At 42.5% G+C, this 115,526-nt stretch overlaps 5 protein-coding genes and 1 pseudogene across 26 annotated transcripts in view; 5 read left to right on the top strand and 1 right to left on the bottom strand.

Annotated features, from left to right (window-relative positions):
• The window catches only part of LOC112263686 (vesicle amine transport 1-like), a 103,689-nt gene extending 89,259 nt beyond the window's left edge, over positions 1-14,430 (top strand). The window contains exons 8-9 of the mRNA XM_024440202.2: positions 11,156-11,239; positions 14,282-14,430. Of these exons, the coding sequence (XP_024295970.1) occupies positions 11,156-11,239; positions 14,282-14,380 (183 nt within the window). The 3' untranslated portion in view covers positions 14,381-14,430. The remainder of the gene's footprint in view (positions 1-11,155; positions 11,240-14,281) is intronic.
• A 4,044-nt stretch (positions 14,431-18,474) lies between these two features.
• On the top strand, positions 18,475-20,271 carry LOC121847882 (tetranectin-like protein). Of its 2 annotated transcripts, none has more exons than XM_042331141.1 (3): positions 18,475-18,608; positions 18,718-18,804; positions 19,790-20,271. In XM_042331141.1, exons 1-3 carry the CDS (start codon positions 18,500-18,502, stop codon positions 20,185-20,187), a joined length of 594 nt encoding a protein of 197 aa, XP_042187075.1. In that variant the 5' UTR covers positions 18,475-18,499; the 3' UTR covers positions 20,188-20,271. The 2 variants fall into 2 exon arrangements, with proteins under 2 accessions (XP_042187075.1, XP_042187074.1); XM_042331140.1 differs by having other exon boundaries at positions 18,712-18,804.
• Positions 20,272-22,715: 2,444 nt separating this feature from the next.
• On the top strand, positions 22,716-45,465 carry usp47 (ubiquitin specific peptidase 47). Of its 5 annotated transcripts, none has more exons than XM_024440198.2 (30): positions 22,716-22,987; positions 27,343-27,402; positions 28,637-28,831; positions 29,463-29,576; positions 29,722-29,875; positions 32,143-32,239; positions 32,348-32,493; positions 32,699-32,778; positions 33,090-33,107; positions 35,334-35,483; positions 35,719-35,814; positions 35,976-36,128; positions 36,377-36,535; positions 36,704-36,835; positions 37,062-37,138; positions 37,579-37,634; positions 37,835-37,947; positions 38,062-38,169; positions 38,410-38,617; positions 38,745-38,860; positions 39,014-39,133; positions 39,273-40,062; positions 40,947-41,122; positions 41,234-41,314; positions 41,501-41,616; positions 42,154-42,272; positions 42,973-43,103; positions 43,409-43,456; positions 43,577-43,707; positions 43,868-45,465. In XM_024440198.2, the coding sequence occupies exons 1-30, from the start codon at positions 22,943-22,945 to the stop codon at positions 44,040-44,042; spliced, it is 4,164 nt and encodes a 1,387-aa protein (XP_024295966.1). In that variant the 5' UTR covers positions 22,716-22,942; the 3' UTR covers positions 44,043-45,465. The 5 variants fall into 5 exon arrangements, with proteins under 5 accessions (XP_024295966.1, XP_024295965.1, XP_024295968.1 ...); XM_024440197.2 differs by having other exon boundaries at positions 33,087-33,107; XM_024440200.2 differs by lacking the exon at positions 27,343-27,402 and having other exon boundaries at positions 22,717-22,987; positions 33,087-33,107.
• A 65-nt stretch (positions 45,466-45,530) lies between these two features.
• LOC112263685 lies at positions 45,531-51,019 on the bottom strand (annotated as a pseudogene).
• A 993-nt stretch (positions 51,020-52,012) lies between these two features.
• mical2a (microtubule associated monooxygenase, calponin and LIM domain containing 2a) lies at positions 52,013-99,486 on the top strand. 17 transcript variants are annotated; one of them, XM_024440186.2, is made up of 22 exons: positions 52,016-52,205; positions 66,728-67,108; positions 76,328-76,535; positions 77,036-77,152; positions 79,078-79,179; positions 81,256-81,411; positions 81,571-81,671; positions 82,232-82,489; positions 82,598-82,713; positions 82,791-82,917; positions 83,094-83,190; positions 86,330-86,477; positions 87,270-87,469; positions 88,951-89,045; positions 89,328-89,399; positions 89,516-89,653; positions 92,294-92,401; positions 96,408-96,585; positions 96,906-96,982; positions 97,078-97,165; positions 98,785-98,845; positions 99,269-99,486. In XM_024440186.2, the coding sequence occupies exons 2-21, from the start codon at positions 66,848-66,850 to the stop codon at positions 98,841-98,843; spliced, it is 2,706 nt and encodes a 901-aa protein (XP_024295954.2). In that variant the 5' UTR covers positions 52,016-52,205; positions 66,728-66,847; the 3' UTR covers positions 98,844-98,845; positions 99,269-99,486. The 17 variants fall into 17 exon arrangements, 14 of the variants coding, with proteins under 14 accessions (XP_024295955.2, XP_024295956.2, XP_024295963.2 ...); XR_006084726.1 differs by lacking the exons at positions 96,906-96,982; positions 97,078-97,165; positions 98,785-98,845; positions 99,269-99,486 and adding exons at positions 94,733-94,885; positions 95,073-95,150; positions 95,931-96,084 and having other exon boundaries at positions 52,014-52,205; positions 96,408-96,499; XM_024440185.2 differs by having other exon boundaries at positions 52,017-52,205; positions 98,785-99,486.
• Positions 99,487-104,192: 4,706 nt separating this feature from the next.
• On the top strand, positions 104,193-113,372 carry parvab (parvin, alpha b). Its single transcript, XM_024440181.2, has 13 exons — positions 104,193-104,467; positions 106,792-106,881; positions 107,015-107,085; positions 107,207-107,309; positions 107,439-107,579; positions 108,535-108,650; positions 108,750-108,808; positions 109,792-109,811; positions 109,959-110,020; positions 110,109-110,177; positions 110,261-110,362; positions 110,468-110,540; positions 111,440-113,372. The coding sequence occupies exons 1-13, from the start codon at positions 104,332-104,334 to the stop codon at positions 111,514-111,516; spliced, it is 1,119 nt and encodes a 372-aa protein (XP_024295949.1). The 5' UTR covers positions 104,193-104,331; the 3' UTR covers positions 111,517-113,372.
• The last annotated feature ends 2,154 nt before the right edge of the window (positions 113,373-115,526 follow it).

Genomic DNA, 115,526 nt, shown 5'->3' with positions numbered 1-115,526 from the left:
CATGGTTTCAGAAGTTGATCCATCCACAGCATTCTGCAAAGTCATGCCAGGGTGGTTGGCACCTTTAAATGCTCATACCAGAGTAGGAAAGAAAGTGATTGAGGATCCCTAATTACAGATGTATCACACTTATATGACATACTGTAATAAGTTATCATTTTTTTCCAATCAAGATTTTTTATTTGGAAATAATTATCAAAATATTTGCCGTGAGGTCACTGTCTTCGAAATCAGTCATCCGAATAAACTTGAAATAAACTAATAATGACAGTCAGTGGAATAAATGCTATCCTAGCATGTCAGCTACTTTGAGTTGATAAATTGACTTTTCTAAAAGGCTTCCCTTTCTTAGTTCTGTCCATTAGAAACATTATTGACTTACGGGCTTTCAGAGTGTTGACTAAACCTACAATCATTTTACTCTGGGGACTGCATGTACTTGTAATACTATTGACAATGATATTACTCCTCGTGTGCAACAATAGTGCAGGCCTGAGTTGGTCAGAGAGACATGACTGACCTTCTGTATCCATATGGTCCCTTTCCATCAGGAGACATAATGTGATGTGTGATGAATTGAGCTCTGTCACCTGAATGCAGAACCACCATTCCCCAGACATGGTTCTTATTAATCTCTGCTGTTCACATCCCCCAAGAGGGCTCTTCAGAACACATGTTCTCTATCTGGAAGCCTCCACCACACAGAGAGTCATGTTTTGGATGTGAAGGTGTGTTCTGCCTTATGCCGTCACAGCATGGAAAAGTGTAATTTAGAAAGTCAGGAGATTAGTACCTGCTGCTCCATACTCATCATAAGATGTAATAACATACTAGCTACGTGGTCTATATCACCTGACTGATACGTCTGCAGACTCCTCACTGCCTGGAGCAAAACTACTCTGCTAATCTTGAGGAGACTGCAGCTGGTACCGCAGAAGAGGGTGAGAGAGTGTAAGGGCTGAGAGAGAGATAAATTAGTGAAGGTTAATGAGAAAGCAAGGGATAGTAGAGGATAGTGTTGTGTGAGGGAGAGGTTTGAAGGAGGCTTCAGTGTTGTAACATTTCACAGCATCGCTCACACTAAAGCTCAGCCCTAATAGTCATCCTTGTTTATGATCCTACTGTTCTGCTTGGAAACAATACCAGACCCAGAGGGGGAAATAGATGAGTTGGCCATGTCTTCTCCAAGCAATGTGAATCTTATTACCTGTGTTGTGGCCATGCTTTCTGGATGCCATTTAACCCCCTGAGCTGAAGATGATTATCTGGATACTTTCTATGACAGCAACAGTCATCATTCAACATCAGTGTGGCCAGGGGCCTCGCTGTGATTGTTTGGTATGGTCCTCGACTACTGTGGAACAGAAGGTAATGAGGGAACTCATGCACCATCTCCCCGTGACGTCCTGACCAGGGGATATCATTTTGTTCTCCACAGCCTCTTAATGTCTCTAGACTTGGATTTGTTTTGCAAAGCAATATATCAAACGGGTTTGCACAATGAAAATCAAGTTTACCTATAAGGCTTTTGTCTTGGAGAAAGGCAATGATGTGTTTCTGTCTTTTTTTTTCTTCCTCTGCTTTGAAGAGTGGCTTTGAAGCCACAGATTTCAATTACTACAAACTATTTCTGAACGCCCTGAGCATCACAGAGGCAATTCTCTCCTGTGTCCATGAGTCAAATGATGTCCTGGAGAGGTCCATAATAAAGTTGAGGGGCTATTAGAGGAATGCAGCCGGAGAATGCACAAAGCTCCCCCTAGAGATGCACATCAACCAGCTGTATCCTGCTCCTCCAAACCAGTCAGTCTTTCACAGCACTCCAGGAAATGAACACCCCTCCAGAAACACAACTCTAGTATGCTTTATGCTGTGCTGCTCACTCAGGGAAGAACCCATATTTACCTTGGGCCACATCCATTTGTCTGTTGCCTAGGAATTGTCAGTGACCTGACACCTGAATGCATATCGGTTGTTTTCAGACAGTTGTTTACTGTTGTTGCAGAGCTCTCCCTCCCAACCCGCCTGGCTGTTCCACTCTGCTTCCTGATGCCTCAGATCTGGCATTGGCAGGAGGCAGGCAAGGCAGCTCTGGACAATCTGATTTATGGTCCTCTCAGACAGCACTTGTTAAAACTCAGCACCAGCAGTGTTTTCCCCTCACCAGCCTATCAGGCAGAAGGCCATTACTGACACTGGCATTACTCAGGATGTACTACCACCGTAGCCAGGCTACAGATAACCCAAGCCTCAGTAGATTCACTAGTCCACCTTGTCCTGGAAATATGTTTCGATTTCTCATTAATGAGACTGTCATGGTTAAAATCTGCTGAGTTGGCACCTACATCTTGTGTAACACAAGCTTGAACCACACTTTCATTGCTTTAATGCTGTCGTCTGTATCCTATCTGTATCTGTATCCTATCCTACAGCCGAGAAGTATTCTCAACACAGCACCTTTTCTGTCGCTACTTGTTGCCCAGTGGACTCCTGCTCAGCTGTCTCGTGTCACTAACTGAGCTACAGCATTAGTATTACGTGGTTGTATATCACGGCACAGCTCTCGGTTTGGCCACACCAGATCTGGCGTTACCTCCCCGGCTGAGCCAAGCTTGGCACTGTTGCCATAGGAACCAAGGCCCTGCATTGATAAACAGGCCGGAGTGTAGCCAGGGATCTCTCCGAACGTGGGGGTGGGAAGAGAGTGACCAGGCTGCCACAACCTGTTATGACACCCTAGAGACATTTTCACTGACCAGTGACCTGTAGGACTGTGAAATCTATCAGCAGCATGTGTGCTCTCTGACACACTGAAATGAGCCGTGCTAAGACAGGGATGTATTATGGGTTGTTATCATTGTTAGCTACTGATTCCACCACATGGTCTGATCATTCCTGTTTATTCCAGTGATTCAAATGGCTTTTGTCATCCACCCCATGTTTGCTCTGGCTCCTGCACCTTTCTATTACCACTATCATGTAAATGAAGGCTCTTAAATCTTGGCCTTAGCTACGCTTGTTGATTTAATGACCTCACACCTGGCAAACCTGGCCTGTGTAAGACAGCATGATGAACACAGTCCTCTCCTCTCGTAGTAGGCAGTAAGCTGAATGTGCCCAAAGGAACTGAAGCCCCCAGAAAAGGTTGTTTACTGTTATCTGTTCATCTGTAATACATGGAGGAAAATGGATGGCTGACTAGTATTAGTGAATTGTTCATAAACATGTGAAATGATAGACATTAATGTTATTCATCAGTGTGCAGTCCAACTGATTTGCAGAGATGAATTGAACAGCATGTAAACGGCTGTAAATAACTAGATAATAACACTGTGATTCCTAAACCCTATTCACTTTGATTAAATCTATTTTTAATAATGTAACTTTTTTCCTTATATGCACAGCATTGGAAATATGGATTTCTGTATCACTTGACTGAGTGGACTATTTTCTTCTGCATTGTTAAATGTGTCAAGTCAAGATATCTCAACATGTGTCCATCACAGCACACCGTGTTTCCTTCAGGTGATCGACGGGAGCTTGTGAATTTTCTAACTATAATAATAGCACATCAGAATTTCCAGGATAATGACAGTTTCTCTTTTGCTCCATTAAGAAGTCTGAAATGTCACTTGTGATAATGCACTTCTATTTTTGTGGCTATTAGCAGTCCTTTGGTTATTTCCAATCCACAGATGTGGTAGACATTTTTAGATGGGATCTCTTTATTTCTGCTGACAACATCCCAATTTGAAGACTATTAGTACATTTTCAAAAAGACAAGCTTAGCTTTCCCACTCAGTACTGTACTATCTTTTCATATGCACTTGCAGGAAGTATTTACACCCCTTGACTTTAAAAAAATTAATTGTTACATCCTGAGTTTAAAATGGATTAAATTGAGAATTTGTGTCACTGATCTACACACAATACCTAATAATATCAAAGTGGAATTATGTTTTTCTAAATGTTTAGTAGTGGTGGCTGCATCATGTTGTGGGTATGCTTGTAATCATTAAGGATTCAGGATACAAAATACACTCAATGGAGCTAAGCACAGGCACAATCCTAGAGGAAAACCTGCTTCAGTCTACTTTCCACCAGACACTGGGAGATTAATTCACCTTCCAGCAGGACAATAACCTAAAACACAAGGCCAAATGTACACTGGAGTTGCTTACCAAGAAGACAGTGAATGTTCCTGAGTGGCTGAGTTACTTGTCTAGAAATGATTAACAACCAATTTGACAGAGCTTGAAGATTTCGAAAAAAAAAGAATAGTCGTCAAAAATTGTACATTCCAGTTGTGCAAAGTTCTTAGAGATTTACCCAGAAAGACTCACAGCTGTAAACGCTGCCAAAGGTGATTCTAACATATATTGACTCAGTGGTGTGAATACTTATGTAAATTAGATATTTAAAAAATATATATACACAAAAGTTTGGGGTAACTTAGAAATGTCCTTGTTTTTGAAAGAAAAGTTATTTTTTTGTCTATTGAAATAACATCAAATTGATCAGAAATACAGTGTAGACATTGTTAATGTTGTAAATTACTTTTGTTGCTGGAAATGGTAGACTCTATGGAATATCTACATAGGCGTACAGAGGCCCATTATCAGCAAGCATCACTCCTGTGCTCCAATGGCACGTTGTGTTAGCTAATCCAAGTTTATCATTTTAAAAGGCTAATTGATCATTAGAAAACCCTTTTGCAATGATGTTAGCACAGCTGAAAACTGTTGTTCTGATTAAAATCAAGGACGTTTCTAAGTGACCTCAAACTTTTGAACGGTAGTGTATATTTCTAAAACCATGTTTTCACTTTGTCATTATGGGGTATTGTGTGTAGATGGGTGTGAAAAAATGCTATTTAATCCTTTTTGAATTCAGGCTATAACAAGAACATGTGGAATAAGTCAAGGGGTATGAGTACTTTCTGAAGGCATTGTATTTTAAAAGGAACATATGCTTTGTCCTCTTACTAGCACACCATAGAACAGCAGTCTTGCCAAATTCAATGAAAACCTACTTTTGTTGTTGTGGGACAATGATCTGAAAAGAACTTGGCCACACTGGCCACCATAAACACATTGAAGGTCTTGGGAACCCACATCCAGTTTAATCTTCTCCATGTCAGCATTTTCCTTTTCAGATTTTAGATTCACTCTAGCTCACATGGTGACAAGATTCTGTTATTTGGTGGCACAAAGGGAGGTCTTTTTTGCGTGGTGACAAAATATTTTCCGTTATAAAGCTTTTGTAACACAGGTCTATTGATGCTATGGCTTTGGTTACCTCTCTTGCTCTCAAGCAATTTCCTATGCTACAAACATCTGTCGTGGAAAAATTCTTACACAGGGACACTCAAAGTCAATCTTAAATGAATCATTGTTTATTGTCAGCGCGCTGGAGAGGTTCCAACCAACTCAATGCACCATAGAACACATGTCTGTCAGAAGCTCTTCCTGGGCAGTCCCAGCAGTTGTCTTATATACAGCTATACACAGACAAGTTATATTTGCATGATTTCGCATAATTAATTAATCATTATCATTTTGTTTCATTCATGGGACCGACCAATGCTGTTTCATAACATGTGACAGACCACCACCTCACGAGGCTTCTCTTCTCTAAGCTGAGACCTTAACTGAGATATTGTTTGTTCGTTCTCAAAACAACGTCTGGGCGTACTGCCAAATTGCAGTTACTGATAAGAGGAGGATTTGTTCAGTCAACCACTTGCATGAACACAGACATTGGTTTATATAACAGCACATGAATAGAACACAGGAATTAGTTATAAGCACATTCAAATTCCCATTACACACCTCCGCCTGAACCAGCTATAATATGACTGACAATGTAATCATCTTCTTCAGAATTTCTGCCTTTCCTGTCATTTGGGGTCTTGTTAATGTTAGAATCTATTAGAAGTTGTGACAGTAGCTGTGTGCCTAGAGATCGATCTCCTGTGTGAGGCTGGTGTGGGATGCCGTTGCCTTTTCCTGCTGTGGGAGGAGGATCTGTTCATTAACCAGCTGCCCACATTCATCTGGGAGGACTGCTCTCTGCTAACATTCAGATTACAGCTGCCTGATAACGAATGTTAAGTAATTTATCAAGCCTGACAATGCTTTTTCGGAAAGGGCCTTTTAATCCTCATAGGCTTGGCACTCACCGGTACGACACATCACAATGCTACTTCTGGCATGGTCTCAGAAAGGAATTCCAAGATATGACTGTTTAACATCGCAGGGATACCACCGGGATGCAGCCATACCTGGTAGTGTAAGCAGAAGCTTTTCCGTCAATTTTCCAAGTGAGTTCTTTGAAGTCCATTCGGAAGTTATTTTTGTGGTTTGTTGGTGAAATGAGTTGTGCAATTGTCAGCAGTTGTGGGAGGACAGATACTGTAGCTGCCTATGGAGCTCTCCGTGACGTTGTCTTGGGAGGATATCGTGCAGCATGTGAGTTTCAGCTTTGTATGAGCGAGAGAGAGAGAGAGAAAGGGAAAGGTGTGTTTATGAGATGTTTTGTATTTTTCCTGGAAACCCTGTGCTCTGCTGTCAGTAAGGTTGGCGTGAAATGCAGGGTATTCTCTGGATCCACAGCCCATGAAGAGCCTCATTAAAGGGAAATGGGGTGGCGAGCCAGGGGAAAAGACTCCCATTGCTTGTGTGCGTGGGATGAGAATTCAGGGGGCGTTGGTTAGTGTAAATGCTCAGCCTGGAAAACGGTTCTCGCCTGGGTGGAGGGTGTGTCTTCAGAATGGAATGAAGGAAAGGTTGCCTGGATACCCATGTAGCATTGCCTATCTAACTTGGAGTGTCTTGGCCAATTAGGGTGTAATCGGGATCTAGACAGGGAGTACAGTAGGGGTTCACCATGGATAAAGCATGGCGGAGCCTCCTTGCTGGTTCTCAGATATGTGCCTGCTTCACAATTTACCCCCTACCGACTCTCCAACCAGCCACAATTCTCCATCATTGTTAATTAACATCACATTAACAGTCCCTGACCTGCTTCTGCTTTAGGCTACGTTTATTTTAACTAAAGAATGTTTTGAAACAATGGGATCCAGACAAAGAGGTACATTGTCTGTGTGTACCATGGTAATGAGAACAGTGATATAGGCCATCCACGGTCAACATCTCTGAGGGGTTGAACTATTCCCATGTAGTGATTATGTTTGATCCCCATGAGTTTTAATGAGCGAGATCAGAGAGTAATCACATTACCCTTTTCCATGAAACCCCTCTACCTTCCAGCACAGTTATTGAATGACGTTATAGTATACATAATTTCCAATGCAGTAACTCTGATAATGGCTTTGAACACAGGAACAAACACTGGCACAGACTGCTGGTTCACAGTCTGGATTATGTTGTTCTGGTTTCATGCTTGAGTTCCTTCCACCCTCCTCAGCCCATTAAAAGACTCAATGCCCTTAAGCCTTCCGCATGCGAAATGAACGAGTGTGCTTGCATACTCCATTAAAAGACCTTTGCTTGAAAAATGAGAAAAAAAAAGTGTCAATACTACTGTTTGTCCATCTTGAGACGCCGTAGCCACTTCCTCAAAATAGACAGAATGATTTTTACGTTTTTGCCAAATCGCGCAATTTTACATTTAACTAAGATGTTATGTTCAGTATATCTCAAGTGAATAAATTTGCATGAAACAGATTTATCTCTTATCAATTAACTGTTTGTTGTCATTCAAGAATCCCTAATGTTGACCAATCATCGACAAAGGGGCGTAGACTTCGGCTACCGACTTCGGCTGCCGACTTCGGCTGCCGACTTCGGCTACCGACTTCGGCTACCGACTTCGGCTACCGACTTCGGCTACCGACTTCGGCTTGCCTCGATATTTTTGTGTGCACAAACATGCAAAAAAAAAACTTGCCGAACAAAAACGTCACAAAATGTTGTCATAATATATGGACAAACTGTTCCAAACTGTTTCGGATGGGAAGCATGCAGACGCCTTAAATCTAGATCTTCTTTAACAAAGGAACCTAAAGATTAAGAGATGGGGGGTGGAGATGAGGTGGGGGATGGATTAACCATGTGGTAGTAAGGTGTCACAGCCGTCCAAACCAACACAAATATCTCACATTGAAAGTACTCTGTTTGCAGTGGCTTGTAGGAAAATGCTGAGGCAATATTTGTCAGAAATGGAGGGATCCACTGAATCATAGTAACTGTATGACCTCACAAGGCTGTATTTATGATCCCACTTTTTCCCCATAACATAATTTATTTACTAACATCATAATTTATGTATGGACAGGGATTGGTGCACCTACCTGGTAGAAATGGTTTTCTCATGGTGTACCTACTGAGTACTGTCTGGATAGCACGCCACTTGGATATCCCAAGGCAAAAAATATTTGCCATTCAAACTGGATAAAATGGTCTCATTCAAATACATTTTAGATTATATCACTTTTTAGTCTTGAAAGAAAATAAAATAGTTATTGTTCCAACTTCAAACATCGGTGCTACTCAAGTCTGGTAAATCCTGTTGGCGTTGTAGGAGAAATAACATGGGGATTAGATCTAATTCCACAACCCACCACCCATCAGGTTGGAGTGGCTCACAGCTGCCACTACTAAAGCAGCCAGTCTCCACTTTGAGTCAATGGTCATTGAAAACTCATTTTTAACAAGCTATTGTGCACTGGGATATTCTGTGTGGCTGAGTTAGTAAGCATGTATTAGATTTATGGTGAACATTATGAATGATAATTATTCACATGCTGATAATTGTTTACCTACAGGGAGGGATGTGACTCAAGGCTCTACGCGGACTATTTTTACAGGGAGCACGTGAAATTTAAGAGCACAATTAAAAATATTTGAGGTAACAAGCAGTTTTCTTTGTAGTAATGATGCAAGCGCATACTCCGTGGCACCCAGGGCCTGCGGTACAGTGAAGAAATCAGTGAAGAAATTGCAACAATTATCATCTGGGTGATTTTATTTTAAGAGCACTGGTGCTCCTATATTAAAATTCCAGGTCACACAGCAAAATATTTAGGTACATATGCAAGTAAAATGGTCACACTGTAGAGCCATGTGACTCATGTTTTCCATTGCAGAGTGCATCATGTTGAATTGCAGCACCACAGAGCCTTCTAGTGCATCTCCCCGTATTTGACTGCAGGATTGTTCATGGTACACTCATTTTCCTAATTGTGTTCTCAAGTGGGTTTCTGGTAATGCAAACACTACTGCCATTAGAAATGACCAGGGATGAATTAAAGGAAATTAGAGATCTATCCAACCCCGAGGGAATGAAACAACACACAATCAGGGAAAACACAATGTGCTCAATGGATTTCGGATTTCGGATGGATGGATTTCGGATTTGGATGGATTTCGGATTTTTTTCAATGGATTTCGGATTTTTTTTACCTGTGATACATTTCCATGCTAAAGATATTACAATAATGTAATGGGTTCCTACTCATGACTCTCAGTTGCTTCCTTTCAAAACATTCAAAGACAATTGCTCCATTATACGGATATGACTTTGAAAATGCACAGTGCCTTGAAAGATATATTTTGAACTACTCTCTCAGTGATGCGTTTTATTGTGCTCGCCAGGCCATGGACTGCTGTAAATGGATTCATTCTGCAGTAATCACACTGAGCATAGAGACAATATCCCTGAGATGCATCAGGGCAGACTGGTCTCAGCTATCCCTTCTCTGCTGTACGTAGCAACAGGTGATGGGGAGCATGGGGAGTGGTGTGCTTTGAGCACTGAAACATTGGGATTGGTGAAACGTCACCACATAGAACAAAGAGTATAGAGGCAGAGATGCAACTTTAAAATGGAGTCTGACAGTAAGGTAAGAATACTTGGAAGGGCAGCCCTAAAGTGGTCTCCAGTGGCATTGACTTCGAGGAGGTAATCATTATAGGTCATCTCATCATGCTATATGTCATACTGTGAAATGGTGTGATGAAAAGTATTGGTGTGGCAGGGTTGACCTCCTTAGAAGTAGGAGGAATACACTTGAAGCACCTTTTTTTTCTAGGCGGGCGGGGAGCAGTTCCAATCATCTGTAAATGTCATGAGCTCTGACGGAGGGTTTGGATATTGACTGAGTCTGGCTAGATGAAGGACGGACGCTAATCTTCTCCGGCCATGTATATCAATTCAGAAAAGCCACCAGACCACGTCACGCAATATACAAATTACAGTATTCTAGAAATGACACAGATTTTTTCAGTCCTGTGAAATGGTGTGATGATCGTCATGCTTTGTGCACATCCTGGCTGTGTTAAATGTGTGCTGGCTCTGATGACTGACTGAATGATTATACAGTGACCTGCACTGATTTATTTGAGAGAGAACCGGTGTGTGCTTCAAGTTACTGTCTGTCTGGGAAGTGTAATGTTTGACCTCTCACTTCCACCCAGCTGAATGAACAGGCAGTAACCTTTTAAAACATGGCCCTCAGCTTAGCACATGTAGCAACTGTTCCACTCAAATAATAACACTCTGATCATTCTAAATGAGAGCATGTACTGACACTGGTTGTATGATTGGTTGAGTTTGGAATCTGAACACCAATTAGTTGTGGTTGTTGGCTGTAATTTGTTGGGCTGTGTATAAAGATTGCACCATAGCTAACCCTGTAAAACAACAAATTTCACTGCACCTATACATTTTTTTTAAACACTGTTGTTAGTCAGGCTATTTGCACGGCATAATAGCATTCAGTTCTGTGGACTGTGATTTAAGAATGTGATTTTTAGCTGGCTCCTATTATAAGAGTTTGGATGGAAGATGCTGTTAAATGTAGTTTTGAAGTTGTTGTGACGAGAAATGCAAACCCTTATCACCTTGATTGCAACGTCTACTCCTCTGTGCACATACTCCTCTGTGCACATGAGTCACACTCTGTTGCTGTGTTTTTCATGGGCTTGCTGTGTCACCACTGCCACCTAATGTGCAGTGCCTAAAACTGCATACACTCTATTCAGAAGGTCACATACAGCTCCCAAATAAAATCACAAGCTGTATTTTGGGGGATCGAATGTCTAAACTATATGGTATATATTGTTATTACTGACATTGATTTTTTTGTGACAGTCAGTATTTTGTCTGATTGGTTATTGTGTTTGTACCCCAGGTAAAAGAAGCCATGCAGAGGATCCACGACAGAGGCAACATAGGAAAGCTAATCCTGGATGTGGAGAAGTCTCCCACTCCTTTGGTAAGTACACAACCCTGATCTTTTTTCTACAAAAACAAGTTATTAATAAGTGGTCTAAAATTGCACATGCATTCAACCAGTTTGAAAATCCTTGAGGAAAATGGAAATTATTAAATAGCATCATGACTCACCACAGTGAGCAATTTCTCCCTGGAAAACACTTGGCCAAATCAACACATGGTTAGGTTTGAGGTTCCTAGATAAAACTGAGTCTGATAACAATGAATATGATATCTTCCAATGGCACTGGTTTCTATAGTGACCCGTGAATGTCAGCGTCCCCATTTGGAGCAGCAAACATAAGAAACAAAAGCCTGAGCAGTGTTGACAAAATGTTGATTCAATGTTGATACTGTTAAAGTAACTGTCCAGTAAAACCCCATCTCAAACTCTTTTAATTGTATTTTTAAAAAAAATTTTTTTTTTTAAATGTAATGCTTGAAATTTGCTTGGGCCATATGTGATTGGTCCAGCAGCTTTTGCCTTTTTTGTTTTTATTCTCCAGTGGGGCGAAGGATCATTCTTGAGATAATGGGAGGCACGTGCTCAGTAATGCACACTCACTGCACACAAGCAAGATAGCTAGCACGCCGAGCAATCCACAGCTGGTGTTAGCAAAAAAGGACAACGCCTATGCAACAACTATCTCACCTGTCACTTCTATTTCAAATTATGTGGTTTGTATAGGTAGACCACAATTAAAATACCCAAATGTTGGACAACAGGATGATTTTGTGGGACATTCGCGAGACAGTTGCCTTCATGAATAAAAACATTTGGCAGCACGTCCCCATCCCACCTAGATGTAGCCTATTGAATATCATTATAGAATATGCATAAAATGCATCCTCCAATTGCAACATCTACCTATGGCCACACATATTGTCTCAAGAAACATTTATATTTTTAATACCCTCAAACACCAAGTTAGGCATCCCTCATTTCAAAATAGGTCATGGCATCATCACTGTCATAAATTAATGATAATTCTTCACATTTTACCAGTGAAATGTCCAAACTGCGTCTGCATGCCGATCATTTGATCTCAAATAGTTTCATGGTAATATGTATTTAGATCTTCGTGAATTTCGTGGGCAAATTAGAAAAGATGGTGTTAAACTTCATAGCCTTTCTGTATTTTAATTTTTTCAATCATAGCACATTCTGGCGCCGTTGAGTTTTGGCCGTCTGATAATTTTGGGGGACTATTCAGCTTACCATCCTAAAATCTCATAAGAAATTAAGTGGTATTTTGGTGTAACAGTAATGTTATACTATGCTATTATATTTGGTTTTGTTATGTAGAATACTAATCCACTGGCACACACTGATTGAATGAACGTTGTTTCCACGTCATTTCAATTAAATGAATTGACGTCTGTGCAGTGAGAATTAATCATTATGTGATCTTCTAAGACATTGATTCAGCTTTGATCTAACATTACTAAATGAGCACCATTGTGAGAAGTAGCAGAGTAATGGCAGCACTACACCCCTGCAGTCCGTTGACCAAATAAGTAATTGAAGCGCACCTAGCCTACGCCTTTCGAAAGATTTGGTGATGCAGAAATGAGAGACTACATGTGTGGCTGTTTTATGAAAATATGGGAATATTTGGCCAAGGAAATATTTTTGGTGGTTTCATGGAAGGTCAAATAGCTAGGAAGGGAGACGTTAAAATCGGATTTAGTGAAGTAGCAGCAAATATGTTTATTGTGCAACTAATGAGCATGGAGAGCCTCACAAGTTTGACGAAATGACATTTTTCAGTCTAATTTGGTTATTTACTTACTTTTGTAGTTCTTTATCAGTAGCATGCTTTTTGAAAATAGTTAGGCCTAACTGTCTTCTCCAAGTTTAGCTGGAATTTAGCCCGAAAGGATTTGAGAAATATGATTGGTTGACAATAAGCCTATGACATTAGTCTACATCTCGTCTTGCGCTGTGCAGAATATCAGATCTCAGCAATGATTGGAGTGTTTAACATCACCAGTAGGCTACCACATTCTTATGATATTCTTATGATAAGCGAAAAGAGACAGGTTGGAATGTCTGACTGAAATACGGGACAAATAAAAAAAATCTAAATTAGTGGTGTTTGAATTTGTTAATAAAATGCAGAACATAATTGTATGGTTGTGGGATGTGGGAAAAAGGGCCAAACTGCTGGACTGTCCCGCACAATCCGGGACTTGTAGTCACCCTAGGTTAGTAAGAGTTGGCCTGCTGACTGTTTAGAAGCAGTTAGCTAATGTTAGCATACTAACGTTAGCTAGCATGCTAAGGTTCGCTATCAATGCTAAATAAGCCAGCTGGCTAAACAACAAGAAAGCAAGTCAAAGCAGATCCTCCACACAACCATCTCACTACCTCCTTCAATTTTAAATCCTGTGGTTTGCAGCTTAAAGTTTTAGGTCAAGGGGGAAACCTATTTAGCTGCTGTTGTCTAACAAAGGTAGCAGCAGCCAGTAGCTAGTTAGCTTCACAACTACCTAGCTAGCTAACATTATTTAGGTTGTAAACAACATAAATATTAGGAATATAATGACAAAGCAAAGGACAGAAACGACTCATAATTGTGCAATAATCAGTGTGCATTTATTCATTTATTGCTGTTATAGTAAAGTGCCCTAGTAGTTTTATTGTGTATTTCCAAATCCTGAATCCATCCATACTATTTGACTTAGTGCAGCCAGGCTCAGGAAGTCTGCCCCAGTGCCTCAGCATGGGAACTAATTTGAATATCCAAGTGTATGCCAGTGTTGTTTCAGAAACGCCAAGCAGGGACACAGAGAAAATTGCTTTTTAACATCCTTAATTATATATATTTTGTATTAGTAATCTATTTAATTCATATTGTAATTAATTGTAGGTAATATTTCATAACAAATCTGGAACACTGGACAGATACTTTAATATCTGTATCCTTTCTTCCTTGTCTTTGGATGTTTTCTTATAGATACAGTTTATACCGTACATGTTGTGTATTGGTACTCTATTCTGTATTTGGATAAATTACAGTGTGTTCTGTATACTGTGTAGATGGCCAGTGACAGCACAGAGACCAGTGAGGCTGGTGAGGAGGAGGAGGAACATGAAGGGGACAGTGACAACAAGGAGCGCATGCCTTTCATCCAGTAGGCCCAGGTACGGCACCACAACTGGCCTGGACACCTCAAAGGAAGGAGGTGGAGGGGATTAGTTCCATAACAGATGACTCCACAACCCGAACTACGCACCGTGAACTCAAACCTTTGTACAATATGTGAGTGTATGTTTGTGTGCTTGTGTGTGGGTCTGTTGTCTTTTGTTATGTAAGATGTTTGAAAGACATATGGAAACTCATAAGACACTGGTTGTCAAAGTTGCCCCTCAGCTAAAGTGCCATTCACTATCCAGTATTATGATGAGCATTGTGTTGCTGAACAAATGATGTTAAGAGATGCTTATACCTATCTGCAGCCTCGTCATTGTTCATTGTGTTCTATGGCAACCTTAACAAGGGAGCCAAGTAGGAACGGAGTGAATAAGGGGTTGATTATGTTGCTTTTAGGGAAAATACGAGAGTGCGATGATTGAGTGTGAAAGAGAACAGTAAGTGAGTGAGAGTGAACCAGGAACATAAGTGATATTGACCATGCTTGTACTCCTGTCTTGATGGTTGAAACAAGAGGGAAACTAGGAGGGTGGGTGTTAGAGTAAACATCTCCTCTAAGCTCCCCTTTCTCTTTTACCACTATTATGATGACTCAGAAGTGAGATTCATTTTGGCTGCTTCATGAACACTAGTCACTCTGATTACCCCATTACCACTGAATACACAGCAAACCCAGAGCAGATTGGCCCTGGGCTATTTACCCCCACCTGCTGCAGTGAGTTTATCAAAATCACTCTCTGAGATCGTTTCTCGCCCTCCTCTCTCAGGTTATCTTCAGCAGTGTGTGAGCTAGGAGAGAGTATTAGGAAATGCCACTGTAAATGCCTGCTACCATGTTTACCGACACATTAGAGATCCGACCTTCTGCAATGTTGTTATGGAATCACCAGTGCCTTTGAGCTAGAAGTCTGCTGCAGTCTTGTAGAAGATTTCAGAATTTGAATTGTACCCATTCCACAAACACTAAATTTCATGGTGGTTCTGCCAAATGCCAGGTAGCATTCTGAGTGTGTTTCCTACATTTCTGTAACTAATAAAAATAAGAACGATAATGTCAGCTTTTGGCCTCATCCATAGTCCACATTTCAGACAAACAATGCAGAGAGAAATGGCATGGTGGCCAGGTAATGATGATGATTAACCACACCCGTTTCTGTTTAGCCTGTGTTCTTTATGTGTGTGTGTAAGAAGTTGTGTTACATTTACTGGCTGGTGCCTGTGTATAGTGTACAATGCCTCCCAAACAGAGTGCCAATGAGAGGGAGGACTAAAGACACATTCACTTACAGATGAGCTGATGGGCCATCAAGAATGGAAGTACTATTGCTGTGGATACCACAGGACAGGAGTTATTCGTATCAGATGTTACCATCTCATGTGAGATGGAGTATGACAACTGTATTGTGCTACCAGTCTTATCCATATGGAAAGTGTGAAATCAATCATCCAACGTACAAAGCTATTTATTCATTAAAATATGAAGCTACCATTGATGGTACGGAGATGAAAGCTATTCAATCGCCTTGTTATAAACAGTAAATCTAGCTAAGGCAGCTGTGTTTCATATAACTGCAAGTTTACATATTACCTTCATGAGTATTCCCAAACCAAAAATACATGTAAATGTACAGACACATAAATAAATGTACAGACACAGTATAAAACAGCATACAATTCTTGTAACTTTGCAAGTGAATAGAAAATATACATTTTTGTATGTACCCTACTGTCTGTATGGAAAGAAAGGCCCAGGTATTACATGGCTGTAGAAGTGATTGGAAAGTAGTCAGCTGTGCTTCTCCAAATGAACCACCCACTGGTGAAGAAATACAGTTTCACACATTTCATTGATCTTTCATTTGACACTTACAACATTCACATGATCTTTAATTAGCTAAGTCACATTAAATGTCACAACATTTTATTCAAAATTCTATTAGCTACATCACAACATTGCACCTATTTCCTTTCATGATAGACTTGGCAATGGGGCTGGAAATCAAGTATATTAATGAAGGAGAACAGTACATCTAAATGTGAATGTCTCTTTGGGTTTTCCTGTTAGTCTAGGTCTAGAGTGTAGAGTAACTTGCAGTGTGTATGTTTGTGTTTCCATGGGAGGTCATTATGATGGAAAGTCATCTTGCCTTAAAAGTTCAAAAAAGATAAAACAAACTATGTAGGTGTGTTTAGTACTGTAGCTGGAGCCTGATTACAGACTTATATGAAGATATTGTTTAACTGTATTTGTTGGTATTAGTGTTTTTGTTATGTTATACTGTACGTAGTCCAGTTCTGTTTACATGAATAAATGTTTCTGCAGAGCATTCTGGGAAAGCTGTGTGTTTTTCTTGGCCTGTGTCATCTGCAGGTTTTCTCCACAAGCCACCCTGTGAAAGACTCCCTATAATATCACACTCTCATAGGCTGGGGTATTTCTCCAAGAATGTACAGTATGAAAAATGATTTAAGCTTTAAATCCATGGTCACTTTCTCACTGTAAATGACTTGCCTGTTAACAACGGTAAATAGACTTTGACCATGGTTACTTTAAGTAGCTCTACCGATTTCTTAGGTTCTTATCTGATTAAGTCATAAGGATTCAACATGAATGACTGATTTGCATCTCTCCCAATCACATTGAGTCTTGATATTCTCTTATCATCCCTTTTCCACTTATAGCAGTGGGGTATGTACACCTTTATTATGCAATATAAATGAGGTTGGTCCTTTGCTATTTACTGGCAGGCCGGTGGCCTTTCACAATGTCACCACTACAACTTCCTATAAATCAAATACAACTGTGATAACAAATGTTCGGCCTTTTGTCAAGCTCCTATCCCCCCACGGTAACATAACTCAAATGGGTGACCTTTGCTGATGTTCTATGTGCTATTTATTTCAGGCACTATCACTATATAGCACTATTTATTTTGCTATTTATTTCAGGCACTATCATCTAAGCCTGCAGAATTTATCTCTGACTGGCATAAACATAATTTATGCTGAATATCTTTTACTATTTTTATGCTCCAATGCTGTAATCTATTTGAAATATGAATTGCATCCTTTTAGCATTGTGTAGCTAAACCACTTTAACTATGTGGTCATATTGCACCTCTCAACAGCCCTAGACTATTATCTGGATGAGACCAGGGTTACAGAGTGTTGTTATGACATTGTGATTACTTTTCAATGTTGCTCTTCAGGTTTTGGGAATTAATTCATGCAAATGGTTTCACACAGACATTATATTTACTGTATCATTACACCTAATCAAATTTGAAAGGTATCTCCATTAATTTTTAAGTGCTTGGACATCCCGGCTCTCTCAATCAGACAGCAGAGTTTTTCTTAACACTGCACCACTCTTCCATCTGATCTGTCTACTCTACAACATCACAGACTAAAAAGAACCTCTGCTGCACCAGAGCTGTGAACTTCCTCAGCTCTATTAAGCTCCCTGTTTTCCATGGTTACACAACTGAATCTGTATTTTCAGCACATTTGAATGAGATATAATTAGAGTTGACAAGCAAAATGTCATCATCCTCATAAAGTTTTGATACATTGGGAGACCTATCTATGCATTTGGTCATACAAATAATGTTGGTGACATAGCGTATAAAATAACAAATCTCTTAGCCATCTAGGGAGTAACAACATTTCTTTTTCCGGGTTAATTTACTGTGGGTCAAATGTATCCATGCACAGGGGAATGGTGGGAGGTCAGATACAGAAGCTATCAGATATTCTCATGCAGAACAATCTGTGCAGTGTTGCAGTCCATGAATTTACGGCTTGTTTGTGAAATGGATGGGGAAAACGGTAAATGAATTGCACCTTGTCCCAAGTAAATATTTATGAATGGGCAGAAACAGGGGCATCATTGTTGTCACCCCACCCATGGTATTTGAGATCCCCCTGACGTTTGAAAAAACCCAAAGTTACATAGTGTCAGCCAATGAGAGGTGAATCACTGCAGGAGCAAACAGTGAGCAAACAGTGAGCCTGTATATAGTGAACTGCCCACAGTGCGTTGGGCTCCTGTGTCAATGTTAAAAGGTGTGCCCTTTTTTCTTTTGTCGGAATTTAGTGCAGACATGGCGCGTCTGGTTCTCCCCATCTTTTTGGTTGTATCTCTTACCTTGCTCCACCAGGGATATAGCCATCCATCTCGTACCAGGAAAGCAGTACCAGCACCACAGAGAGGTAACACTCACCACACACACTACACTAAACTTCAGTGGCTCTACTATGTTTTTCTGTACATTTTCTCTGACATGCCTGCCTGCTTGTCTGTGTTTCTATGGAGATGCAGCGGCAGATGAGGATGATGTAAAGTTGCAGCTGGAGAAGCTGTGGCAGGAGGTGAACTCCCTGAAGGAGATCTCGGCTCTGCAGACAGGTATGCTGAGCTGGCTGCTCTGTGCGCTCAAACTGAGTGCTGCTTTATGGCCAGGAGGGTTTCAAAGAGGGAATGCTTCTCATGAGGAAATGTAGCTGTTACTCATGCAGATTTAGCAGTTACTGTATGTTTCTTATGGGTTAGGCAGGTGTATACTGTATGTACCTTTGGTACATGCACTCTTGGAGAAAATAAATTGTGCTGTCTGGAACATAAAAGGGTTATTCGGCTGTCCCCACAGGAAAACCCTTAAGAAAATGCTTTTGGTTCCAGGTAGAACCTTTTTTGATTTCCATGTAGAACCCAAAAGGTTCTACCTGGAATCAAAAAGTGTTCTCCTATGGATACAGTCGAAGAACCCTTTTGGAACCTTTTTTTCTAATAGTGTGGAATTAATGCAGAGAAATTATGATTTTGTATTTATTATGGTAATTCACGCTAACCACAGACATTTACTAATATGCTCAGTCACCAGTAGAGGGCAGGAGTACTCTTACCTTCAACCTCATGCCTCGCAGCAGCAATAATGATGTTGACAGAGCACTGAGTCATGTGCTGTGGAAGATAATGCAGTTGAATTTCTGGAGCACATTGCGAAATGTATGATGATGGATATAAAAGTATTATGATGAGACAGGTTCTTTATACAGGAGGGTGGAATAACAGAGTGTTATAGTCTCATATAGTATGCCGCTGTCTGAGTTCCTCCCACTGAAAGGGCTTATGTCTTATTTTGGGAACTTTGTTTAGGAAACATGGATACAGATGAAAACCTTTGCTTGGTCCTACTAGTCTTCATTATGTCTGATTGATATTCTATAGATTAGAAAATGTCAGTGAGACATTATACACCAATATATCATGTAAATATATATTTTGTATATGTTTCAAATTCTTCAGTAATATTTGAGCAAGGTAGGTAGGGTTATTGCCTGAGGAAGTTTTAAGGAGATAAATGTACTAAACTGCTTCCCTCTGCTTCCAGTTTGTCTTCGTGGCATCAAAGCTCACAGGAAGTGTTACCTGACCATTGAGGAACCCAAGCACTACCATGAGGCCAACGAACACTGCATCGCATGGGGTGGAACACTTGCCACTCCACGTGACCTCAATGAAAACAATGACCTGAGGGACTATGCCAAGAGGAGTGCGCCAGGTACCAAGGAGTTCTGGATCGGTGTGACAGACATTGTGAAGGAGGGCCAGTATGTAGACGTCAACAGCATGCCCATCAGCTACTTCAACTGGGACAAGACCAAGAAGCAGCCCACAGGGACAAAGAGGGAGAGCTGTGTCGTGCTCTCATTGGCTGCACAGGGAAAGTGGCATGATGAGGTCTGCCTTGGCAAGAAAAAGTACATTTGTGAATACCCCATTCCCTAACTTGTGTACCACCATGGAGACCAGATGGTTGTTGACTACCTGATGATCATTTATGCTCGTCATTAAAAAATACATAGGAAATGGTTCCAGTGTGAGTCTCTCTTTCACCTTCACTGTATTATACTGCTAATCAAAATGTCCAATTTGCTTTAATTTATGAGTTTGTGAATTTGTAGAGAAGTTGAAATTCTAGGTAAACAATGACCAATTCCCTTCTGTACTCCCACTTGCAATAATGATTGTTATTGTGTTCATTGTTTAATAGTTATTTTAAAATAACGAGTAGATAGGGCACACTGCTAGGCCTACCAAAATATGTCACTTGATGATGGGTACAGGACTAGACCTTACAGTAGATTCTATTCTAATCTCTGATATTGGCCATAACAGACAGACATAAGTTACACCCATACACCCATACATCCATACACAGGCCTACATACATACAGGTAACTGCCAAAATAAAGGAAACACCTAACATAAAAGTGTCTTAATAGGGTGTTAGGCAACCACGAGCCAGGACAGCTTCAATGCATCTTGGAATAGATTCCACAAGTATCTGGAAGTCTATTGAAGGGAAGCAACACCACTCTTCCACAGGAAATTCCATAATTTGGTGTTTTGTTGATGGTGGTGGAAAATGCTGTCTCAGGCGCTGCTCCACAATCTCCCATAAGTGTTCAATTGGGTTGAGATCTGGTGATTGAGACGACCCTGGAATATGGTTTCCATCGTTTTTATGCTCATCAAACCACCATCAAACCATTCAGTGACCACTTATGCCCAGTGGATGGGGCATTGTCATCCTATGTGGCAGTCAAAATAATGGCCTGCCCAGCATTTTTATACATGACCCTAAGCATGATGGTGTGTTAATTGCTTAATTAACTCAGGAACCACATCAGTGTGGAAGCACCTGCTTTCAATATACTTTGTATCCCTCATTTACTCAAGTGCTTCCTTTATTTTTGGCAGTTACCTGTACATACATGCAGTGGTGGATTTAGGTACTGTATAGGCGGCACCGGGCACCCGCACAAAAATATTGGAATGGTGATATTTGCGTGATCAGTTTTCTATCTCTCATTTGCACGTCACGTCATTGATACATGTCACCATGTGGGACTCTGGGTCAATTAACCTTGTCGGAGAGGGCTCCCTGATTCTAGTTTGTGAGCTAGGCAGACCTCAGGTCTCCCCACTTGAAGCCTGAAGTAGGAGGAGCGGGGGAATCTATCAAATAGCGCAACTCTAACTTTTTACAGTAAAATCAGTCAGTGGGGGCTGAAGGGGGCCCAGGCCCAGGGAGCCATACAAACTAGAACAACCACTGCATACATTCCCTACATACTTTTTTTTATATATTTTTTTATTAACAACAAATCAATACAGAAAGTACATGGGGAACAGAAGTATATATAAATAATATATCAAGGACAATTGGGCTAGGGGTACAATATCACATTACACAAGGACCTTCAGGGGCATAAGTACACTTACAATTCTAACAGCTTTTTGTGTTAGTAGAGTATTTAATTGTCTTCAAATATAGTTTAAAAAACAATTGTAAGTTAAGAAAATGTAGTGTTTTGTTTGTAAATGTACATTTGTGAATATGAAATTTGGCCAAAAGAATAATGAAATTAATTACATAAAATTGTTTCAACTTATTTCTATCATAGGTAAAGAATCCAAGCAGTACATCTCTCCACAATAGTGTAAAATCTTCATTATAATCTACTGATGTTTTGCCACAGTTTCCTTACATGAATACAATGCCAAAAAGATGCAACACCGTTTCTGGGTGGTCATGACAAAAGGTACGATTTAAGTTTATGTTTTTCTTAAACTTCTTCATATAGTGGTTGGCAGGATAATATTTATGAATACGTTAAAGGAAACTTCCTTAATTTTAACATCCACACTTTTTCCAACAGATATGATCAATAAAACCGTTCCAAACCGTTCTATAACGTATAGATACAACATCCTGCTGAAACAAGGTTCGTATCGCTCGGGGGTTGAATGGACCAAAGAGAAATACATTTTTCCTACTGATGAGTCAACAGGGTTAATGGAAGGTAGGTTCTGAGGTCAGGTCTTGACATGTTCCTGAATAATAAAGCAACACCTGAGGGAATGGCATCTAAAACATTGCAAAATATGTAGGTGTTACAGGGATCTTGTAAAATGATTTTTAAAATCCTTGTAACTAAGTTTTTTAAACTCTGCATTTACAAGTTGGCTCACCAATAGGATATTATTTCGGAACCAATATTCTAAAAACAAATAAGTATGTTTACACAATATATCCCGATTATTCCATATATAATATCTGTGTGGAGAAAAATTATGCTTATAAATTAAAGACCATGACAAGAAAACCTGGGGATGAAAAGCACAGCACACTGGAACTTTGTCAATATTATAATTGTTAACATGCACTACAGACTTGATCTACGTACTTGGGTTATCAGTGACATCAGAGATGTTTAAGGATGTGACGATGTTACCTTCTCTGAAATCTCGGGAAACTGAAGGCTGTCCATTTCCTCCCCATTGATAGCTGTGTGTTTGTGCTTAGGTGGTGTAACAGAAACTATCCTATATCATTTTCATACAAGTTTTTATTAGTTTCAGTTTAGTTCTACAGACCCTCGGTTTGAAAAAACACAAATTATGTTTTTGTTCACCGTCGTAAAGTTTTCCCGTTGACATCGAGCTCGGGTAGATGCCTGTATAAATTGTCGCACAAATGGAAATGGTGCCCAGCGAAGAGAACCAGCTCGTACCGAAAGAGGTGAGATTATCATAGCCAGTTACAGAACGGGTTTCTGGCAACAACGGGCCTTTAGTAATCATCCTTATCACAGTCAATGATACAATCAACTTTTTAGTTAGTACAGAAAATTAGTTGGTGGCATTATCTACTGACGCGTAAAACCGCAATGACAGAGCTGGCTAACTAACGTTAGCTTTCAGCTAGCTAGTTAGAAAAGATTGCTAGCATGCTAACCATAGCTAGCTAACGTTACTGTAGCTTTAACCCCGACTGTTTCGCTCAAAACGGCGTAGGGACGTAACTAGGAAGCTATGGTGGACAAGAGGTAGCCAGCTAGCTACATGGAAAATAAATCAATTGTAGAGTAATAATGCAAGGTTTTTTTTAGTTGACTAGCTTGCTAATAATGTCGTTAGCAGCAGCTCAAAGCAATGTCTAACGTTAAATTGTAGTTGGCTAGCTTGTCAAAGCAAAGGCAAACTAACCAGCTGGACGGTGTCGTTGTCGATGACTAGCTAGTTTCAGATCGGGTAAACAAAAAAGTCCTTGTTCCAGGTAACGTTAGCTAGCGAGAGCTAGCCAGTTGGCTATCTATTTTTTTCTAAGCATCAGTCTCACATGACATTTTGGTTTCATACTTAACGTTAACTATTTGATATATCGTGTACACAAAATGTGCTATTAGCTAGCTGTGCTAATGTTAATGTTAAGTGTAACTTAACTAGCTAGTAAGTAATGGTCCAATACCCTCAGTACCCTATAATTAGGTCTAACTGTTGACAATCTAAACGTTTTTATGACACTGTCAGTACCTCCTTATTAACATTTCATAGGGTTGTTTGTGTCCACAATTTCCACACGAAGATTTATTGTAGCTAATCCGGCCACAGTCTTGCCCGAGTTTGCTGAAATATAGTGCCAAGGGCTGTAGACGGTGAACTGCCTGCTTTCATTGCAATCAGAAATAATTACATTGTCTTTTGACATATTGTGTTAATCGCTTTCCAACCTTATGTAAATGGTACTAGAATGACAATTTAAATCTTATATTAATTTAGAAATGTGTATCTAGCTAAGAAATAATATAATGGCAGATCAAGGATAAAGACAAGGAGTGTTGCGCCTCTGTTTAGGCTGGTATTAGGGCTGAGACTGGAATGTTGGCCTCAATAGGATAATACATCTCCTTAAAATGGAATTGACTAGTTTTAATCTGCTCTGGACAGCCGTGCTCAATAATCAAGTGTTCCCAGTGCTGAAGGTCCAAACCGTTGTGCTGCTGTGCTCAGCGAAGCCTTGATCAGTCCTCTCTCCATCCCCTAATCACACAGCTGAAACCATTATTTCAGCTCTATGCAGGGCTCACTGCTCTCCATGGCCAAACTCTGATGACAATCTCCAACCCTATACACATCGCTGCCTGGGCCAATGTCACTCTGCATTTGAGCATGGCTAGGCCTCATATTTCAGTGGATGTCTTGTGTAAAATAATGGAGAATCGTCTTTGTTATCCATTAACCAAGCAAGAGAACGATTCTTTCATTTCTGTCTCAATTTGAACTGGAACAGGTTAGGTGACACAGCTTTTTTGACAGCACCAAAACTCAGTTTAAAGGTCTTGTTATTGTCCAACCAATGAAGGCAATAGTCATTATTTGAAGCAGTAGCTTCACAACATATCCACTCCTGCCTACTGTTAAGTTGTCCAGAGGGAACTGGTTGGTTTAAACTTTGTAGAGCCACCTGCTAGCTGCTGTTAAAGCGCTTGACAGAAGTTGTGTGCAGTGGGATGAGTCAGCGGGGTGGAGAGTGTTTTCTACCTCTGAGGTTAGACTTAGTCCTCAAAATCTGGCATTGAGCATAGGCACACCTGCTGTTGTATTGTTATACAATTGTTCCGGTTTCCTCAAGTAAAGCAAGGTATGCAAGTCAAATATTTAATTCTCGGTAAGTTGTGTAGGCTAGCTTCAAACACTCATAGAATTTCCTCTGTGCTGGTGGTGGCCTTAGCCCTTGCGCAGGCCTGTTGCGTGAGCAGACTTTCCTAGGAGGTAACAGGATGTTAATACTGTGTAAGGGCTATTCTATTTACTAGAGGTCGACCAATTAATCTGAATGGCCGATTAATTAGGGCCGAGTTCAAGTTTTCATAACAATCGGAAATCAGTATTTTTGGGCGCCGATTTATATATTAAAAAAAAGAGATGTATACCTTTTATTTAACTAGGCAAATCAGTTAAGAACACATTCTTATTTTCAATGACAGCCTAGGAACGGTGGGTTAACTGCCTTGTTCATTGGCAGAACGACAGATTTTCACCTTGTCAGCCCGGGGGATATAATTTTGCAACCTTACTTTAACTAGTCCAATGCAATAATGACCTGCCTCTCTCTCGTTGCACTCCACAAGGAGACTGCCTTTTACGCGAATGCAGTAATCCAAGGTAAGTTGCTAGCTAGCATTAAACTTATCTTATAAAAAACAATAAATCATAATCACTAGTTAACTACACATGGTTGATATTACTAGATATTATCTAGCGTGTCCTGCGTTGTATATAATCTAACTGAGCATTCAAGTATCTGACTGAGCGGTGGTAGGCAGAAGCAGGCGCGTAAGCATTCATTCAAACAGCACTTACGTGCGCTTTGACAGCAGCTCTTTGTTGTGCGTCAAGCATTTGCGCTGTTTATGACTTCAAGCCAATCAACTCCCGAGATGAGGCTGGTGTAACTGAAGTGAAATGTCTAGCTAGTTAGCGCATGCTAACTAGTGGGACGGAAGCTATACTGTTACACTGGCAATACTAAAATGCCTATAAGAACATCCAATAGTCAAAGGTTAATGAAATACAAATGAAATAGAAGGAAATAGTCCTATATTTCCTATAACTACAACCTAAAACTTCTTACCTGGGAATATTGACTCATGTTAAAAGGAACCACCAGCTTTCATATGTTCTCATCTTCTGAGCAAGGAACTGAAACGTTAGTTTTCTTACATAGCACATATTGCACTTTTACCTCTCCAACATTTTGTTTTTGCATTATTTAAACCAAATTGGACATGTTTCATTATTTACTTGAGGCTAAATTGATTTTATTGATGTATTATATTAAGTTAAAATAAGTGTTCATTTAGTATTGTTGTAATTGTCATTATTAAAACAAACAAAAATCGGCCGAGTAATCGGTATCAGCTTTTTGGTCCTCCAATAATTGGTATTGGCGTTGAAAAATCATAATCGGTCTACCTCTAGTATTTACGTTCATTGTCATGTTTGTTTTTTCCTTGAGATTTTATAAAAATGTTAGTTTCAGACCTTTCATAACTATACTAGGGACATTTTATCTTCTTTCCCCGAAAGTATGTCTACAGTTTGTCAGATGTGCAAATGCATGTTAATGCAATGTAATTCCCATGGCAACTCATGTTAGGCCTAAATGTTCTTTTGAAAACCAAATCCCCAAGCAGGTTAACAAGCCCACTCTTGCTTTCCCTTTATGCAATGTACACAGTTCCCGAGAAACAACATGCATAGAAAAGTTTCAGTATCTGTTTCAGGAAGAGTCATTAGCCCTCAGGTGCTACTGTGAAACCAGGAAGTAAAGAGACACTTTTCCCTCCCAGACTCTTCTTGATTGAAGAAAAAATGTGATCTTACAGACTGGAGTGACATGAAAATGAGACTGAAAATTACAGGCTGAAGTTATACTGAAATTCTGTGTTTTCTGCCAGCTAGTGACTATAGACCAGGTTGTTCTCTCACCCTCTGAAGGCTCTTCAATAAAGTTAGTATTTCTGTAGGCCTACTGATGCTGGGTGTTAGATTGCTGTTATTTGCCCTATTGGCAGGAAAATGTTTTTCGGTGTCACCTGACTGGCTTAACAACAGAAATCCAGACTAATAACTCTGGTTGTAGTTAAGTAATAATTCCTCTGTTTGTCATTTAGCCTAGATTCTCGTATCTGTTCTGTGTAGTGCATTTGTGTCTGTGCTCTATAGCACCTACGGCTGCATGTCAGCACCTTGCAACATTATCTGTGATAAAAATACCCCTAATCTTATAATTCACTCGTGTTGACATCTGCGGCTTGTTTGTAGCATCGGCCGGGACATATTTTGCCAAGATCACCAGCTTTACATAGTTAGTAGTTCTGTCTGTTTGATTTTAATAATACCTACAGTATTAGTGGTGGTGTTTAGAAGTTAATTGAAAGCGTGCCATTCCCAGTTATATAGTCTGAGCCGGTGTGCTTGTGGATACATAGAGAAACTCTAGCATGTTGCATAACTGTTTCACTTCTCGGTAACAGCTGTTTGCACTGTTTTAATCTGTGTTTAACACCCCTCCTCCCCATGTGTCATTAGGCTATGTTTTGGAGTTGCAGGCAGAGTATTTTCGATGAGATGAAGAAGAGGTTTTCTCAGGTAGTTCCTCCTAGCGGAGTGGATAGTCTAACTGTGTGCAGCTTACTGTGTGGGGTTTGCTGACGACTGCATGGAGCATCAGGTTTTGCTGTCCTGAATGTTTGGCCAACCTACTGGTCACTGTGCCTAGACCGTAACAAAATAGTAACTTTTAGAATTGAGGGCCAGTTTTGTTAACCCAAATGGCGGTAACACCAGCCCAACATGACACACATGTAGTTTAAATAAACAGACCATAGGCATTTTTGTTTGGGGGATGACTCATGTCAATTCTTTAGGAAAATACAAAAGGTTCTTCGATTAGGGAAACATTTGTCAAATGCTAACGCACCACACTCATGGACTATCATTGTGGACAGTTAAATAAAGGTCACAATAAGCACTGACCATGTAATGGTGCTGATAGACCTTTTAAGCATGTGTTATTGCATGAGCCTCACTGAAAGTTGTTTTGGTCACACTTAGTCACACAAACACCACTATGTCTTAGACAGGTTTCTCTTGTCATTCCTGGAAGGCCTGCTTTGGGGAAAATAGTATGATACACTGTAGTGGACATTGTAATCATAACAAATGTTGACTTCACTAGATTAGCTGAATAACTAGCCCATCATAAATAACATGGACAAAGCCAGACTGAATAGAAACAATGAGGTCTATAGGTTGCGATGGTGTGAGGCTCTCTCTAGACATGCAGATGGTAAACCAGGCTCAAATCTTGATCTATCATGCATGTTATGATTTTTGGTCAATTTAATAATGTACTGTCATCCCGTCCCTTGAGTTACTTAACCAGATATTTTCAGTTTCCTTACTGATGACACATTCCTTATGGAGGAATGTTTGGCCCTATGATAGTTTGGAAGCATGGCTCTGTTCCTGTCTCTGTAATGTTCCTCCCTCTCTAGGTTTGGGCTATTTTAATCTGCATCTTCCAAGAATGTAATGCAACGTGAGGTCCACACCGTAGGTCATATAATAGTAATCCTGCATTGCACCACCCGCCTGCTCTAGTTTCTTGTCTGGTGTTCGTTCGCCTGTTATGATGACATTCACGTGTGAGTATGAGAATGCCCTACCCACTGACTGTAGTCAAATCTCTCGGCTCCCTGAATGCATGCAAATAACCTGGTGACAACATTTTTGTTTTAATATTTTGTCATGAAGTAGAACACTGAATGGAGAGGTGTGTGCTCTGCACTCAAGGTGTTTGTATGTGTCCTGTATCCTACAGATAGAGAATGCGGCGGAGGAGCCCAGAGTGCTGTGCATAGTCCAGGACACTACCAGTGCTAAGACAGTCAACGAGAGGCTCACCCTCAACTTGCCAGCCTCCACCACCCTTCCCAAACTCTTCGAGGATGTGGCCCACAAGGCGGGCTATGTGAACGGCACCTTTGACCTGGCATGGCGCAAGACAGGGGACATGGTGAGTCTGTGTCCTACGACATCCTTATGATCCCAGGTCCCTTTATTGGATCCTGGTGGTGGGGTGGGGGGCTTACGTACTTGTGTAGTCCTCAAATGTCCGTCGTTGTTTGCTCCTCCTCCGCACATGGCTATACTGTCTACTGTATGTCAGCTGTTCAACTGAGCTGCACTCACTGACCAACGGCTTGAAATAGTGTCGTTTGGATCCTCCCCATAGTGTGTAAATAGCTTTATGTACGCCAGTCTTTCTTTCCTGTCCCTGAAGTAATCTGAAGCTGGAGCTATCTCACAAGAGTAGGTCAGTGGATTAAGCTCTCTTTCCGCTGCTGGCTTCTCCCCCCTCCCTCTTCTACAGCCAACATTACATGACAAAACACTGCTGCTTCATAGCATGCTCCACAAATTGGTCCTAAAAGCTCATCTTTTGAATGATCATGGTGAGGATTCTCCTTATGAATTCAATGGGAACCTCTGATTGACAGGTTGATTAGGTTGTATTGTGGGGAAACTACTGACATTTTTCAATCTCAAATCCTAGTTTTATTTTGTTTGCGTCTGCTGTTTTCTCATGTTCAGACCTGCCTGTCCAAACTGAAGGGTGTTTTTTCTCTTTTTCTGATCTCCCGCAGGGTTCGCTGGATCCCAGCAGTGAGATGTCCCTCACTGAGTTCGGGTTTGAGCCCGGGAAGAGGAACTTCCTCCAACTCACAGACAAGGACGGAGAACAGCCTCAGATTGCATCGGTGAGTGAGTGGGAAGATGAGAGTTAATGGTTAATATGAATACCAGCATGCCTAGGGCATTCCCCTGGAGGAGGGATTGACATGCAGCTCATTCTTGGTAGACTAGTGGTAGCTATGAGCTGAAGCTTAATTCTCCTTTGTGTAGGATGAGTCGGGGACAGCGGGCAGCAGCGGTCTGGATGACAGCTCCCAGGAGCGCTTCATCGGCCCTCTACCCAGAGACTGCACGGTGGGCTGCAGCAGTGACTACAGCAGCCCCAGCTACTCCTACTCCTCCATCCTCAACAAGTCTGACACAGGTACACCCTTTCTGTCAACAGCATATTCTTGACCTCACTTCCTGTTTACGTAACCCCACCCCACCCTGACAGCTCACTTCATGAAGCAGATGCTAAGCTACAGGACTGTTTTGCTAGCACAGACGGGAATATGTTCCGGGATTCCTCCACTGGCATTGAGGAGTACACCATGTCTGGCTGGCTTCATCAACTTGCTTCATTAGTAAGTACATTGATGTCATCCCCACAGTGACTATGTACATACCCCAACCAGAAGCCATGGATTACAGGCAGCATCTACACGGAGCTTAAGGGTAGAGCTGCTGCTTTCAAGGAGCGAGACTATAACCTGGAAGCTCCCGCTATGCCCTTCGACGAACCATCAAACAGGCAAAGCATCAAAACAGGACTAAGATTGAATCCTACTACACCGGCTCCAACACTCATTGGCTGTGGCAGGGCTTGCAAACTATTACAGACTACAAAGAGAAGCACAGCCGCAAGCTGCCCCGTGACACAAGCCTACCAGACGAGCTAAATTACTTCTATGCTCGCTTCAAGGCAAGTAACACTGAAAAATGCATGAGACCATCAGTTGTTCCGGATGACTGTGATCACGCTCTCTGTAGCTGATGTAAGACCTTCAAACAGGTCAACGTTCACAAGGCCAGACGGATTAACAGCACATGTACTCTGAGCATCCGCTGACCAACTGGCAAGTGTCTTCACTGACATTTTCAACCTGTCCCTGACTGAGTCTGTAATACCAACATGTTTCAAGCAAACCACCAATGTCCCTATGCCCAAGAACACTAAGGTAACCTGCCTAAATGACTACCGACCCGTAGCGCTCATATCTGTAGCCATGACGTTCTTTGAAAGGCTGGTTATGGCTCACATCAACACCATTATCCCAGAAACCCTAGACCCAGTCCAATTTGCGTACTGCCCCAACAGATCCACAGATGATGCAATCTCTATTGCACTCCACTGTTCTTTCCCACCTGGACAAAAGGAACACCTATGTGAGAATGCTGTTAATTGACTACAGCGCAGCATTCAACACCATAGTGCCCTCAAAGCTCATCACTATGCTAAGGACCCTGGAACTAAACACCTCCATCTGCAACTGGATCCTGGACTTCCTGACAGGCCGCCCCCAGGTGGTAAGGGTAGGTAACAACATCCACCACGCTGATTCTCAACACAGGGGCCCCTCAGGGGTGTGTGCTCAGTCCCCTCCTGTATTCTTGTTCACTCATGACTGCATGATCAAGCACGACTCCAACACCAAGTTTGCTGATGACACAACAGTGGCCTGATCACCGACAACGATGAGACCGCCTATAGGGAGGAGGCCAGACCTGGCCGTGTGGTGCCAGGACAACCTCTCCCTCAACGTGATCAAGACAAAGGAGATGATTGTGGACTACAGGACAAGGAGGACCGAGCACGCCCCCCGTTCTCATCGATGGAGCAGGTTGAGAGCTTCAAGTTCCTTGGCATCCACATCACCAACAAACTATCATGTTCCGAACATACCAAGACAGTTGTGAAGGGGGCACGACAAAACCTGTACCCCCTCAGGAGACTGAAAAGATTTGGCATGGGTCTTCAGATCCTCAAAAGGTTCTATAGCTGCACCATCGAGAGCATCCTGACTGGTTGCATTACTGCCTGGTATGGTAATTGCTTGGCCTCCGACCGCAAGGCACTAGAGAATAGTGCGTACAGCCCAGTAAGTCACTGGGGCCAAGCTTCCTGCCATCCAGGACCTCTATACCAGGCTGTGTCAGAGGAAGGCCCTAAAAAATTCAAAGACAAAGACTCCAGCCACCCTACTCATAGACTGTTCTCTCTGCTACCGCACGGCAAGCGGTACCAGCACGCCAAGTCTATTTCCAAAACAGCTTCTACCCACAAGCCGTAAGACTCCTGAACAGCTAATCAAATGGCTACCCGGACTGTTTGCATTGCCCCCCCCTTTACGCTGCTGCTACTCTCGGTTTATTATCTATGCGTAGTTTAACTTACCTACATGTTCATATTACCTCAACTAACCGGTGCCCCCGCACATTGACTCTGTACCGGTACCCCTGTATATAGCCGCGCTATTATTATTTTACTGCTGATCTTTAATTATTTGTTACTTAGATTTTTTTTTACTTCACACTTATTTTTTCTTAACTGCATTGTTGGTTAAAGGCTTGTAAGTAAGCATTTCACTGTATTCGGCGCATGTGACAAATTACATTTGATTTTGATTTCATGTCTCTCCCCCTCTGCAGGATATGTGGGTTTGGTTAATCAGGCCATGACCTGCTATTTGAACAGCCTTCTACAAACACTGTTTATGACCCCGGAGTTCAGAAATGCACTGTACAAGTAAGTACCTGTTCTCGTGAAGCTCTTTGTATTGTTCTACTAAGCAACTGTATGTAATGAAGAGCTTTGTCCTAAAACTATTTTCTACTTGTCCACTGTTCCCTCCAGCTGGGAGTTTGAGGAGTCGGAGGAAGACCCGGTTACCAGCATCCCTTACCAGCTACAGAGGCTGTTTTTGCTGCTGCAGACCAGTAAGAAGAGGGCCATCGAGACCACCGACGTGACCCGCAGCTTCGGCTGGGACAGCAGCGAAGGTGGGCTGTCACACTGCTACATCTAGGTAGCCTCCCTGTAACCAAGGGGAGCCCAGGCTCAACCTCTTCTGATGTTTTGATAAAGGAACTGGAAGAGTGTGGGGGAAGGGGTGCTTTGTTTGTTTTGTCACAGTTCACTGTGTCTTAACTGGTCCGTGTGTGTTTGTCTGTCTCTTCTGTGGTGTCTGCGTATCTATGTTTTCAGCCTGGCAGCAGCATGACGTCCAGGAGCTGTGTAGGGTCATGTTTGATGCCTTGGAGCAGAAATGGAAGCAGACAGAGCAGGTATGAAAGAAAATTGAACCCTGCCACTTGTCTGACAACACTAATCCAGGGAACCAATGCGGGCCTCCCCCAAGCCCAGAACAAAGGGCCTTCTGTGGGAAGGTGAGAAAGAGCCAGTAAGGCTGAGGGTTAGCGTTTTCTGATCTCAGGAGTTTGGTATGAACCGTAAACACTTAATTCACTGTGGATAGAAGCACTAGGCTCCTACACGTGAGCTCCTGTGTTTAGCTGTATTTGTAAAGAATGCTCTGCATTATCAGTCGTTAATCAAAGTCCCATTTTGATTTTTGCTATATTTGTGTCCCCAGCAGCAGTTTTCTCCACTTACGGTACTTATTTGAACTTCTATTATTGTCTTCAACTGTTTGTTTGATTTTATTTGTCATTTAAAAAATTACATGTACACATTACATGCATACAGAAAACATGAACGGGATTGCACAATAAATTCAGATTTATTTCTGCTGTGGTCCCTATTCTTTTGGGTTGTTGACATACACAGAGTGTACAAAACATGAATGCCTTCCTAATATTAAGTTGCACCCCCTTTCACCCTCCGAACAGCCTCAACTTGTCGAGGCTTGGTTTCTAAGGTGTCAAAATCGTTCCACATTGATGCTGGCCCATGTTGATGCCAATGCTTCCCACAGTTGTGAAGTTGGCTGGATGTCCTTTGGGTGGTGGACCATTCTTATTACACATAAGAAACTGTTGAGTGTGAAACTGCTTTGCAGTCCTTGCCACAAATCGGTGCGCCTGGCACCTACTACCGTACCCCATTCCAAGGCACTTACTTTTCTCTTGCCTATTCACCCTCTGAATGTCACACACAATCCATGTCTCGACATAAAAATCCCTCTCTTACCTGTCTCCTCCCTTTCATCTACACTGATTTGAGTGGATTTAACAGATGACGTCAATAAGGGATCATAGCTTCCACCTGGTCAGGGAAAGAGCAGATGTTCATAATGTTTTGCACACTCAGGGTAGATTAGTTACATATTCCAACTATATACAGACATGAAAATGTTTCTACTTTTCAATCAGCTAGCTTTTACATTCTATATAAATTAGGTTATTGTTGCTATGGTTTGTTTTACTCCACAGCACCGCAATATAAGAAAGGGTTCTTAGATATACTCTTAAATTTAAAATGGTGAGGGTCTCTGGCGCAGGTATTATGCTGGTGGACATCTCTAAATAAACATAATTGGATAGGTATGTGAGGGCTGAGACAGTGATAATTCTGTGGACCTTACCGGACTAGTTCAATTAACATTTATTTTTACACAGATAGCCACCCTAGCTGCTTAAAATGCTGGACCTCCAGATAAGTTCAAGGGCCGGGGGAGTTAAAATACAATTCTTACAAGCTTGTTTTAGCTGGTCTGTGGCTTATTCTTTAAAATCAAAAGTTTTTAAATCTTAAATTGTTGTTTAGATGTTTGTGGCTGCTGAGCACACTTTTTTTATTTTTTATGTTTTCACCTTTATTTAACCAGGTAGGCTAGTTGAGAACAAGTTCTCATTTGCAACTGCGACCTGGCCAAGATAAAGCATAGCAGTGTGAACAGACAACAGGGTTACACATGGAGTAAACAATTAACAAGTCAATAACACAGTAGGAAAAAAAGAGGGGCTATATACATTGTGTGCAAAAGGCATGAGGAGGTAGTTGAATAATTAAAATTTTGCAGATTAAAATGAGTAAGTGATCAGATGGTCATGTACAGGTAGAGATATTGGTGTGCAAAATAGCAGAAAAGTAAATATAAACAGTATGGGGATGAGGTAGGTCAAATTGGGTGGGCTAATCAGTGACACTGAACTAGCTTGCCTGCCAGACTCTTCAGGGTGTAAATATCAAGCCATTTAGAGGTCTGAGCTAGGAATTATATTTTGGGGTTTATTTTTGTTAAACATAATCTCACAGGTCAGGTACCTATCAAATTAATACCCAAGGTGATGTTTTTTGGTCTAACCTCTGAGTTGCCCACTTTGACACTGAAACCAGGGGACCTTGCAAGCATTACTCTAGAACTAAATAAGCCATTTAGTAATATTGAATAACTCCGCTCTAAGGATCTCTTCTACTGAGACTTTGTTCTTTTGGGACACCAATTGAGCAGAGTCATCCGTGTACAAAAACAATTTACGAGTAGGCTGATTTTCATATTAATGTGCAGTGAACCAAGTACACTACCCTGCGGGACTCCACAGCTAATCTCCTCTTGCATTAGACCGTTTTCCATTAACATCCAACACTTGGACCAATTGGTCTCTACCTGTTAAATAGGGTCTTACCCAGTTAATGAGCCTGCTGTTGCAATCACATATTAAGTGAAATGTGTTGACTCTTTGAGAGGAGCCGAGTCATTGTCTTTGGGGGGTGTTAGAGTTTAGGGAGTTTACATTATTATGAAGCTGGCATAGAGTTGTGAGTAGTAGGTTCAGTGTGAGCAGTGAAGTGCGTATTTCACAATTCTGAGAGATCCATGTGTGCGAGTGTTGTGACTGCTTGGGCCTGACTCCCTCGTGTTGTGTCCCCCCCTCAGGCTGACCTGATTAACCAGCTGTACCAGGGGAAGCTGAAGGACTATGTGCGCTGTCTGGAGTGTGGCTATGAGAGCTGGAGGATCGACACCTACCTGGACATCCCTCTGGTCATCAGACCATTTGGGGCCAGCCAGGCTTATGGCAGTGTGGTGTGTGTCTCTCTGCCACCATCTCTTATGTCTCTGCCCTTCTTCATGACTATAGAAGTATTAATCCAAGTGTGTGAAGAGATCAAAGAAATTATGGTCATTTATGTATTCACTGCGCAGACACTGAAGTCCAGACCGTGCTGTATGCTCCTGCATTTTCCTAAGACAGTGTAATTTGATGTAAATGTGGTCAGACCTGTTACTGATACAGTGCCTTTGTGACTCACTGAAACAGGAGGAGGCTCTGCAGGCCTTCGTCCAGCCAGAGACTCTGGACGGGGCCAACCAGTACTTCTGTGAGCGCTGCAAGAAAAAATGTGATGCCCGAAAGGTGGGTATACAGACTAGTGATCTGGTTGATGTTAAGACCACACTTCCCTTTGGGTCATGGGAGAACTGATGGGGGGGGGGGAGTGAAGGTGGTCACTGGTCTGCCCAGGCAATTTGTGTTCTGACCCATCAGTGTTCTGGCCCTTTGCCCTCCCTCCACAGGGGCTGAGATTTCTGCACTTTCCCTACCTGCTGACTCTGCAGCTGAAGCGTTTTGACTTTGACTACACCACTATGCACCGCATCAAACTCAACGACCGCATGTCCTTCCCTGAGGAGCTGGACATGAGTCCCTTCATCGACGTGGAGGACGAGGTGAGACACACCAGCACAGTGTGGCCTCCTATGTGTTATACTCTAGATAGAATAATGAGGCATGGGGTGCGGTGGAATAGTGCCAGCCTTTCAGGTCCACTCAAATTAGGTTTTCGATTATGTTTCATGTATTAGTAATTTCCATGAAGTCATCATTAATTCATGAGTGTAACTGATACCTGAACTCTGTCTGCTTTCTCTCTCTTTCCATCCCGCTCTTTGTTTTTGATCAATGCCTGCTCTCATAGAAATCTCCTCAAACGGAGAGCTGCACTGACAGCGGGGCAGAGAATGAAGGCAGTTGCCACAGCGACCAGATGAGCAACGACTTCTCGGCGGACGACGGTGTGGATGAGGGCATCTGCCTGGACAGCGCCAGCAGTACTGAGAGGGTCCTGAAGCCAAAGGTACCCAGCCTCAACACTATGTAATACCACACAAACCGTCCTTACACTCTTGCACCTGTACTCCCTGTGTCTTATAGCCCATCCTGGTCTGTTTGCATGTAGTGCAATCTGCTGTCATTGGATTTAATTGTTAGCCAATTGTCTCTCCTGTCCCTGTCTCTTCTCCAGAGTTCATTGACCTTTGAGCTGTTCTCGGTCATGGTGCATTCGGGCAGCGCTGCAGGTGGCCACTACTATGCCTGCATTAAGTCCTTCAGCGATGGCCAGTGGTACAGTTTCAACGACCAGCACGTCAGCAAGGTTATTCTCAGTCTTCAAATAACTTATCTTTACTATACATGTAATACTAGACAAAACAACTCAACACAGGTTGCATCAACATAACTCCTCGACCTATGCTTTAAATACACTTAAGAAATCGACGCCTGTCATTGTAACTGACAGTTGTCAGAAACACAGCGGTGGTGGTCCAGTGTGTTGATGTGTGTGTGTGTGTGTGTGTGTGTGTGTGTGTGTCCTTCTATAGATCACCCAGGAAGACATCAGGAAAACGTATGGAGGGTCCTCTGGGAGCAGAGGCTATTACTCCAGTGCCTTTGCCAGGTCAGTGGAGCTCCTGTCTCTCAGTCACTCTCTGGATTGATCTGAAATCAATATGTCCCTGAACACATCTCACTCCCATGCCTGGCTCTCCCATCTCACAATATCATTCTATGTACCTACTAATGCATGCCTACATAGCCAGAACATTACCAGCATCTGTTCACTTCCCACTCCACACACCGCAATGTTCAATACCAGAGGAAGCTTTAATGGGGATGAACTGGTGCTTGTTTACTCAGAGCCCTACATTTTATTGAAGTCTCCCTGGGAGAAAAACAAGAGGGTGATTATTCAGGCTAGGACAAAGCCCTGTTGATAACTGAGCTTTTATGTAATGCACTGTTCTTTCATGTGTTTGGAAAGGAAGATGGAACTCTATTTGGCTACTCATTTTCCTTTTCTCCACTTGCATTTAATAAGATGTTTTTCTGTTCCAACAGCTCTACGAATGCATATATGCTGATTTATAGGTTGAAAGACCCCTCAAGGAATGCAAGTAAGGGAAACATATTGAACCAAGTCTAGTTCCATAATCAAGTTTGCTTTTAAATGTCTAAAATGACTATTCATCTGTATAAAGTTCAATATATATAACCATCCTAGAAGGTTACACTTTTCTAGTCTCGCTCAATGACTTGGACCCCCAGTTAGTTATGGTGATCTCTTGACTGATGGGCCGTGTTGTTACCACTGCAGAGTATCTGGATTGTGATGACTTCCCTGAGCACATAAAGCATCTGGTCCAGAGGGAGAAGGAGTCTGAGGAGCAGGAGAAAAGACAGAGGGAGATTGAGCGCAATACCTGCAAGGTACATCCTCCTCCTGTGGACTTTCCCATGGGCAACGGTGTCGGTCATTTGACTGAATGTTCTGTTTTTCACAGGGGTTGTATTGTTGTTAATTGCTCTGTATTTCTCTGTCAGATCAAGCTGTTCTGCATGCATCCGGTGAAGATGATGGCTATGATGGAGAACAAGCTGGAAGTGCACAAGGACAAGACGCTCAGAGAGGCAACAGAGATGGCCTACAAGGTATGTCAGAGTGGAAGCTAAACGCGGAGGAAAGCATTGAAAGCTAATCTCACTCAGCAGCTGCAGTTCATACCAGCCAGCGGTCGGTGTCAGAATAGAGAGAGGTCCTAGGATAGACATAGTTCTAAGAACAAAAGGGGGGTTACAATGACCAAGAGAAGCTTCAAAACATTATCTTATGTGTCTATTAGCAATTGGACGTGTTTGTGTGTGTCTTTGGCCACTCATTCTGCCCCCTAGCTCATGGAACTGGATGGGGTGGTCCCGCTGGACTGCTGTCGCCTGGTCAAGTACGATGAGTTCCATGAGTACCTGGAGCGCTCGTACGAGGGTGAGGAGGACACCCCCATGGGGCTGCTGCTGGGCGGGGTCAAGTCCTCCTACATGTTTGACCTGCTGCTGGAGACGCGCAGACCAGAGCAAGTCTTCCAGCCATACAAACCCGGAGGTCAGTAAAAAACACATTCAATACTTTAAATATAATACTTTAACTAGCAACTCTTTTAGCCTTTTCGGAAATGAGTTGTGTGTGTGTGTGTGTGTGTGTGTGTGTGTGTGTTGGTGTGTATCTGTAGAGGTGATGGTGAAGGTTCACGTGGTGGATCTGAAGACTGACACTGTTGCCCCTCCCGTCAGCATCAGGGCCTACCTAAACCAGTCAATCACTGAGTTCAAGCAGCTCATTGCACAGGTAAGTTAGTTCAGACACTCCTCTTTAATTCTTCCTTTCTATCTAATCCAGCCTGATACAGTCCACACTTGTAAGACCATGAAATCTGCCCGTATTTGTTTTGGGATCTGTGGTGAAGTATCTCTCCACTGTGTGTGTATTGTTTGTTGAAAGGCCACAGAGCTCTCAGCTGAAACCATGCGTGTGGTCCTGGAGCGCTGCTATAATGACCTTCGGCTTCTCTACGTGCCCAACAAGACATTGAAAGCAGAGGGTTTCTTCAGGAGCAACAAGGTCACACTCTACTTTATTATTGTCCTTTCCAGCTTGTCTGCTGTGTTAATGTTGTGTATGTGTAAACATAATTTTTCAGCAGTGCTTTGATCGCAGATGTAACACAAACCTAATTTGTCCATTATCTGGTTTCTCTTAGGTTTTTGTGGAAAGCTCTGAATCCCCAGATCACCAGGTCACTTTCACTGATTCCCTCTTGTGGAAACTGCTGGATCGCCATGGGAACACAATCCGCCTGTTTGTCTCGCTCCCTGTGCAATCCCCCGGCACCAACAGAACTATTTGCCAAAAAGTGGGCGGCGATCCTGAGGAGTGCTCTGAGGGGTCAAAGGGCAACAGGAATTCTGTAGAGACCATCTTGGAGGAGAGCACAGAGAAGCTGAAGAACCTGTCCCTCCAGCCGCAGCAGGGCACCAGTGACAGCCAGAAGAGCTCAGACACCAGCGACTTCGAACAGATCGAGTCCCCCTCACCTTCTCAGGAACCAGACTCCTCCTCCGTATCTGCTGTCGTTGCAGTCGACACCCGAGAGCTGGAGATCCGGGTGGCCAGCGGCGGGGGGGCCTACTCCGACCCGGAAACCCAGTTCCCTGGGGAGGAGCGCTCGGACTCTGAGGTGAACAACGATCGCAGCACGAGCTCAGTGGACAGTGACATCCTGAGCTCCAGCCACAGCAGTGACACGCTGTGCAACGCCGACAGCGGCCCCATCCAGCTGGCCAATGGCCTGGACTCACACAGCATCACCAGCAGCCGCCGCTCCAAGGCCAATGAGGGCAAGAAGGAGACGTGGGACACAGCCGAGGAGGACAGTGGCACGGACAGCGAGTATGATGAGAACGGGAAGAGCAAGGCGGAATCCTATTACCTCTACTTCAGAGCAGAACCATATGCACAGGAGGACGGCTCTGGGGAAGGAGGCCAGAAATGTACGTCTTCTAAATCTATTTACAAATGCAGGTCTTTGATTCTAATCTTGTTTAGTCTGTCCTAACATTTTTTGATTGTTTAGTTTGTGGGAACTGTAGAATTGTTGTTTTTTTTACCCTTTTTCTGTGGAATAAGTGTGGGTTGATCATACTATGAATTTAATAACTTTTTTACAGCACCATTTTGATTTGAATGAAACCTTCCATACATGTTTTCCCATGTTAGAAGTGGTCAGAAAGTGCTCAAAGATGACCAATTTTTCATACCCCATCACGAGACAACCATGCATGTGTGCATGTCTGTGGTATGTGTGTACACGTGCTTGTGAGAAAGGGGGAGATTGCTGTAAAATGACTCTCTCCAATCTCCATTAAGACAGCTTGTATTGCATATTATGTATACTACGATACAGAAACGGCTGTAGTTCACAAACAACAAGGAGTTGAATCATATATTTGGGCTTAGAACAAGTCAGATAACAATACTATATGCTTTTAAACAATTTAATTCCGAAATGCATTTCAAAATGCATATGCTGAAGTCATTTTAAAGTATGATAAGAGAATAACAATACTAAAATGTCATTATGGCCTGTCTGAGACACTTGTGCTAACTGTGTTGACACCAAATTTCATGCATTTACACAAACCAGAATTTCTGGCACATTTTTGATATCGTACTAAATATAGTACATGGATGTGAATGGGTTAATTTAAGATAAGCACTCATGTCAGTTATCTGACAGAGCAACACCTCGAGGGTTAAGAAACACTGGTTTAGATGCTGTTAGAACAAAATCCACATGTAGTATTTAATATACTGTTATATGATTAGTTTGTTCCAACTAATTGAAACGTATGTTTTGGTGCTGTTTGCCTGTCAGGTGTACTGGTCCACGTGGATAAGAGGATAACTCTGTCAGCGTTCAAACAGAACCTGGAGCCTTTCGTGGGGGTCACCTCTACCCAGTTCAAGGTGTTCCGCGTCTACGCCAACAACCAGGAGTTTGAGAGTGTACGGCTCAACGAGACCCTCTCCTCCTTCTCTGACGACAACAAGGTCCGTAGCGTCTCACTATCTGCCCCTTTCAAAACATTACTTTTTTCAAAAGATAATGGTGTTTTTTTACAAACAATCTTATCCATGACGCTCCTCTTGGTCTTCTTACAGATAACCATTCGATTAGGCAGAGCACTGAAGAAGGGCGAGTATCGGGTGAAAGTGTACCAGCTACTAGTGAATGATGCAGAGGTAAGGACCGGGATGAGCTGATGTTTCTTCACACACACAAGAAGTTATTCGGTGTTGTGCAATTTCCTCACATAACAGCAGTCTGTAGGTGTGTCACTGATGGATTTGTCACCAGGGTGTATTATGTGACAGTTGTATATGTCATTGTGTTTCATGCTTAAGTGTGTGTGTGTCTCTCCTCCCCAGCCCTGTAAGTTCCTCGTAGACACAGTGTTTGCTAAGGGCATGACTGTGAAACAGTCCAAAGAGGAGCTAATGCCTCAGCTGAAAGACCAATGCAAGCTGGACCTCAACATCGACAAGTGGGTTCCACCTTACACACTTAAAAACATGTACAGTCAAGTAACTCTAATCTGCATATCTAAGATGATCTATATACACAATCCAATGCACACATCCGACTATACATCAAATATTATACACTTGAATCCTTTACCTACATATTTTCTTCTGAAAACATTTGTTGACTGTAAAAGGTACCACAGGTGTCTTCGTGGTGATACAATTAGAATGTCAAAGTCTTTAGTCATTTAGAAGATGCTCTTAACCCCAATTGCTCCTGTAAGTTTCTCTGGATGAATGCCTTGCTCAAAGGTACACCGACAGATTTTTCACCTAGTCCGCTCGGGGATTCAAACCAGCGTCCTTTCGGTTACTGGCCAAACGCTCTTAACCGCTAGGCTACCTGCTGCAGATCCTCTCACTTCAAAGTATTATGGGTGCCTTTGTTCTCTTATGGATGGGTACTGTGAGTGACCTTTTTAAAGCACTGACTCACAGCTGATGCTTATTGATAAGAAGTGTTGTTGAATCCTAATTGTATGTGTATGTGGGGTCAGGTTCCGTCTCAGGAAGAAGACGTGGAAGAACCCAGGGACAGTGTTTCTGGACTACCACGTCTACGAGGAGGACATCAACATCTCCAGTAACTGGGAGGTTTTTTTGGAGGTTCTAGATGGTAATACTGGTTTGCTATTGTTTCGACTACTCTCTTCAGAACCATTTGTAAATCGCCTCATGGTCATCATAGCCTGAAAAGAGACAAACTTATTCTAAAATATATTACTGCTTTATATCAAACGCCTATATTAGGTCACGTAAAAAATGGCTTTAGAGGAAGCTTTAACAATTACTTCTGTAAAAGGAAAAGCCCTGTAGAACTGAATTGTCTCATCTGAATGAGTATCACTTGTGCGTACAATTGGCCTAGCGTCGTCCGGGTTAGGGAGGGCTTGGTCGGTAGGGATGTCCTTGTCTCATCACGCATCAGCGACTCCTGTGGCGGTCCGGGCGCCCTCCCTAACCAAGGTTGCCAGGTGCACGGTGTTTCCTCTGACACATTGGTGCGGCTGGCTTCCGGGTTGGAAGCGCGCTGTGTTTAAGAAGCAGCGCGGCTAGGTTGGGTTGTGTATCGGAGGACGCATGACTTTCAACCTTCGTCTCTCCCGAGCCCGTACGGGAGTTGTAGCGATGAGACAAGATAGTAGCTACTACAACAATTGGACACCATGAAATTGGGGAGGAGGAAAAAAGGGCGGAAATTTTGAAAAAGGGGGGAGAAGAGTATCACTTGTGAGAGAGAGAAAGAGAGGCAGACCGAGACAGTGGGTGTGTGCTCGCTCAGCCATCCCCAACCCTCCCCTCCTGCCCCTTTCCAGGACCGGAGAAGATGAAGTCCATGTCCCAGCTGGCTGTGCTGACCCGCCGCTGGACCCCCGCCCAGATGAAGCTGGAGCCCTTCCAGGAAGTGGTTCTGGAGAGCAGCAGTGTGGAGGAACTCAAGGAAAAGGTGTGTGTATTCACGTCCTGAATGTGGTGCCAGGCCTTGTACACTGATGCACATGTCTGAGGCCACAGACACGCTGGCTTACAAGGCAGCACTGTGGGATTGTCTTACCCACTAAGTGCTGCTCCCAGCAACATCACTGGGTCTGATGCACCACATAGGAGTAGTGAGATGCACTGTAACTTTTCACATCGCAGTATATAACATCAGCCTCTAGACTTTTGAGATTCATAAGTTGCAAGGTAAATTATAGGGCATACTAAATGGATATTAAAAGGCCATTTGTGACATCAATTCTCTCTCTCCAGCTCAGTGAAATAAGTGGTGTTCCTCTTGAAAACCTGGAGTTTGCCAAGGTAGGTAAAACTGTTTTTGATGCTGTTAGGATTTACTTTTACTCTTGCGCTGTTTCACTCTACTTAATTTCCTGAAATGTTTCCCAATTTACTGACTGGTGTCCTGATTGTCTCCTGCAGGGGCGAGGAACATTTCCTTGTGATATCTCGGTATTGGAGATCCATCAGGATCTGGACTGGAACCCTAAAGTGTCCACTCTGAATGTGTGGCCTCTGTACATCTGTGATGATGGCGCTGTGGTCTTCTACAGGTAAACCCATCATACTCTGCCATACTGGAACAGGGCCCTTTGCCATTTCAAATGAGTAGGTGTTGTGACATGACAATGGGATGTTCAGGAAAATTGCAGATATTTTGTTTAATATAGGTATATTCTCCAGAAAATCTCAGCTTGTGCTCTGGGGTTTCAGGGACAGCACAGAGGAGCCTATGGAACAGTCTGAAGACGAACGCAATGAGCTGATGAAGAAGGAGAGCAGCCGGCTGCTGAAGACTGGCCACCGGGTCAGTTACTCACCTCGTAAGGAGAAGGCCCTTAAGATCTACCTGGATGGGGGCCCGGTCAAGGACCCGGGGCAGGACTGAGGCCCGTCCCAGTTAGCTGGTTGGCCTGCCTGCCTGCCGCAGTGTAGCTTCGCCCGGCCAAGGGACCCTGTCTGGGGTGGGGCCCCACATTGACTCGACGACGTCACCAGATCAGTGCGGCTCACACACCATCTCTCGTCCTCCCATCTGGGCTCTAGGGGAAAGAGTGGCTCAGAAATCATATTGTGCACTATAGTTTATTGTACTGTGAAGTTTAAAGGGAAGTGCAAAAGCTATTCAATAAAAAAATACTATACAGACAAATCAATTTAACGAAAATGTTCCAGACATGGTGCACGATCAGAGTAGAGCTGTGTAGGCCAGAGGAAAAGACATGTCTGTCAGTTTCCTCTCCTTCTCCGCAACACTTTCTTTCTCCTCATCTCCCTCTTGCACTTGGGTTTCTCGCTCTCCCTCTGTTAGACAGACTAGCGATAGAGCCTACCCGACCCATCTGTGAACATGTACCTGGTTCAAATTCTCCACATCTGATGTTTCACCAGGCTAGAGCGATGCTCGTCCCACCCACCCACTTTAGAGACTGAGTATAAAGCCAAGAGTATCTACGACAACAAACTCACTTTGTCTTCTTCCAGTTTCTTTGTCTTCTTTAATCCAAACTGCAGTTTTTTTAATCATCTTTGGCAAATCGATACGTAGTTCACACAACATTTAATGACCTGTCTTCTCTGAATCTATAAAGTGGTAATTTTTGATTTGCTGACGTGGAGGGTTTCTGCTGTTTTCTCAGAATGCCACAGTGTACATCACTGTGGAAACTCCTCTTACTGTTGCTCCACCCCCTACGCTTTATAGGAGCTTAGCCTCACTTCCTCCTGATTCACTGATACGTGTTAGTCCTCCAATTACCAAGGAAATGGCAACTAGACCACCATGTAGACTATGTTAAGGAGCTCATCATTTTGTTCAATGTAAATTATTTTGATGTTGTTGTGAGCGACCTCTGGCACACATTAAAAACATTTTGTCTGTATTTAACCTTATGTTAATTTAGAAACCTGTTTATTTCTGCACGATGTGAAAGTGTGCGTGTCTGTCGAGGCCACGTGCATGCTGATTGCTTGAGGGGCGGGAGCCCTCAGTGGTTTTGGGAGATGGTTGGGTGGTGGTTGTGGCAATGTATACCTGCTGCTGCTTCTCAGACTGAGACCAGAGGGCATAGACCTTACTGGACCAGCTGACTGGGTATCCACGCTGCAGGGCCCAGCAGAGCTCCTCTGGGCTTCTAATGCTGCCTGCCACAAGCTGTTCACAGTAGAAATGCCAATAAAATAATTTGTTTCTTTGTTTTGAGTTTTAAATCTTGTGTGAACAGATTTTAGAATTGAAATTAAAATGTTTGTTTTTTTCATAACTGCAGTATTCTGTTATTGTAAATTAAATATTTTGAATCCCCACTTTACCAATTCTGCATTTATATGGATTTAACATGGTATACATATAAGAATATTTACATCTCAAGAATAGACATTTTCAAAGCCTTTTATTTTCTTATGAGCAAAAGTTGTGCAAGCTGCATGTGTCTGTGTTATAGTTTCCATTACCAAGTTCTGGGCATGATGAGCTGAAAGGTCAAAGTGCTCCATATATTCAGAAATGTCATCTGTCCTTGTTTAAACCACTATTTAAAACCAGGACTAAGCAAGCTACAGTGCATTGTGTTTGAGCAAAGGGCCTCAATGGTGCATCCTTAAGGTAGGCACATAAGTGAGACATCAGAGAGAGCAGGATGGGGTATGTTTTAAGTACATATTTGTTAACACAACTCTTATTGCAGAATTGGAGTGTAGTCATCATACACAGTACCTTTGAACAGCATGAACGTCTAGGAATCGGGGAAATACTCAATGTAAATTCCATCTAATACATACATGGTGTTATGCACTACGCAACATCTAGAGCTTAGGTTAACTTCGAGCAGATCGAGAACTGCAATGGCTTGAATAAACAATGACAAGCTTATAGATGGAAGACTCTTACATGTAAGCCTTGTGAGGGTGAGCAACTTCATTTTCTAGGCTGAAATCACTGGATACCCTTCTGATTGTCTACAGGCCTGAAAAGGTTGAGCTGCATGGTTACTCCTAGACAATATAGTCAATTTCTGAATAAAGTGCGTCTGTCAGGTCCTCTTCACTCGAGTTCTGTCTTTTCAGACACAGGGAGCCTCGGCTGTCAAAGAGATTAGGACATTTGTAATTAATCCATTTGTAGCATCATACTGGGTCTACAGCATTTTGAGTGATCGCTATGGCTTTTTAAATATATTTTTTAAATGTAATGACTTATGCCTTCATTTCAATTTAATGTAAATGTTGCAGGTTTGCAGCATATAAATTCTTACCCGAGATGTTCGCACTGGAGGTCCCCAGCACAGGGGCAATGTTCCCTTGGTCCCTGGCCCTCTATGTCCCAGGACAGCAGCTCCATAAGGTGATTGGAGGAGCCATGACAGCGCTCACGCTCTATTGGCTTGGCCGTGCACACACGGAACAGCAGAGCTGACCACAAGGTAAGGGGAGAGAGATGGGTAGTGACAAAGGTAAGTGACATTACTACAGAAACTTTAATATAGGACTACAGTATATGGACAGTGCTTGGAAGGGAAAGCAGGTTATGGGTCTTCACATGATCACTTAACTATCTGAAACTTCAATGCGCCTTGCTTCACGTGACTTCATGACTATCATAATTGGCTAGGGACAATTACATTGAGAACAGAGGCTTTGTGGTATCGCAATTTGAAGCCTCCCTTTTTTGGATGTCAAAGCAATCCCTGTAGGTTTTTATCTGGCTGAGTCATAGCCACATGAAAGGAGCCCATTTCGCTCCCTACAGATGATGTTAATTTCATGTAGAATGACTCATGGTGTATAATTTAGCAGAGGAATTATGTTCCGTGTGTGACCTTGTGGCCTGCACCTTTATGGAAAGCACATCAAGAGGTCTGGGCTGCAGTTGCTCTGGTATTGGCAGATGCTGCCAGCTTCCCCCTTAGTGGTGTTCTGGCTGCACTGGCCCCACACACACAGCTGTCCTGTACAGCACTCCTCATCCTTTTTGCAGGGCTGGAACACACACACACACAGTGACAAACTGTCAGATGACATGCATGGCATAATATCAGGCCCATGGTCATGGAATGGCATGACCAGTCTCTTGTAACTCTCCTAAGCTCTCTAGGTGCAGCAAATTCCTGCTACTTGTGCAAGCTGAACCAATAGTGGTATCTAATTAATAGTTAATAGTGTGCTGCTTGGCATATGACTGTTTTTCTGTGCAAGACATTAACACAGGCATTATCAACTTGGAAGACCCTTAACTATTCTCAGCGTACCTTTGACTTTGAATGCAAGCCAGTATCTACAGTATTATGTGGGTTGTTTTCTACTCTGCCCTGCCAAAAACATTGGTCTTAAATTCAATTACATTGTTTGTGTCTGTAGAGTAGGCTCTCATTACCTCTCATCCTGCTCTTCTCTTTGTCTTCTGAGAGAGGGGAGAGCGGTGGAGCTCTTATTCAATCAGACACATGCTTTGATGCACAGCCAAGAGGAGAGAAGCTCTCCATCATGAAACACTCCAGTTACACTTGTGGCAACACTGCAATGCAGTAACAATGCAGAAGCAGCTGCATCATATTGTTTAAGCAATCTGCTGCTCTGTGATTGCTGTGTGTGTGCACGTGCGCACTAAAGCACTGTTACAAAACCTGGAGATGGTCTGAAGTTGTACGTAATAGGAACTAGGAAGGAGTCAAAAGTCCCCTGGGAAACATAGGTCTGCACGAATACATTCTAGATGGGTTCAGTGTCAGGGTGTGTAAAATGTGTGTGACACTGTTAATAACCATGAAATGGACCTACCACGTCGAGGGCTTTGCAGGTTAGACAGTTGGATCGGTGCGTCTCATACCGGCAATATTTCCCCTTTTCACAGTCCTCATCAATGATACACTACTGTGAAGAGGGGACACTCAAGACACACCCTCCTTCACAGATAAACATGCAGATGGTCTCTATATGGTACCAAAGCTGCCCACAATCCAGAGTTTTGCACTAGAAAACAGATTGTTCTGGAAAAATTGGCTAAATCAAACATGGTCTTGAAGAGAAATTCAGGGGTTATAGCCATGTACTATTGCAAACTTATTTACAAATTGTTCTTTAAAATAACTTCAAAGTACATTTTTGAGGATGTGATACGTTGTTGCACGGTCTCTTCCAATATTTACACTACCCTTCAAAAGATTGGGCTCACTTAGAAATGTACTTGTTTTTGAAAGAAAAGCTCATTTTTCGTCCAATAAAATAACATCAAATTGATCAGAAATACAGTATAGACATTGTTAATGTTGTAAATGACTATTGTAGCTGGAAATGGCTGATTCTTAATGGAATAATTAGATAGGCTTACAGAGGCCCATTATAAACAACCATCACTCCTGTGTTCCAATGGCACGTTGTGTTAGCTAATCGAAGTTTATAATTTCAAAAGGCTAATTGATTATTAGAAAACCATTTTGCAATTATGTTAGCACAGCTGAAAACTGTTGTTCTGCTTAAAGAAGCAATAACACTGTCCTTCTTTAGAATAGTTGAGTATCTGGAGCATAAGCATTTGTGGGTGACTGCAATAAAGAAAATGTGCAGGATGTTATGAAAATGACTACACACAATGTTTACCAAAAGCCACCAATCAAATGATAGACATTCACAGTTATTGTTCAAAACTATGCAGCTAGATATTGTGACTAAAACCCCCAAAACAAATAACTAAAAACCCTTCAGACTTTTGCTGATAAGATGGATTGAGCACTTCTTGCACTGTGTCCTGGTCAGAGGCCGGTTATAGCAGTAATCTAGTGTCTGTCTCCAAAGACCTACTGTATACTGGTCAAAGACAGGCACTCACGCACACATCTGGCTTGATTGATCTTATTTTGCTATTATCTTGCCTGATCAGCAGCCCCATCAGGGCTGAGACGTGGCAGCCATATATAATGAATGTACAGACAGATGCAGCTCTGAAGAGAGCTCATCAACCAGCCACCATCCTGCATGTCACGCTGCCTGGATAAGACCAGCTTTAACCTGGCTTATAGAGAATGAGACAGCACAGTTGAGACTGGAGAGGCGTACAGGGCATGGGGAAAGAGAAATGAGATTCCCAAACATGACAGCAGCTGTGGCCGCATGCAGAACAGCACAGAAAGAGGAAACACAACCCATTACTTGTTGAATCTTTCATGAATTGTGACTTGCAGTAAGGATGGAATGGTATTCATCTTATGCCCACTGTCTTTATTAAACACAAAACACCAGTTAGAGTTATAGTGTTCAAGTTATTGTGGATAATACATGTTTTTTTTTGTGTTTAAAAATAAAATCTGTTGTAAATCATGATGAAGGGAAATTCCAAAGATTGTTGTTGACTCACATGATTAATATTATTTTCCTTGCCACTGGACTGGATAACCGTTCTGGTGATGTGGGTCTCTTCAGTTCTGTTGTCTGTCTCCTAAAGAAAGAGAGACACATTTCCAGTTAGGATCACTGCTGTAGGATTTCTGCAATTTTGCTTTCAGTCTTCATAACAAATGTGGGATGCCAGAATACTACTACCATACAGTATTACAATTCACAATAGCATTTCAGCATTGTAGTTTTGAATGAAATACAGTACAAAAATACATTTGCGTGTGACTACTACTGTACCTTATGTAATGTCTCTATGGATTGAGTTTCAACCACACTCTCAGAAGTGCTTTCGTGTGGTAATTTGAGGGAAGGTTATTGGGATGCAAGCTGGACTTTGCACTCTCATTGTCCATCTAAAGAGGTTTGATGCAAAAGATCAATACTGCATTGGGGTCACCACTGTTTTTTTTTACACAATGTGCATATTAAGATTGACTTAGACTTATCTCAACCCACATTGGCAACTGTTTTATTAGTCTGATAAATGTTTAAGACTCAAGTTAAACTTGTGGTTACTTTAATTTAGCAGAAAAGTTTCAGATCAACTAACATGATATAATAAGAGTGTACTGCGCTATTATCTGTTGCATTTTACATAACATTAAAAATCATACAAATGAGAAACGTGTGCTATGGGAAATAATAGTCTCCTTTATTTTTTTAATCAACGCTCTGCAAATATACATCTGAGTAGACCTAACCATTAACCGACCTGGTGCACCGCATCCTCCAGTTTATTATGCGTGTCCTCCATCAGTTGCTCTACCTCCTCAAACATGTCGTTTAATGTCGTGTGTCCTTGTGCCAAATTATCCTCAAGGATCTGGTTGATGTCCAAATCCACGGGCCTGGCAGAACCAGGAAGGAGGATGCCATGGATAAACGTTAGGCTCAAAGTTAGAAGAGAGAAATACAACATCTTTGCTGCTGCGATAAAAAGACATCGAATGAATTAGGTTCTTTGGACGTCCCATCTGCGCACTGGGTGTGTGCGGTGATGCTGCTGCTGGGTCACTCTGTCCGAAGAGAAGGGGGCGGATAGACTATAATATTGCCTTATGCATGTATTTATATTTTGAGAAAGTTGTAGTTTATTTTGTCCCAAGTTATGCGACCACTGTAGGCTATAGCCTAATTGACAGGTGCAAGCCATGGTGATACGTTTTCGATGCTCTTACCTTTCATAGTAACGCCAGTGACGAGCCTATTCTGGGCCAACCGCAGCAGGCTGGGGGAGGATGCCGCCAATGAAGGAGGGATGGTGGCACACAGCAATGGGCTGACTGCTCGTCTTTGAGCAATGATCAGACTTGCCTAGAGCCCGGGTTAACGTTGGGACATCTGTGTAATGAGATCTGTGTACTGTTGGCGACGACGCTTTATTGTTACTCTTCAATTAGACGTCTATAATTCACTTGTTATTATATTTCACAATTAGTAGACCTAGTTACAATGTATTAAAGTTGTGATAGTTAGGCTACACAGTAATATAGTCTGCTGTGACTGTGCGTAAACGTGGATGTGGCTCTGGCGCATGTTTTCGCCCATTTACCACTAGATGGCCTCATTTGCATGGAATATATTTTCAGTAGCCTAGTCTAAACCACTGTGGAATAGCCTAGTTTATAGGTTTATGGCTATGAAACTATAATTGCTAGACGTATGGGTAAACACCTACCCACCACCCCGAGAAACCACTCGACTAAGTAACCATCTTATGTAACCATACCAAACATAACATATTATACTAATGTGAGTGTCCCGGATTTATCTTTTACTGTGTTACGTCTAGTCTGAGACCAGGTTTTTTAGAGAGTTCACTCCTTGGTATGGAGAGCCTTGTGAAGACATTGGAGCAGAGAGGTGTCACGGTGATTAACTGACCATGTCATCGCCATCATCCGAACGTGTCGTTTTATGTAATGGAAAAAACAGTCAATACTTTAAAGTCCATGTTTACTCACTGCGTAAATGCCAAATGTAGCCTATTATGGATCAATTAATTTAGCGTAATTTGACGCAAGTTCATTGTGTTGTTTGTTTGTTCTTGAAACATTATACTGGACACTGAACAGCTGAAGATATGTTTGTGCTAGAGCCTGTGCACGTGCCTCAATCACTTGCTGAGTCCAACTTGTGCCTCAAAATGTATTTGAATTATTACAATGATATACATAATGATTTAGGCTATATGCCGATATTCCATTTGGTTAATGTATTTGTTGCTTAATTAGCTAAATACCCATTAAACTTAAATCCAGCTTTATTCTCCATAAAATAATCAGAGTATACTACAATCTATGCTGTAATTTTTTGCACTGTGGCTACATGAAAAGTATTTGTGTCTACAGTTGTAATGAAGCCTTTCTCATTTAAATTTCGAGCACAGTGTATCAGCAGTTACCATTGGGTCTTGTAATCTCCTGCACCGCCCTCGTGCAATAGACGGGAGGTACAGTGGTGGTGAGACCGAGTGAGACAATAATTTAGCCCAGTAGTAGTTCAGAATGAGTGACTGGAAGAGACGTACCGACACATATAGCCAGCGCAAATTCGATTAGATACATTTTCTCTGACCGGTCATTGCGGTTTTGAATATCCCTCTTCAATCAACTGCGAAGACTGGACCAGTTGACTTATTTTTTCTCCTCTGTAAACTAAGGTAAGTCACACTTCCAATTACGCATGTTTCACAAATCAGTGACCACTGGGCAGATGTCTAGGCAATTGAGCAACATGACAGCTGAGTCTGAACACTGTGACATAGTTCATTCAAGGTTGTAAAATCGAATCTTATTTTAGGAATTAATTTAGTTTCTCTACTGTGGGATTTGTACATGTTCTTTGCTTTAGTATTCAAATAAATACATTCTGTACATACAGTATGAGCCTGTGTGTCTGAACTGGATAATAAAACATCTGATTTGTCTCCATACTCTGATAAAATGGCTCTGTGTGTTCAACCATTATAATAATGATGTATGTGTCTCCACCATAATCCAGGTTTAAAAGCCTTTATACTTTATGTTTCTGGCTGAGTTTTACAATGGTATAGGCTACTACCATGGCATGGTATTTTCTTTAAAGTTACATTGTATTACATTAAGAGAGAAACAGTAAATTACTAACACTGTACTACTAGTTTGAGTAGCGTGATTTGTCACCTGAGACAAGTGATGATTGAAGACTAAACGATTATCTCTGAGTATCCAGGCTGGAACTTTTGTCACAACTTCTCCCATATATGAGAGAGGTTGTGAGAAATGTTCCAGCCTGAATACTCAGAGATAATCGTTTAGTCTTCAATCATCACTTGACTCAGGTGAGACTACTGTATGTTTACGCCAAATTAGAAATGGTCACAATTTTGGATTCATTTATGAATTGAAATGAAGATGTATTTATGTGACACATTTCAGACATGAATGCCATACAATAAGCTTCACAGGAAAAAACATAAATAAAAAACAATGAAAATAAATACAGAAATATTCACTACACAACAAACATAAAAAACAGAAGAATAACAATACAAACTGAACGACTAAAAAAGCACCCTAAGGAAAAGCAAAGCTAAAGGTGTGTATAAACATCTCTTTTAAATACGTTCAGTTTCGACCCCCCTCAGGTTCTCTGGCAGGCTATGCTTTAATTCTTGATGTATCTGGCTGAGTTTTACAATGGTATAGGCTTCCACCATGGCATGGTGTTTTCTTTACATTCAGTTACATTAAGAGAAAGACAATGATTAAACAGTCATTCTTTGAGGGTTCATCACCTTTTTACCTCAGGAAATCTATATTATTATTTGATTGTTTTCTTAATCATAGTATATTGTAAAGGTGCAATTATGTTGTATTTATATCAACAGATATTACTGTCTGCACAAGCCAGTATGAATTTTCTCCTCCTGCAGCTGTTAGTAGTGAAATACAGAGTTACACAACTTTACGGCCCTTTGCGTGTCATTGGGGAGTGGGAGAGGTATTGTGACACTGGGAGAGGTATTGTGACACTGGGAGAGGTATTGTGACACTGTCTGCTTTAGCGCTGCTGTTTCTGTCAGATGAATTAATGTTCCCCTTTCATAAGAATTATGGGAAGTTCTAAGCTTACTCACTAACGTGTTTGATTTTGAGTTTGAACTTCTGGCTTTAAATAATACTGTACAGTAGGCTATATTTTTCTTTGTCCCAGGTGAGACACGTTAGTTACAGCACACAGTCAGATGATCACACATCCGTTTCAGAGACATCTGTAAGGTATGGAGACATCTGTAAGGTATATTTAGATACAGTATATAATCTGTAATAAGCACACATTTTTGGATGACTGAAATCTGAATTGAATTGTCAATTTTCATTTTGGTACTCTTGAAAGTGTACCTACAGTATGTGGGGGTATCTGTCTGACACGTTTATCTCAAAGTCACTCTAGAAAACAGGCCACTGTGAGTATCTGGCCATGAGAGAGCAGCTGGGATTCTGTAAGGACATTTTGAGAAGGCAGCAGCAATCACACAGTCATGTAATTTTCCACCCCCTCTTGAATGAGCAATAATTTCCTGTGCATCCTGTGCCGGTTGAAAACATGGCACGCTCTTCCTCACAGTGCTGTAAGACTTAAAGTCCTGCTTTATTACTCTGTGATTCACTACCTTACTGATAGAGTATGTGTCAACATCTCAATACACTACATGTCTGTCTCTGAATCTGTCTCAGGTATTGGTTGTCCATGTGTGATTTAAGTAGTCTGTTCTCCCTGGATTCGATACATTTTGCACGCTCAAACAAAAAAGACAATATTTTATTCCTTTCTTGCTGGAATTTCCTCAGGAATGTTCAACCTTGTTAGTATTTCTTGTGCTATAAAGCAACTGAAGTTAAGGAACAGTACAAATAATATTGTTCAGTAAGATTTATACACTTGCTGTTATCCATGGGAGTATACTCTTAGAAAAAAAAAGTTATTTGGTCTACTGTACATATGTTTTAGGTGTTCCATGTATGAAGCAAGCGATAGAACCCTTTTTGGTTCGATATGGAACCTTTTCCCAAGACTATACAACATAAACAAATGTGATTACTTCAGTGCCAATGTTTTTGCGCAGTGTATACAACAGACATTAACCAATCAAAAGTTTATCTGTAGCGGTGCACTTCCTTCATTTTTCTTCTCCTGTTTCATCACCATACCTATGCTATCTGGAATAACAATACATCAGCAGGTTTGACTTGCTCTCCCCAAAAGCAGATTTCTAGAAAGATCATAAGGTTTTACAGTGGGGCAAAAAAGTATTTAGTCAGCCACCAATTGTGCAAGTTCTCCCACTTAAAAAGATGAGAGAGTCCTGTAATTTTCATCATAGGTACACTTCAACTATGACAGACAAAATGAGAAAAGAAAATCCAGAAAATCACATTGTAGGATTTTTAATGAATTTATTTGCAAATTATGGTGGAAAATAAGTATTTGGTCAATAACAAAAGTTTATCTCAATACTTTGTTATATACCCTTTGTTGGCAATGACAGAGGTCAAACGTTTTCTGTAAGTCTTCACAAGGTTTTCACACACTGTTGCTGGTATTTTGGCCCATTCCTCCATGCAGATCTCCTCTAGAGCAGTGATGTTTTGGGGCTGTTGCTGGGCAACACGGACTTTCAACTCCCTCCAAAGATTTTCTATGGGGTTGAGATCTGGTGTCTGGCTAGGCCACTCCAGGACCTTGAAATGCTTCTTACGAAGCCACTCCTTCGTTGCCCGGGCGGTGTGTTTGGGATCATTGTCATGCTGAAAGACCCAGCCACGTTTCATCTTCAATGCCCTTGCTGATGGAAGGAGGTTTTCATTAAAAATCCTACAATGTAATTTTCTGGATTTTCTTTCTCTCATTTTGTCTGTCATAGTTGAAGTGTACCTATGATGAAAATTACAGGCCTCTCTCATCTTTTTAAGTGGGAGAACTTGCACAATTGGTGGCTGACTAAATACTTTTTTGCCCCACTGTATATCAGGAGTGAATGTAGAGATGTAAAGATGCTGAATGTTGATGGTCTCTCTCTAGACGTTACAGTTAGTCTAATGGAGGGGGTGGGTGGGTAAAGATCAAATCCACGCTGATTTAATACGTTTTAATGTGTCTGCATGAAAAGACCCACATTTTGTTAAAACTCAAGAGTTAGTGTGTTGCCAAAATATCTGAATTTGCCCCCTTAAGGGAGTTTCCCAAACTCAGCATGAACCTGTTGTTCTTGTAATTTAGTCAAAATTGACTTGGATGCAAATGCTGCCAGCAGCCAGTTTCATCTTCTAAGTTTGTAATTAGTGGTTGTATCGAGGCTTCAGGGGCGGACTGGGACAAAAATTCGGCCCTGGCATTTTAGCCACACCATTAGCCACACCAGCCCCCATCCACATAATAATTCACATTTCCTGTTGCTACAGGCTACTTTCCCTGCTGTAACAAACTGGCTCAAATTAAGATCGTACAACTGTGTGATTCTGTTTTCTTCCTACCTCCACTGTACTCACTTCTGAGCTGTCTCTGCTAAGCCTCCTTTCCCACATCACTGGCACCAGAAGACCAGGGGACCCCACTGCCTGCTCTGAGCCCAGCAACATCCTAGTTGTGAATGAATAAACACATGTATTAGATTGAAAACAATAAGTGAATGTAATTGTATAACTGGTTTAACTAGTACGACTCGTTTTAAATGAACCAAGCCTTTGGATTCAGAGCTATGTCACTCTCTCAGGGCACACTACAGTAAAGAAGACAAATAAGCTGAAGTCAACAATACTTTTGTCTCTGTCAGTCAGCAGACAGCATTCCAAATGAGCAGCGTATTCCAGCCTGACTGGTCTGTCTGTAGGCTTATTCACAATATCCCAGAGCAGAACTGTGTGAACTTTCTTCTTCCTCTTTGCATTACTTCCTTCCTAGAGCCACACTGTGGAAGTGAGCACATGATTCCAGGCAACAGCTCCAGCACAGAAAAAGGACTTGGGAGGTTGAGGCTCAGAAACCAAATCACTTGCAGGATTTATGCATGGTTTAAATTGGTTGATTCTTTCAGTAGGATCCCACTCTGCCAGCTTAAACCAGCAGGATATAAATCTCCACCTAGACTACATTAACAAGTTCCCCCTGGCTTGTACAAGCTCAGACATCGGTCATTAAGGGAACTTAAAAGGAGTTTGTGTGAAAGGCACAAGGCGAGACCCAAATGCAGACACAGGAGGCAGATGGTTGGAATCTTACAATGTTTATTAATCCAAAAAGGGGAGGCAAGAGAATGGTCATGGACAGGAAAAAACGTCAAAACCAGGAGGTACAAAGTGGCAGGCAGGTACAAAGTCAAAACTGGAGAAGGCAGAATGCAAAAAAAGCAGGAGAACAGGAAAACCGCTGGATGGCTTGGAAACATACAAGACAAACTGGCACAGAGAGACAGGAAATACAGGGATACATACATGGGGAAAATAAGCGACACCTGGAGGGGGTGGAGACAATAACAGGAACAGGTGAAACAGATCAGGGTGTGACAGATTGAGTCAGGCCTTGTGCTTTCACCTCCAGCAAAGGCAGTGTCACAGTGGCAGCGCTCCATCCCTTTGATCTGGACAGGAAAACAGACACACTGACAAATATCCGATGGCCCAATAACACATCAGAGCTTTGTCACAAAAGTAAACATACCTTAATAAAAAATGACTCAAGTTAAAGTGAAAGTCACCCAGTAAAATAGTACTTGAGTAAAAGTCTACAAGTATTTGGTTTTAAATATACTTAAGTATCAAAAGTAAATGTAATTGCTCAAATATACTTAAGTAGCTAAAGTAAAAGCATAAATCATTTAAAATTCCTTACATAAAGCAAACCAGACTGCACTATTGTCTTGTTTTTTAGACAGGGGCATACTCCAACACTCAGACACAATTTACAAAGAAAGCACGTGTGTTTAGTGAGTCTGCCAGATCAGAGGCAGTAGACATGACCAGGGATGTTCTCTTGATAAATGCATGAATTGGACCAATTTCCTGTCTTGCTTAGCATTGAAAATGCAATGAGTACCTTTGGGTGTCAGATAAAATGTATGGAGTGAAAATTACATTATTTTCTTTAGGAATGTAGAGAAGTAAAAGTCAAAGTTGTCAATATAAATAGTAAAGTAAAGTACAGATACCCCTAAAAACTACTGAAGTAGTTTACACCACTGGCTGGAGGCATGTCATGACTTTCTTTACCCTGAAATTACTGTAAGGATTAAAGTAGAATTGTGTTTACAGCGCAACAACCCCTAAGCACGCCATCATTGTGTCTATGATCACAATAAATGGTCACCAAATGTCATGGACAGAGTCCAGCAGTCCTTTTTTCTGAAGAGTGGCACAGATCCTTCAGGTCCGATGGAGCTGTTCTCTTTGTGGTCAGCAACACAGTGTATTTATGTTTGTAGAGTGGCCTTATACAGATGTCAGGCTATCCTCCAGGACATGTGCTGTTTTCCTCTGGAACATGACACCTGTCTATTCTGAGCATGACTTCCCTGAAAGCTGCCTTAGCGGCTCCTCTATTCCTTCCCTGTGGTCATACACTGTCCTATAAACCCCTCGGTGCCATTCTGAGACATGGAATAGGATCTCTGGATCCAATTGCCTCTGCTGACTGACTGTCTGGGGGAATGTCAGTTACCAAAAAATCTGCCTTCAGTGTGCAGTCACTTCTCACCGTAAGAATCTTGATCTCAATCACATTGTGAGGATCTCATGTTACTGTATGGTATATTGGTGTAATAATTGCATTGAATATGTCATCAGTGTTTCCAAGATTTTCCAATGTTGATTTAAGAACATCAGAGCAATCTTTTTACATGGCGAGAGTTCACTGCATTTGTCAGCTATTTGCTCATTTATTTGTGTGAAATGAAGAAAGGAATGTGGCACTGGATAAGGTCAAACTATTGTGTGCCAAGTGGATTACATACTGTATGTCAAACTTCAAATAGCTGGACAGACATTATTTGTGTGCTTGGTGTGTCTGAAGTTTGTCCAGATAAATCTTTCTCCAAGTCCAAGAGGACATGTGGTTAACACACACTGCGTGGGTCAGACAAGCCTCCAGACGGCAGACAGCTGCTTCACCTCTCCAGCGCCTGCTTCTGTGTATATTCATTATATTCTCCTCTCTAGATGAATGACATTCACTGGGACCGGACAGATAACGCAGTGTTTTTAACCGTGTCCAAGACGCTCTCCTTTGTTTTGGCACCGCTGCCTGAAGAAGCAGCCAGATTTCTCAGAGTTGAGATAGTACAAGCGAGTTATGAGGGCTGGAGAGGGGCAAAGTTGTTGGCGGGATGCTGGAACATATGGTTTTCTTAGATTGTTGTCCAGCTCTGAGGCGTAATGTCTGCTTATCAGGGGTTGAGGGCTTACTTCCTGGTTTCCTTCAGTTCTCTCGGTAATTAACTGCATTACGTGTCATTCCTAGCCCTCCCATTGTTTTCCTTTGAGTCGTCAGCTTCCCATTGTTTTTTGATAGCTAGAGGCTGTGTGGAGCAATAACGATGGACATCACGTCATTGTTTTGTGTTTTACTGGTCTAGCAGTATGTACTATATTGCTCAGTTTCTATGACCTTGGCTGATGTAGTAATGGGCACACTTATTAAGTTATTGGCCAGTATTTCCTGCCTTAGACTGTGTATTGCCTGGTTGGTTGTTATTAGACCAAGTCTTAATACAACCTGACACTGGTGTTGTTATAAAGGTATGTGAGGTGTTAAGGTGGCGGGTTCCTTCTCATTAAATGTGCTCCACTACCAGTCTCATTGCATGGAGCTGCATGTGTAACTGAGGGGGAATTTAAGTTACAGCTGATGGCTCATGTGGTATGGAAATGAAACCTATTTGGATTCTTACCAAGAATGTAAGCGCATGAGCAACCATGCTAATGAGAGTGTCGGTTATAAACTCAAATTGAATAAATGAAACATTACAGAACATTGGTTAAACAGCTAGTGGTTAAATAATTGTTTTGTTCTCAAAGAAATTGTGCCGATTATTTACAGTATAATGCGTGTACAGGTATGTGTGTGTTTGAGGGAGTGTGTGTCTCTGGCTAGCTCCCTTTAGCTGTTCTGCCTTGGCAGGCCAGCTGTAACAGGTACATACTTCACATCTCGGGAATTCCTCCTCTGGAAACTGATAGCATGTACACTCATCCCTCTGAAAAATGCACTGGATTACCTGAGCTCAGAATAACCTTCAGGAGATATACTATATACTATAGCTCTGCCTCAGTTTCTCTGTAGAGTATACTCTGTCAGAGTCATGAGTCAAGTGTCTTTAAATAACAAAGTTATGAGAACTATTATCTAATACAATAACAGGTAACTGAGACGCCTGTGGTGTACTGTGAAAGCACCAGTGATGGGATGGTTTGTTTGATATAACAGGCATAAAATGAATAGCCAGTGTTTGCAAATGGATTTGTCATTAGCCAAGTCATAGATGGGCAGATATGATTTAAAAAACAGGTATGATTGTACAGTATGGTGAAATTGAACATGCAGGCTCTCATAAAAACAGCTTGGAATGGCCATTGATCCCAGCCGCGGTCTGCTCTTTGTCTCTGTCTCTGTCTCTGTCTCTGTCTCTCTCTCTCTCTCTCTCTCTCTCTCTCGCTCTCTTTTTTAAATGTGTGTTTTTTACGGGTGCTCTGTGGGTTGGTGCTGTCTGCCTGCTGATTGCCTTTCCATGCTGTCAGATGGAGATCATGGGTGAGGTCATGGGATTCCATCTGGGACAATGTAGCATCAGCTTTTCTAGCTGACCATACAGTGCCTTTGGAAAAGTATTCAGACCATTTGACTTTTTCCACATTTTGTTACGTTACAGCCTTATTCTAAAATGTATTAAATTATTGATTTCCCTCATCGATCTACACACAATACCCCATAATGACAAAGCAGAAACAGGTTGAAAGGTTTGCTAATTTATTGCAAATAAAAAACTTAAATATCACGTTTACTTAAGTATTCAGACACTTTACTCAGTACTTTGTTGAAGCACCTTTGGCAGTGATTACAGCATCGAGTCTTCTTGGGTATGACGCTACAAGCTTGGCACACCTTTATTTGGGGAGTTTCTCCCATTCATCTCTGCAGATCCTCTCAAACTCTGTCAGGTTGGATGGGGAATGTTGCTGTACAGCTATTTTCAGGTCTCTCCAGAGATGTTCGATCGGGTTCAAGTCCGGGCTCTGGCTGGGCCACTCAAGGACTTTCAGAGACTTGACTGGTCCTGAAGCCACTCCTGTGTTGTCTTGGCTGTGTGCTTAGGGTCGTTGTCCTGTTGGAAGGTGAACCTTCACCCCAGTCTGAGGTCCTGAGCGCTTTGGAGCAGGTTTTCATCAAGGATCTCTCTGTACTTTGGATTGTTCATCTTTGCCTCGATCCTGACTAGTCTACCAGTCACTGCCACTGAAAAACATCCCCACAGCATGATTCTGCCACCACCATGCTTCACTGTAGGGATGGTGCTAGGTTTCCTCCAGATGTGATGCTTGGCATTCAGGCCAAAGAGTTCAATCTTGGTTACATCAGACCAGAGAATCTTGTTTCTCATGGTCTGAGAGTGTTTAGGTGCCTTTTGGCAAACTCCAAGCGGGCTGTCATGTGCCTTTTACTAAGAAGCGACTTCCACCTGGCCACTCTACCATACAGGCCTGATTGGTGGAGTGATGCTGAGATGGTTGTCCTGCTGGAAGGTTCTCCCATCTCCACAGAGGAACTCTAGAGCTGTGTCATTGACCATCAGGTTCTTGATCACCTCACCTGACCAAGGCCCTTCTCCCCCGATTGATTACTCAGTTTGGCCAGGTGGCCAGCTCTAGGAAGAGTCTTGGTAGTTCCAAACAATTTCCATTTAAGAAGGATGGAGGACACTGTGTTCTTGGGGACCTTCAATGCTGCATACATTATTTGGTACTCTTCCCCAGATCTGTGCCCGGACACAATCCTGCCTCGGAGCTATACGGACAATTCCTTTGACCTCATGGCTTGGTTTTTGCTCTGACATGCACTGTCAACTGTGGGACCTTATATAGACAGGTGTGTGGCTTTCCAAATCATGTCCAATCAATTGAATTTACCACAGGTGGACTCCAATCAAGTTATAGAAACATCCAAGAATGATCAATGGAAACAGAATGCACCTAAGCTCAATTTAGAGTCTCAGAGCAAAGGGTCTGAATACTTATGTAAATAAGTAAGTATAAATAGTATAAATATATTTCTGTTATCTATTTTTTATAAATTTGCAAACATTTCAAAAAAACTGTTTTCGCTTTGTCATTATGCGGTATTGTGTGTAGATTGATGAGGGAAAAGCATTAATTTAGTCAATTTCAGAATAAGGCTGTAACGTAACAAAATGTGGAAAAAGTCAAGGGGTCTGAAACCTTTCCAAAGGCGCCGTGAGGGCAGTGTGTGCTAGCTTTCATTAACCAACACAGAAAGACCTCTCCAGCAGGTCTTCGTACTGTAGCTTTTTAAAAACAATTTGTGAAGCTTGGAGCACAAAACCCTGGTTGTATTTAAACTTTCCAAGCACGAGTTGTAGTTACTGTATGTCTTTGGTGGAAATGGTCTGATATTGATACAAGTAGTTACTGATATATAACTACTTGTTAGTGGTAGACAAAGCGGGTTTTTACTGTAGTTCAATAGAAGTCCTTTCAGGATTTTCTCACCATTTGCTGTTATTTCAACAATGGTGTGAATGGAGATGTTGTGTTGTACCACAACTTGCATGGTAAGGGGAACACCCTTACCCCACAGCAGCATAATAATACATCCTTTGCATAAACAAATGACCCTGCCCCAAGCTAATTAAAGCACCTGTATGCTATGCTGAGCCCCTCACAGCCCTCTCTCAGCACTCGTGAACATTACATCACCAAAACACACTGATAACAGCCTACAGAATGGGCCCAGAGTCATGAGCACGCCATTGGATATCTGTGGTTGAACCATTGACAGAGGTCTGTAGGCGTTGCCTTCCTTGTTGATAGAGCAGTTCAGTGCTATGTGAGGCATGCAGCGTTGGAATGCAGTCTGGGGCTTGGCTGTCTCCAGAGCAAGGCCTGTAGGGTTTTGTGTCTGACACTAGGACAGGAGCCGGGGGTCACTATGGTGTGTGTGTATCAGCCTAGGGACAGAAGTTGACACCCCTCCCACATTGTCCTCAATACGAGCTGGCATCCCATTATCCAGGATGAATGACTGTAAGGCAAAGAAACAACAACAGCGAACAGGATGCAAAATATACAGCTAGTTTGGGCCAAACAGGATTCTGTAAGATAGAATGATTTTGTTTGTATGAGAACTGGCATGTTTCCAGTGACCACAAATAGTGCTCATGTTCCAGGGAAAATCCTTTCAAACTGTATTTTGTTCTTTTTTTAAATTAGCCCACGGTAATACAGTCCCAAAATGCATCATCATGAGTGACACTTTGCTCCTTGAAAATCCTATATCTTGAAAACTCAACTGCTGACATGCAAAACATTTTGAGACTGTATCAACAGTGGACTAATACCTAAAGATTTTTCCTTTAAGTGTGCCAATTTAGAGTTGTTTCCCAAAATGCTTCACTGAAAGCTGTCTGAGAACCAAGACTTGGTTCAAGGACTTGACAACAGAAGTCTCATGTATCTTTGCTCCAAGCTAACACCTCCCATGTGGAGTTGCTTATCATTTGAGGGGCGGCAGGGTAGCCTAGTGGTTAGCGCATTGGACTAGTAACCGGAAGGTTGCAAGTTCAAACCCCCGAGCTGACAATGTACAAATCTGTTCTTCTGCCCCTGAACAGGCAGTTAACACACTGTTCCTAGGCTGTCATTGAAAATAAGTATTTGTTCTTAACTGACTTGCCTGGTTAAATAAAAATGTGTCAGTGACATAATAACACTTTTCTTAATGGACAGATGGCATATCGATCAGCTGCTGCACAGTGGAAGAGGAGAGCTGGTGTCACTCGGACCAACTCCAGTAGGCAGCAGAGCAGATACACTACATGAATGACCCTTTGCTGTTCTAACAGCCTCCACTCTTCTGGGAAGGCTTTCCACTAGATGTTCGAACATTGCTGCGGGGACTTGCTTCCATTCAGCCACAAGAGCATTAGTGAGGTTGGGCACTGATATTGGGCGATTAGGCCTGGCTCGCAGTCGGTGTTCCAAGTCATCCCAATGGTGTTCGATAGTGTTTAGGTCAGAACTTTGTGCAGGCCAGTCAAGCTCTTCCACACCGATCTCGACATTTCTGTATGGACCTCGCTTTGTGCACGGGGGCATTGTCATGCTGAAACAAGAAAGGTCCTTCCCCAAACTGTTGCCACAAAGTTGGAAGCACAGAATTGTCTAGAATGTTATTGTATGATGTAGCGTTAAGATTTCCCTTCACTGGAACTAAGGGGTCTAGCCGGAACCATAAAAAACAGCCCCAGACCATTATTCCTCCTCCACCAAACTTTACAGTTGGCACTATGCATTCGGGCAGGTAGAGTTCTCCTGGCATCCCCCAAACCTAAATTCATCCGTCGGACTGCCAGATGGTGAAGCGTGATTCATCACTCTAGATAATGCGATTACACTGCTCCAGAGTGGTGAGCTCTTCACCACTCCAACCGACGCTTGGCATTGTGCATGGTGATCTTAGGCTTGTGTGTGGCTGCTCAGCCATGGAAACCCATTTCATGAAGCTCCCGACGAACAATTATTGTGCTGACTTTGCTTCCAGAGGCAGTTTGGAACTAGTGAAGCTACGTGCTTTAACACTTGGCGGTCCCATTCTGTGAGCTTGTGTGACCTACCACTTCGCGGCTGAGTTGTTGTTGCCCATAGACGTTTCCACTTCAAAATAACACCACTTACAGTTTACCGGGGCAACTCCAGCAGGGCAGAAAGTTGACGAACTGACTTGTTGGAAAGGTGGCATCCTATGACGGTGCCAGGTTGAATGTCACTCAGCTCTTCAGTACAGGTCATTCTACTGCCAATGTTTGTCTATGGAGATTACATGGCGGTGTGCTCAATTTTATACACCTGTCAGCAACGGGTGTGGCTGAAATAGCCGAATCCACTCATTTGAAGCGGTGTTCACACACGTTTGTATATATAGTGTACCTCCCCCAGACCCTGTGGTGTTAGTTGGGGTGGAGGTGGAGAGTGGGGGACTGCACTGCAGCAGGACCTGCTGGGCTGGGTTCACCTCTCCCCTGGCCAAGTCCAGCACAGCTCAGCCCTCTCCATGGATGATTTGAATAGCAAAGGTCTGCTGTTCCCAAACCTCACAGAAGCCATGATCTCCACCCAAAACATTCCCATATTTTAGGAGAGGTTTCTATGTTTTGCTTTTATGTTGTGCTCTGGTGTGGATTCCCTGGCGTGCTTTTCAAATGTTTGATTAGTGGTTTTTGAAAGAGGGGATTAGGTTATTTTTCTAGTGTCAGTTTCATTTTTCAATATATGGTGTGTGAGGGTAATGCTACAAGTAAAAGTAAGCATATGTAAGCCTCATTCATAATTAATTAAGAGTTTTTGGTCTCTCTCAGTTAAGGTGTGGCCTGAGTACCATCCTGGCCACTCAATGATACAGAGAGGTTGTCCTCAAACTAATATTCTGTTTCACTTTTATCCTTCGGACCTGTCGAGACATCAATATTATCACAGGGAATTCAATGGCTTTGAAATCCTATAGGGGAGCGAACAAACAAACAAACACAACTCTCAACATGGTCTCAGAGCATTTCTTATTATTCTGTCATTTAAATTCGAGACATTACATTTAGTATGTGTTACGTTTCATATGGTATGTATTCATTTGTGGATGTTGTATGATATGTTAAGAATTACAATTTGTATGATAAGTTACGTATTGCATTTTGTACAATATGTTATGAATTTGCAAAACGTACAACATGTTACGCATTTGCAAAACCTCTAATATGTTACAAATTCACATTTGTTTTGGCTAACATTAGCTAGGTGGCTAATGCTAACATTCGTTTTTTAAGTGGTTAGGGTTAAGGTAAGGAGTTAGGTTAGGGTTAGGGTTAGCTAAAATGCTAAGTAATTGCAAAGTACCTAAAAAGTAGTAAGTAGTTGCAAAGTTGCTAATTAGTGCATATCACTCATACTAATTTGAGTGTCCCAGATGTACATTTACTATGTAATGTAGACCTATGAGACTAGTCTACAACTCTAGGTAGTATATCCAGGGGTAGGTGTCCCCCTTCTGCGGATGAAAAAAATGAACCTCTGTCCAGTTTCCAGCCGCAAGACAAGCACTTTTTTCTCCCTGCTTAGCAGTATGTCCATGTCCACTAGTGCCAAGTCAGTGATGTGCGAACAGGCATGGGCCGAACTGTCTGACCTCACTGAGCTGTCTGGTATTTTTATCCATAGATTTGGTCATTAGATTGAAATGCACTGTACTTTGTAGATGGAAACCATGATTCCTTATTGTGTTGATATTCTCTGTGTTACTGCATGACCTCCTGTATTTCATTTAGTTCCTAGAAATGGGAACACTGTATGTTTTGAAACACGTTTCTATTTTGAGATTTTGAACATTTGGCATTGACTTTTGGAAATGTGCACTCTTCCACAGTCCATTGTTGACCAGAAATGAAGACAATCATTATCCCAGGATCTATCTAGATACAATCAGTTAGTATGGCATGCTGTATTAGTTTGTCAGAAAATAAAAATGCTTTCTTTGAGAGCTCAAACACATCTATTCTTACACTGGAAATATAAGTCAGTGATTTGAAGTAAAATACATACAATGAAAACAGTTCTGTAGAAAATCAGTGATTGTTGCAGGCTGGTTAATTGACTGTTTCCCTAATTGTCTTCCCCATGCACTATATGAACTTGTCTATTCCCTCTGTGATTACTCTGAAGAAGGCCATTGAAGGCCGAAACATCAAACTTTTAAACGTAAATAATAAAACTAAGAATGGTTAGCGAGGGTTGTGCCTTTTCCTGTCCAAAACTTGACTGTTTAATTTTTTTCTCCCAATGTTCCATAAAGCCATCTGATAAGGATTCTGCACTTCTAAAGGCCGTGCGATGACATCCGACTCAATATGTTTTCTCTGTACCTCCTCAGATTGGGCATGACCATGGGGGCCAGGCTGTGGGTGTAGCCACTGAGACAGCTGGGGGAGAGCGAGAGAGGAGGAAAGGCAAGCCAGCACCAGCCAAGCACCCTGCACTCCTCCTGGGAAAGATGGGGGAGACAGAGGAGGAGAAGGACCAGGCAGGGAAGCTGTTTGAGAACTTCATCCAGGCCTCCACCTGTAAGGGCACCCTGCAGTCCTTCAACCTCCTGTGCAGGCTGCTGGATCTAGACCCTCAGGACCATGAGACGTTCTACTGTAGTCTGAAGACCAGGCTCACATCCTGGAGGGCCAAAGCCCTCTGGACCAAGCTGGACAAGAGAACCTGCCACAAGGAGTACAAGAAGGGCCAAGCCTGTGTGGGCACCAAGGTAAGCTAACAGCCACTCACCATGACATTCGAGGGACACTTGCTTTGCATCATACAGAGGTGTTGTTTTTCCTCTGGTGTTATGTGCACACTGTAGACGGAGCTCTGTTGCATGGAAGTCTTTGGAGATAAAAGAGACAAAGAACTACAAGACCATCAGTGTGAAAATTGTCTTGACTGCACAGTGCACACTCTACAGTAGTTTGAAATAAGATCCCAATATATTCATGTGGAAGTAATATTTATGAATGTTATGCATTTCACTTCTCTTTGTGTAGCTGTGAGTTGTATGACTGGTCTGACCCATTGGACTTATGATTAATCAGGATTCAAGTCACAATAGTGACAGGTGTGACTGATTCTCCAACTTTTTCCCGGCTATAATCGGTTTTAGACAATCGGCAGTTTGTCTATTCTTAGTAGAGAAGTGCTCTGTTATAGGGAGAGTAGTGACTTAGGCAACGTCATGGTCATCACTTTAAACTGTACCTGTCAGGACACATTAAATCAGCTACTATCCTTTACTGCAGTTGGAGCATATAAACAGCTGAGAAGGTGTGTTCTTCTGATCAGACAGAACTCAAATTTCATCTTAGTATTTACAAACGTATGTTCACAAATGCACATGCATGCACGGACGCACTCACGCACGCACGCACGCACGCACACACACACACACACACACACACACACACACACACACACACACACACACACACACACACACACACACACACACACACACACACACACACACACACACAATCAAACACACACAGACACTTAAAGCATCAGCATGCTTCAGTTCGGTTGGCGCCTAGCCTTCTCTTGAACCTTCTCTTGAAAAGCTAGAAAAAACTAGAAAAAAGCAGCATTGGTACTGTTTGTACAGTTGAAGTTGGAAGTTTACATACACCTTAACCAAATACATTTAAACTCCGATTTTCACAATTCCTGACATTTAATCCTAATAAAAATTCCCTGTCTTAGGTCAGTTAGGATCACCACTTTTTTTAAGAATGTGAAATGTCAGAATAATAGTAGAGAGAATGATTTATTTCAGCTTTTATTTTTTTCATCACATTCCCAGTGTGTCAGAAGTTTACATACACTCAATTTGGTAGCATTGCCTTAAAATTGTTTAGCTTTGGTCAAACGTTTTGGGTAGCTTCCACAAGCTTCCCACAATAAGTTGGGTGAATTTTGTCCAGGTTTGTAGGCCTCCTTGCTCGCACATGCTTTTTCAGTTCTGCCCACAAATTTTCTATGGGATTGAGGTCAGGGCTTTGTGATGGCCACTCCAATACCTTGACTTTGTTGTCCTTAAGCCATTTTTCCACAACTTTGGAAGTATGCTTGGGCTCATTGTCCATTTGGAAGACCCATTTGCAACCAAGCTTTAACTTCCTGACTGATGTCTTGAGATGTTGCTTCAATATATACACATAATTTTCCATCCTCATGATGCCATCTATTTTGTGAGGTGCACCAGTCCCTCCTGCAGCAAAGCACCCCCACAACATGATGCTGCCACCCCCGTGCTTCACGGTTGGGATGGTGTTCTTCAGCTTGCAAGCCTCCCCTTTTTCCTCCAAACATAATGATGGTCATAATGGCCAAACAGTTCTATTTTTGTTTCATCTTCATCAGACCAGAGGACATTTCTCCAAAAAGTATGATCTTTGTCCCCATGTGCAGTTGCAAACTGTTGTCTGGCTTTTTTATGGAGGTTTTGGAGTAGTGGCTTCTTCCTTGCTGAGCAGCCTTTCAGGTTATGTCAATATAGGACTCGTTTTACTGTGGATATAGATACTTTTGTACCTGTTTCCTCCAGCATCTTCACAAGTTCCTTTGCTGTTGTTCTGGGATTGATTTGTACTTTTCGCATCAAAGTACATTCATCTCTTGGAGAATGAACGCATTTCCTTCCTGAGCGGTATGATGGCTGCGTGGTCCCATGGTGTTTATACTTGCATACTATTGTTTGTACAGATGAACGTAGTACCTTCAGGCGTTTGGCAACTGCTCCCAAGGATGAACCAGGCCTTGAAATACACCTACAGGTACACCTCCAATTGACTCAAATTATGTCAATTACCCTATCAGAAGCTTCTTAAACCATGACATAATTTTCTGGAATTTTTCAAAGTTTAAAGGCACAGTCAACATAGTGTATGTAAACTTCTGACCCACTGGAATTGTGATACAGTGAATTTTAAGTGAATTAATCTGTCTGTAAACAATTGCTGGAAAAATGACTTGTGTCATGTACAAAGACTGTAGTTTGTTAACAAGAAATTTGTGGAGTGGTTGAAAAACGAGTTTTAATGACTCCAACCTAAGTGTATGTAAACTTCCGACTTCAAGTGTACATTTTCAAATCAAATCAAATCCAATTTTATTTGTCACATACACATGGTTAGCAGATGTTAATGCGAGTGTAGCGAAATGCTTGTGCTTCTAGTTCCGACAATGCAGTAATAACCAAAGTGTAATCTAACCTAACAATTCCACAACTACTACCTTATACACAGTAAAGGGATAAAGAATATGAACATAAAGATATATGAATGAGTGATGGTACAGAACGGCATAGGCAAGATGCAGTAGATGGTATAGAGTACAGTATATACATATGAGATGAGTAATGTAGGGTATATAAACATAAAGTGGCATAGTTTAAAGTGGCTAGTGATACATGTATTACATAAAGATGGCAAGATGCAGTAGATGCAGCAATATACCGCAGTTTAAATGAGTACAGTATATACATATACATATACATATACATATGAGATGAGTAATGTAGGGTATGTAAACATTATATTAAGTGGCATTGTTTAAAGTGGCTAGTGATACATTTTTACATACATTTCCATCAATTCCCATTATTAAAGTGGCTGGAGTTGAGTCAGTATGTTGGCAGCAGCCACTCAATGTTAGTGGTGGCTGTTTAACAGTCTGATGGCCTTGAGATAGAAGCTGTTTTTCAGTCAGTTGGTCCCTGCTTTGATGCACCTGGGTGAACAGGCAGTGGCTCGAGTGGTTGTTGTCCTTGATGATCTTTATGGCCTTCCTGTGACATCGTGTGGTGTAGGTGTCCTGGAGGGCAGGTAGTTTGCTCCTGGTGATGCGTTGTGCAGACCTCACTACCCTCTGGAGAGCCTTACGGTTGTGGGCGGAGCAGTTGCCATACCAGGCGGTGATACAGCCGACAGGATGCTCTCGATTGTGCATCTGTAGAAGTTTGTGAGTGCTTTTGGTGACAAGCCAAATTTCTTCAGCCTCCTGAGGTTGAAGAGGCGCTGCTGCGCCTTCTTCACAACGCTGTCTGTGTGGGTGGACCAATTCAGTTTGTCCGTGATGTGTATGCCGAGGAACTTAAAACTTACTACCCTCTCCACTACTGTCCTGTCGATGTGGATAGGGGGGTGCTTCCTCTGCTGTTTCCTGAAGTCCACAATCATCTTCTCCTTTGTTTTGTTGACGTTGAGTGTGAGGTTATTTTCCTGACACCACACTCCGAGGGCCCTCACCTCCTCCCTGTAGGACGTCTCGTCGTTGTTGGTAATCAAGCCCACCACTGTTGTGTCGTCCGCAAACTTGATGATTGAGTTGGAGGCATGCGTGGCCATGCAGCCGTGGGTGAACAGGGAGTACAGGAGAGGGCTCAGAACGCACCCTTGTGGGGCCAACGTGTTAAGGATCAGCGGGGTGGAGATGTTGTTACCTACGGGGCGGCCCGTCAGGAAGTCCAGTAGCCAGTTGCACAGGGCGGGGTCGAGACCCAGGTTCTCGAGCTTGATGACGAGTTTGGAGGGTACTATGGTGTTAAATTCTGAGCTGTAGTCGATGAACAGCATTCTCGCATAGGTATTCCTCTTGTCCAGATGGGTTAGGGCAGTGTGCAGTGTGGTTTAGACCCCATAGCCAATATATACTTCCTCAATATAGTCAGAATTAATCTAAGATAACTCAACAAATCTGTCATTCATTTTGACATTTTTTCAGAGGAGATCTTATACGCGCAATTTTACATCTAACTTAGATGTTTGGGTGCAGATGCAGTATTTTTCTAATTGTGCCCGAACAGATGAAAAAACCCTCACTGAAGTCCAAAACGTACAAACGCCACAAAATGTCATCATAGTATATGCACAAACTCTTCCGAACTGTTTTGGCTGGGAAGCATACCAACACCTTTACGGTAACTCTCTTCAGCACTATCCTCATCCCTCCTCATCCACAGCTCTACAGAGCCTTGCCCCTTTCAGCTTGGCAGAATGGTGCATTACAAAGCTACACAGCACCCGCAATCAGTCACCAAAATGCTTTCATAACACACAGCCACAGACAGCATCACTCAGCAAGTGTGATTATTTTTCTTAGTTCTACTGAGAGGGTGGTGTTTTTTAATGGGCCCTCCTGAAGGGTTGGAACCCTGCCCAGATATTATTAAAGTGTGTTTTAAGTTATCCAAAATAAGCCAGGTTTTACTAGTTCTCTCTGATACCAACTATAAAGCAGGTTGGAACACCATATACCCCCTTGATCTGAGAGTATGCCATGATTAGGTGCTATCCCAGTTCTATTGAACCCTTCATTAAAGTGTCTGATTGTCTTTAGTCCCGTGCCAAATAGTTTCAGCTAGGATTCCTCAGTCTGACAAGCCACAGGACAGCGTAGAATGGCCTTATTGATCAAAGTAATGAAACAGATGTACAGTACAGTCTCTGAGTTCTGGGTAATTAACCATACTGTTGGTACAGTAGGAGAGACTCACATAAGTATTTCATTACTCTGGCTGTGTGGATGGAAGTGTATTTTGTGAAGGAGAAACGACCTTGTAAAAAACGTAGGCCAGAATTCAACTTACCCTCACTTCTTTTGTTTGAAGTCTCTTTACAGAATAGGAGATTTAAGGCGTAAAATGATTGACGGACATCTCCCACAGATAGTGGTACAGTATATGGCTCTCCTGTTGTGATTAATTGCAGCCCATCTGCCACAACTTGATAAATTACTTTACTTTCTTCACAAGGAGTGGATGACGTAACCGTTGAGTTAGGCTTTGGTGGTGGTTCACAGAGAATAATAACGTGATAGCATTCCTCACCCAGCTTCCAAATGCCTGCTGGAGCTACAATCTGTATAGGATATGAAGTCATCCCCAGTTTGTTACTGCATACAGCTGGCTATAATGCTAATGACACACACGTACTGTTGGTTTCTTCTACATATGTTTTTAATGAGGAACACAATGAAGGCCCATATGAATGTTTTTTAAATATGAAGCAGATACACTGAACAGAATGGTCATAGGACACATGTTACTGGGCTTAGTCTCTTTCCCTGATGATGCTGTTAAATGTAAGTGCTTTAGGCCTATTGAAGTGGCTTCTTGAGCCCGAGATCTGACAAGCTTATTTTAATAGTGTCAGAGTTGCTTTGTGCTCGTCTCATCCGAGAGGTCTGGAGAAGTGAGCTGAAGTGGGAAGAGGCCCAGTGAGAGAGGCGGTTAGTTTTCCAGGGCGGTGCCGCTGTCCAGTGCCAGATTCTATGGAAACTATTTGGACCGGCTATGTCCTGAAGGTGAGCTCCTGACCTGCACTTCAGCGCCAGTATACCTCAGCAAAATACAGACACTGTTTTCTATTGAGGATCTGATTTGTGTGTTCTCTGCATTTCTACATCACAATTACAAAGTAAGCCCTCTAATTATTAGGCACTCTAACTCCACATTATGACATATACAATTATTGCAGTAATAGCCTAATTAAATGAAATGGCAAATAGCCTGATAGTTTGTAGTCTCCGTTGTGCAAATGTAATTCTCCTTGAGCTATGTAATATGTTTGTAATGGTTTGGGCATTCATGAAATACCTTCAATCACAAGTGTTACATTTCATTTCCTTTTTCTTGTGTGAACTGTTATGCCTGTATCATGTTGGCACATACCTCATGTATGAAGCACATGGAAACATTTTCATTGTGTTGGTGTTTATTACACTGTTCAGTTCCCCCGTCTCCTGCCCTTTAGACTAAACTACAGTGAAGACACAAACTCTTTACTTCACAACCCACTGAATGCGGGTTAGCATTAAAGATGGATTTCCTACTGTATTTCCCCCCTCATTGTAGAGGAGCTCTCCTCTATAACAGGTTGTCTATGTAATGCTCGTAAATCTCAACCTAGATGGCCCATCATTGAACAGTGTGTCATCAACATTTCCATGCTTGGCATCCTCTCTTGACATCCCTTAATTATATGGTTTGATGCTGTGGAAAAGTGTGCTTCCACTGAGCAAATAATTCACTGTATGGAACCTTCTACGGTATGATTTGAAAGTTCAGAGACACACTGTGCCCTCATTGCCTGTTTCTCAGGCCTATTTCATGCTCAGACAGGAGTATTGCACCTTTTCTCCTCTTCTAATTCCCATGAAAACCCAGATGGCTGTCTGCGAGGGTTGCCAGTTCATGTTGTGGCTCTCCCGGTGGTCTCTCTCAGTTGATTGAGTACCTTGAGTCTGACGTTTTGTCCCAAAACAGCGTGAGCCACCACCATGCGCTGAGCCAAGCTAGTGAGGCATCACATCATGTCTGCAGGTGCACAGGCTCCGCTCGCTCGCTCACTCACACACACAGTCAGTTTGTTTTACTCCGGTGAAGCCAGAATAAGCATGTGTGTTAAGGAGCTCCACTCAGCCCAGTGTTGGGTGGTGTTCCTGTCAATCTAACCTGGCTGGCAGCATGAACACACTGGACACACTGGAGACCACCAGTCAATGCCTATGACCTTAGAGGACATACTATTCTCCGTAGAGTATAACAAGTAATTTGTACTCATTCAAAAACAGTACAGTTATGGAGGATAATGCTTGGTTCAGCAGTATCCTATAGTCTTGAGCTCTATAGATTGATCAGGATTCTAGGAGAAAATAATTACCAACTGCCTGATGTCCACTTTCCATTTTGATAAGCATGTTTGAGTTGGCCTCCAGTCTACATTCTGCATGATCTGAGTATGATAAACTGTGTACATGGCCAATAAACTTTAATTTCATTTTGATTTGATTGACAGCTAATAGGGCTCCAGGTGCAGTAAGTAATGAACGGGAGAGAAGTGAAAGGTGAGGTGGGGTGAGGTCACACTCCTGGTGAGGGGGTGAGGTCACAGGTGGGGGACAGACAGGAAGTAGCTGTGGTCTGACTCAGCAGAACTGCAGTGGGCCCTCAGGAAGCCCTCCCATCTGCGATAACACAGCATCGCATAGAAACAGGAAAAACAAACCGCTCATCTCTCATAGCACCATAGAGACAGACTAAAACAAAAGTAGTGCTTTGATAGTGATTATCTAGCTCATATCAGGTTTGATAATTCCCCACATTGTGGGATTGTGTAGTTAGGCACATCTGAATAAACTGAGCTGATGTTGTTCTGTGTTTGTGAATAAGGCATTGTTCCACATGTTTTTTTTCTTTTTCCTCTGTGGCGGTGATGCTTAACACACCTGGCACGTCTCGGTGACTGTCTTATTCTCCTGACAATGGTTAAAGAGCCCATTCACTTTAATCACTCCTCGTGATGAAAAGAACTGGGCCAGGCCTGTCCAGACACCTGGGTTTGACTAGTATACCTGATGAGTATTGAATACCTCAAACTCTTACCCCTAGGCTGCTAATGTTATGTTCTCCTTCGCCTCCTGATGACACCCTGGCAGCAGACTCACACACGTAGAATGAGAAAACAGAATGACTAAAGCTCAATCATATTTTTATTGCCGGGAGCAGCGGTACCATTTATGGTGTGATCTGGGCAGCTGCCACGTTTAGCTCTGTAAACAGCACCCTGGGACAGAGCGGGAGAGAGAGAAAGGGGCGGGAATAGAGGTGGGAGAGAAAGTGAAGGAGAGCGAGTGGGAGAACGAGAGAGAGAGAAGGATAGAGAGCTAGAGAAAAAGAGAGAGAGTATACCCCATTCAGCACAGAGCCACAGTATACAAACATGATAAGGCCCCTGAGGCTGGGGCTGAAACACGACCGTGTCACAATACTGATCGGAGTGACACATGGGAGTTCCTGTGGCCCTTCAGGCAGACACACAGGGTGACAGGAAGTGAGTCCTGCTGTTCAAATATACTGCTGGGGATTTAGAGGTCAGGTGTGTGGGTTGACTGGGCTGGGGAGGAAATAAGGTATGTGAAATGAAAAGGTCACAGTGGGCTGAGTTAGCTGAGCCTGGTCGAGAGAGGCTCTGATTGGTTATAAGGTTAAGGAAACAGGAAGCAGCCGAACTCGTTGGGCACAGCAGGGGCTACTGTCTGACTCAGGAGTGGTTGGACAGTGAGATGATTCCTCAGAAGAACTAACACCCCCAAAAAGTCCCTTCTCACCACACATTCTCAGAAGGATCCTTTAACCCAAAATAACTGACTTCATGCATATTTGAGTGAGGCAGATGCATGAATCATGTCTTTGATATGACTAGGCTGTAATAAGGATCTACTGTTGAGGTAATGACACATACTCTCCCAGCCCTGGGTCAGAGTAACACACAACATACTGTCACCATAAACATCTACCCTAGACACTCTGTCTGTTTACTTGGCAATATACAGTAAACACTCATCAACTCATCCCCTCATATTTCATCTGCTATTGAGTATGTCTACATGTTTAAACAATGATTCTATTTTCAGTAAGTATTATTTATTATGGTGATAAGGCACGTATACAGTATATGATCTCTTTGGCAGGCATATGGTTATGATGTGCACATGTATTGTAAGGGAGTGCGTAAACTGGGTAATCAACGGAGCAGTTTTATTCATAAAACCACCAGAAACCAGAACAACAAACAAATGGGTACAAAACCCGTCGCGCACCAGAGAAAACGTGCACATGCACTTACAATAAACAATTACGCACAAAGACATGGGGGGAACAGAGGGTTAAATACACAACATGTACTGAGGGAATTGAGACCAGGTGTGTGGGAAGACAAGACAAAACAAAAGGAAAATGAAAAGTGGATCGATGATGGCTAGAAGACCGGCGACACCGAGCGCCGAGCGCTGCCCTAACAAGGAGAGGAACCGACATCGTGACATGTATTGCATTTTGTGTGACAGAAATGTGACTGAAATACAATTTTGAGTCCTATTTATTTGCACTCATAATGATAATGGTGTCCCTCTGTCATTCTTGTCCCTGCAGTGCCTTATCATCGGGGGAGGCCCATGTGGCTTGCGGACGGCAATCGAGCTGGCTCTGCTGGGGGCCAAGGTGGTGGTGATTGAGAAGAGGGACACCTTCTCCAGGAACAACGTGCTGCACCTGTGGCCCTACACCATCCACGACCTCAAGGGCCTCGGGGCTAAGAAGTTCTATGGCAAATTCTGTGCTGGAGCCATAGACCACATCAGTAAGCACCTTTACATGTGGAGTAAACATCTCACCAGGAAACCTTTCCGCCCGTACAGCCATAACAGTTGTTATTAATAACAGCCAATTCCCATAGCCCGACATGTACTTACTTTTGCAACGTAATATTTTGCTTATCGATATTGTTGGATTCATGTTCTTAGCTTATGATTATGCTATTGTATCCTATTCCCCTCCAAAGCTATTTTTTGTCTGGTAGCCTTGATGCTGCCAATACCTTCCGTTGCATAATGTCAAGGTTGTGAGCCATGGAAGGTGAACCTTCCACCTGCTCTTAGCTACAGAGATACAAAATAGAGCTGCCAACTGCTGCTGTTAAAAGCAAATCTTTCTACAGCTGTCAAGTGTGTGTATAATGTGTAAATGCATGGATGCTTGTGCAGTGTGCATGTACTAGGTACTGTATTAGATAAGCCAGAAAATCCAGCTGAGTTTCTTGCATGGTTCTTAGACCCCCTGATTCTTGTCTTTGTTTGCCAGGTATTCGTCAGCTCCAGCTCATGCTGCTGAAGATCGCCCTGCTCGCAGCTGTGGAGTTCCACGTCAATGTGGAGTTTGTCAAGCTGCTGGAACCTCCAGAGAACCAGGAGAATGACGGTGAGTGACAGTCCACTTACAGGCCATCACTTGCAGTAGCTATATGTCCATTGAAATCCATCAACATTGGCCTAGTACCCATCAACCCATCTTCCCTGCTCCTTTCTGCTCACCCTTCCAGGTCTTTTGGATGTAGTTCAGGGTTCAGGCAAGGGCTAGGTTACAGCATTTGGGACCAGACTTTCAATATCAGACAGGCTAGTTGGGGTTGAAGGGCTTTATGCAATGCATTTGGAGAACATCAACAGTGCACCTTAACATGAGCTTTGCAACAGTCAGTAAGACTGTTACAGATGTAGGATTTTAATTTGATCCAATTTGCTACAGCAGGAAACTAATCCTGCAGCAACAGGAAATGGGAATTATTATGTGGATTATAATTAATGAAATTTTTTTTAGAGGTTGATACATTTTTCTTAAGGGAAAATTCAGTCTGAAATTTCGAAGTGGAAATTACAAACTTCAGAATCCTTTTGAAAAACCTCTACAAGTTGATAGAAGTATAACATTTCATGCATTGCAGGGAAGTTCTCCTGCAACAGGTTGATCAAATTAAGATCCCACATCTGTATGTGGCTGCCCAGAGGATCCCAACACAGTATATTCTCTCCCACACCATAGCATTCTGCTGCTTTACATCACTGTACCTTGAGCTACAGGGAGTTACTGCAGTCCATAACTAGTACCTGTTAGAGTAGTTCTGCCTCCCCCATTCAACAGTGAATCTCCTTGGCAACCAGCAGTAAACAACAGCACTGTTACAGCAGTGCATTGATCACCCTTTATTTGATATTTGCATTGCCATGGAAATCAAATGTTTAAAAGTCATAATCATTGCTTCACCATTCCTATTCAGCTGCTAATGGTTAGCAACCTCCCCAGATGCTAATGTTATTTTATGGCTGCTGCTGAGCAGAGCACACAGTAATATCAGTGAGCAGAGCAGACCTAGTGGCTTTGTTTAAGGAGCAGCAGAGCCAAATTACGGCTGTGGAAGTGAATTAAGAGCTGATTAGCCATTGTAATTACAACCGTGCCCCCTCGACCAAGTTCTTTTAACAGTACTAGCTGCTTCAAGATGTGAATGGTGTGTGGTGATGTGAGGCCGAGCTGAAAGGCTGGCTATCTGAAATACCTCTACACTTGACCCCCCTCCCTCCTACAGAGCTTTGTTGATTGGACTCCCGGACTGGAGGTCATTAGCTATCCCATGTGGCCTCCTCGACAGCGACGTCAACCAACGGATATAAACAAGAGTCTTTACTAAATTTGGATACAGAATGGTCCCCCTACTTTTGCTGTCACAGGGTGCTCGGTGTCCTTGACATGATGGAATGCATTTTTGACATGGTGATATTACACAGCGGATCGACAGCCAACCCAACGCTGCTGGGGTCTCACACTGCCTCTGTGGCTGACATTATTCACCACATTTGATCCACTACGTGCTAAAACGCTGTACCATATTGAATTATATACTGTAGCTAGCTAGCGCTCTGGTATCAATTACACAGTACAAGTGAGACGGACATTAATCAACATCTTATATAATTACAGCACGGTATAGTCTGCTGAGCTAAATGACACAATGTGTGTGGCCTCTGTGTCAGCCTCTTGGTTGAGAGCTGTCAGGATTAGCAAACCCTTTTCCCCACTGGTGTTGATAGGCATCATAAATATTGTTCCCCAGAAATAACAGGCCGAAAGAGCAACCAAGTAAATGTTTTGTCTGTTTCTCTAGCCCACGTCCTCTCATTCTCTCTATCTGGGTTGAACTCTACCCGCTTGTATACTGATAAGTGTGTTTGTTTGAGGTGTGTGTCCCTGTGAACTGTACTGACCTTCTCTCCCTCCTCTCCTCCCTTCCCGCTCTCCCTCCTCTCCTCCCTTCCCGCTCTCCCTCCTCTCCTCTGTCTGTGTTTCAGGGCCTGGCTGGAGAGCTGAGATCAGGCCTGCCGATCACCCTGTGGCTAATATTGACTTTGACGTGGTGGTGGGGGCTGATGGGAGGAGAAATACCCTGGAAGGTGAGAACTCTGGAGGGATGGGAGGGTGATGGGTTGTATCCATGCAGAGTATATCTACATACCATTAATGATCTGATCCCAGACACAGGATATGGTGATATGGTACTGTATATGATATCATGTGATGACATCCGTGGAATGGCTCTCTCTGAGATGCTCAATATGTTTACTAAACACTACTTGCTCCAAAGCTAAATTTAGCTCCAAGTTAAAAATGCAGTTGGATATTATCTGAAGCGCCTTCAAACACAATTTCTATATTGAAAAGTATGTTTATGTAGCTTTGTTGACAGTGGCTTGTTTCAAATAATATCCAGGACACCTTTCTCATATCATTATTTTGTCTGGATAACAGCCTAACAACTGTAACTAAGAAACATACAATTGTTGTTAGCTGCGTATTTTGGCTACAAAAAGCATCAATTTAAAAAGGCATAGTCTTATCCACGAAAATTAGGAAGCCATAAAATGTAACTCTGTAAAACGATACCCTTTGTGATGTCATTAATCTCTCCTTCAAAGGGCAAGGTTACACATGAAAACACCATCTCTCTGTACCTTAATAAAAAAGATCTTGGGCCCTGTGTGTGTCGTCATCTGGATGCTGTTCAACAGTTGATGCATGCATGTTGGACTCTCCCTCACAGATGCCTGTCATCCCCTCACCAATCCACATCAGATGCTTATTCCTAAAAAGGGCATTTTCTGTCTCCAAACAATGAGGCGTTTAGGTCATCGTCGGATGACGAAAAGCCTGGGGAAAACTTTCTTTTTAGAAGTCCTTCTACTTTTGAACTGCCATGCAAGCCCTGTCTGAGAGGAGGGTTAAATATACCGCAATCTGTTCTGTACCCAGTTAATCGTCTGAGAGGAACACAGCTGCATTGGAAAGAGTGAGGTGAGGAGGGGAAATGTCCCAGTGAAATAGCAGTGACCGTAATGGAACATTTCTGGCTCATATTAAAATGCTACCTCCTCCTAGAAAAGCATCTCTCAGAAGCACATTAGTAGGAGGAAGAGAGGCCGAACACATTAGAACATTCATCCTCCTTTCTTTCCTGAGTCACAAGTAATGAGGATGTATCTTCTTTCACTGAAAGGCTTTGGTGCAGAACCCTCCTCTTCCCCAGGACAGTTATAAGCATACTAACATGTGACCTGTGGGAGATACAGCCTGCAGTGACATACAGTATCTCGGGTATTGGCTGTGGTTGGTTGACTTTTCCAGGCTTTAAGGAGCTTTGGTGGAGCTTTGACACCACAAAGAGACGTTTAAAAATGATATCACCATATTCTCTTTCACAAAGGCAAGGTTTTGCATGTCATTTAAAAAGTCAGGCAGCTTTTTATGAAACCATAACTGTGAGAATAGCAGCAACAGGAACCAAAGTGAATAGCAGTCTGGCATTAAAAGTCTGAGCCCATGCTTCAGTCTATTTTAAGGCTTGTCTGCAGTTATGTTTTGCCTTGGAATGGGCACAGAAAGTTCATGTTAAATGAGCCTCTAAAATGTCTCCATTAACAAAAAAAACTTTTCAGCATCAGTGAGAGGATGGCAATAAACTCTTTAATGCAAGAAGCAATTCCCCAATGTTTCTATCTGAAGAGGAACTGATTCTGTTCTATTGTGGTTGATATCCTAAATAGCAGAAGTGTATGCAATCGCAGCCAATAATAATATATATTTTAAAATCTCACGTGAAAAAAACGAGACTGCACCTTCTCTTACAGTAATCCAGTTCATGTAAGGAGTGGCTGCACTCTACTCCACCTGAAGTTGTGAAAGTTATTCAACCTGGAAAACACATTTATTAGATCAGAACATTTTAGTACTGACCCAACTCTCCCGCCGAGGCTTTCGCTCCCCTGGTATAAACAGTATCACCTCGGTAACAAGATCTCTGATCCTAAAATAACTGGCCTGTGATTACAGCTCAGTGCTAGATTTCCTCTGGATCAGTATGACTCTGCAGGCCTGGCCAGAGAATAGTAACATCCCATCCCTGTCTCTCTTTCTCTCTCACTCTCTCTCTCTCTTTCCCTCTTTCTCTCTCCCCCTCTTTCTCTCACTCTCAGGGTTCAAGAGGAAGGAGTTCCGTGGTAAGCTGGCTATCGCCATCACGGCCAACTTTGTCAACGGGAACACCACGGCCGAGGCCAAGGTGGAGGAGATCAGCGGTGTGGCCTTCATCTTTAACCAGAAGTTCTTCCTGGACCTCAAAGAGGAGACAGGTGGGCCTGAGATCCCCCACAGCCAATGAGTCAGCCAGAGGAGCAGACTTCCCTCAGAATACACTTAAATCCACACATTGTCGAACATCAGCAATCTTCAACCCTGTCATTATCATGGGGTGTTTTAACCTTCCTGTCTGTGTCTGTCATTTGTTGCAGGTATTGACCTGGAGAACATTGTGTACTACAAGGACAACACACACTACTTTGTCATGACAGCAAAGAAGCAGAGCCTACTGGACAAGGGGGTCATCATTCATGTGAGCAAACATTGTTTAGATCAGGGATCATCAACTAGATTCAGACGCGGGACGATTTTTCTTGCTGTCTGAGAGTGTTGTATTCAGATGTGTGTGAGAGAGAGGAAGAGAAAGACAGAGAGAGAGGCGGAGAGAGAAGGAGAGGTGAGGAGTTAATAGAGGAGGGTGCTGGGTCGGAGGAATCTCATCCTTGGTGGTCTGCCAGCTGAACAGCCTATGAGCCGGGCGGGCACCACAATGACATCCATGAAAGCTAAGTGTTATAAACATCCCTGAAGGAGCATATATTTCACTGGCTTATGACTCCCTCTCAGCGCTCACTCTCACTTCAATTGCCAGGGTTCTGCATGAGTCATCCCATGAATTCATTCATAAAGACAATGTGGGACTTTGAGACTGGCGTCCCAGTACAATTTAAAAAGCATCCATCTTTAATGGTCCTCTAATATACAAGGTGAATAACTGTTGTTACACCTGGGGTATGTTGGATCTCATTTAACCTCTTTGACCTTTTGGTCATGGTCTCTCATAAACACAATTCCCCTGACTTTGTCTCGTAGGACTACATAGACACAGAGATGCTGCTGAGCAGTACGAATGTGAACCAGGAAGCTCTGCTGGGTTACGCCCGCGAAGCTGCTGACTTTGGTACCAACTACCAGCTTCCCACGCTGGACTTTGCCATAAATGCCTGTGGCCAGCCGGACGTGGCCATGTTTGACTTCACCAGCATGTATGCTTCGGAGAACGCAGCGCTAGTCAGAGAATGCTTCGGACGCCAGCTACTGGTGGCACTGGTTGGGGACAGCTTGTTAGAGGTGAGGAGGCTGTGACAACAGTGTTTAATCATGCTTTAAAATGGTTGGATGATAAAAACTACATGTGCATGTTCAGCAAAATGTACTGTTATGTGTCTGTGTGTGCAGCCGTTCTGGCCCATGGGTACAGGGTGTGCGAGAGGCTTCCTGGCTGCTTTTGACTCAGCCTGGATGGTGAAAAGGTGGGCTGAGGGCATGACCCCTCTGGAGGTGCTAGCTGAGAGGTCAGTGGTCAGCATACATACTGTACACACACACACACACACACACACACACACACTAAATATATGCATTTCTCCAGGGAGAGTCTTTACAGAATTCTGCCGCAGACAACCACGGAAAACATTGCCAAAAACTTTGAGCAGTACACCATTGACCCTGGGACTCGGTATCCCAACCTCATCTCCACCTGTGTCAGGCAAAACCAGGTACGAAAGACATTCTCAAGGATCACATTGTTTACTGCAGTATTCACTTTTTCCTGTCACCAATAACAGATTCACCCTTAACATTAACACAATAAGGATGGACTGTGCTTGTCTTCTTATCTCTTATCTCTTCTTCTGCCTAAATCTCAGCTGTGTCTCTTTGTTATTTCTTCCAGGTGCGTCACCTGTACATCAATGGAGAGCTGCCAGTGAAGTCGTGCTCTCTGGAACGTAATGGTACAATACGTCGCCCTGTGAACCTGGCCAGACGAGGTGAGCCACACACGATACAGGAGAGGCCAGGGAGACTGGAGTTGGGAGGATTTAGTACAGTGTGTCTAGTATGGACTTACAGTTGAAGTCGGAAGTTTACCTTAGCCAAATACATAGCCAAGTACCTTAGCCAAATACCTTAGCCAAATACATTTAAATTCAGTTTTTCACAATTCTTGAGATTTAATCCGAGTACAAATTCCCTGTCTTAGGTCACTTAGGATCACCACCTAATTTTAAGAATGTGAAATGTCAGAATAATAGTAGAGAGAGTGATTTATTTCAGCTTTTATTTCTTTCATAACATTCCCAGTGGTTCAGAAGTTCACATACACCCAATTAGTATTTGGTAGCATTGCCTTTAAAGTGTTTAACTTGGGTCAAACGTTTTGGGTAGCCTTCCACAAGCTTCCCACAATAAGTTTGGTGAATTTTGGCCCATTCCTCCTGACAGAGCTGGTGTAACTGAATCAGGTTTGTAGAATCCTTGCTCGCACACGCTTTTTCAGTTCTGCCCACAAATTTTCTATGGGATTGAGGTCAGGGCTTTGTGATGGCCACTCCAATACCTTGACTTTGTTGTCCTTAAGCCATTTTTCCACGACTTTGGAAGTATGCTTGGGGTTATTGTCCATTTGGAAGACCCATTTGCGACCAAGCTTTAACTTCCTGACTGATGTCTTGAGATGTTTCTTCAATATATACACATAACTTTCCATCCTCATGCTGCCATCTATTTTGTCAAGTGCACCAGTCCCTCCTGCATCAAAGCACCCCCACAACATGATGCTGCCACCACCATCCTTCACGGTTGGGATGGTGTTCTTTGGCTTGCAAGCTTCCCCCTTTTTCCTCCAAACATAACAATAGTGGCCAAACAGTTGTATTTTTGTTTCATCAGACCAGAGAACATTTTTCCTTAAAGTATGATCTTTTTCCCCATGTGCAGTTGCAAACCGTAGTCTGGCTTTTTATGGTGGTTTTGGAGCAGTGGCTTTTTCCTTGCTGAGCGGCCTTTCAGGTTATGTCGATATAGAACTAATTTCACTGTGGGTATAGATACTTTTGTACCTGTTTCCTCCAGCATCTTCACAAGGTCCTTTGCTGCTGTTCTGGGATTGATTTGCACTTTTCGCACCAAAGTACGTTCATCTCTAGGAGACAGAACCCTTCCTGAGTGGTTTGACGGCTGTGTGGTCCCATGGTGTTTATACTTGCGTACTATTGTTTGTACAGATGAACGTGGTACCTTCAGGCATTTGGAAATTGCTCCCAAGGATGAACCAGACTTGTGGAGGTCTCCAATTTATTTTCTGAGGTCTTGGCTGATTTCTTTTGATTTTCCCATGATGTCAAGCAAAGAGGCACTGAGTTTGAAGGTAGGCCCTGAAATACATCCACAGGTACACCTCCAATTGTCTCAAATTATGTCAATTGGCCTATCAGAAGCTTAAACCATGACATCATTTTCTGAAATTTTCCAAGCTGTTTAAAGACACAGTCAACTTAGTGTATGTAAACTTCTGACCCACTGGAATTGTGATACAGTGAATTCTAAGTGAAATAATCTGTCTGTAAACAATTATTAAAGCTCTGACGAAGGCCGTGTGGCCAATACGTAAGCTTATTAAATATCGGTGATACTATCAAGAGCAGTGTGCGGTTTCCTTTTTCCTTCACCTTGTTCAATTGTTGCCATGCACCTGCAAATTAGATTGCTCAGATGTGCGAGTGCCTTTTGAATTTTGTAAACAATTGTTGGAAAAAATACTTGTGTGATGAACAAAGTAGATGTCCTAACCGACTTGCCAAAACTATAATTTGTTAACAAGAAATATGTGGAGTGGTTGAAAAACGAGTTTTAATGACTCCAACCTAAGTGTATGTAAACTTCCAACTTCAACTGTACCTCTGATCCAGTGCATGACTCCAACCTACAGAACATGCTGTGATGTCTATTCAACTGGTTCAAGTAACTCATTTGAAAAGGATGACGGATGAGTCCCTTCGGTTTCATGGGCTAAAATATCTGCAGCACTCATCCATTCAGTGGCTATTTTCCCAAAGTTAGGAGAAGATAAGCCATTCCATTCTAGTTCTAGTGCGTTCTCTAACCATTCCCTGTGCTCTGGGAGTGTTCTGAGACAGAGGCCCACAGAAGTCTTTAAGGTGAGGCAGACCTTTTCTCTCTAACACGAGTGTCAGACTGAGGACCGCATTAATCTCTGCTTAGGAAATAAGTCACCTTCTGAGGTTTGTTTTTCAATGATCCATGGTGAGAGCAGAGTTTTGGTGAAGTGGGAGCCACTTGACTGTGGACAGGGTCATATAGGGTACAACCCCCACCCCCCTACATTGATACTTTTTTTGGAGGCCGAAGCTGTGGTTCTGTGTATTGTGAAAAGGAAAAACATGGTACACTAGTAGTTAAATGCATCAATGATATCTTCAGGATGTTCTCAGATACCAGACCTAACAAAGTCTAGCTGGTTACGTTTCAAGATATTTTTGGCCCCATGGCTCATGTTAAACATTAATACTGGAAAGTTTCTAGCAGTTATTCAAGGAGAACTGACCTCATTATAAACTGATGGGATTTTTGTCTTCATTTTGTCTCCATCATCATTTTTGTCTCCATGTATACTGTATCTCTTTAAGCACACCCTGGCCTCTACATAATGCGCTAAACATCATGTTACACAACCATTGGTCCTATTACACAATGACAGACAGGTTCAACACGTCCTAACAGAGTCATATGCAGACTTCAGCCCCTATTCTAACTTACCTCTTATCAGTCTTACCTCTCATTAACTTCACCTGCTGTCACTGTCCCACATCTATGATCTCACTTCCTGTTAGCTCTGTGGTTGTGTTGCCAGGTGAGTGGGTGGGTGGCTATTAGCTGGGTTGTGTTTAGTATTTTACTTATTTGGATCCCCATTAGCTTTCGCAGAAGCATCAGCTACTCTTCCTGGTGTCCACAAAAACACAACACATGACAAGTGACAAAACACTGATACACTGGTAGACGAGGACAAACATCTATGTTCTTCTTATTGGACCAGCTTAGGTAGTGCCTCCCTCTTTCATGCCATTTTCTCCCTACTGGACACCTTGTTCCTGTCTGTGTGTGTAGAGTCGGAGATCAGGCCGGGCAGGCTGCTGACGTGGTGTCAGAAACAGACCGAGGGCTACAGGAACGTGAACGTGACAGACCTGACCACCTCGTGGCAGAGCGGCCTGGCTCTCTGTGCCCTCATCCACCGGTTCAGATCCCACCTCATGTACGTACTGCAACACACAACTAGCCTGTAAACTACCACAGTAAGACTGGCCTCATGTACTTTACAGTAACTGTAAATGAGCTCAGCACTCACTCTTTTCTCCTCATAAACCATGTGTGAGACTTCTTCTTGTCACACCCTGGCATGTAGCACTTCGTCATTGTAAGTCGATAGACTGGCTCCTCATAAAATGTCTCTATTGTGTAATGGGGAATTTCCTCATTAGGCTAACATTTACATCAAGACACCAGTAATAGCAAAACATCTTACACCCACGCTGTAATATTATCTCCTTCTGTGAGTGTCTAATGTAAAGTATACCAGGCATCTAAGTATGTCAATGTATGTCCTGGTGTACTCTCTACACACAAGCCCCTATCCCTCCCTCACAGCCCGTCTTTGTGTGAGAGTAAATGTAAGTGGTGGGTGCGAATGAAATTTGACCTTCATCGAAGAGCCTTTTTCCTGATGGCTGTTCTCTCACTCTCTCTGTTACTGATAGGTGTGACGAAAAAGATCACACAGAAGACACAACCGCTTTTAGAGAAACCCTATAGTATGTGAAAGGGAGTTTGGATAGCATAACTATGTATTACATGTTACACTCAGTATCTAGGGCAGTTTGTTATTTCTGACATCATCTTTGTGGTGAAGTGAGGGCTACACTGCTCGACTAGAACTGTTTCATAACTTCTATGTTGACGCCAGCTTAGTCTTATGAAGCCTTCACCTAGTTACCCACACAACATTACAACAACATCGCGTGAAATCATTTCAATCGGTTTCCCTCAGAGAGTTTGATTCGCTGAATGAGGAGGATTCGGCTAACAACCTCCAGCTGGCATGTGACCTGGCTGAGCGGGAGTTTGGCATCCGGCCCTTCGCCACTGGAAAGGAGATGGCTGCTGATCAGGAACCAGACAAGACTGGAATGGTCACCTACCTCTCCAAGTTCTACGAGCTGTTCCGCGGCACCCCCCTGCCCGTCTCAGGTACGCCTCACACCCCTCACCCCATCCCCCCGCAGACAGATCTCACTCCCGCACACACCCACACAGATATGCACTCATACACACACACACACACACACACACACACACACACACACACACACACACACACACACACACACACACACACACACACACACACACACACACACAAAATATCCCATAGTTTTCTATGTAGTCTGATTGAAGTAGCAGCCCTTTATATCATTAGGCCTTTTTTTAAAGTCTCCTTCCCATGTCAGTGTTATTTTTAAATGCAGCAGAAGCGTTTGGCTCTGAACACTTGCTGAGCAGACAGAGTGGAGAGGCATGTAGTCCTACTGCTCTGCACTGGCACCCCCATAGATACATCCACTCACACACATTCATGCTACACCACATCACAACGGATGCCACCAGATTCTTGCTATTATTGCTAAATGCTGCACAATTTAAATTCTAGCCCCCCAATCCCCCCTTCCCCATAACGCGTGTAAATATTGAACTATAAATTGTGCCTTCCTGTGTTCTACTTATTCTATTCTACTGAGCCATTTACTTGATGTTCGTATTGTCATTTTTTATTCTTTCTTATTGTTGTTGCATTGTCCAGAAGGAACCTGCAGTAAGCATTTCGTTGAACAGTGTATGCCGTGTGTATCCTGATCATACTACTAATAAACAACCTGAAACTTGATGCTTGAACACCTCGTCACTGTCACTGGCCCTTCCACTGTGTCCACTGTATTAAAAGCCCAGCCTCTCAATGTATTGTTTTCACCAGGGACATTTTTTTTTTTTTTACATATCAAGCTGTCTCTGTCTTTAATCTATTTCATCCCTTTTTTCTGGGCTGACCCCTGCTCTCTTTCAGATAAGTTATGTCTTTCTAGAGAGCTGGTGTAAAAGAGGGTATGAGATTTCATCTGGCTTCCTTTTAAAGGAGGTCTGCGTTGCACAACCCTATCAGTCATGTTGTCTTGCATGAGAGGAATGCACATCTGCCCAGCACAGTACAGGCTACCTTACAGATATTGTATGGGTCTAGGATGCCTGGAGAGAAAACACTACACCTTACTCCAGATAGTTTCTGGTCTGAGATGCCTAAGGTGAAGAGAGCATATTATTGCCACAGGGACATCAGTTGTACTAGTTTCTAAGAGGTCACATGATATGCCTCTATCCACAGCAAAGCTGGTTGCCCACGGAATGATGATGTGCTATTTAGCAATAATTGTGTACATGCTAATGATCTGTAGTGAAGTGTTTTCAGTATTGGTTTCCACGAAAAAGCCCTTTGTTTATTAGGTGGCATTTCTCATAAAAGCAGATGGTCTTGCCCCGTCCGGTTCTTTCCGACACAGTAATATTAGGTTTCTTTAGATGTAATGTAAAAACACATTGGCCATTGCTTTTATTTGGCATTCATGGCTGAGCTCTGTGGAAAATATCATACCTTTCAATGTACTCGTGTTTCATTGCAGATTCTAGAGGGGCCGACGAAAACAGTGAAGACTATCCTTCCAAGGCAGTCAGAAGTATGAACAAAGTTCTGGTACCAAGAAAAAGGGTACCGAAGGTAATCACACTCCTCTCTCCAGGTGCCTGTCTTCATTGATAACGACTGCAACTTGAGAGCCTCTCAGCCTCCCTGTGTTATCATTTCAAAAGTAATTTAATTTGAATAAGTGGACTGTATTGGGGCCTTCCACAAGATAAATGTATAAAGACAGATCATTCTTCTAGAGTTTTTTTGAGATGGGCTCTATTTTAATAGTTCACTTTCATGTTGAATATTTGTACCTTTGAGTGAAGTCTGAAATATTTAGTCATATACTATGGCTTGGTTGTTTTCTTTCAGGATGAGAAGAAGCTAGAAGATACTGACCCAACGTACAAAAGGAGACGAAAAGTCTGCAGTTATTTGGAAGAGGTAGTTATTACCATCAAACTACAATTTCGTAAGGACATTCTAAGTGCACGAGTCAAATACGGCAAAATACAATTTATTTTGGCCCTGATAACTCAAGTCACTATTTCTCATGACAGGCAACCAACTTCTCCAGTCAGAGTGCGTCCTGTGTGGGTGAGGAGAGGGGGGTTAAGGAGAACAAGGTCCGCTCCATGGCCAGCCAGCTCCTGTCCAAGTTTGAGGAGAGCAACCCCAGCTTCACCCTCCGGAGACAGGTCAGAACCACCAAGATATGTCCCCCATTCCCCATCATCAGGACACTGTCAGTGTACAGTACTATAGTATGGTATAGTACCTGGTATGTTTGTTCTCAGATGCCTCATACCACAGTGTGCTATAGGACAGAGGTGATCATTTGTGTTCCAAGGGAAAGAGCCAGGCTTGGTTATGTACTGTTCGCTTTCTGATTAAGAGTTGGTTATAAAGTCTTGGGGCTCCCGGGTGGCGCAGAGTTCTAAGGCGCTTAGTGCTAGAGGCATCACTACAGACACCCTGGTTCGATTCCAGGCTGTATCACAACCGGCCGTGAATGGGAGTCCCATTGGGTGGTGCACAATTGGCCCAGCGTCGTCCGGGTTTGGCCGGTGTAGGCTGTCATTGTAAATAAGAATTTGTTCTTAACTGTTTGGTGAGATACTTATCTTGCAATTCACTTTCCCTCTTCTTCCTTTTCTGTCTTTCTACTAACCTTTTTCCTTGGCTTTGTTTCTGGCTGACAAACCCCATCAGTCTCAGTGTGATTGGGATTCTGGGAGGACCCCTCGGCTACGCTCCATAGACATGACTGAGACCCCACGCTTCACCAACCTCAGGCAGCAGACCCCACCCAACCCTCCCCCAAGACACAGGTAGAGGACTGGAGCAGGCCTGGTCAACATACTGTAATACACACACATAGCCACGCTAATTCCCTCTGCAGAACACACACTGTCACTCAGTTTTGGTATACACTCACTCACAAACCAGTCATCACCTACCTAGAGTGAGAGTGTTAAATGCTCCCTGTGGGTTGGAAATGAAAAATACCCCCAGTGAAGTAGATTCACATGATAAAGGAAAGCATGGGGCATAAATCTCCCTTCTATTCTTGCCAGCTGTTAAACTACTGGAGCCTGTTTGCTGCATTTGTTTTTTCATCAAGCTCACCCTGAGTTGACAGAAAGCCATAGAACTGCAGCTCACATGTGCTGTGTGTTTCCAGTTTCAGTCTGCAACCTGTGCCAAATATGCAGCTAAGTGCATCGCTCGGCTACCACCCCAGCCTCCTCCCAAACCCATGCTCTCGCCCCAGCTCCAAGCCCAGCTTCAGTCTCAGCACCAGCCCCAACCCCAGTTCCAACCCAAGCTCCAACCCCCACCCAGCCCAAATCACACCCTCAGGAAGGTCAGACAGGCTGATCAGACACATACTCAGACACAACCCCAGACACTTCCTCAAAAGCCAGAGAGCATAGAGTACCCTGGCTACTCTTCCTCCTGCCACTCAGCGGTCCTAGCCATGTCTAGAATGCTCCAACGCCTTCAAGAGGTGGAGGAAAAGATCACCAAGGTGACCTATTCCCCTCTCCTTTCCTCTATTCCCCTTTCCTTTCCTTTCCTTTCCTTTCCTTTCCTTTCCTTTCCTTTCCTTTCCTTTCCTTTCCTTTCCTTTCCTTTCCTTTCCTTTCCTTTCCTTTCCTTTCCTTTCCTTTCCTTTCCTCTTTCCTTTCCTTTCCCTTTCTCCTCTCCTCTCCTCTCCTCTCCTCTCCTCTCCTCTCCTCTCCTCTCCTCTCCTCTCCTCTCCTCTCCTCTCCTCTCCTCTCCTCTCCTTTCCATCTGTCCATTTCTCTTTGTCTGCTCTGTCTTTTTCTATTGTTATTGCCTCCTACTGTGTGATCATATAAGATATCCTTTTTAGGAAAAGGCTTGGATATGAATGTTGAGATAATCATCCTGATTATACATTTAGCATTGTATAGCACATAGTCAGCTGGTGAAGTCAACACCGAATCATCCACACTGACCATAATAGCAAGAGCAGACCCATAGCCCTGACAGAGACAAAGAGTTACAGAGGCTGCTGACTGGCAAGTTTAGCCAGTGGGCTGCCCTTGTGGCCTTGTTCTGTGCCAGTCCTGTGTCTGTCTGTCTGTCTGTCTGTCTGTCTGTCTGTCTGTCTGTCTGTCTGTCTGTCTGTCTGTCTGTCTGTCTGTCTGTCTGTCTGTCTGTCTGTCTGTCTGTCTGTCTGTCTGTCTGTCTGTCTGTCTGTCTGTCTGTCTGTCTGTCTGTCTGTCTGTCTGTCTGTCTGTCTGTCTGTCTGTCTGTCTGTCTGTCTGTCTGTCTGTCTGTCTGTCTGTCTGTCTGTCTGTCTGTCTGTCTGTCTGTCTGTCTGTCTGTCTGTATCTCTGTCTGTATCTCTGTCTGTCTGTATCTCTGTCTGTCTGTATCTCTGTCTGCTGTTCCAGGAGCACATGTATAAGAGTGGAGTCATCTCTGCTGGTGTGTCAAATTAGTGTTGTAAAAACTGCCACTCTACTCCACACAGCAACACTATTGTTCTCCACCACCCAGTAAACAATGTGCCATCTAGCTCCTTCAGTGGGAAAGTAGGACCAAAGTCCACTTATCTTGCTTGATCATTACCTTTGACATTTTAGTAATTCGGCAGACGCTCTTATCCAGAGCGATTTGCAATAGTGAGTGCATACATTTCATACTTTTATTTGTCCGTACATTATAACTCTGATTTGGGAGTTAATAATTACTATTCAGACACATTCATCAGACAGGGCATATGTGGTACTGTGTTACGGGTGCAGCTTTTTCCTGCTGATGCCTGTTCTTTGTCTCTGTGTCTCATGGTATGTGTCCTGCAGAAGAAAGCTCAGACCCAGAATGCTAGAGCGTTTCACAATAAAAGTATCAAGGAGAAAGCTGTCCACCTGAGAGTACTGTTCTCTGAGGATGTGGCCTCTACGTCCCAGGTGACTATCTGACCCCTGAACTCTGACCACTCACCTCTCCCGTCCCTCAGTGTGTTTGTTGTGTTGCACGCTCTGTGTTGTTTGGCATCACTGCTGCTGCACAGAGTTCAATAAACCCTCCCTATGTTGAAATTCAACATCCATCATCTCCAGAAGCATGACTTTTATGGCAATGTTTTCATTAGCTGCTCAGAGCCTGTAGCAACAGAACACAGCTAGCGCAGGTGATTTTAGGTTATTGTAGGACACAGTGTTCTGTTATACAGATGTCGGAACTTAATTTGAGCCAATTCGTTAAAACAGGAAAATAATCTTGCAGCAACGGGAAATTTGAATTATTATGTGACTTATAATTAATGGACATTTTTTGTAGGTGTTGTTTTTGTAGGTATCATTGTATGTCATGCTAAAACATTTGTGATCATTCAACATTTATCATTTTCCATTAGGGCAAAGAAAGTCAGACATTTTAAACTGGAAATTACAAACCTTAGAAATCTTTTTAAACCTTGAATACGCTACAAGTTTGCATTTCCTGCTGTGCAGGAAAATTGTCAGCAACAAAATAGTGATCAAATTAAGATCCCACATCTGAAATTTAAATCACCTTCACTGTCAGTCAATAAATTACTGTTTACGCCAAGGGTTTCAACAAGTTTTTTTTTAAACAATGTAACGCCCTGTGAAAACACATCAGGCAACTCGTTGTTCAAGCAGGAATCATTCCATTAAATAGTTTCTTCTTGTTCCATTACGTGATTTTATATTCCCACTGAGACAGACCTGCAGAAGAGAGCTCAGGCTGAAAACTAGGTAGCCTCCTCTCTCAGCTCTGTCTGTGATGATATGTATGAACAACACTGGTAATTGACTTACTCGGTGTGCTCAGCACTGTTGAAAGGTAGCACAGGGTTCTCTGTGCCTCACTGGAAGAGGCTGCAGCTTTATTACTCACAGGATAATCATCAAGCAAGGTGTTTAGTGCTAGAGTAGTCATCATACTGCAATTTCCATTACAGGAAAAGGTATTTCCATGGTATTTTATCATCAAAAAAGATACTGCTCACCTTCTTTAAATGAATTTCCATCTCAGTGGAAAAAAGGGTAAGCTGTTGTGTTGAGGCTCAGCAGGTTGGGGTTTAGTTAATACTATGATTTGATAGTGCCACGGAATACCTTTGCTTAAAGCCTATCCCCCTGTGCACGCCAGTTCTCATTGTAACTTCTATCAAATTACTAACACTCAAAGCTCTCCTTTAACAATCCTCTCCCTCTCTTCATTTGTAAATCTCGCCTGTCCCATTCCTCACCTGGCCTGATTCTGATAAACAGGCCATTCCCTCAGCGTCTGATCCCATTCTCCCTAACCCCAGTCCAGAAGTCACCTCATTATACCTTTACCCAGATATCTCCCTTTCTGCCTTCTCACCTCCTCATCCCTATTCCTCATCCTCATCCTGTCTGCCCCAACCTCAGGTAAAAAATAACCACATCCATGTCTGTCTCACTGTCTTGTATGTGTCCCTATCACTATGTGTCATGCTACAACCTTTGTGATCATTTAACATTTATCATGAAGAAATACACGTTTTATCTATAGCACTCTTGAGTTCCCATTTCAATGGAATGCAGTGTCATGGAACACCAGGCGTTTTAGGCTTGAGGCCCAACCCACTAAGCATGCAAACTCTAATTTAACCTTCATCTGATGCTCATAATATCTCTTCCTCTCTTTGACTTTCCCATTCCCACACTAGTCTGGATCTGCTGGACAGAGTCAAACCATTCCCTCACCTCACATCCTCCCTGCTCCATGTCCAGAAATCACCCTTTCTACACCCCCCCCATACTTATTCTCCATCCTCCTCTTCCTCCTCTTCCTGTCAACTTCAACATCAAGTACAAATAACCACATCCATGTCTGTGTGTCAGCATGTCAAATCCAATCAAATCAAATTGTATTTGTCACATGCGCCGATTACAACAGGTGTAGACCTTACAGTGAAATGCTTACTGTGTCCCTATCGTTGTGTGTCATGCTAAAACCTTTGTGGTCATTCAATATTCATCATGCAGAGATATTGTACATCTTTAATATATAGCACTATAACTGAGTTGACGTCAAAATGGAATGTAGTGTTCTTGAATTGAAACTAATCAGGTTGGGGCTTGGTCAATAGGATGGTAGAGTGCCATGGAATACCAGGTACTGTAGCCCATCAAACTTAGGTTAAATGATAGTTGGCATTCTATCTGATTCTCAAAGTCTCTCTTTTAACAATCCTCTCCCTGTTTGACTTTCCATTCCTCTGTTTCCCATTCCCACCCTAGCCTGGATCTGCTGAACAGACCATTCCCTCTCCTCCCATCCCCCCTGCTCCCAGTCCTAAATTCACTTCCCTCCTTTGTCCAGAAATCACCCTTTCTACCTTCTCACTCCCTCAAACCGTGTCTTCATCCTCATCCATTCTACTCCAACTCAAGGTGAAAACAAGCACATCCATTTCTCACCATGTGTCTGTCATGACGAAACCCATATCCCCTAATGTCAGAGCAAACATTATACTGCTATTTTGATGCACTCATCTATCCCTTATCTGTCACTGAACTGTTAAACTAAGATTTCTTCTCTGTTGCCTCTAATTCCTTCATTCTTCATGGAAAACCAAAGACCAGTCAATCTGGGGCACTAGATATGCAGCTTTGTATGAAAGAAATGCAAAGAGATCCCTTGAATGAGTCACATGTGGTGAGTTCCTCTTGTGTGCCTCCAAACCATAGCACTATTTATGGCCACATCATTTCTATACGCAGAGTCTGCTGCCTCTTAGAGAAACCCAAAATGAAGTGCTGTCTGTTTGAGTTTAAACATGATCTAATCTGGATAATTATATATATTTTAGAAGTAGATATTTAACTTCTAATCTAATTTGCCTGTAACTTACAGTTGTAGTTATTAACATCACAGCCATGTTGCTGTTTCAGTGTCACATCAGTGGCTCCACATATGTATCCCAACAACAACGTACTGCAATGCGCCAACCAAAGCTGTTTTTAATAATGTCAAACAGGCATTTTGCCCCCAGCACCACATGCCTGCTAAAGTAACTTGTACTACCCTCTACATTACAAAGGACACATGTAGACACAAAGGTCTTGCATGTGAGGTGTTTTTTTTAGCTACTCTGGGGCCTCTTATGCTAAGGTTGAATATATTTTTGTGGTGTTGCACTTTGTGAGTTAGACTGCCCCTCCCTGATTTCTGATCAGTTTGAGTCAGCGCCATGCAGTCAGTCTAGAGTACAATCTGAAGCATCCAGACAGGCTCATAATGAGAAAACATTCCTGAAAATCCTCACCTCTTCCCTCCTCTTCCGTGGCCATATTTTTGAGCTGAGACTCTTATTTTGATGAAAGAACTTGACTATTTCCCCCAACAGCGGCCTTAGTCAGAGAACAAAGTAGTCAAATCATCTATCCATCTATCCATCTATCCATCTTTCCATCTTTCCATCCTTCCTTCCTCCAGTCGTTTCCTCTTTTCTGCGTGTCAGCGGAAGGTGGGGAAGGAGTCTCTGGCCATAGCAGGCAGGGCTGAGACGCTGGTCACCCTCTATGAGACTGACCACAGGCCTAAAGCCTCCTCCCCCTGTTCACCCCCAGCCTCTCCGCCTCTGTCTCCGGTAAGCATGTCTGACTGAGCATGCAGCCACTCAGGCTGTACCAGCCTTGAACAACAGCCATTATCTAGGTGAAGAACATAGACTATGTCCCAGGCCATGGCTCTGAGTAAGATGAAGAGATATTGTGTAAAATAAGGATTGGGATGATTATTCTTTGCAGGACTCTATGACTCATTATGCTTTGTGAACCAAAGGCCAAACTCGGCCATAAGGCCTTTTATGGTCAAAGTTGTGGAATCTGACACAAGTGCATCACTCCCTCATTATCTTCATTTGCTGTGCTGACAACGATTGTAGCACTGTCTGTCTGTTCTGTTTCCCAGGGTTCCTTGCGGAGGGAGTTCCCCGGGTCTGGTGACAAGTGTCACTCCTGTCAGAAGCGCGTCTATGTGGTGGAGAGGATCAGTGCTGAGGGACTTTATTTCCACAGGGAATGCTTTCGCTGTGACACCTGTGGCGCCGCCCTACGCCAGGGAGGCCATGCCTTCGACTCTGAGCAGGGTATGTGTTTCCCAACACTAAGGTTTAGATGTCCGCTTACTGTCAATCAATCAATCAGCCAATCAATCAATCAATCAAATCAGCAGTAGTGACAAAGTCCTATTCAGATACCAAACCTAAAACCCCAAAGAGCAAGCAATGCAGATGTAGAGGCATGGTGGCTAGGAAAAACTCCCTAGAAAGGCAGGAGCCCAGGAAGAAACCTAGAGAGGAACCAGGCTCTGAGGGGTGGCCAGTCCTCTTCTGGCTGTGCCAGGTAGAGATAATTAACTGTTTATGTGCCCATTTTTCTAAATCCTCTTTTGATCATGTTCAATTAGGCAAGTTGTACTGCAAGCTGCACTTCACACAACGTAAAAATGGAATGAACCATCGGAGGACATTCAATTCACATCTGGTAATTATTCTGGATCATTCAATCATCCACTTGCTATTGTCATTTTGATGTTAATTTGTGGGACATCTTTGTGACTCAATGGGTCTCTCCCTCAGGGTCAGAATGGAGCCGGGGTTCAGGAGGGATCAGAGACACAGACTCCCAACGGTGACCCAACAGAAGGCCTGCAGGGCCAGTCACCAGGTACCTTCAGCTCCCGCCTGAGGAAGAGCCTGAGCTGGCCCCTGAGTGTGACCCGGGCTGTGTGTGACTCCCCCCGCCTCCTGTCTCGCTGGGTGCATGGTACGGCCCAGGCTGTGGGCCTCCACTTTAGGGCCAATGTGCAGGACTATGTCTTCCTGTATGAGCTGCTGAGCCTGGGAGTGCCCCTGCTGTTCATGCTCCAGGAGGTGCTGCTGCAGATGTACTCTGAAACCGGGCCTGTCTCCCAGTCCATCCAGCCCCTACTGCTGTGGCTGGAGGAACACCTGGGCCACAGGCTCATGTAGAGGCCCACCAGGGAGGGAATCCTAATCCTAACCCTATCCCTAACCCTCGTGCAATAGGGTCTGAAGCTTGGCTGAACATTAACTAGTGTATCTTGCATTTGTGCCAAGTCATATGACGGCAAGCTACCATTTTACCATGCACCTTGTTAATATTTTCTCACAGAATATGTAGCTGTCAGTGCATTAGATCTAGTCCTACACCAAAGAACAAATAACATTTCCCACGCAGTATCTTGGTTTGTGATACGTGTGGTAGTTTTTCATGAACATTATATTCTTCTTTAGGATGAGGGGTAATGTGCTGTACATGGTTTCATGGTGGTCTAAATCATTTACGGTAACGGTATGTGGTTGAGTTTTTGCGCGGAAGAAGTAATCTAAATGAAAAGACTGACTTGAAGCACTTTAACTTGGGGAGCTGCCTTGACCTGTGGCTGATGCCTGATGAATGGTGTGGGAGTTTATGGCTGCCTAATGGTTATCCAGGGCTTGGATAATGACTAGTGCTGACGCTGCATGTTTACTAAACCCTGCTGAACTCACAGGTCGGGGTCGGGGGCCAACGTGGATCTGTGCTTGACCAGATTTTCTCATCTTTTTTTCTATTTCAATATTGTTTGCACAAGTTTACATTTAAAAGTTATTGTAAGATCTCCTATGACACCATGACCGTAGTGTACTTTCGCTACACATTATGATAACTTGTATTGCTTTATTTTATGGCCCAGTGCCTCCAGTATTTTTGTGCATTGTCCGTTGTACTTAAAAAGCGGAAGAGCTTTCATGGCCATGGGCTTTGGTTTACGACTCCAGTTCATGGACTGTTTAATGCTTACTCATTGCTGCCACCTGTTGGTGAAACAGATGCAAGGCCAAATTCAATTTACTGTATGATGAGGTGGAAAATGGGACTAAAGAGTTGATGTATGTTTGTAATATAATTTTTTCTTCATTTTTGTTATTTTTTTACAAGTCTATTTCACTTAAATATGTTTTTCATAATGTTACGAATATTGCTGAAAGGAATTGTTCAGGAGGACAGAATCTGACATGATAACTCAGGCTATGTTTGAATGCTGTGGTGTGTATGTGCTTTCCTGAACCAGAAGTTACATCATTCATGCAGTACACTGTACAGTGCTACTGTGTGTTGTTGAGTAGCACAATCTCATGTTTTCTCAATGCCTTTTCTTTGACTATCTAACAATTACAAAGTTTCAATACATTTTAACTGGATTTGATCCTTCCTCTGATTTCTCTCTCTATTCTAACCTATATTTCCTTCCTTTAATTTCTTCTCATGTTCGCTTGAAGTCTGTTTTCAACTTTCTGATGATGAGCCTCCTGATTGGTTAGGAGACATGCCATTCTGAAGGTGATCACCTGCATGGTCACATGGTTATGTGAATAATGTTTTGGAGTGAATGTCTGGTCAGATTAGTCCAAGTTACTGTCCGCACTTCCACACACAAATAAAAAATGCTTCTAACCCCTGTGTTTGAGCTACAGACAGCAGTATTTAAGCATTGTATTTTTCTGTTTCGTCTTCACCCGGCGATACCAACCATTTGCCGATGTACTTAACGGAGGCTGGACTAGAGCAGTGTTTGTGAGACAATGGCAGTTCCTGAAAACGGTTCTTCTCACAAAAATGTCTAATCCACAAACTATTATGATCCTACTATCGAAAGGCTGAGCTTCACAAACACGCAAGTGTGTTCGCGTAGACAGCTTTCTGTCATGTAGAGGCATGCCACTCTTTCTCCCATCTTTTGCCATCTTTCTTTCTCTCTTCCAGAAGCTGTCACCCAGGAGAATTTTCTCTTGACCCACACAAACAAAGGGAATTCATATCCCAACAGGTTCATAACTCATGTTGTCTTAAATTAATGCATTGAATAATGTATTATGGGACTTCTAATGCAGCCTGCTTTTCTCATGGAGATTCTGTGTTCCTTTATGTATGACCGAAAGCAACAAATGTAAATAAATTAACGGAGTTATTTGTCATCTTGATCCAGTTTACTGTCATTTCTTTCATAATATCACAATGTTGTTCTCCCCATGGTTTGATTTGGCACATAGAATAGTACAAATGGGGGTAACACGTTTAAATCAAGCCGTTCAGCATCACATAGTATACAGGCTCAGTATTCAAAGTAAACATGAACTCCTCTTAAAGAGCATGTCTCCTATATTTAGTCTACTTACCATGTCTAGTCTCCTAAATTAAAATATATGGGTTAAGTTCCTCTGTCCCCGTCTCAGTGCTGATAAGGCCCCAGGCCAGACGGACATGTTCCTGGAGCTCTTTCTGGATCCGTGAGAGCCAGAAAGGATTCTTTGGTGATGAGGTCACAGGGGACATGTCAAACCATACAACTCTCCCCCCAGCCAATCCACTGTAGTCCTGCCAGATATGGTTCATGGTTCTCACAGCTGAGGAAATGTACACCATCAGTGTCTTGTGTCTTATTCAACAGCCATGAAATCATCTCTCATCACACCTGGTTAAGATGTTTTGTTGTCACATACAGTTCACAGTATAGGTGCAGTGAAATGTGTTGTGTTACAGGGTCAGTCATAGCAGTACGGCACCCCTGGAGCAAATTAGGGTTAAGTCCCTTGCTCAAGGGCACATCGACAGACTTTTCACCTCGTTGGCTCAGGTATACGAACCAGAGACTTTCACTTACTGGTCACCCCACACCACTACATGCCACCCCACACCACTAGAATACCTTTTTTTTTTTAAAGCATATACTTTGGAATTACAATTATTTCATGGGAAACATCATATAATCAATGTATTATACTAGCTGCCAAAGCATGTCTCTCAGGCTGTATTACCATCAGAATCCAATACCTTTCATTAGCTTTGCTTTTAAGGGGAAAGCTTGATCTAATGTAATCACAGCAGAGGTACAGACTATTGAAGCACTCTTTTTTTATAGTATCATCCACTTGTCCCTTCAACCCATCACCATGGAAACCAAAAAAAACCTCAGCCAAACACTTTTGCAAGCCCTGATGATGCTGCTTGTAAACATGTCTGTTTCTCTGAGTTCTCAGAGCCTCTCATACAAACATTTGAGGGAGGTGTTCCAAACCAAACCTGGCACATCTGCTAGACCGGGGCTGGATGGGCCTGGACATTTTGTTCAGAAAATTTGCATCACACAGTGTGAAAGGACAATGCAATTAAAGCTACTGGGGTCAGCAGATTGTCCCTCACTTCCTTGTCCAGTACAGCCGAGATCAAGGAGAAGCTGAGGAAATGTGATCACTAAAAACATTTAACGGTCTACAGAAGGCCAAGTGTTTAAAAGCAACTTTCTTGACTAAATAATAATGGAGGTTGGTAAAACAATGTATTTCAGTGAGATAAATCATGAGACACAGGTATGTGTCTCTTTGGTGTTGTATTTAAGTAGATATTTTATTTTATTAATCTGCTTCCTTCAGAGCATTCAACCCAAAGCATTGATTTGAGATTGTCAATTGAGAAATGCCAACCATTTTTCCTTCCATTGGAGCTATCAAGTCAAGGGTAAATGTGTATAAAACTGTTTTCTGCAAGAAAATTACAGAACAATTACTTGCAAAGGGAAAATTCACTCAACTGAAGTGGCACACTCTCTTGACAGTCAATTAGAGTTGACCGCCTTGACATATTTTCTATTCAGTACCGTGTTTTGTAAATCACTGCCTTATAGTAATACGCAGCTGGTTAAGGGACCGAGAACTGTTTTTCCTCTCTGGCCCGGATTAGATGAATTTTGAGCCTCTGATGCCACCCACTGGCTGAATCATTGTTTTCAATAACAGTGTTTTATGGCTCCACTTTCTACTCTGACTCACACACACCTTCACCCTCAATCTGATCCCTGATCTATGTCACTGTCCCAGGAGAAGGAGTGATGAGACATGAATATATAGTGCCTGTATGTGCATGTAGGTATGTTTGCCTGTGTCTCTCACTTTCACCCACTCTGTCTCTCCTCTGCCACTATACTGTATGTCTGCCTCTCTGTCCTGTGAGGGTCTTCCTCTCTTGTCTCCACCTTTTCCTTTTCCTGTTGTACCTCTTGCCCCTTCCTTCCTGCTCTGTCATCACCCGTTGCTGTGCAGCTCCTCTGGACTCAAGTTCTCACGGTAACTGTTGTGATCTCAAATCTGGGAAAATAAACTAAATGAGTCAAATGAGGTTCTCTAAGTTATTAACGGATCACTTTTATGAGTCATTAACGGGTTGGCAACTACCATCTACCACAGCTCATAACAGTGTAATGATTCTATTTCATGTCCTCTAACATGTCATTGGAACAGATAACCACTAGAGAGCACTGTTGTTTAGAAAGAGGCTCATTTCAAGGGATCAAGGAAATGACCCAAAAATGCCTCTATGTAATTGTCTAATATGTGGGTTCAGGCATTGGCCAGCATAAACATGTTTAAAAGAACCAAGCCCTACAGCATACCAATAGAATCAGAAACACTTTCTTTCTCTTTCTCTCTCCAACTTTCTCACTTGTTCAGCTCACTGAACCAGTTAAACCATCAGCTTCCGGCAGGTTTATGTTGATCTCCCAATATGCACGGCGGCTGATTTGATATCTCTCCTATCAGACCACACTGGCTGCTCCATGCTTAATGTCATTTACAACAGGATGAAATCTTTCCTGAATAATCGTATTGCTCAAAGGAGGGTCTGTTTGATCCCCAGTGTTTGGCTCCCATTATTTGGCTCACCTCTCTATTGTAAGATAAGGCAGCTTGGTGACAAACAGGCCAGGACAGACTGCATATCTTCCTAATGGAAAGGTTAATGTGCTCTGAATACCACAACCTTCGGTCACATCTTAGTCTGACAAACAATGTGACCGAGTGCCAACCTGTCAGATCCAACATGTGACCATTACTGACACAGATTCTAATCAAATCTATCAGTTGAAGGAAATTAAAGACTTCAAGGTTCTATTTTAGGAACCTGCTGAATATCTAGCTATCAGTTGTGATAACCGCTTCTATTAATTTATTATATAGATTTTGTATAACCTCACCTCTTGACGTCAGTTATTTAACATGGAACATGCCTAAGCAAGTGGAGGTACCAGACGCTACATAGTACATAAGGGTTATCTGCTTATTAACGGGCTAGTGATATTAAATTAAATTACCAGCTGAGAAAAAATCATGCAAAGTCATTTAGACTCAGCACACACTCATTGCTTACGCAATTGAAGAAAACAGAGATGCCATTTAAAAGCATTTAGCCCAACCAAACTGCACCGTGCAGATCTCTTTGGCATTGGATTACTTGTGTGTCATGGACACAGCATTTAATGCCTGGGGATGGAATTGGTAGGAGATGGGGTTAGCTGAGACCAGTTATGAAGGGCAAGTCAACTATCACAGTGATAACTCAAGTCTGTTTTGACGTGTGCACATGTGTTTGTGTGTGTCACTGCTGCATCTGAGGATCCCTCTGACTGTGAACTTGACAGTCCTTAACCTGGGCCCTGTTCTGAAATAACAGCAGTGCATCAGTCAAGATGCATGTTGTTAATTCAATACGTTATGATCAGCGTATTCTGGGAGTCCACCTGCGAGCCGCACTCATTACCTAACTAAGGTCTCAGATGAGACAGTAGTCTGTGGTATAGGGTGACAGGGTGCATGGCCCTGGACGGTGGATAGAGAGGTGGGACTCCAGTGAGAGGAAAGGGAGCATTTTAGAGTTGTGTTCTTTGTTATTCTTTGTGTCTGTGGAGATGACCACAGTTGGGAGTTTAGGAGTGGAGGCCGGATGCTGAGGTCGAGGGGATGTGGAGGTGTAAGGAGGAGGGCTGTGGGCTCAGCGCTCCCACTCCTCTCTAACATGCTCCTCATGCCTCACCCCACAGCAGGATCCTGCAGCACATGGGAAAATCTAAGTGCTGACACGGCCATGGGGGAACACATGCACTGACAAATAATCACACAATCCCTATCACAGATCTCTCTCATTAATTGTGTCTAGTCTCAAGTTACATTTGACACCTCTGCATGTGATCAACACAACAGAAGCTGCAGGGACATGTTGAATGAGATTTCAGAAATGTATCTCTAACAGCAGAGCAAAGACCGATATGAGGTTTCAGTCACACAAAACATATGTGAAGTGGCCCTGCTCTTACCCCTCACTGTCTTTCACAGAACTGAGTATGGCAGAGCAAGTGTCATTGGTAGAATGCTGGTGTAAAATGGAATCCACTGCAGAGGTCACTGTTCATTGTTGTATCTGCCTGCCCGCTCTGCTCATCCCCGTGGACTGCAATGTGACTGTGAATTGACTCTGGGGGGTCCTTGAACAAGTTTGTTACACTCCTGGACTGCAGAACAAGTGTGCTGTATATCATTGGTGTTATTTTCTATATTGGCCTTGTTCTAGCCCCATGAAAACGCATGTTTAGCATAAGTAAAAGAAAACTGATGGATAATTATATTGCTGGAAGTAAATACATCTGGGTAGCAGAAAAACAAAGGAAAAATCGTTTTGATAATTTCGCTGGACTTAATTTTCCTATGATTAGAATCGAAACCCCTCTGATTATTTTACTTTATCGGCTCTTGCTTTACTATACTTATTCCCATTAACTGGACATTGGCTACCTTATTTTTCCCATATCCCATGAAAAGTGGGTGGGAAAGGGACGGGTACGGGAATCAAATAACAGGGAGACGTCAGATGGCTGCGCAAATACTTGGAATTCCGGTTCCGTCGTTGGCTATTCCGTAAACTTTGACAAGCAGAAAGTTGTATTTATATGATAGGCTACAACAGTCTCAATAGCTTGAATACCCAGTAATAAACTGGAAATGGCTTCTTCGCCACAGAAATCACCTTCTTCTCCCAAATCTCCGACTCCAAAATCACCACCTTCAAGAAAAAAAGATGACTCTTTCCTCGGAAAACTTGGGGGAACTTTGGCCAGAAGAAAAAAGGCAAAAGAAGGTTCGTGCATTGGGCATATTAAGGCATCTATATAAAACGATTGACATAACGAAAGCTAAAAAAGGATTAGAACTAAAATACGATTCCTGTTGAACAGTAGGCTACATTATGCTATAAATAGCCACATTCCAACGTTTTTTTCCTCAGAATTAAACAATTTGTTGAATAGATTAATGACAGTTTTTGCTTGAAAACAAGCTAAGAAACTTTGCTATATGCTGCTTTCAAGATAAATGGGAACTCGGAGAAAAAAATCATGACGTCTATGATCTTCATGTTGGAAAGTCGGGGCTCTAGAAAGATGCACGAGTTCCCGACTTTGAATTCGAGTTGGATGTCCGTTCAAAAAAACATTCTCAGTTGGAGCTCGTTTTTTTCCGGAGTTCGCAATTGTCTTGAAAGCACTGAAGAGTGAAATCGGAGATGTCCGAGTTCCCAGTTGTTTTGAATGCGGTAATAGTATAGGCCCGCTAGTAATTGCTAGGTGTGTCTATTTCCATGACGTCATTTTGTTATACGTCAACGGGAATGGTGACTGAAAGACCCTCTTCATGTTTGATGTCTGCATCTATCATCAAATAACTGTGATAACAATTTGGATGATTTTGTTTTTGGTGAGGGGGGACAGCATCTGTTTGAGTTGTATTACGTTGTGTTTGTCCAAGCCATAGCGGGAGAAGGCTGTGTGTCTGTGTTTACAGTACACATGGCTGAGCTACTGCCATGTAAGGATAAGAGACTGCAGATATTCCATTACAGATGTGTTCACCAAGAAATGAGGAATAATTCCCATTCTCTCTCCAGCACAACCACTGCCTGAGTTCAGACCAGAGGCTGCTAAGGCTTTCATAGTTTCACATTTGATTTCAATCATACCTTCAATTAAGTATTAATTAGACAAGCACTTGAGTTTTCGTTTAATCTTTTTGGTAAATGAGCAAGCATCAAGTATGATTAAATGTCTGAAGCACTATTATTGTTTGTATTGTTTCTTGGAAGACACTTTGACCCATTTTCATTCATTACATTTGAAGCGTATCTTTTGATACAGACATGCCCTACATATACTCCTGAGGGGCATGTAAAAGTGAATCTGCAGCTGAGCCCCATTCACCAAAATCCTGAACAAATACCGTCCAACCTGGTCCTGTAGGGGTCTGTTCCATGGAGGGCCTCTCCACTGCCATGACAGCAACATACAGTATTTCAATCATAAGAGCGTTATTGTATACCATGTTGTGTCTCTGCCTGTGAACTGAGGAGCAGTCCTTTCAGACCAGAGAGACAGAGACAGACAGAGAGGTTTACATTATCCAGATGATGCTTTTGCGTTGGTTCAACAATCTGTTGAAGAACCAAATGGATGCAGCTCTTTTAGTGTGAGGAAGGAGGAAGGTGATCTCTGTCTCTGTGGGTTAGGCTGAACAGCAGAGGGAGATCTTGGTGTTGATTACTAACAGGATGTTGACATCTCCAGGGGGCGCTTTCTCTGTTTGGGAGGAAACTGAAGAGAAAAAAACTAGCGTAGTTTGTTCTGCAGGCCTTTATCACGTTATGTTATGCAGCTCTGCATCAGTGCTATAGTGATCTTACTGAAATATCAACTGGTCCGGACAGGAACTAGCAGTGCTGGCACCATGGCCAGACAGAGTGGTCAGGTTGTCACATCACCTGTGTGAATTCCCCACATGTGCCAATTTGCACAATGCCAGGCGAGGTAAGTGAAATGATCAGGGAAGGAGGCGGATGCTCAGGACAGCAGCGTGAGACCGAGCCTAGATCTATGAACGCCTAGCAACTGGATGGAGAGGATGGCCTTGTCCTGTGTGGGGCGATGTGTCTCAGAGAGAAAGGGTTTTTTCAAAGAGGGCATGGTCTGAGCTATCAGAGCAACTGACCTTGACTGCTTAGTGAATAGACAATCACTCTCTCACATCTCCTCCAATTTACGGTAATAGTGTGATTGGCTTGTTCTGGGAGTCTCCCATGTAGTATTATCACTGGCTACAATGAGGCACTTCATCTTATTAATCAAAGCTAGACTGAGCTCTCTCTCTCCTGGCTAACCCGAACGTGACCAAAGACTAGGTTATAATTAGAGACATGCGTTGTGAGCCAACTCTTTCTGGTAAGATCAATGTGCCATAATACTGACAACCTGGCATGAAGAGCATAGCTTAACCGGAAGAAAAGAGCCCTAAATTGGGTGGACATATTTTTTCATGACTATTAACTCAATGGAGGTGTCAGTACAGTTTTATAATAATTAGCCTGTCACACATTGAGTCAGGCCACTAAAGGTCTAAGCTTCTCTGCTTCTGCAGTGTCTGAGCTCCAGGAGGAGGGGATGAATGCCATCAACCTGCCGCTCAGCCCCATCCCCTTTGAGCTGGACCCAGAGGACACCATGCTGGGTAAGGCCTCCATCTCCACTCCTGTAGTGTATCGCATGCACACACACACACACACACACACATACTCTCTCACTTTCTCACTCTCTTGTACTCTCTCTCATTGTCTATATTCTAAACGTGTGTGTGGTTCTAGAGGAGAATGAGGTCCGCACCATGGTTGACCCTAACTCCAGGAATGACCCCAAACTGCAAGAACTGATGAAGGTGTGAGATATAAAATGACTGCCGTATGTCACAATCAAAGCATTGGAAAGCGATATTATGGGCCTTATGAATGTACAGTTTGTATGTGCCTGTTAAATTCCATATGATGTTTTGTATGCAGGTACTCATAGACTGGATCAATGATGTGCTGGTGGGGGAGAGAATCATTGTCAAAGACCTGGCTGAAGACCTCTACGATGGGCAGGTTCTGCAGAAACTATTTGGTACAAATCCCTCCAAAGCATCCCTTCTATGCTTGCAATGCAGCACATTATTCTCTGGAATTTGTCCTCCCTGTGCTCTCGTTGTATTTGACAGTAAAACATGTTTATTTATTTATTTTTGTGTTACAGAGAAGCTGGAGGGTGAGCGGCTGAATGTGGCTGAGGTGACCCAGTCTGAGATAGCCCAGAAGCAGAAGCTGCAGACAGTTCTGGAGAAGATCAACGACACTCTGAAGGTCTCAATCAGAAACGTCAAATGGACCATTGACTGTAGGTGACATGTTTCACAGAGCGCTGTTTCATTTGAATTCCTGCTATTCTATGAATGTGTTCATGTTTTTTGGAATGTGTTGATCACAATTATTATTATGCCATTGGTGTGCGTAAAGGTGATGTAATAAGATAATGTTATTTTTTTACCGTGCTTGTTTGGTCATTTTGTTGGGTGACAGAGAGGCACAGAGAATGTTCACATTGGACTAATCTGCACCGTGCTGTCCCTCTGACATTATGACCATAGAAGTAATCCCTGTCTCAAGTGGTGGGAGGTCACGGTACTCAGTCTTGTTTCCTTTTTCAATTTGATTTTTTTCAATATTTTTAAGGGTATGCTGAAGCCATGTTTCTTTTCACATTGGTTTATTATTCTTTGGTGAATTGTAACCCTCTAATTCTCTTAAATTACAGTTGAGTTTTCTTTTAATCCTTTGTAGATTATCTAAAAGCCCTTGAGGAAATCAATAGGATTGTTTTTGACTGTGATCAAAGGACAGCTAGTCCTTTTGTTTTTCACTCATATCCTCCCATACAGGTTCTCTAAATAGTAAATGCAATATTTTTTTGTGGTAAATTATCATATTTCACATTTATTTTGGAATTCTATCTTTCAAGAAGTTGTCTTTTGCAGGTCATTGTATCAGTCACTTGAATCGCTTTGACATTACAGACAACAAGATTGGAATTGGTTGTAACAGTTTTCTAACAGTCACATTACTTCTACCCCAAAGACACAAGTTCAGTTTGTACAGGACACTGAATTCATTGTTTTGTTTTTGACCTTTGTTTAACCTATCTTGATAATTGTGAAAAAAATGGCATTTCTTCTTATCTTAAGCCTGCTCTAGTGCACCAGTGTGTGCATCATCTGTTAAATGACAATGTCGGTGGATGTACTAAAACATTCCTCTCATTCCTTCCCTCTTTCCCTTCCTATGTTCTCCCCTAGCTGTCCATGCTAAAAGCATCGTGGCCATTCTCCATTTATTGGTGGCGCTGTCTCAGCACTGCCGCGCCCCCATCCGCCTACCTGATCATGTGTCCATTCAAGTTGTGGTTGTACAGGTATAGTCCTTTCCTGATACATTTTGTACTATGAAAAGGGAAATCCTGAAAAAACTTAAATTTCTGACAAATGTCATAATTGTCTGTTTTTCCCCACAGAAACGGGAGGGGATCCTGCAGTCTCGCCAGGTTCAGGAAGAGATCACAGGGAACACGGAGTATGTCTTCACTGTCATCCCTTTTAACTAACTATGTACAGATGTCTGGATGAAACTACCCAACTTGTCCTGTCTTCCACAAGGCCTTTATCAGACCCTCCAGGGTATGAAGAAAAAATGTCTGAAACTTGTTTATAGAGGCAGGCAAGAAAATAAATGCCAATGTTTAAGGAAAGAAGGCCTTAGAAACTTGGCCGTGAAGATTATGTTAATTAATGGAGGTATAAGTATGAGGGACGAAAACCAAACACATTCATGCACTCTGCCTTGGAAAGGTCATTCAAAACAAGGTGATTATAGGGCAAATCACATGTCTGTAAATATCTGTTCACAAATCAGTCAGCAAATAAGTCCACTGGGCATTGAAGCTGTTGGAACAATTGAGGGACTGATTAGGGGAATGGAACGGCCTCTCTTGGTTTGCGTTAAAGCAGAAAGACAATGCGGAACCCCTTGGGGGGCCGATATGGACAGTTGGAGCCCCATGCTGATGGGAACATTTAGTGTGTGTGTGGGGGGGTTCGGGGGTTCTGCTCCTGCCAGCCACACCACTACTTTATGGCGCTGCAGCTGATTAATAGTGGTCCAACGGGTGCAAATCAGCTCTGGAGATAAGAGGGAGGGGGCCCTGGGCTGTTGTCCTGCGAGGGGCAGCAGCTGCTGAAGCAGGTCTCTGCCGGGGAAGATTGGACTGTGAAGACAAGCCACTGCCTCCCAGGCACATGTCCACCAGGAAGACCCACCACACAGCGTTTGATCGGACCGCTCCTGGGATAGAACCACAACGCAAATCTCTTTGTCTTCCTGTCTGGCCGTCTTGATTAGACCATCTGCATTCAGTTAATATTTTCCAGTTTAAACAAAGTCCTAGTTTATTTTTTCTTCTCATTTGAACTTGTCTGTTTCGTCTAATGTCTTTCTACAGTGCTGTGATTACACAGTACGATACCAGTGCTGAAATACTTTGTTCTCTTCTCTTGCAGGGCTCTATCAGGAAGACATGGTAAGCATTTTCACTTTGTTGTAATAAAATAAAACGGCTCATATTACCATGCATTCATTTTAGTTAGTTTGCCATTACATTACTACTGTTTTATTATTAAAATGAACATTCTGTTATTGTAATCATTTAACCTCTATTCAATTTCAGAACGAGATGCGTTTGACACCTTGTTTGACCATGCACCAGACAAGCTGAATGTGGTGAAAAAGGCAAGTCTCCATCCTAATTTCGAAAAAATAGAAGTTATTCGTTGTTTGTGTAACATTTAAATTGACTGAATACCTGCCCTTTTTGCAGACTCTGATCACCTTTGTGAACAAGCACTTGAACAAGTTGAACCTGGAGGTGTCTGAATTGGACACACAGGTTTGTTTCCCTTTTAATATACCTGTTTATGATTTGATGATGAACATGGTCATTATTAGTATGTTGTTCTACCTGTCATGCAGTTTGCTGATGGTGTGTACCTGGTGTTGCTGATGGGACTGCTTGAGGGCTACTTTGTTCCTCTCTTCAACTTCTTCCTAACGCCAGAGCATTTTGACCAAAAGGTAGGCTACATTGTAAATCAGACTAATTTTAATCTCTTACAAATAGTTTACAGTGAGCTGCTTACTGGACTGGCATGGCTCATGCTGGTCTCTTTTCCCATATAGGTGCACAATGTGTCTTTCTCCTTTGAGCTGATGCAAGATGGAGGCCTGGAGAAACCCAAGCCACGGGCAGAGGGTGAGTGCCTTCATTTTGTACACGTACATTGTTTCTGAAAGAAAGATATGTGACAGCAGAATTTCAACATTTTCGTTAGTCTTTCGGGATTAAACAAAAACAAAATGTGTCAATGTTTTTCTCTTGGGGCAGTATTCACTCAATGCTATATATAGTCAGAGCATGCCTTCTAATCATAACAACAGAGAGAGAGAGCGCATATATTTCCATTTTAGTCATTCAGCAGACACTCTTATCCAAAGCAAATTACAGGCACTGCTTTGCTCAATTGCAAATCAAAAGATTTTTCACCTAATCAGCTTAGGGATTCGAACCAGCAACCTTTCAGTTATTGCCCCAACGCTTTTAACCGCTAGGCTACCTGCCACCCTATTTGATGTGGGATTACTTTTATCCCCTGGGTATAACCATGTGACCGTTGTGTTAATTGAACTGAGGCCTGTAATAGTTTTAATGGTACGGTCAAGCACCAGTGAGTGGCCCATGATAACTGCATTGGGCTGTAACATTAAGTGTTCCCCTTTAGCTTTGATTTAAAGGTGGTTGCATGCCAAATTATAGCAATAGGCCTACTTAAAGCTCACCGCAATCATAACAGCTTCATTGAGGCATGGGGCTCAGGCAACATCTGTTTTTATAATGCATCTTTCCTCATAGCGCAGATGAATGAGGCCAGTTTTGCCTCACTGGATGTAATGGGCTAATGTAGATCTTATAGGTGGTGTGTCTTAAGTATGCAGTAGCTAGCAACAGGAGCTGGTTCCAATTACAGGAGATGTTTGAAGAAGGTGTCATACAGAGTGTACATCGCAGCTCTAAATCTGGGTCATTTACATGTTTTTCTTGTAAATGTTTCTCAGACTAAAGTCTGCCTTTTGGTTTTTCTGATCTTTTGGCAGATATTGTGAACTGTGACCTGAAGTCGACTCTGAGGGTACTCTACAACCTCTTCACCAAATACAGAAATGTGGAATAACGACTGGTACTTCACCGTTCATTCAGTTATATCGACGTATCAATCAAGCAAATGCCCTGTTTAGATGTATATTTCAGGGCAAACACGATGCATCTAATAGGGAGAGCACACCTGTGTTAGCTTTGTCCTGCTGAAGGCTCACTAAAACACAAGTACAGCACAGTATGTTGTAAAGTGTTTGGATATGAAAAGACAGATATATTTCAGTATTATTGAAGGTTAACTTAATGAGTTATTGATTATGCCGTCCTATCGTGGAGTCATTGCCATGTTGAATTGTTCTTGCCCATGTCATTCCGGGCCGACACCGTTTGAAGTCTACTTGGATTCACTTCCGACTACATGAAGGATCAGGATATTGATGTATTGAATGTATGACAGCTGGGTTTGTGCTCATCAAAGTATTGACTTCCATCTTTTGAATTGACTCAGAAGGTTTTTGGTTGTTGTTCTTAAAGCAGTGGGACCACATACAGTGCACACTATTCATTTATATACTGCCACGCTGCATATGTTTACCTTTGTTTGCTTTGTCTAATTTTATATATTTTAATACTGGTCATTGTACTTTAAATATAGTCTACCTGTAGGGGCATTTTGGCTCATCATTTACCAAAGATAGTATTTTAGATACATTATTTGAAGCTGTTAGATTCTTACAAATATTTTCTACTTATGCAAAGCATGATATATGGCTAATTTTGCCTATTTGTTTAGAATCTATTCATAAAACAATGTTTGCAAAGTAATATTCCAGTGCAGTGTTTACTACAACTACAGAACAGCAAGACCCCAGTACAGTTTCTTTTTTTTAATGACAAGAGCAGAGTATGAATTCAAACGATAAAACACTATATTCAACAGAACTAGCTAGTAGTGCTGAGAATGTAGTGTGGGAGTTTGACCAAAATTGATTCCGTTGTGTACTTTAATTTGAAGGTCGTAATCATTTCTTTCTATGTTGTGGTCTGAGTGCGGGTTTGATTATGGGCCTTGTGCTGTAGCACACGTGTGGCATTCCTTCCCATGGAAACCTGTATGCTCTGTATTGTTACCGTGCCATATGATCAAGTGAAATATAGAAGAGCACAGTCAAATGCTGACCGCTGAATGGCACAGCGGTCTAAGGCACTGCATCTCAGGGCTAGAGGCGTCACTACAGACACCCTGGTTTGAATCCAGGCTGTATCACAACCAGCTGTGATTGGGAGTCCCGTAGGGCGGCGCACAATTGGCCCAGCGGCGTCCAGGTTTGGCCAGTGTTAAGAAGTATCAATAAAACATGTTTACATTAAAATACCATCAGGATTTGGTGGTTTTAACATAGATTGACTTTACTCAACTTTTGTTACACCTGGCATTGTACCATTTCATAGACAAATAATACTGTATTGGACTGTGGATGTTGGTTAAAGTGGCTGCTTTATAACGAGAACTTAGCTTACAGTATTCCCAAGAAGTAGAGGTGCATGCAATTCATGAATGAATTTGCTAACCACACACAGACTGAATGGCTTTGCTAAGTGCTTAGCTGCAAATAGGAAGGTCACATTTTTCCTTTGAGTAACAACACTACTGTACAGTGAAGCACAGCACATAATGCATGACAAGGTTACAATAGAAGTTTCAGTGGAATTTCTTTGTGCCTGATTTGAACTATATAGCATGTTTCTTTTATTTAATTGCTTCTTTTTAGGAGTTGGAATTAATTTATTTCAATTTACAGACACTTAAGATTAGTTAAGATGCTTTTAGTGTGTCATGTCAACTGACTTAATTGAGCACAGAAATGAGTGAGAGGAGAAATGAGTGAGTTATCTTGTTTGAGTCTTCGAATAAAGTAGAAAATACTCATAGCTCAGTTTGTTTTCTTGATATTTCTGTTTTTACTCTTGGTCATATCTCTTGTGAACTGAGTTGCTATCTTTCTATACATCATACTGTATAACCTCTGACCTTCTGTTGTCTTCATCTTGCTTTTTGTGGTGCGTTTAACAAGTACCGCTATTTCCATGAATTGAAGCCCAGAACTGAAGGCCTGGACCTTCAGGGGAGGATGTGACAATGTATTTCAGTACTTCATTGTTCTGACACATTTCTGGTCATGCTATTATCAGTCAAGCCCAGGGACTAAGAGCTCTGCGTTTTCATCAGAATGCTGAAATGACCATCCATAATCAACCATCGTGCGCATAAGTGTTTTGAACAGGAGCCTTTGCAGCCATTAAAGTAATTACCCTCCCATCGCATCTTCTACATCCCTCCCTCCATTCATTATATCAAATAAGCCTGACTAACATGACTAACAGACATGATACTCTCTTGCCTCCGTAGTGTACGATGCTGAGAAAACACACACAGACACACACACACAAAAGGTGAGGCAAGAAGTGAGTAATACGATTGATAAGTGGTTCTTAGTTATTACAGGGTTGGCACTTTATGTTGGCATCTATTGATTGGCACCAAGGATTATGATCTGAAAGAGTGAATTGGTCCTTCATTGAAGTTCCTTTCTTCTATGTAGTATATGGTTGTAAAGGCTTTACCTTGTACTCCTTTTGTATAGATGGTTTGTTACATTTCTTGCTGAAGATTGCTTACCCCATTTTCCCTGTGTGCAATCAGTTTTTTCCTTATAGATTGAAAATATTGATTTATGTGTGGTAAGAGTTTTGGGGTTTTCTGTAATTAAATCAGGTCAAGGGATTGGCAGATATGCAGCAATACATATCTCGTTTAGAGACACATCATTCCTGTTTGTTGCTAAAGAGATGTGCATATTGTATATTTTTTTAAATGGTAGGACATGAAACAGTTTTAAAAACATACTTTTGTGTGATACCGTAAAACCCTCTGCCTCATACAATCTGCACTCCCATCTGGTTTTAATCACATTTTAGAAATCGGTTATGCCATAATCTTTCTCTCTAATGGTTGTGGTTTACTGGCAGATACCTTTTGCTGAATAGACAGTGAAGTTTGTAGATGGAAAGTCCTGCTCGGTTTAGATGAATCTATCTGTTTTACATGCGATGCTGTGAAAGAAAAACACTATTTCAATGAACAATGTGTTGACCAGGATGTAGGTGTCTTGTTTAATGATTACCCGTTACCTCTTCAAGAAGTTACCTCTTCAAGAAGTTCCTATCCTTTGTGGGGGGTAATCACATTCAAAGACAACCCTATAGCTGTAGCTGTTCTTCATTCTATTTACATTGTGTCAGGTTAATACAAAACAGACAATTGATTAACTCATCCACTCTATCCCTTGCTATTTGTATTGATCTGTCAGAAAACAATTTTATTTTACTAGGCAAGTCAGTTAAGAACAAATCCTTATTTTCAATGACAGCCTAAGAACAGTGGATTAACTGCCTGTTCAGGGGAAGAATGACAGATTTGTACCTTGTCAGCCCGGGGATTTGAACTTGCAACCTTTTGGTTACTAGTCCAATGCTCTAACCACTAGGCTACCCTGCCGCCCCAGGGCAGCCTAGTAAATATGTAATTATGAAGAGATAAGATCTGTGAATAAAGATAGGGCCTGGTCTATTCTTCTCTTAATGCAGGCTGTGCAGGGTAGGGTTGATAGGATTCATGCTTACTGTATAATGGTCTTCCAGTACCTTAGGAGTTGTACTCAAAGAAGAAAATGTTCTCCACATGGTTGCACACTTATCCTTCATGTGATGTGATTCAGAAATAGCACATAGTCCTCTATGATGAGACAACAATGAAAGGATCTGCATGGCCACGTTGGCTGCACCATGTGATGGGGTCCTTGTTGTTCTCTGTAGTGCAGGATTGGTACAATGACATGCCTCTGAGTACCAGGATGACCATCAAAGGCAGCAGGCATTGATCCGTATCTTCAAACACTGCATTACAAAATTGAATTAAAGAGACATTTAGTGCACAAACATTTAGACATCAAAACCTCAGCTGTTGCCTGGAGACTAGCGAAACCGGCTAAGTGTCTAGAGAGAGAGAGAGAGAGAGAGAGAGAG

The sequence above is a fragment of the Oncorhynchus tshawytscha genome, linkage group LG12, assembly GCF_018296145.1.
Source record: "Oncorhynchus tshawytscha isolate Ot180627B linkage group LG12, Otsh_v2.0, whole genome shotgun sequence".
Taxonomy (NCBI): Eukaryota; Metazoa; Chordata; class Actinopteri; order Salmoniformes; family Salmonidae; genus Oncorhynchus; species Oncorhynchus tshawytscha.
Note: the sequence above shows the minus strand (reverse complement) of the source record. Positions and strands in the feature narration are given on the sequence as shown.

What these genes read in the sequence shown, in the direction of transcription:
- LOC121847882 (XM_042331140.1), top strand. Translation starts at nt 18,500, where the DNA reads ATGGCGCGTCTGGTTCTCCCCATCTTTTTGGTTGTATCTCTTACCTTG. An exon ending in AGTACCAGCACCACAGAGAG is followed by an intron (nt 18,609 to 18,711) that starts GTAACACTCACC and finishes GTTTCTATGGAG; the next exon opens with ATGCAGCGGCAGATGAGGAT. An exon ending in GATCTCGGCTCTGCAGACAG is followed by an intron (nt 18,805 to 19,789) that starts GTATGCTGAGCT and finishes CTCTGCTTCCAG; the next exon opens with TTTGTCTTCGTGGCATCAAA.
- usp47 (XM_024440197.2), top strand. Translation starts at nt 22,943, where the DNA reads ATGGAAATGGTGCCCAGCGAAGAGAACCAGCTCGTACCGAAAGAG. An exon ending in CGGCTGGGACAGCAGCGAAG is followed by an intron (nt 32,494 to 32,698) that starts GTGGGCTGTCAC and finishes CTATGTTTTCAG; the next exon opens with CCTGGCAGCAGCATGACGTC. An exon ending in ACGACCAGCACGTCAGCAAG is followed by an intron (nt 36,836 to 37,061) that starts GTTATTCTCAGT and finishes GTCCTTCTATAG; the next exon opens with ATCACCCAGGAAGACATCAG.
- mical2a (XM_024440182.2), top strand. Translation starts at nt 66,848, where the DNA reads ATGGGGGAGACAGAGGAGGAGAAGGACCAGGCAGGGAAGCTGTTTGAG. An exon ending in AGAGAACCAGGAGAATGACG is followed by an intron (nt 77,153 to 79,077) that starts GTGAGTGACAGT and finishes TCTGTGTTTCAG; the next exon opens with GGCCTGGCTGGAGAGCTGAG. An exon ending in TCTGCAGTTATTTGGAAGAG is followed by an intron (nt 89,400 to 89,515) that starts GTAGTTATTACC and finishes TTCTCATGACAG; the next exon opens with GCAACCAACTTCTCCAGTCA.
- parvab (XM_024440181.2), top strand. Translation starts at nt 104,332, where the DNA reads ATGGCTTCTTCGCCACAGAAATCACCTTCTTCTCCCAAATCTCCGACT. An exon ending in AACTGCAAGAACTGATGAAG is followed by an intron (nt 107,086 to 107,206) that starts GTGTGAGATATA and finishes TTTTGTATGCAG; the next exon opens with GTACTCATAGACTGGATCAA. An exon ending in GAGATCACAGGGAACACGGA is followed by an intron (nt 108,809 to 109,791) that starts GTATGTCTTCAC and finishes CTTCTCTTGCAG; the next exon opens with GGCTCTATCAGGAAGACATG.